Below are 144,179 nucleotides of genomic sequence, written 5' to 3'. Positions count from 1 at the left end.
AATAACCAGGAGTCATATCCCATGAATCACAAGTCTATTGGATTTCAAGTGGTTAATGGATGAAAATCTTTTGATTATGCATCACTGCTGTCAAAAGAAATGAAGAAAACCCAAATAAGAATGAGCAAAGACTATTTAATTATAGCTTGCTATAGCCACCACCACTTACATTTGGTACATTTTGAAGCAAACAGAACCAGGCATTTTGGTTGCAGAGGAAGTAGTACTCAGTAGGGACACATGGAGATCAGAACCAAGGCCTTATGTCAGTTGGGTTACATATTTGGGCAAGTATTTGGCCCATTGTCCTAATAAGGTTGTTGAAATAAAATTTAGATTTATATAGGGTATGAGCAATAGATTGTAATAAGTATTTCCCCTTGGAGAGAGGGACACTGGTAAAATAATTTACCAGTTGAAATTTCAAAGATTATTTTTCCATATAGATACAAGTAGAAATGCCATCAGCTCTATTTCTTGCTGGTCTTATTTGATGAGACTAGAATCATCCAGAGGTTTTATAATAGACCCGATGATGGATGGCATATCCAGCAGTCGGTAAGACTAAGGGCAATAGGTACATTTGAGATAATCCAAGAATAGCATTGGAGTAAGTATGTTCTGACTTAGCAATTATATAAGGAGGAGGAAAAAGAGAGAGAAAAGGCTATTATGCATGGATGACAACCAAAGGTCTATAGGAAATAAGAAGAATTATTATTAGCAGATGTATAAAAAACAAAACAGAAATCAGACAGATATACTGCTCCAACATCTTAGGCAGGAGTTGCTCACTGTCTAAAGTCATCTGCTTATTCCAAAGATAATAGGTCTACTGTCTCCTTGCAAAATCAGCCATGTTTATGAGATCTCTGAGTATCCTCAATTTGAAGTCCCTATTTGAGTAGCCTTCCAACTGTGTGGAATTCCGAGCTACTCCTTCAGTTGTTAAACATGAACCCAAGTGTTGACTCTGGCATCTCACAGCTGTAGGTGTCGTTGACAGTACCTGATAAGGTGCCTTCCAGTGAGGCCAAGAGCAGCAGTTTTCCTCTGATGTCTCTTCCAGTGGATGAAATATTCTGGTTGATGATCATAAAGAGATGATTTAAGGAAATGTTTTAGAAAGGAGCCATAAACCCATTAGTGAAAGAACTGTCGTACGAGAGTCCATTGCAATATTTTGCCACGTCACCATGTGGTAAGTCAGACTCTAATTTTGGAGTAAAATCTCCAAATACATGGACGGACCTTCTAGTACCAATTCATAAAGGGATATACAGTGTGTTCCTGAGGGCGTGGCCTTAGAGGCCATCAGAGCTAGCCAGAGTACCTCTGGCCAAGGTTTCTGGAAGTTTTGCTAATTTTAATTTAAGGATTACCGCTGGTCTTTTCAACCTTTTCAGAAGATTATAAGTAGAAAAGACAATACAGTGTAAGGACCAATGTCTTACAGACTGCTGTTGCAATGGTTTCTGTTAGGTGTGGACCCCCCAGTCACTTGCTATAAAAGTTGGGGCGCCCCAAGTTGAAAACACAAAATCAAGCAGCTTTTTAGTGGTCATAAGGGCTGTAGCTTTTCAGCAAGGAAATGCTTCAGCCTAACCTGAAAATAGATATATAATAACTAAAACATGTTCAAATCCCGTAAAGGTTGGAAGCTGGGTAAAACCCATCCGAACCTGTTCAAAGTGTCCCTGAGCCTTTGAGTCCTGGCCGTGTCCCCCCTTTAAAGGTTTTCCAGGATTAAGTTGTTGATGGGGGATCCATTGACCTGAAAATAGCCTCAACTATCTTTTTAAAGTTTCCTCACCAGCGTTAACTTAAAAAAAAAAAAAAAAACAATCAACTTACCTATTCCATGGTGAGCAGTTTTCATGGAGAAATTTAGTGAATAATCTTGTATAATGATCTGGTGTCACCGAACAGCCATCTAGAAAGTGACAGAGAATACCTGAGTGAAGGATGCACCAGATTTTTCCCATTCTTTTCTTCTCAAAATTGGGGGCTAAACACTAATTTTTAAATGATCTCTTTGAATCCCTGTAAATATTTATCCTTTGAAGACTGAGATAGGATCATCAACTTGGTTAAGGCAGCTAATTTAGCATAGTGATCCGCTAGAGCAATTCCTGTAGCATTCATATTCTCTCTCTTTACATGGACCGCCATCTTTATAATAGCCATCTCTCTAGGAAGGAGAAATACATCTAAAAAAATTTCTTAGCTTTTGTCCATTTCTAGGAGGATCCCCTCAGAAACAAAAACCCACTTGTTAGAAAAGCATCCCAAAGTCATGTAATATTCCAAAAGCGTGTCTGCTATCTGTATACGTGTTTTACTCTCTGGTCTTCCGCTAGTTGAAAAGCTCCAGTAAATGCAGTAAGTTCTGCCACCTAAGATGGTTGTACTTCAAGTAGGGGCGCGTGGAAAAGGGCTAGCAGAGATCCACCACAGTAAAGGAAGTGGTGGCTTTAGGCGGAGTAGATGATGGGACCGTATTTGAGTTAGGCACTCTAGAAAAATAAAAGAATTTTGTTGATGGTCCTAAACTTTCGAACAAATTGCTGTTTTCATCCATTCGGTTTCTCTACTGGCAGGAGGAGAGTATGGTAAGACCTTTGGATTAAAGGCTTTCATTGATACATGTTTCATCTCGAAAGATATTGGGAAAGTCAAGGTAATGGTTTGATAGGATCTATCTGAATTTCCATAGGTTCTGCTCCAATTATTCTGTTCCAATACCAATGCTGGAATCTTTAGCCCATTAAGTATCAAGTGAGGTGTTAAGATCTTTACGGAGGTATGTATTAAATATTGTGGAGAAGATAAAGCTACATCCTGAGCAGACATGACTTGATTATGAATAGAGGAGTACTCTGGAATTTCAAGAAATAGTTTCTCTGATGTGTGCTTAATATGACAGATACAGTTGCAAAGTAAATATTTCCTTATTAAATTTGCTAGGATGGCATCACAGAGCAGGAAGGAATGTTTTGCAGTTAAGGACACAAAGATTACAGTTAAGGGCTGAGAAATAGGAAAAAATCTGGATTATTTAAAATATTTACTACCTGTGTGGTATGTTTACTCTGAAGAGGATGAGCCGTGGTGGCAGGATTTAATGTAGAAAAAATAACACCTGTATCTATCAGCATTTAGCGAGGTTGACCAACTATATTTATAATTCACCCTACGTGTTTCAAAGTAAGGCAAAATATTGGATGTTTTCCTTCCTCAGAGCACCCTCACTGATCTGAACTGAGAGATTTTTGTTGGTCTTGGTTTTTTCTTGTTTGTTTTGTTTTGGGTTTTTTTCTTTTTGGTAAGACGGGGCCAATTTTTTCTAGTATCCCTTCTTTTTACAACATCTACAAGTGCCCTTATCAATAAGTAATTGTTTACAAAGTAGCGTACTTAGCTATTTGATCTTTAGGGGCATAAGTTTATTTGGGGGCTTGTCTCATTCTAAAGCCATTTCAAAATGTTATGACAGGTCATTTTAGTTCAGATAAAGGAGTTATTTCCCATCCTAATTTCTTTCTTTAAGTGCTCAATTTCAGCTTTTGTTCCATTGACAAAACGAGATGAAAATGATGTTCTCACATCAGCATCTTCTTTAATTGACAAGTATTTTTGAAAGATATTTTCTACAGTAGCCTAAAAATATCCTATACTTTCATCTTTAGTGCTTTTTGTGTGTTTGAATCATGGTCCAATTGATTTTTATTAAAAATGTTTCAGGTGCGGTGTTTAGGAGATTTTGCTCGATTTTTCAAACCACTTTTTGATTCTCGAGCTGATTGTGTAAAGAGGGATCCCATAGGCCCCCTTCTAGGTAAGTCCAATCAGCTTTTGCCATCAGAATTTAGCATCTGACATTCCAGCCAATATGTATACAAGTTTATATAGATCAAGTAACTCTGAGTCATATGCACCCAAAAGAATTCTAAATTGTTTTATGAATATTTATTGGTCTTCTCTAGGTTTAGAGAAATCTTTAGAGCTCTTAATTCAGCTCAAGTCCAAGGTTTAAATTCTATAGTTCCCTGTATTCCTCACACATGGGAAGGAGGAATTTTTAGAAACTACTGGCACTGAGGGGTTTGAGGAAAGTTGGAAAAAGGTAAACGGTCTGAACAAGGAGAAGAGGAAGGAGGGTTGATAGACGTGTGGAAGGAAAGAGATCAGACCTGAAGGATAAGAGGGAAGAAGGTGAGCAGGATACAGGGAAGTAACTGGAGGACAAAGAAGATTTACTAAGTAAATTAGTGTGTTGTTACTGAAGTTTTTCCAATTAATCATGGCTTTTGACAAAGATTCTTTTAGTGGAGCAATTTTTTTTTTTTTTTTCAGAATTTTTCATTGCTTTTGCAAAGACCTCCAAACAAAAGATGCCACCTATCTGGACTGAGAACTCTTAGTCCCTTTCATGCCTAGGGAACCTTTCAGAGGATCAATTTTGTTGAAGTCAGGTGTTTCCCGGAGCTCCCATTGAAGGCCTAACTCATACCTGGGGAAATTATCTCATTTGGAAAGAAAGATGCAAGAATTAGGACTGTAATGAGAATAAATATAAGAAGCGAGAATTTCCCTGGAAGAGGAGAAGATTTAGATTTAGATGAACCTGTGAGTGCTGGCAATGGTTGGTAGAAATATAACATTTATGCCTCCCGTATGTCAAGTCCCCAGACTGATGGCTTGGTACCTCCAAACACAGACCCATACCACAGAGGATGTTTCCTCCAAATCAAACAGGGAGAGAAGAGAACCAAACAGTTCTGAGGACAAAACCGAGAAACAGAAGGAGAACCTCATCCACTTCAATTGGTGACTAAAATCAAAGTTTGTCCAAAAGGGCAGTTCTTGTAAGAACTGCAAAGTCACTGGTCTGCAGGCACCGCAAACAACAGGCTTATAAGGCATAGGCTTATCTTCTACCCGTGATTCTCCTTCTTGTGACAAATAATGCTTTGAGACAGCATTCCATAAAGAGGTAACACAAACACAGCAAAAAGGGCTGAAAAAATTGCTTGATCCCACCAAGGACATCACACCAATGGGAACTAATAACAAAACCTATTTGCTAGGCTGAGAATAAATAACCAGTAACTCCGCACAAAGAGAGTAGAGGGCAGACATAGTGCTGACTCACCACATCGTTGTGGACGTGACAGGAAGTGAGCAGCAAGGCACAAGGGGTTCCACCCTTGGTTGAAGACCGAAATCCATGGTCAGCGCAAACTGTATCTTGGTGGAACTGCCAAGAAAACTGCGGAAATAAATGAAGATCATTCAAATGAAAACAAACAAATGCTGTTTATTCAAAGCTCGCTATTGCAAGAGAGTCGTCGCCATCACTTGAGTTTGGCGGAAGCTCAAATGCATGTAGAGTAATTGGAAAGCTCTAGGGTGGAAAGACGGGAAGGGTTCAGGTGTGCCCTGACTGGAAGCTATGGCGTGCAGAAGCCGGAGGCAGGCAATTAGAAGTGGGCCATCCCATAAGATTGGTTAGGAATGCATACTTGGCTTTCTATGGTCAGTCCTGAGTTAGAAATGGGGGCAAAAATTAGAGAAGCTGGAAATTTTCGACCAGGATCAGATTTGGGGCTGACATAGAAGAGGTTGTAACTGGACTCAGACTGATCGCTATAGAGGTTTTGTGTCAGAGTTTTATTTTATTTTTTTCTATTATCTCGCCTTTGCCTGTTTGTATATTCAGTCTTTTAAAACTCACCAGGGTTTTTGGAGCTAAGATGTCCACTTCGTTGGTGATATCCACGACACTGGTTGCTTCTCCAGTAAGGGCATGGATGATCTGAGAATTTCATCGGACTTGTTTAGTGGTCCAAACAGAGGTTTATCCAGGAAATGGTCAGCTGGGATGATGAGTCCTAGACCTAGGCTTATAACAAGTCCTCAGGCTTGAGCTCGTGGTGACTCTTCAGATCCTGGAGGCAGGTACAAGCTATTGAGCAACCTTAGAGTCCCAATAAAGATCTGGCAATCAGTTTTTTGTTCTCGATGACTCCAAGTCAGGAAGAAGGGAGAAAAATCGAAACGCTTACTTTGGAAGCTAACGTTACTTTAGAGCCAGATATTGAAGGAAACCTGAATAGCTGAAAATCGAGTAAAGTTTGGCAGTCTACCAAAGGTGAGCTGATCCAGTCCAGGTAACTACCAAACTGATTTTTCCATAGTGAAAGAAAAAACTGGATTATCTCTCATATGAGGGCAGGCATGGCCCACGCACCCAGACTTCTTTAGTGACTCAGGAAGCAGCTTGTAAAGGGAGAAATCGGCCCAGGCACACTCTGCTGCAGTGATGAGTCCTAAGTTTATAATGAGTTGTCAGGCTTTAGCTTGGTGTTTCTTCAGATCTTGGGGGAGAAGAGCCAATTATAAAGCAAACTAGAGTCCCAATAAGGGTGTGTATATGCAGGTGTTAGATCTCAGGGACTTCAAGTCAAGAGAAAGGAAGAATACTGCTGGACAGGTTAATTTGGAAGGTCATAGCCAGATTTTGAAGCTGAAAGAATTGCAAAATTTGGTAAGAGCTGACGATCTGTGCAAAGTAACAGATCCAAATCCAATTTATAAATAGGTGTCGAACTAGTTTACCCACAGTGGGAGAAGAAGCCAATTAAGTACCTACCAGACAAGATAGAGTCTGCATATCAATCGATTATCTGCAGTTTACAGAGAGGTGCAAAATAGCTCAGAGACTATGAATACATCAGAATCTGATCATGCAGAAGAGTGTGCTATAGTTTCCCACTGAAACACAAAATTTCTCCCCACAGTCTGTCTTCCCCTTGGGATCAAAGACAATCTCAAAGCAAGGTTATTCTTGATCACAAAGTAAGGCTGGCCTCATCAGGTGGGGCCGGGTCATTTACAGGGATGCAGCAAGAATGACAATTTAGCACGCAGATTTGCTCTGCTGGAAGTTTTCATAAAGGATCCCAGATGGGACTTTGCAAAGCCTCTTGAGGATACGAAGCCAAGCCAAGAATTCACCATCGTTTTTCACTTTCAGTACTCAGTGATTTGGTGGGAATTCCTCTCTTCCTGAGGTCCCCAAATAGCCTAAGCTTCCCGCCCCTGCCAGCAAGTGACCTTCCTCGTTCACTCACTCTAAGGCTGGGAATCCTATGAAGCCCATTTGTGAGTGACCAGGCCAGTCATTCCAAGAGGGAATCTGTAAGCATTGGCCCCAGAAAGTCAACCCTAGTCCTTAAAAGTGTCTGGTCCTGTCTGATTAAATGAGCATCATTCCCAAATACGACATTATAGGCAAAGCCTTGGATGCATGACTAATGACGCCAATTATGTCCTATTAGCAAGGCTGTTCTTGCATCTATGCAAATAACTAGATTGCCATGAAACTGAGAACACTCAGTGAGAGTTTCTGAATTTTGCAAGGCAAGTCAGGGTGGAAAAGATACATATTTCACTTCACTTCTGTTCACAAGAGCACAGTCCACTAAATTGTTATGAGTGATAGATAGCTGAATAGAAAGTGGTTCCTTGTGTCCAGAACATAGAAATTAATGCATCAGCTCGATTCTGACCAGAGTTCGTATTCATCCAGTTGATTTAGTTCATTCAGTCCTGTGTGACTCATCATTCTTGCACTTGATCATGGGTCAGTCGTCTCATGAACACATCTGCTTTTCCACTGGAAGTCTGGAACTCCTGGCTCCTTTACAAAGTCCACCGATTTATAGATGTTTCAGCAGTGCCATAAGAAGCTTGTACACAAAAGTGCCTACCTAGCATAGTCCTGCACCAGGCTCTAAGACAGTCTTTCTTGTTGAAGATGGAACTCTCTTCCCTGTAGCTTATTGCAAGTGATTTTATGGAAGCATCAGGGGTAAAACAATATACATGAACAAAACTATCTGTAGATGAGAAAAGACTAAAAATGGCCATCGTTTACTTATCAACCTTTTTCAAAATGATATGATCTAAAGAGAGTTTATTATAAGAATAATGCAATTGATGAGCATATCTGGTTATTTCCATGACATGCAAAGCAAAATAAAGTCAATCCAAAACAATTTTAAACAAAATATCTATAAACACAAAGATTTGTCTATTTTCAAAAAAGGTTGATATTACACCTAATTTATGAAAATGAATGAGCATAATCTTCACAGAGAAAGCATTTTCAGATATAATATATAAAAATTCTGAGACATTAGATGCCTTAAACCTAGCACAGAGTTAGAATATACCAACAGTATATCAATATTATCAAGTAAATAGATTCAGTAAGTCTGGAGTAGGTTTTACACATCAGTAGATTAATAAAACTCAATAGATCAGAGTTGTGAATTCCCGATAGAAAACTACTGGCCAGGAATATGCTAGATTCAAATTGAAATAAAGTTACAACCAAGTTAATGTTTTAAAAAATAACTGAAATTATGACTAATAACACTTATCTGCTTTTGTCTTGTAGACAAAGCAACACCAGAATTTAAATAAATAGAAACAACTTGTGGACAGCAAAAACATTAAAAATTCTCTAGAACTTTCCCATACAGAATACAAGTGTTTAAATATTTATGTTAATAACATTTTACTCATACAAATTTAACCTAGCGAAGTCTATGCATTTCTTCTGCTTTGACAATATTTCCCATGCAACTCATCATTAGTAACATATCAAATAACCTTAATTATTTCTAACATTTTCTGCTTTTATAAGGCGAAAGAACAAATCTTTGTAATTTTCCACAAACCCTTTGGGAAATTTCAAAGATAATTTTAGTTGTGACAAGGCTAATCAAACTCTGAACTTGACACAATTTTAAGACCGCGAGACTCTCAATTTGGTATGAACTTCCTGCATTTTAACTTGTTTGCTTCACTTTGGGTGCAGACCCAGCCCGTGTGCCCAACCACAAACCAACATATCCTGTCTTGACTTTCCTATTAGTCATTGCTTGACAAAGCTTGTTAATTTTCAAAAAGTTCTCTCCTCCCACCAGCTTCACCATCTTCCCGCCTTCTTTCTACAGTCATCTTTTCCGAGTGTCTCTGTATTTAAAAGCTGTGCCTGCTCATCGCTTCGCTGACACACTTCTCGAGTAGTCTTCGGACACCTTCCTATGATAACATCCCTCTCCTCCTACCTCAATATCCCCTTAATGAAATCTTTCATACTAACATTCAGCTTGCCTCTTTTTTTTCTTTGACAGTAATAGTGCCATGACTCCGATGGAACGATGGAATGCTGACGACCCCTCGGATCCAGCTTTTTTCGCCCAAGTATTAAGGTCATTTTATTACACTCATGTCCTTTCCTGGCTGGGGAACTCAGGATCCACAGTGGTAAGTGATTTTTCATAGCCTAATGTTCCGAATTTTGTCTGTTGTAGCATGGTAAAATCTTGGCTTTATTTTTTCACTTATTTTTGTCTTTTTTCTTCTACTTCTCTGTCTTCTCCTTCTGCCATTTTTGTGTGTGGTTATAGCCCCCCAACTCTCTCACTGAAAATTATACCCTTGTTAAAGTCTGAAGGTCTTAGCACCAACAAGCTGCTCCTTCTGTTATCAGAGGAGATTGTCGATCTAACCCTTGTCCCTCAGATCTCTTCATTGTGAGACTTATGCTCCATCATTCTGGTCCTAATTCCACCCAATTTCTTCAAAAATGGCAGAATTTTACTGAGGACCACTTAGGATTTCAATGGTCACTCTGGAAAACTTAAGACTTTCCCATATCAGCTCATTCTGAGCAGGACTCTCAAATCCCCTGATTCCTAGATTTCATCCAAAATATAGAACTGCTTTCACCATTTGGTACAAAGAAACAGAAAAATCTCTCTCCCAAAAAACAGTTCAGAGACTCTTTCTTCTCTCAAGGACCATGTTTCTTCCTCAATACCTTCTAAGACCCATCTTACCCCGTTACCAACTTCTCCTTCCTCCTTTTGTCTACCTTTGACTTTCCCCCTCAGTGCCCTTGAATCCTTCGGTCTCCCCCTTCAACACCTCTGCATCGCCCCCTCTTCTGTCCACCCCTGCCAGACCTTTCCTTTCTTACTCCAGCCCCTTGATTCCCTGTAATTGCTTAAGATTTAAGTCCTTCTACCTCTCTCGGGGCTCACAGACACAAAAGAGACACAGTGTGAGGTCAACAAAGCTAATTGGAAACAGGGTGGATGTTTTGTCCACTCACATAGACTTTGGAGACGCCAGATGGCTGCTCGGTCTCATTTATCCCTCTCCCGAAATTTGGTCCACAGTCTCCATAGGATTATACTTCCGGGGAAGGACATCTTTAAGGTCTCCTCCACAGACACTGGTAAAGATGCTTCAGCCCTCTTATTGAGCAAGTTACTTCAATTTGCCCCATCTACCAGAAATACGATCTTTATAAAATGTCAAAATGAGGCAAGGATTAGAGTCATCTCCTTTATATGAACCAGTGAGTTTTATATTTTTGTGTTTATGTCAGAACCATGGCTAAAATTTTAAAATTAAAAATTAAAGCTATAGACTCTCTATTTGTGCCTTTTTGTATGTGTATGTATGGAAGTGTGTATATATATGTATAATGCATGTGCAATTCCTACCTACAAATCATATTACCACATTAAACTATAAAATTTCTTTAAAAATCTCCTTTTATATTGGGTAAGAGATAAATAAGAGTGAATTTAATTTTAAATGTTCCTGAAATTCCCAGAAATTAAGGAAATTAAATTTCTAATATACTCAATTTTGGCTGGGGGAGAAGTATTCTTACATAAACTTACCAAAATGTTTTAAAATTCAGGCTCACATGATACAGGTAAATCTTTGGCAAATGAGACTTTTTCAATGTCATTGATTTAATAAATACATCTTTTTCTTTTGAATTATCCACCTTGCAAAAATACATTTTATTCTAATCAGATGTTATTCTTAACTTAAAAAACAGGTTTACTGAACCTCTCAGCTTTATAATCTAGGTATATTGCTTAAATCTAACTATATGCTTGATATATTTATCATATTATGATTCAGGATTATTACACCTAAAGAATTTTCATAAGTTAGATATCCACTGTTCTTTGAAAATAGGATTAATCATTATGTTTATGCATAGTTTAAAACTTTTTGAACTGACTTTGTCACATAAATAATCAAATTCCCTTATCAATTGTATTTTTTTTTTAGTAAACTGTCATCAAAATTTTCACTTTTGAAAATTATCAAAAGTATGTTAACTATGGTTATTTTAAGACTTTTGTCAATAGCTTTCTGTTTATCTCTGATGCTTCACAAAGGGCACTTCCAAATCAGCCACTGGCCCAGGTGCTTTGCCCTCAACCATAAAGTCTGTCCCAGAGACCCAGGGAAAAGGAATATTTTAGGTACTCTTGGGCAAAGTCTTCTGATGGCATTGGTAAAATAACTTTGGGGCCATACTGGTAGAGTAAGACAAGGTTTTCAGAACTTTAGTTGAGAAGGAGATAGATTCACGAGACTGCTACTACAAGAGAGAGAGAGAGACAGGTTTGATTACATAGGACTGAATGAGCTAAGTCGACTGGATGAATACAGACTCTGGTCAGAATCAAGCTGATGCATTAATTTCTATGTTCTGGACACAAGGAACCACTTTCTATTCAGCTATCTATCACTCATAACAATTTAGTAGACTGTGGTCTTGTGAACAGAAGTGAAGTGAAATATGTATCTTTTCCACCCCAACTTGCCTTGCAAAATTCAGAAACTCTCACTGAGTGTTCTCAGTTTCATGGCAATCTAGTTATTTGCATAGATGCAAGAACAGCCTTGCTAATAGGACATAATTGGAGTCATTAGTCATGCATCCAAGGCTTTGCCTATAATGTCGTATTTGGGAATGATGCTCATTTAATCAGACAGGACCAGACACTTTTAAGGACTAGGGTTGACTTTCTGGGGCCAATGCTTACAGATTCCCTCTTGGAATGACTGGCCTGGTCACTCACAAATGGGCTTCATAGGATTCCCAGCCTTAGAGTGAACGAGGAAGGTCACTTGCTGGCAGGGGCGGGAAGCTTAGGCTATTTGGGGACCTCAGGAAGAGAGGAATTCCCACCAAATCACTGAGTACTGCAAGCGAAAAACAATGGTGAATTCTTGGCTTGGCTTCGTATCCTCAAGAGGCTTTGCAAAGTCCCATCTGGGATCCTTTATGAAAACTTCCAGCAGAGCAAATCTGCGTGCTAAATTGTCATTCTTGCTGCATCCCTGTAAATGACCCGGCCCCACCTGATGAGGCCAGCCTTACTTTGTGATCAAGAATAACCTTGCTTTGAGATTGTCTTTGATCCCAAGGGGAAGACAGACTGTGGGGAGAAATTTTGTGTTTCAGTGGGAAACTATAGCACACTCTTCTGCATGATCAGATTCTGATGTATTCATAGTCTCTGAGCTATTTTGCACCTCTCTGTAAACTGCAGATAATCGATTGATATGCAGACTCTATCTTGTCTGGTAGGTACTTAATTGGCTTCTTCTCCCACTGTGGGTAAACTAGTTCGACACCTATTTATAAATTGGATTTGGATCTGTTACTTTGCACAGATCGTCAGCTCTTACCAAATTTTGCAATTCTTTCAGCTTCAAAATCTGGCTATGACCTTCCAAATTAACCTGTCCAGCAGTATTCTTCCTTTCTCTTGACTTGAAGTCCCTGAGATCTAACACCTGCATATACACACCCTTATTGGGACTCTAGTTTGCTTTATAATTGGCTCTTCTCCCCCAAGATCTGAAGAAACACCAAGCTAAAGCCTGACAACTCATTATAAACTTAGGACTCATCACTGCAGCAGAGTGTGCCTGGGCCGATTTCTCCCTTTACAAGCTGCTTCCTGAGTCACTAAAGAAGTCTGGGTGCTTGGGCCATGTCTGCCCTCTTATGAGAGGTAACCCAGACTCCAGGCAACATAATTAAGAGCATATATGACTCAAAAACTGTGCTTCATAATTTAAATGGTTTCATCCACCAGTGTCTTAAAATTTACTAGGCTTGATACCCTTAAGGTTCAACTTCTGGCTTCTTTCCTATTTTCATTTGTATTAACATCTCTTTTTTTGTTGGTATTTTATTTTAGGTATCCCACTTGGAAGATGCCTGATCTAATGGACATTGAGACAACTGGCCTTCGCCAGTGCAGCAAACAAATGGGTCAACTAGTCCTCTAGGCATAACAGTGGGAAAATGCTAACCCTGAGGGCTGTTTCACTCAGCCATCCCCTGTTTGAAATATCTCTTATTCTGTGTTGTTCAAGGACAGTCTCTCTGGGCCTGCTTTGAACGAGAAGAGAGACTGACAAGGCTGATCAAACTTTGTGCTGGATGGAACTGTAGGCTCCTCTGCTGAGGACCGCTAGGGCCCTCAGCTCTATGGGAACTTCCTGCACATCAGTTTGTTGGCTCCATATCACACCCAGCATCCCAACCCCATGTGCTTAACAATGTACCAACTTTCCTGCCTCAATTTTTCTCTTAGTAATACAGTTCAAATGTCAGGCTCCTCCCACACACCAGCATTGCATCTCTCATCTACTTTCCATAGGTAGCTAGCCCAGGTCTCTGAGTATAAAAAGTCCGCTTCTCTCCCCTTTGCCAGAAAGTTCTCGGGCTTAGGCTTCAAACATCTCCCTGTTAGAAAAGTCTTACTTAATCATGTCTCTCCTTACTAGACTCTAGATTTACATTGTTTTCCTTGATGATGGAAAAGATATTATTTAGGATTTAATCCTTGGAAAGTGAAAATACTTAAAAAGTTGTCAGGAAGTTTAACCTTGATAAAATCGGATGATGGATTACTAAGAAAACAATATTTGGTTCTCTATTTAACCAAAACGATAATAAAAAAATTTATAGTAGACATAGGCAGTAATATGCTTATAAAGAACCTCAGATCTTTTAAGTGAAAATTTTTGTTCTTTAAATAATTAAGAATATGATAAAGTCAATATATAATGTAGGAAATTATTCTGATAAGACCCTAAATAATTGCCTTCTAGGCAGATTATTTAAAAGGTAAAGAAAAATCTTTTATGAAATCTTATTTTAAAAAGAGCAATAATCCAGGGGAAAAAATTGCAATTTTAACAGAAAATCAAATTTTAGTTTTGAAATTAAAGCTCTTATTAAAAATCTTCTGAAGAAACTCATTAAACCTAAGCGAGTTTTGATTATAAAAAGTAAAATTTTCTTTCCATAAACCATTTACAACTTTCTCTATCGAGGCAGGTTTTCTCCCGCGCTTTTCTCTTTCTCATTCTAGAAAAACTAGTCATTTTACTTCGGAACAAAACTACTCTCATCTTTCCTAACAAAATGTATCCTGCGTGCTTTGTATGCAATTTTTCCTCTCTTGTCACTCCTGTTAGTCTCATTCACATATATTGATTATAATTTCGTAACTACGTAATTTCATTTACATAGAGAAAATCGGAAGATGATGTAATAAATTCTTTCTCGCTTTCTCTCTTTCTCTCTCTCTTTATCCCCGCCCCGCCTTGATCTTTATACAGGGCTTCGGCTCCCCCCAACTCCGCCCCATCGCTTGAGAGAATTTTCCCTGTCCTGGATCACTATTATTCCTATTAGTCTCATCCACTTGTATTGATTACAGCTTTATAACTACAGTAACTTCAATTGCATAGAGAAAACAAGGAGGTGTAAAGAAAAGTTATGCACTGGACACTTGTTGAAATGGCAGGACAAATCTTATTAGGGCTACTGCAGTAGGGAAAAAAGACTTCCGTAAAGAACGGAGCTCAGTTTCCAATCCAGCAAAGACAAATGGAGCTATATAGCCAAAGAACGGAGTGAAGGGTCAGTGGATGGAAAATTGCCAAGAGAAATTTGATTAGATATCAAAGATGAGGGATTCTTGCTAATCTCGCAGGAATTCTGCTCAAAAATCAGGGTCGTAGATAGCCAGGGCAGGGCAGGAGGAACTCGATCAAGTATCAAGGGGGAGAAGAGTATCCTAAATTAATTGGCTTAGAAGGAGTCCTTGCTAAAACTAGGTGTAGCAGGCTAAGAATCCTAATCTACAAGAGAGATCACATGACTAAAGTTTGGTCAAGGACAGTGTCTCTATCAATAGAAAATTGTCAGCTATCTTTCATGCACTAATATAATCTATCAGACTAGCAGAGCTTATAAATATATGTCTCACAACTTTCCATAGCTATAAATACCCTTTCTAGTACAACTTCTTAATGTGGCAAAAATAAATATGTTTTTTAAGAGACCCAAATATATAGCCTCTCTGTATTATATAAAACTAGAAGCCAAAAAGTACATAAAAATGAAATGATATTTACTAATTAATGTTTCAGTATTTTATCTAACTTAAATATGGTCTAGGTATCTAATGAATTAATAAATTCTTGCATCAGTCCAAAATTTTAAGTTACCAAAAGATTCTGAGAACTATCTTTTAGCTGACTATCACAGAACGTAATTATTTTTTAAATAAAGTTTTTCAAAATAATGAATTAATTTGACAAAATACAAATTTATACATTTTATAATCTTAAAAATATAATAACTGAAATAATAGCTTATTCAATTAGCAAGCCTTTATAAGTTGAGAAAGAATGTGCCCAAGTAGAATAAAAATATATGCGTATATTATATGTAATATGATGACTCAGAAAATATGGCTGTTTTATTTAACTAACAGTATCAAATTAGCCTATTTGCCAAAATTTACCTAAATTATGTAAACTTGAATTCTTAAAACATTCGAGTTAGCCTATAAGAAAATATTTTTAGTAATTGAAAGTATTGGAAGTTTAATTTTTTTAATATCTGGGAATTTTAAGAATATTTCATTTGTTATAAGACCTGAAAAACTTATTTAGTTCTAAGTCAATCAGAATAGAGCTCTTTTAAATTGTTTTATAATCTAATTTAGTAATACCACCTGAAAATAAGAAAATATTACACACCGCAAAATATATAAATATATATACTAACATAGAGAACTTATAGCTTCAATTCTAAAATTTTAGTCCATACATCAGACATAAACCCAGAAATAAAATATTCACTTTTTAAATTAAAAAAATCTCTTGTCTTCCCAGTGGGTACAAATTCTTAATTGATTTGAGCTCAAAATACAGACAAATAAATAAAAAGAATAAGAAAATTGTTTTTCTGTCATTTTTTACCCAAAAGAGATATCTATAAACCATTTAATTCATGTATAGAGATTACCAAACGGTCAGACTATAAAAAAAAAAAAAAGAAAGAAAAGTACTAGAAACTAAAAAAAAAAAAGCACCAGTACCAGAAATCAACTAAGTATTAAAAAAAAAAAAAAGCACCAATACCGGAAATCAACTAAGTGTTAAAAAAAAGAAAAAGAAAAAGCAAATTGTTACCATGCTACCAACAGACAAGATGGTGGAACATAGAGCCAGGGGTAGAACTCACCTTAGTCCCCTGGTTTCCAGTCAGAAATGGAGCACAACAAGCTCCAAGTAATCTTATTTATTACCTGGCTAGAGCAGACTAGAATCTGAAGGCAAATAATGATCCTGTCATGGCACCAAACTGTCAAAGACAAAAAACAGATAAGTTAGAACATGAATACTGTTGAGACTGTTGCAGTAGAGAGCTCACCCCAGTCTGAAAAATATGCAGAGCTGCCTCACTTTTATAGGCACAACTTTAAAAAAAATGTAAAAATGCATATGCAAATTGTGGTTTTCATCGGAGCTGGTGCTATTGGAAGCTGCAGAAGTGCATTTTAGTCATCGAAACAGGAAGTGGTTTTTGAGCTAGGCTGAAAGAGTTAGAGCTTCTATCTTATATAATCAACCATGAGACAAAGAACAGAAAGCTGAAGTGCCTGTGGTTTGCTTTGTCAGCAAATTCAGGCAAAAGGAGGGAAATTGGTTTAATCACACATGAACAAAGATCTTTTAGGAAAGTGTTTCAAGCAGAAGTAACAACAAAAGACATGAACTCACCTACTCTAGTCTCTAGTCATCTAGCCCTGAATCTAGGCTAAATCATATCTTCTTTTTCAGCTCATTTGGCTCTTCTGCATGGAACGCACTTACTTTTCATATCCTCCAACCTCTTTACATGTAGCCTCTCCCATCCCAACCCAATACTTCTATCTACATCTCTCTCTTTCCTCTGATGCTGGCCGAATCACCATATCACCTATCCTTTCAAGGTTACCTATACTACCTTCCTAAATGCTCCCCTCCATTCCAGTCTTCTTTACCACCATTTGGTTCCCATGGTACAAAGTGAACCAAAAGGAAAATCTGATTTTGCTACTAATCTGTTTAAAATTTTCCATCTCTCCCTATTACTGTTCAAAACTAGTGTATCCTACAGAGCATAACATTTAAGCCCTCGCGTTTGGGCTTCCTTTCTTTCTTTCAGCAGCCCTTCGAAGACTCTGCAGTCCAGCTATATTGAACCATTTGCAGTTCCTCCACACCCTATGCTCTTCTCCGTGTCCAGACACTTAGTGTTTTTCCTTCTGCCTCCAATGCCCCCTCTTCATCTAGCTAGGTCCGTAAGGCATGTGTACACGAAGTTTAGATAACTACTCTGGATTCATCCCTGGCCCCACCTCCCCTTCTCACCTCCCGTTCTCAGCCTTCCCAGGTCTGAATGGGCTGAAATTCCTCTATTCTATATTCTTTTCTTTCATAGCACTTACCACACTTTCGGAAAATTTGTTAACAATTTCTAAAGATAGATACTATTATTACCTCTGTTGCATAAATAACAGAAATTAAGTCTCAGAGAAGCTAAGTCACTGCTCACAGATCATACAGCTAGTAGGTAGAGAGGATGAGATTATGCACAAGGAAAGAGCCCTAGAGTGCTACTTAAAGATGGCCAGCTAAGTTGTACCCTCAGCTCTGGTTTTGTTAGCCAAGAGATCAAACATAAATCACAAACTCTTTGGTCCCAAATTTCTTCATTTATTGAATAGAACCTTGATGGTTATGTCCACCTGTCTACCCATTTATTTACCTTTGAGCATTTAACTCTCACTGTTTCATATTTTATTCATAAGAATAGTCACTCTTATAACTCTCAAAGAGCAGAAAGCATGTCACATTCATCTTCATATCCATAGCTTCCAGGACACTCTTCTAATGTATTCACTCATTTAATCCTTACAATACCATAAGATTTTACTTTTATCATTTGATTTCCACTTAAGAAGTCTACTGGTCCCACAATTATATTAATGATGCCAGTTCTGAACCTAGCTTATCTGGCTCCAGAATCCATGCTCTTAATTTCTATACTATAAAAGAAAATAATTTCATTTTCTTCTTAAATCTAGGTCTAGTTTCAGGATGGATTCATATAAATATTTTTATCTCCCCATTTCTCTTGACTCTTTTGTTCTTATTTTTATTCTGAACTGTATTTATTTTTGTGAAATAAAATGATTTTCACTGAACTCTAAAAATTCCACATATTAAATTTCATAGATACATTAATATTAATTTGTCATTGATATTTCTTAAGAGCAACACTGAAAGAGAAAAATCTTCCTTTAATTTTCAAGTTTTACAGCCTTAAATGTGAAGGCTACCTGCATTTGCCACTCCAAAATACGCCACTTTGGCAAAAGGATTACTTTGAAGGCAATTAAGGAGCTGACAAAACATGCTCTTTCTGTCCTCCCCCTTTTGCCTAAAAGCAAGAGGGACATAAATTGACAAGTGTGTCCCCTCTCCTCTCTCTACTTGGAAGGACAAAAGTTAATCATCAGAGACAACTTTAGACCATTATCAGCCTACAGGTGCCACCAGAAAAATCTACATAACATACTTTACTAACTAGCCTTCTCTACCTTTAGTTTCTCTGTGACCAGAAAAGAGCTTTTTGACATTGCTGCCTAGGCAGGCATTTTACAGAATGGCAACTGCTCACACCGAGTCTGGGCATTTAGATAAGGACCTGAGCTTAGGATTTCTCCCTCTAGTTCTCGCTTTACTTCTTCCGGGGCTCCTTTTAAAGTAACCACTTAGTGTTGAGCCCGCCAAAAGTTAGTGACCTCTGCCCGTACCACCTTATAAGTAATAGGTGGCCGCAGGCTGCCATGCTCTTAACAGCTCGCTTGTGACCTAGGACAGAGGACTGCCCTTCCCCCAGCTCATTGCTCCCTCTACCCACCACCACCACAATCTCCGAGATCTGTAAGTAATAAATTTTTTTTTTTTTAAACTCTCCCCCCTGTGAATAACAACTCTTGAGATTCTACTTCCTTTGTTTTGCTGTAAGGGAACTGTGCCTTTAATCAAAACAACCTCGGGGGTTTTCCTGCTCCAGAGTGGGAGCTTAGATGCTAAGGGAGCTACCTGCTGACCCTGTGTGTCCAGCCTCTGCCCCCTCATTAGGTGGGCTATAATTTGCATATTCTTAATTTAATACAGCAGTTTCCTTTATCTTTGCCTTCACACAGTTTGCCCTCCGGGGGTGCCAAAGTTTACTACTTTTGTTTCGTTGCTCTTTAAAAATTTATTGTTCCCTTGCTAAGTAAGCTCTAACCAAACCTTTGAGCTGCTCATCTCTGAGTTTCTACTATGTTTAAACATGTTAACAAACTTGTATTTGTTTTTCTCTTGTTAATCTGTCTTTGCTACAGAGCCCTAACCGAATCTAAAAGGGTTGAAAGAAAAAGATTTTTTTCCTCCCCTGCAAGTGCAAGGACAGAATCTTACACAAGTTCTGAAGGAAGTAAGTAATAGTAAAGACACCAGAAAGTAAATGACTACAGATGTTGCCTCTTAGATTTTGTTTTATCCCAAATCTGAGATAAAGATACTAATAATGATGAGCATTAGGCTCTAGATACGCTGATTTCGCCCAGCAGGATGTAGAAAACAGATATAATACACGGAGACTGAAACGGATTGTTAACTGAGCCCCTCACCTTTAAAGAATAAAAGTACTAAATGATTCAAGAGTAAACTAAGTGAAAATATTATTTTTTTTAAATAAATACCATGATTTTTTAAAAAAAGAAAGCAAAGTGTCTGAAGGAAACTGGTCAATTAGGCATTTCATGTAAAAATCTTAAGGTATAACCAAAAATAAAGGAAATTCTGACAATTGAAACATGTCTTCCAAAGATTTTATCAAGAAATAAAAGAGAGTAAGCCGAAAATATAGACCAATTCACTTTATAATGTGACTTTTATCATTTACTTAAAAACCTGCAATCAGGAAATATAAAATGAACACTCAACAGCCAGAGACACTGTTTTCCAGCAATTTGGGGGATCCATAGAGTGGAGTGAAATGGAATGGGATGGAATATAATTCGATCGTGCAGTTTGAATTAGCAGGGGGCAATAATATACAAGGTAAAGTTAGATGGTAGATAGATGATAGATAGGTAGGTAGATAGATAGATAATAGATAGACATCTATAGATAGATAATAGATATATAGACAGATATATATAGATAGATAATACATAAATGATAGATAGATAGATAGATAGATAGATAGATAGATAATAGGAGATAGGTATACAGATATATAGAGAAATTTCAATAAACGTGTGTTTAAAAAGATTAGTCACGCTATTTCTCAGAAAGTTTAACTTTGGGAAAATACTACTCCAAAGATATCCATGAACCCAAACAGACCTCTGATATTTTTGTTATCCATCTATGACAAAAAGGGTGTGGGAATTGAGAGTAAGACTTCACAAACTTTTTCTAGAAATCTGACAAAGAAATTGCATATCTGTTCAATCTAATAATAAAAAGTTCAGAGTTTCACATTATGCCTTTTCTTAATTTTTCTAGTAATTCTGTTACTTTTCCATAAGCAGTTTGAGGAGCCAGTAATAAAATTATATTTGGTCGAAGTGGTTGCTGTGGATTCTTCCCTGTCTGTGGCTGTACAAATCCACATGTTTAATTAGGCTGTCATCTTTACCTTTCTAGGAATTGTAATTGTTCACTCTCACTGTGAGAGAAATTAGAAGTGAACTGAGAGAAAAGGAAAGACAGCCTCTCTGCTTAGCAGCTGCAAGCTAGGACTGTAAGCCAAGTAAAAACTATGCCGTACATCTGAAACTAATTCAAAATTATATTGACTGTAAACTGTAAATGAAAATAAAATTAAAATTAAAAAAAAAAAAAACAACAACAAGAATTCTACAGTCAGTGTCAGACCAGTGATTTGACTGTTTGTACCAATTGTCCTGAGGTTATTTTTCTTTCCTTTCCACACAGTTCTTGGAAATTTGGTTCTGGGCTTCATTTAGTTACAAATACCACGAGTTAATCTTTTCCTTTAACTTCTAGATTAACAAGCAGTGAAAATATGGAACCCATTTCAGCTTTGGGGAATTAAAGTGGCATCTATGATTTGTGTCAGCCACCCCCCATCCCACTTTGTTTTGGTGGCATTTATTGCATGGATGTAGTTTGCTGTCTTCGTAGGACAGAGCGGACTTCCAGTGGGACTTATGTATACCAGAGGTGCTCAAGGGTGTAAAAGGCTCAGATCTTTCTGCAAAAAATCAGCTGCAAGCCTCGAGCTCACCTTGCTTAGCAACAAACCACAAAATGTACAAAAGGTACTTTCTCAGATTTGTTTACTCTTATGGCACGTTTTCTGAGAAGACGGGAGCTAACTTTCGAATTCACTTCTTAGAAAATCAATAACACTTAATTGACCTTGAAGAACATCTGCCTGACTCCTAAGGTCAGGCAGTCCTAAAAAAAAAAAAAAAATACAGCCCTGTTTCTTGGTCCACTAGTCTCATGACTAGCCTCAGGACCCATGGGACCTGTAATGGATAAAACCTCGGCTAGCCACCAGATGTCAGGGACTTTGTCCTTTCAGACTGACCCTCCTACAAGGAGTAAATAAAGCCTTTTCTTTTCTCGCCTCTATATCTTTCAACAGGAGATTTTTGTCAGAATACAGTCCATCTTGCTACAAGCAGTTTTCTCTGGAATTTCTTTATGTCCACCTTGTCCACGAGCTGGAATGTATGCACTAATGTCCAACTCGGTAATATGTCTTTGGGGTGTTGGATAGAACAGCTGGGTGGGAGTTTAATCACTGACTAAGCCCCGCTTTCCATGGCTCTGTACCTCAACATGTCTATCGGGACAGTTGGGAGGGCCTAGGGACACTGGTAGCCAGTTTTGTTAAAAGCAACATCATTTACTAACAGAGGTTGAAACCAGAAGTCTGCCCAGAGTCTTATTTCTCTGAGAGTGGAAGTCGTCTGCCAATTTAAAAACAAAAGAAAAAAAAGAGAGAGAGAAAATAGAGTCCTCAACACACATATTAATATTTTAAAATATAAGGAAAATTAGTTACCTTTCAAATGAGTTTAAAAAGGAAAGGAAGAGTTTTAAAACATTATTCCACATAACAGATGCATAAAAAGAGAATTCTAGGAATAGCAAAAGTAAATTCATAGGATAAAAGAGAAAATCCAAAACATATCTGATATAATATTCATTGTGAACATCTGCGTGGTTTCTATTAAAAAGAGTATCTTCTAGATTTGAAAATTAAATATAACAAATTGTAGCCTACAAAAATATGTTTAATATAACATAATGAAAACATGTATTTAAAGCATTGGAAATAGTACCAAAAGAGTAATTAACCAGTAAAAATATAGTAATTCATGCTGTTACTAGTACTAAGGGAGTATTAACAAAACAAGCGTACCCTCAAATATATATTAAATAAATAAACATTTAAAAGTCATCAACAGGGAGAAGATGACAACATAAAGTCATAATAAAACATTGGAAAGATAAAATTGATATCTGATAATATAACAATTTTAATAGTGCTTTGGAGAAAAACTATACATTTATATATTTGAATTTAACCAATTTACCAAAAATTGAAAAATATAACAACTAACAAAACTTGAAATAAGAAATGAGAAATCTAGCAATTTACTTTCACCTGTATAATATTTATTATTTTATTGTGCCTGCAATGATTTAAATCAACATCTGGCTCTGATAGTAGTTGAGACCTTCATAAGGCTGGTGAGCGGGTTACGTTCAGGTTTCGGTTACATATATGATAGTAAATAGATGAGAATATGAAGAAAAATCGATTTTTAAGTTGCAGGACAAGTTTGAGAGATTTGAAACAATATAATAGTGACTGAAAAATAAAAGCACCTAAATGGGACATATTTACTGGACAATTTTTCCAGGTATCTGAAAAGGGAGAAAAAGAAAATAAGAATGAACTATTACTTTTGAGAGAGAATATGTGCCAAGCACCATGCTTAGATTTTAGATTTTAAAAAAGGAAGCATAAGAGTCAGAACAAAAGGCATTGAGGTATCGGTCTGTGGGTGATGTCATGGTATAACTGAAAAATTAGAGGAAAATAAATCTTAAAACAAATTAAGCTCTTTTTGTTGCAGGATCCAAGACAATTCCAAGTGTTGCAATTAAATCTTTAAGTACCGGTGATGGCTAGAATGTGAATTGAATGGACTCTATTTCTGGCAATAAAACTGAGTATTTATAAATTAATGCATTAAGAAATAAATGTTTATTGAACACTCAGACACACAGCACACCACCCTAAATGTACAAGCACAAATACATCGATGAAGAGGGAAGGTCTTTACAAGGTGTAAAAGACTTTAAAACACCTGTATATTTTACGTAGCAATTCATTTTAGTGATGTCATTTCTGAGTCCTATAATCCCCCAAACACACTTCATCCTAAAATGAAATGTATGACACATCCAGTGGTCCTAAACTTCAGCCACCAGACCCTGTCGTACCACAGGTCCAAAGTCTTGCACAAGAGCTCCATCCATTCTTGACCTATCTCTGCTTACTTTCTAAAGTTCATGATTATTGGGCTTTTATTTTTTATTGTAGTATGAACATTTATTTCTTTTCGTAGTATGAACATTTAACCTGAGACTAATTATATTTGTAAGTGTGTGAGGCACTATCGTAAACTATAGGCACATGTTGTCCGGTAGATTTCTAAAATTTATTCTCTGCAGAAGTGAAACTTTATGCCCCTTGAATAGCAAGTCCCCCCGCCCCTTGCCCCTAACCCCTGGAAAGCACCAGGGGAGTTTTCTCCTTTCTGCTTCAATGAGCTTGGCTTATTTTAGATTCCTCATACGAGTGAAATCGTACAGTATTCGTTTTTTCCGTGTCTGCTTTATTTCACTTAGACTAATGTCCTCCAGGTTCATTCATGGTGTTGCACTTTTTATATTCATTTTCTGATTCCTACAGAGTTGCCTATTGATTATAAGCTGCCGTGCTATTTTTCAAATCCAACAACTCTTCCCAGGCATTGCCTTCCCCTCTGCCAGAAATGCCTTTCTCCCAGGGTCAGCGTGTTTTGACCCCTCACAGTGCTCAAGTCTTTGCACTCTGCGCATATGTAACATCCTTAATGAGCCCACTCTTGACCACCCTGTTTAACACTCTCCTTTGTGACCAAGTGAATGCTTGCTGAATTTCTGATGACCAAATTTGGTCAGGCACCTCTCCTCCCCAGAGGCCCCTAAAATTTAACTTTCTCTCAAGTTTCAACAAGCACTAAATTGCTAAGGTGCAGAATGTCTCCTCCTTAACAGCTGATTCTGAGAATTGAATTCACTAACCGCAAATGAAAACATTTCCCTGTTAAAATGCCCACCTGTTCAGAACCCCACCCATTTACCCTGTACCCCACAATTTCCTGTTAGTTTTGCTCACCCCTAAAAGCTTTTTTTTCTTCTATTGCGCAGTTTTCTGAGAGCATTCTTCCTATTGCAATAGTCTTTTATATAAAATCTTTTTCTAAGTCCATATTGATTTTGATTTGACACTTAGCGCATTCCCAATCTTTTTTTACTCTGCTTCCTTTTTCAGATCACCCAGTACAAACATTGTAGGTGCTCGAAAAACATTTGTCGGTTTAACAGATAACCTCTCATCTGTGGCATGATGAAAGCAGGTCCATCTAACACACAAAGATACAAAACGAAGAAATATTTGCTACTGAACTTCTAGGATCTCATGCTCCACACCAGATAATCGAGTCACTGACATGTTCCTTGAGCCAGCTTCGCGTTTCAATCAAGTAGTTCCTATAAAACTCGTATTAGTGCTCTGTTGTGTTTTTCCGAGTCCTTCTCAACTCTTTTTTTCTCTCTGCTCTCGGACTTAGCTCAGAAACTAGAGCCTGGTTGTTTATAGTTTTCCCTGAAGCTGCCAGCCCACTGGATTTTCAGTTGTTTTCTCTTGGCTCACCCTTGTTGACTTGTGTCGCTTTTGTATCTTATCTAATGCCAGCCACTAGTCTAGACCCTTCTTACATGCCCTCAGACACAACATGAGCATCTGGCCTGGATTGGCTTTTCTCCTCTCCAGCTGGTCTATCCATCCAAGCTGGCCTTGACTCACTGCATGAGATGCCATTGCTGTTTCTGCCTCTCCTAGTCATCCATATCCTACTTTACTAAGTCCCTTATGACACATCCTGAGGTAGGAGAAAAAGAAATATCTTTTCTTTGTGATTATGCACAAGCGATCATGCAAAAAGATCCGAGGACATGGTGATTTTTCTGTCCAAGTTATCCATCCATTTCTAAGCTCTAGGCAGAGGGAGAAAAAGGTGGAGAAAAGTCAAAAAGTCTATGATCATAATGAGTTTCAGCTCATGACCACATAATTCACCTTATTACACAATGCTGCTCCTTTAAATAAAGTTGCAGAGCCCTATTAGAATGAATGAGATGCCATTGCCTCAGAGTTTCACCTAAGCAGCACTAATAAAGGGGCAATCTTCAAATTGATTCGAACTACACAAATCTCTTGAATTGCAAAATTGAGCTAGAAATCACTTGGAGGAAATTTATGGGATTTCAGGCCCAGGAAGGAAAACATGGAATGTAAAACCCTCCAAACCATGAGGAAAATCTTCTCATTGAAAAATGAAAGTTTTGCTTTCAACTCTGCTTTTCAATGTAGGAAATGTCTCATGTGGTCCTTTATATATTTCTTGTCTTGTTTCCCAATTTTAGACCTTCAGGTGAAGCAGAGGGTGAAAGAAAAGGTCCTAGAATCCAAGTCAACAGCCTTTCTCCATCCACCTTCCGAGTTCCATCTATGACATGTAAGTTATAATTTCTATTCCTACCCTATAGGTAATAATGTGGATTAAACAAGAGGTCAAATCTAAAATATTTTTAATAATAGACTTTTAACCAATTGTACGACTACATGCAAAAAAAAAAAACAAAAACCCGGTATAGATGGAAATATACTTGTATTGGAAAATTAATATTTTAAATGTCATTTCCCCCAAGTTAATATATAAATATTTAAATAGATTTGAAAGCGAATCTGAAATTCAACTAGAATAATAACTATATGAGAATAACAGATACGTTTGAGGGGGAAGAAAGGAGAACAAGAATTGGTTTGTTCCAGCTGGTATGTAAAGTATGTTATTAGGCTAAAACAGTAGTGCTCAACTGGGAGCAATTTTGCCCCCCAGAGGATATTTGATAATGTCTTTGAGACACTTTTTCTGGTTACAGCTGAGTTGGAATATGGGATGTGCTACTGGCATCACGTGGGTGGATGCCAAAGATGCTGCTAAACATCCTACAAGGCACGAAAATTCTCTCCACAATGAGGAATTTCCATTCCAATATGCCAGTGGTGCTGAGGTTAAGACTCTGAGCTGAAAGTATTAAAACTGCAGGGCATGTCTATGGCCACGCCACCCTGAATGTGCCTGATCTCGTCTGATCTCAGAAGCTAAGCAGGGTCAGGCCTGGTTAGTACTTGGATGGGAGACCACCTGGGACTACCAGGTCCTGTAGGCATTAAAAAACAAAACAAAAAACTGTGGTGCAGATATGGAGACTAATAAATAATGAGGCAGACTGAAAAGTTCAAGTACAGTCTCAAGTTACATAAGAGTGTTACATATAATAAAAATGTCTCACCAATGGGGTAAACTATTCAACAAATGTTAGTGGATCGATTGACTAATGGATTACAAGGAATAGTGTTACAACCTTATTTTATGCAAAAAAAAAAGGATTAAAAGATTTTTATAAAAGAAGTAAAAATATAAAGTAAATTGTTATTTAACCTTGAGATGAAGAGGCTGTTTCTGAAAGTGACATTGATTCTATCCATCATTTAAAATCCAGATCAAGTTTGAGTTCCTGAACCATGTCCCTGTGAAGTGGGAAAGTGGGAGGGTATATATTTCTACTGTCCAGCAAACAAACAAAGTCTTAGCTCTGGGGAGGCTGGCTTATGCCTGCAGATAAACAAGAGACCTGATTAAGTCGGGGTTTTGTAAAAAGAGCTTATGTCTCACTGCTCAGTCCATGCTTTCAGACCAGGATGAAGATTGTTCCCAGAGAGAGATGGATGCTGAGGCAGTAAGTCCTAGCTCCAGTGTTCGGCTTCTGTCTCGAGAACACAAACATCCAGAAGTGCACACGTTTCTTCCCCTACTCATGATCGTGGAACTGCATTGTAGTCTCGGTTTCTGGTTTATTTACCCTTTAAAAACCATAGGGGTTGGCTCACCTTGATTAAGGAAAACAAAATCAACTCCCTCGGTGTCATTTCCCAAGGGAAAGGGAGACATATGAAAATTAAGAGAGTAAAAGGATACAATTAGAAAATGATCTCTACAGCTGAAGACGTGGAGAACCTTTCTTTAACACGGCTGCGTCTTCCTTTTTGTTTGATGTTTCTTCTTTAAATTTCCCATCTATGTGTCCCTGGGGACATGGCAGGAGGAAAGATGCTCAGATCTGGCCTCAGAACAATAACTGTATCTGCAACTCCTTAGTTCCAAGGGACCGTGTTATAATTTGTGGTGTATTCAGAGATGTGCTTCCTAGTTCAGTGTTCCTCATTCACTTATGGCCTGGGTATAAAAGTCCATATTGACTCACAACTTTGTTTGGAATCAGAATATGGAACCAGCCCCCCCATTACTGGTTACATCGCCAGTGAGGAAAAAGGCAATAACAGAGTGGAGGAGGGGAGCTCTAGAAAGCAGATCAGGTTCTCTATTGAGGAAAAGGAGAGCAGAGCATAGGGATGGTGGATTATATGTTAAATAAGGAGATAGAGCATCAAATTAGCACAGCCTGTTGTATTTTAAACAACCAAGAGCCTTTTAAACCTTTGCCTATAAACACAGTCATGTGGTTTAAGCATCAAGATTTTTTTAGGCTATAATAAGTAGGCAGAGGCTGGACAAACTTTCCTTGAAAACATTGTCTTTCTATAAAAAGATTTCTCAACCCACTCTACTGTTTCTTCTCTAAATTGTCCACATTACCTGCCCAACCATTTCTTTTTCACAAAATTTTCTTTATATTTTTTCATTTAAAAACATAATTCTTTATTTAGTTTTGTATATGCCTGGGCTTTCTATGTATGCTTTGAGCAATTTGAGGACTAAGAATCTGCTTATTTTGGATCCTCTGTATAAAGCATAATTTTTTCCCCAAAATAGTGGTATTTGTGATTTTAAATTATAGCTGGTTGATGAATCCATACAAGTGAATGGAAGATAGAATAATATCTCATCTACCTAGAATTCACCATCCAACAGTCTTGTCTTTTTGTAACATATGAAAGAACCATAGGAAAAAGAAAATCTTTCAAACATCCAGAAATGGATGTTATTAAGTTCATTTATATCATTTTAAATGAGCATAAAATAACTAAGGGGGAAAAACCTGAGATGGTCACAGCTAGGAACTATTTTAACAGCGTGACAAAGGAGTTAATAACCTTCGACCCAGTGAAACGGATTTTTTTTCATATAGCATGAAACTTGAATTTTTTTTTCTTTTAGTCAAAAGATAAGCAGCCCAAACCCTTCCCCTTGTTACAGAGAGGAAATGCTATTCCCAGATAAAAGTGGCTTTCTCAGTGTAGTTTTCCAGAATGTACTCTGAAGGAGAAAGAAAAACACCCTCATTTTTCAGCATTTTCATGGATGTATGCAGTGGGCACTGGGAACAAGAATGGCTAATATAAATGCAGTAAATGAAGACTGTTTATAACGAGTATCCTATAAAGAGTTGCAGACAAAGAGTTTGAAAATTCTGTGGAGTTAGGCTTTCAATGAAGATCTAAAGACTTTTATGAAACAGGATTATCTGTCACAGACAAATATGAAACACAGAAGAGATTCAGCAAAACAGGTAGAGTCAGGTGTGAATCAGTAAGGATATACAGGCAGGAGCAGGAAGAGTTGTATTACCCTTAACATATTACTAAAGGATTCATTACTACCTAAGGGAGGGGAGATGGAGGTATCAACTGATTATGTCACAGCTCATCGGTATATAATTCGCACTGCGAGATGACATCATTGTGCCAAAGTAAACCAATTAGCAAGCCACGCATAGTTGATCTTCAGTATTAAGTTAGTCATTCAATTAATTAATTAATTTGATGAGTCGTTTAATGAGTTCTTTGTGTTATCTTTAAAAAGCATCAAATAAAAAGCTCTGTTCAGGTTCTATTAGAAAGAGTTTTTACAATTGCTGGTTCAATTTGCAAGTTGCTCACAAATTGAGAAAAATGGCTCAATCATATTTCCCTCTGAAGGTCATAAAATGAAAGACGTGGTTATTAGAAATGCAAAGAAAAATTAAGTTAAAACCGCTGATAAAAATTAAATACATTTTGTTAAATAAGTACATTTTTTAAGAACACACATTTCGAAACCTAAATTTCCAAAAGCACTTTCTTCTGTTTAATATTTGTAACTTAAATAGGGTTAAATTAAAAAGTAATACTTTGGGTTTGGCCCTGACAGAGTATGGCTTCTAGATTGCTCCCCACTTCCTCTATTGTAAACAACTATAAAACTGAACAAAACATACAAAGCCTTCTTTGGAAGAGAATTGGACAGGGAGGGGGTGGTGTCAGTGTAGAACTGTAATTCTAGCAAAAAGAGGAAACATATGTGGTGAGCTCAATGTTTTCTCAGTTTTCTGCCTTGAGGTGGCCGTATGCCACAAGATGGCGGAGCCCAAAGTGAGAAAACCAGTCTTGCTGAGCTGAGGAGGCAGAGATTAGCATTGAGAGCTGCTACCACCACTGGGACTAGCAGGGTAGAGCACCAAAGACAAGGGCACTGTGTAGACAGGAGTCCGCAGGATACCAAATGGAAAATCTCCTTGGATCCTTGGCCCCAGCTGGACTATACGTATATAGAGCAAGTCTCTTGGAGAGCTGATAGAACTAGCACCATGCTTGCAGACTCTGTTTCAGTGTACAAAGAAAGTGCATTAGCATTCAATAACCAAAAAAAACCAAAACAAAGATATGCAAACATTTGGAAATTAAACAGCACGCTTCTAACTACTACATGGGTTAAGAAAAGAAATCACGAAGGACAGGGAAATATTTCAAACAATTATAATGCAAAGGCAGTATGTCAAAAGTTTTAGGAAGCAGCCAAGGCAGTGCTAGGGGAAAATTTATAATTTGAAATACTTAGGTGGAGACCAGAAAAAAAGAGCTAAGAATCAGTGATTCGTGTTTCCACCACATAGGTCACCATATTTGAGATTTCATAGACGTGCTCTGCAAAACAGTTCAGCCATAAAATGACTGGAAGTTCACTAGTCTAACAGTGCCTAGAACAGAGTAGGAGCTCAAGAAATACTTGTTGAATAAATGATTGAACTGTTTCCTTGAACAGAAGAGGAGTTCCAAAAAGAGAGAGGGACTTCCCCAAGGTCACCGAAATCTTAGGTCATGGGGCCTGGGTTCAAATCATAGCTCTGGGCTCTGGGTTTTGTCCCTCACAGCAGATGACATTCTCTGCCATGGCCAGATTGGCTTACAAGTTTTCACCCTCTATGCCATCAGCCAACCTTCATAATTTTTAAGTGGACCTGGTGGTAGGCATTTCATTAATGTCAGCTGGCTGGCCAGGGAGTCCACAGAGAGGTGAGAAGGGGGAGAGTTAATGGGTACAAAAACTACCTTTGCAACTTGCAGTTCTACTCAACGCAGTGGAGCTGAGCTGGATTTACCCACGTGGGCAAAAGCCACCTTCCTCAAGCTTTCTTCCTTCTCAGCAATGCTTCTTAGGGATAATTGAACCTATTGAACCAAATATTCTTGGGGCAGAACTCAGAGTAATTGAGACTGTAGAACCGTTTCCCACCTGTGGAGAAATGTCAATAGAAATCACATTGAAATTGAATCTGAAATTGAAATTTGAATTTTGAAATTAAATTGAAGTTGAAAGAAAATTTCCTTTTCAACTGAAATCACAGAGGGGGAAAAAATGATATTGTCCTAATTCATTTAGGCTCAGGAAATGGTCAGATTTTAGCAACTCAGCTCAGGAAGAAGCTGAGGAAGCTAGGACCAGAGCAGCAGCAGCAAGAGGAATTGGTTGTGCTGGTGCCTGGAAAGGCGTAACATGATCTACCGAACAAATAGAATAATAGCGAGTATTTATATAGCATCCGCTGTCTTAGAAACTATTCCAAACTCTATAAAATACATGTTAAATTTAGTCCTCAGAACAACTCTATAACTCTATACCCTAATTTTACAGATGACAAAACTGAGTCAAAGACAGGTGAAGTAACTCACTTAAAATCACGGGGCTAATAAGTGATAGAGTCAGATTTTAGGTGCAGCCCGTCTGGTTCCATAGCCCATGCTTTTACCCTCTATACTACACAATGAACTGCTTTTCCCATGGACACAGGCTCCCGATTAGATAGGCTGAGCGGCCCTCAGTGTTCTCCTCCAGAGGCTGAAAGCCTGCAAAGTAATGATGAGCACTCGCCGAAGCACAGCCTTGCCAACAGCTGAGTGTATGATAAGTACCCGCTCTCAGCCTTTCCTTCCCTCCTCCTGCCTCTGTTAGTAGGCATTTGACCCGGTGTGTAGACCTCAAGCAGAGCATAGATATGAACTGAGTTAGGGCTTTGAAGGAATGGAAGGCAGTTTTTTTGCAAGCAAATCTCCAATGTTTATTTAACACCTACCTCATGCTAGTTTCACACGGATTGAGGACTGACTGGATTTAGTGAGGGATTTAGAGAATGTTTATATAGTAGCCGTCTGTGATCAGAAGACCTCTAAGGTTCATACCAGCCGTGCTATACTGTCTCTGTGCTTAGAGAGCCCACAATCATAAAGGAAAGACAAATGCCACTCTACTGATCCATTAGAGAATGTATATAGCTGCAGAGTGAATGAGGTGCCCTGAAGGAAAGGAAGACAGATTCGCACAGGATGCTGAGCTGGCCCTGGGCAGCGGGGTGGCCTGCCTTGAGAAACAGGCCCTGGCTGACAGCGGAAGGATGAAATGATACAGGAGCGATGAGGAGAGAGTTCTAGGCCAAAGAAGCAGCACTTGCAAAGGCAGGAGGGGCCAGACCCTGAGGCTGCCCGGTGTGCGGGTGCCGGGGGATTGAGGCTGGGGCAGGAGGCAGTAGCAGGTCCTGCAGCACGAGTGCCTTGTGATCTCTGTGCAAAGGGCACTGGGAAGCCACTGAGGGACATTAGCAGAGCATGAAACGGGGAAGACCCCGTACATCCAATGAGTAACTAAACAAATAATGAAACTCAGATCCTTTCTCCATCTTCCTCCCAACTTCCAACTACACTGCATTCACACCAGCAGCCAAAGTTCTGCCGGAGAGGTCCTCACCAAGCCACCCAGGTCATAGAACCTGTGTTGGCACAGACTTAGACATCACCTAGTCACAACAGCTACCTGATAAGGAATATCTTGCCCTTCCTGAGGCCCAGGCAGTCTCTAACCTGCGTGAAACTGGACATTTGGATTCTGCATAGGCATAATAGCTGGGTAACCTCCCAGTACGTTAAACCATCTCTATAAACTTCCATTTCTTCAACTCTACCAAAAGGGATTGTAGTGTTAATTGATCATGAAGGGAATGCAGATAATGTTTCCAGCACCATACCCAGCCTTTAAGTGACAATGTAAACTGAATTAAGCCATTTATTTTGACCGATGTCTTTCTCCCCTTTCATCCTCACAAGGTGATATGGTTATTATTCCTCCCTTTACACTTCGCAGACGATGCAATGAGCAGAGCCCAGCCGGCTTAAGTAGCCTGCCAGTGGCTAGCGAGCAACGGGACCATGACTCCAGCCCACCGCATCCTGCGTGTAACCCACCAGACTCTGCTCTCACGTTTAGCTGGGAGAGGCCCTGTCTGTGCGTGTTGGAGACCCACAGATCCTGAGGAGGCCCCGGCAGGTAAGAGCAAATATTAAGAGGAGATGGTTAGAGTGAAGCTCTGACTTTCCTAGCAGGCCAGGTGTCAGTACGGGGGAAAGGGTAGGTGCCTGGACCAGCCCTGCTATGGTGAGAAGCCTCACAGTGGCTACTGTGCCTCCCCGAGCTCACGTGGCTGTAAACCTGGCATCCAGTAAGTGCATAAGCTGATGGTTAAGCCAATTAACCCTGCAAGGACTGACTCTGGCAGAAGCAGCCGCTGGCACACATTAGTACAGCTCCTTAGGTTGTAGGACATTTAGGAGGCTGGAGCAGATGTGTTATTGATTTTCCTAAAGCCTTTCCCTTCTTTCTTTCCTTCTGCACCATTTCAGTTTGGGGATGGTGGGATAGCTGAAGTTTTAGAGACCATTCTCTGTGTTTTTATTCCCTGAGCCACCATATCTGTAGAATCTGCTTATGATCTTGGAGTCCAAATTTAACACTGCCCTGTCACCAATCTCTAAGCTTCATGTACCTCCATATTTCTAGTGAGCACATCATAGGTATGCAATAAATAAATGTTGAAATAATATGGGGTTAGTGAATGAAACTCAAAAAGTGTATGTTAGGTTTGACTGTGTGGAGTTATATTTATAAGCAATAGGAACTGACTCCTGATGTGAAGTGGCCTTCTGCTACTCCTCTAAAGTCCTAAGTGACACTAACTATGCTGAGGAAACACCTAACACCTGCTCATATGAAACATCTCACACACACACACACACACACACACACACATATCCATCCATGGTCCCTTTAAATCTTCATCTTGTGAGTTTTAGCAAGCTATAGAGTGTTGAATAGTTTAGCAAGCTATTAAGTGACTTCTCATTTGCTGTCAAAGTAGGTAGACACACAGCCCTAGGGCTTCGGTGGTGTGTTATGGGCCCTACAATCTCTTGGCATTCAGCTTAACTCTGAGACTCTATATCTTCTTCAGCACAATGGAAATAATAATAGTCATTGAGTAGCAGAGGAAAACATCACCATGCACTCCTAAGGGCCACAGTTCCCAATCAAATCCTGTTCCATCAGTGCAGTGGCCGCCATAGTGCTGCTCAGATTCCTCCTCAGGAGTGAAAACTTCATCCCTGCAGTTGCTGGGAGTGCGGGGTGGTGACGGATCACAGCTGAGTTCCTCCCCAGGAATCGCCCTCCATTGGCATCGCCCAAAGTGCCGCCCCTCTCCCGGGGGACAATCCGCAAGGGTTCAAAAGCTTGGCACTCCTTCTCAATTCCGGACCGCTCCGAAGGGCCATCCCAGCTTCAGAAAGGCCCAGAGGCTCAGCTTCCGCTCTGTCACAGTCACCTTTACCCAGTTCTGCTTCTCTCACGCCCTGACCGGTGTGTGCGCAGAACGCTGCCCGAGGTTTTCTTGTTTCTACAAGGCAATCTCAATTTCAGAGTCTGTTTCCTGGAGTCTTGACAGCACCTGTGACATTTACTACTTGCAGTGGATAGTTCTTCAAAGGTCGAAGTGTCACGTAGATAATTACACACGGCGGAGTTGGAATACTGTTGATTTCAAGTCTAAGCCTTTTTTTGGCCTTTGTCATTCTGTTCTCTCCATATGAAATGGGGTGAAAGTAGTAACGACACAACAGACACATATATTTCAGCTCATCAGGAATCACCCTATGCTGATCTTGATGGTAATGTTTTTTGTCGAGATGTTGGCCATCCTTTCAAAATCAATGTGAGCTAGTCCAGTTTTCCCCTCAAGGAACAGACAGCCTGGGCCTCAGTCAGATAATCTAGGCTTTCCCAGATCTTCTCGAGATTTATTTTTATTTTCTAAAATTGTTTTTGTTGAATTGATACTAGCGCAAGCTTGAGGGGTAAGAATTGGGGAGAGCAAATAAGTTTTAGGGCTGTAATGTATAATATGCTGAGTACAGTTACAGCCGCTGTACGACGTAAAGGGAAGTTGTTAAAGAGTCAATCCTGAGAGTTTTTATCAGACGGAATATTTTTCCTTTTCCTCTATCTTTTTATTGTCTGAATATGAAATGATGTTAGCTGAACCTATTATGGTGATCACTTCACAGTACATGTATATCAAACCATCATGCCATTTGGTCTTAAACTTGTACAGTGATATATACGTATCTCAGTTATTTCTCAATAAAACTGGAAGAAAGAATTGGGGAGAGGTAATCATACAAATGAGCAAAGGCATTTGCCATTCATTCATTTATTCATACTTGTTTTATGCATCTGTCCATCCAGCCGCTTTCTAGGCGCCATGAAGCATGCTAAGCATTTTTCATACCCGCACTCCTTTTGTCTTCACATCAACAATATGACGCTTAGGAGGTGCTGAAACTTGTCCAAGACGAGCCGGATAGGAAGAGGCAGAGTGAGAAATATAAGCCAGGTATCTCCAAGGCCTGTGCTTTCATAACCATCATATTTACCGTCCTTCTCATTGGTAAATAGTTAAAATAAGTCAGACCATGAGAAGTGACAGAAAGCACTATCAGATACAGGAAAGACGGTGCATTCAGATAGGTGAGTCTTCAGGGCTTCCTGGAGGAAGCACAGGTTGGTCTTTGGAGTGACCAAGACTTGTTTCCAGTTAGAAAATTTGGCAGTTTTGTTTGGGAGAAGGTAGAAGGGGCCCAGGCTTCAGAGTCTGGCAGATGTGAGTCTGAGTCTTGTCTTTATCGGTTACTAGCTATGTGACCCTGGCCACCTTATTTAACTTCCCTGAGCCTTCATCTGGTCAGCCGGAGAGACCTCACTGACTTTGGTGTAAAACTTTTAAAAAGTTATGAAACCTGTCTGTTCGAGCACTGGATAGCATTGCAGACGTGTAGCAAGTGACAGTTGACTTGAGCCAACTCAAATCTCTAGGTTATACTAAGAAAATAGAGAAAAATGTACTAATTAGCTTCTCTAGTTCATGCCTTAGAAAAGACTAAGCCAAGGGAAGATTTTGCTCTTGTCGTCACATCTCATGTTACACGACTGATCGTGAACCATACACCTACCTGCACATGCACACACTCGAGTACACACACACACACACACACACACACGCCTTTACATGTGCATAGACTCTCAGGTGTGAGCCCCAGACCCAGGGAAGAAGTGCTTGGAGTGCTCAGACGCTGTGGAATCCTTTCACAAGAGCTCCAATGCTGTCGTGTTCTTAATTGAAATCTCTAAAGAACTTTCATTGTTGACAATATCACCACCCAAAGCTATATTTACATTGTAATGATTTAAATTACGGTGAATAAGAAGCAATGCCCAGGCTTCCCATAAAATTGCCAAAAATTAAACCAGAGAAATGGGCAATAAATGCCATTCGAAATGGTACTGATGCCACTTAATTGCAAGACAACCATAAAATAATGGGGCATGAGGTGCTTCAACAATGCCTAATTAGTAAGTGTATGGACATTTTCTTGGAAAAAATGGCAATTACATGGTACAAACAATTAGTCGTCATCATCAGAGGCGCTTTACTGATGTTAACTAATTAATCTTCCCCACAACACCCCGGGAGGAGACAGCACAAGTCCTCATGGAGAGAGAGAGCGAGAGAGACAAACAGGCCAAGAGATAAATTGGCAAATTCTCTTCCTGCTTAGCATCTTTAAAGTACCGTGTGACACTCGTAACCTAAAATCCCGCCTGGGGGTGCCCAGGCCAGGAGAGAAGGGATTTTTTTCTTAGTGAGTAACTGGACCAGGCGATGGGTAAGATAAGTGTAGAATTCTTGGCTTCCCGCCGCTCCCGATCTCCAGCCATACTTCACATCCTGGCTGTCATGAGAACTCCCCACGCTGGATTGTTGTCCCAGGCACGGGTGTACTCTTGCACACTCAGCCCTTTCCCTTTTTCTCAGCAAGAAGGCTTTGGGTTTCAGGTGCGAAGGGAAAGCTATGCCTCTTTCCATAAAGCCACGCTTATTGTGTTAGAACCTGGTCCACCACTTTTGGTTTCAACCCAATAAGGTCTAGAATTACTTCTGGCATGTGATCGATTTGGGCTAGGTGTAAGTTTAACAGAGAGCGAATTATCTCTTGTGTGTACTAATTTAAGCCACATTAAAAACTTATAAATAACAATAAGAAAAGGGAGAATGGAGAGGAAAAGGAAGAGAAAGGAGAAGAATAAGATGACAAGAAAGAGGAAGTAAAAGCAAGAGCATGTGTCGGGCAGGAAATTCAGCACTTTATGCCTTTTAGCCTTTAATCTTTACAGCAACACTGTGAAATAGGTATAATTATCACTTACGTCTTAGAGATGAAGAAACTAAAATGTGGAGAGAGTAAACGGCCTCCTACAGTGTGAGCCAGGCCCTGAAACCATCTCTGTTTGATCTGAAATTCTTAGGTTTTTTTCCGCGTTCCTGCCTTTATGATGAGTTTCTTTGCCGCTTTCTTACCTACTCCCAGCCAAGCTTACTTCTCTAGCAAGGACCTCTTATGTGAAGCCCAGTATCAAGCATTGTGCATGGTACTGGGAATTTTAAAACATTAAAAATAACAGCCATTCCCCTAATGGTGATCGCAGCCTTGTGTAAAAGCAAGAACTATTTTAGTACAACATAGAAAGTGTCGTGAGTGAAGCATACCCCAAATTGGAATTAGCAGGCAGGTTTCACCTGGATCATCAACCCTGGCTCATTCATAGTAGCTGCCTGGAATGACTTGAAAAGGATTTTAAAGTGGAATCCAGCTCAGCCAAGGAAGTGCGCCATCAGTAACGTGTACCAGGAGCGGGAGGGAGACGAGTGTGATGTAGGAGGAGTGCCACTGAACACAGACTTGGGAGTCGGGGATAACTTCCTGTGAGAGGTGATGTCTGAGATGACTAAAGGAGGAGCAGGAGACAGGCAGGAGAGGTAGGTAGAGATGCCAGTGGAGGAGGAGATAGAGTGGTTTTCTGACACAGGAACAGCCTCAGTGAACCGTGTGACAAAAAAAGAGTGTTCAGAAAACTCAGCAGTTGAGGATGACTCAAGTGTAAAGTGTGAGAGGTCAGGGTCAGAAGTTGACGGGTAGACTGGAATCAGGTTGTGTGCGGACCCTTAGTCCCCTCTGGTACACAGCTGATTTGACATTAGAAAAATAAACAGTTGTACATATGCTCATTAACAGGGACCAGTTGAGTGTCCCACATGCCTCGAAGTGTAGGTAACATATTACTTGTCCACTTCATATTCATGACTAATTTTTAACATCATCGGGTTTTCCCCATCTTATAAAGTTCAATGCCACAGACCAGATGATAGGCATAATTAGAGACATGAGGATTAAACCTTCTTCCTGTGGATATTCAGAACTGTTGAATATTCCAGTAAATTTCATTAAAACCACTTCTTACCTGATCGAGGAATCCCTAATTCCACATTTCTAACTTAGTGTTCTCGAACCTCTCTAAAAGAAAAATGAAGCCACTGCTTCTACTGCTTAATAATTCTAATGTTCTCTCATATTAATGTGAGTTGGAAAAACCTCATCTTTGTCCTTGTCTCTGGTACTACATAGAATAAACACAACTCCATTTTCACAAATAGATGTTTTCATATTTGAAAATATCTCGTTTCTGGGTCTTTGCTCCTTAAGGAGCAGCCTAAACCTTGACAGCTCCCTCACTGTCTGTCTTTAAAATGATCTTCATATTCCTCATCATATGAATGTCTTCTCCTGGATGCACTCCAGTTTCTTAGTGTTTCTCTCAGGCTATGGGCACCTAGATCGGGATAATCCTCTAATAGCCTTTAAGGTAATTCCACAGCTCCATAGTGGAATTTTCAGCAGCAAAGTCTTCTGTGCAATAGAAAGAAGGCCATGGATCCTCTGTGAATCAATCGCCTTGTGGATATTCTGCTGTTATGGGAAAATAAAACAGTGGCCCAGGAATATCTTCCTATATTTATTGACCCTGAAGGATGCTAATACCATTCTGCACACAAAGAGGATATTCACCTACACCTCACTCCCTTTAAGAGTCGACACTCCAAATAAGCCATAAGGTTAATTCCTAAAACATGTTCATCCTCAGCTATCTAATGTGCCAGTCTCAATCCAGATGGCATTTGGCTTAACACTTTATTAGCTGACAGAATGGAGAGCTCTGAAAATGAGACTTATCTGGCTTCTTCTTGATATACATTTGGACTAATTTCCAGTCCCCTAATTAAACCTGTCTGTGATTGACAGAAGCATATGACAGGCGGAGCTGCTGATGGAGCTCAATATTTTCAGTTTTCTCTTCAAGACAGTAGACGTCCGGAACAATTTTGGTGATCAGAAACTTGGTGAAAACAGAAAGAGGTCACATCAAAAGGACGTGAGCATGAAGACAGCATCAGAAGAGGCCTCTGACTGGACAGAAGAAGGATCCCAGGAAATGTGAGCATAAGTGATCCTCTACTCACTCCAGGAACTAAAATTCCCAAGGCGAATGCACAAATACACCATTGGACGAATACTTTTACTCCTTCAGTGAACATCAACCATTTTTTCCCCCTAATCTCCACAACATAGCATGGAATGAGTCAGTGAGCACTGGCCACGGAGCCCATAGCCTGAACTCTGCGAAGACTTCGGTTCTTATTGGCAAAGCATGTCAGTCTCCTCTCTGAACTTCAGATAATGGTAACTAGCTGCTTCCCAGCCTCAGGAATTACTTGGGTGAGCTTCAAGTTACAGAAGCTGGGGAAAATGCTTTCTGCTACTGTGAAATGTTAGAGAAAGGTGGGGACATCAGCGATACCAAATTCTGCCTCACATTATCATTTGCACACACTGGAATGTTAGTGCTCGACAGCCAAAATTGCCGTCACTTCAGCCTCCTCTGTCTCTGGCACGGCACCTGTCTCGTAGCAGGAGCGTGATAAATGATTGCTGAGTTGCCTTCCATTGAATTGAATTACTAACCTGTGCAGTCTTTGGGGCGATTGTAGAATCTCATTTACATCCTCACCAACACTTCTCTTAAAGCTGACATGAGAACGGAAGCAATAAATGGTGAGTGAACGAATGAATAAATGGCAAGGACCTGAGAAGATGCTTCTCCGCTTTGAATACACTTTAGAATCAGCTGGGGTGCTTTTCAGAATCAATCTTTGAGACCCTACTCCAGAGATCGGTTTAAAATTCCCGCAGGATATTCTATTGTACAGTCAGAGTCTAGAACCAACGACTTTAAACAATAGGAAAATATAAGGAAGAGTCCTCCCCACACGCATACTTTTTTTTTTTTTAATCTAACCACCATATGTTTGCGATTCTTGAGTGGAGTAAAGCATTCTGAAAGCTATAGCGCTGTAAAATAAAAGTGATGTTATTACTGCTTTTTAGAAAACATTCAAGAAGTGGTTTCCTAGCTATTGTCTGATGGACCCCTCGGCAGCTATCACCTTGGCAGACACTTGACCTTGATATGGCTGAGCTATACGAAGACAAGATCAACTGCCAAGGCAGTTTGCCCAGGTCTTCTGCTTAGCCATAATGCTCTAAGCGACTGCCACCTTGTGGTCACTATGCAGTGCCAGTTACAGGAGCTTCTTTTAAAACAAGCTGATTTCAGACCGCTGTAGGCTTTCCTCTTATATGAATTACATGCAAAGCCTGTGAGTATATATCCTGTTATTTCTGGAACACGGAAGAAGGAATAGAAGGTTCTGGGTTTTCCACGAGAAGAGAATACTGCCAATATTATCACTAAGCGTGATACAGAGGTTATATGAGCAGCTGATTTATTATTATTGAATAGCAAGGGACAGAGGTCAAGAGAGGACAATGTTCTCAGTAAGAAACCAGGCTTCCTTGCCAAGGGCAAAGTATTGGTGACATCAACCCACTTATAAATCTTTACTTCCATGAGAGAAAAGTAGAACAATAAAATGGCCAGCATTCCCGTTTCGCAGGTAGAGAGACTGAGACCCCGGGAGTAAATTGTCTTTGTCAAAGTTTCATGGAAAGCTGTTAGGTGAACTCAAGTTGGGAACTAACTTTTTAAACCAATGTCTTCCAAAAGTGAGATTCCTTTTTGTCCTAAGAAGAAAAATTTAGGAATAAAAGTAAAATTTTAAGACTGGACTTACATTTGTGTATGTGAGAGAAAAATACATACATACTTATATACGTGTAGTCACACATTTTTAAAAACTTCATAATGAAGAATAATTGAATGGTAGACACTAATACTTCATGAAAAATTATACTTTATAATACTTTTAAAGAAATACATTTTCTCCAAAGACATAAACTAATTCAAAGCAATACCTGTGTTTTCAAATCTTGTCAGACCTGCTGTAATAGAGAGATAGGACTCACTGGTAAAGGCACCTGGAATCTAAGTATGATGTGTGAATTATATACTTCATACTAGCTGGATTTTTCAAGTGAATTAATGTATGAAAAGTGGTTTATATGTCAACTCTACCACTATGAGATACAAGATCCTGTAAAATTTGTTCGAATTCCCTAAGCTTCAGTTTCCTTACCTTCAGTTAGAATGATATTGAGAACTTGCTAATAATTCTTATCGATATTAAATGAAAAAAAAATATATACCCTGAAGTCTTAAAACGAGAAGCCCCAAAATATTGAATGAGTGAATAGATCATAGTTTCCTTATCTACACTATGATTTTCTTAGAATATTTAGCTAATTGAGCAAATTGCTAATCAGTGGGGTACAAACCCTTTTGGTACCACACCATTCTTGATATCAAGGATTTTATAAGAATGCAAGAAATAAACCATTCACATCATCAGAAAGAGAGAAGAGAGAGAGAGAGAGAGAGAGAGAGAGAGAGAGAGAGAGAGAGAGAGAAAGAAAGAAAGAAAGAAAGAAAGAAAGAAAGAAAGAAAGAAAGAAAGAAAGAAAGAGAGAAAGAAAGAGAGAGAGAGAGAGAGAGAGGAGGAAAGAAAAGGAAATAAAAGAAAAGAAAAAAGAAAAAGAAAAGATTTTTCAGACAGCGAAGAGGAGTGGGAAATTGCCGAATAGATTAGCATGGTCATCACAGTAGGTTAAATTGCACATTTGGGCACAGTTTTAGAAAGTAATTTATTGGAGCAATAGCTTTAGAAAGCAGCCCTGTGCTCAGCTACGAAGAGGCTCTGCGTTTTGATTTCTATCTGAGTCATGAGCCATCTGGTGTCTCAAAAGTCAACTCTTGAAAGGACAGAGCTGAGCTTTGGTAAGCACAGGCCACGCACTCGGAAATCACTGCTGAAGGATGCGACTTCAGGAGCAGAGAGACGGAGACTTCCCAAAACATGATCTCCAGGCCAGACTCTAGACATTAGACACAGGAGAGGGAAATTTCTGTTGGAGCTAGGAAAGCTTCCTCAGGGCAGATCTCTTAAAAATGAAGTCATTACCCGTTATACGAATACAGTCTAGACATAATAACTTAAAACACTTAATAACTGAAAGCACTTTAAAAGCTATTGGCATTAAAATCTGTATCAAGTTATTTAAAGGGGATATTACTCTACATACCAAGAAATGCCAATGTCAGTAATATAGAAGATGCTCAATTATACCTTGTGTTCTATACTGGCAGAGTGGATATTTACCTGTAAGGTGTGGTTTGAGGGGCCCAGCATAACCTCAGACCTTCTTAACCTCTAAGGATTTCCCTACCAAGATTTTAAGACATTTCCAGTTTAAGGCTCATCCCTAGAAGGATTCCATTAAAAGCCAAATACGTTTCCTTGGAAGAAGCCTTGTTTGGTCTGGGTTCCTTTATCACATCTAGAAAAAAAAAACCTGAAGTATAAGGAGAAGGAAAGTGGAAAGAAAGGTAGAAAAGAAAAGGGAGCTAGGTGGAGAGGCAGGCTCTCACTATCTATCCATCTGACCTCTAGATCTGCACTGTCCAACATGGCAACTTCTACTCACATGTGGCTATTTAAGTTTAGATTCACTAAAATTAAGCAAAGTAAACAGTTCAGCTCATCTATCATGTGGGTCCTATTTCAAGTCCGTGAGGCTAGTGGCTTCTGTTATCAGTCAGTGCAAACATAGAACGTTTCCATCGCTGCCGAAATTTGTGTTGCATGGCCCTGCCCCAGGGAGTGACTCTTAAACCAGGACTATATCATACATTTCAGAAGTGATGGACTTAAAATAGGAGCTAAGTGTGTCGTACTAGAGTTATAGTGTCATGTAAGCTTTCTTAACTTCGACAAATAGAAAACCAAGAAGCAGAGATTCTGTTGCAGACTGACCTATCTGGGAAGAGGACAGGATGGGTTACATTTCGAGAAAAAGATTCAGACGTGAGAATCCAGAGGTCTCTTCCTTAGCAACCCCAGATGAGAACAGGTCACTAGGGGTAGGTAGTAAGTGGAGACCGACATTGAAACACACTTTGTTCCGTAGAGCTAACTGACTCTAACTGCGTGCTGTACACTACGTGAAGTTCTCATGGCAGAATGGGATCAGCCTCTCACAAATTTCCTTGGCCACCTTTATAATTTCCAGGTTATAGAACCTCTCCAATGTATTTTATAGATAAAGTGGCTCTACCTAACAGTAAGAAATATATGAGAATCAAGAATATGGAGGCTAAATTTAAAAAAAAAAAAAAAGAGCAAGTAATCTGAATTTGGACTCAAGTCTATGTGTTTCAGAAGTCCAAACTTTTAAATCATACCATGCTGTCTCTATGAGGAGGGGAAAAAAATAATCTGAGAGTGTTATTTTAGCCAGAAAATAAGTGCAGGGAAAGCCACAAGGGCCAGACCCTCTGTGTTGCTTTGGGGTGGTCAGGGAACTCAGAGCTTGATTGTAGTTACAATATTTGTAGTTTCTCTGGGTCTCATGATCCCTTTCTGTAGAGTAAAGAGGTTGGACCAAATGGCCGCAGGCCCCTTTCAGTTCTCATGATTGTTTAATACCCCGGATTCCTATAAAGTAGCCAATGTAAAGCCTCTCCAAGTGAAGATTATTTTATTATCTCATAAAAATGGTTTAACTGTCACATATTATTTTAATGCCAAGAAAAAAACATCAGTACACATTAGCTAGCCACAAAATTGATAGCTAAGTATACTCACTAGTCAATTTCTCCACTGCATGTGAACCCTAAAAGGATTTTTTAATTAAAAATAAATTATTTTTTCAAATAGGACTATTGTCAGTTTTAGGCAGATTTATCACCAGAATATTTTTTGCATATATATGGCATCTTTATGTGCACGTGTTGCTTTCTGCCTCTCCCGTTCTCTCAAGCTAAATATGTTTATGCTTAAAACTGTTTCGTGAATCCCAAGAAAACGTTTGAAGAAAATTGAAAGTCCCTGCCCAAAACTATAACCATGACCAAGCTTGATCATAAACTTTAATTGAGAAACTGATATTAAGTATGTATCTTTATTTAATTTTGACAACATGAATAATATATGTAATTGTCCAAGGGCTGAGCTATGAAAGTTGCTTTATTATTCAAGCATAAATGAAAGTGTTTTGTATTAGCAATGAGTGTCCAGCTTCTTTGGAAGAATAGAATAAAATCTGTTAGACCTCAGCTGGTGACTTACATTCTCAAACATCTTTATTCACAAGCCAAAAAGCTGGCTGATAATAGTCACCAAAGTAGTTGCCAAGACAACTTTCTCTGTCTTTAGTATCACTGCACCAGGAAAGATGCCTACAAGGAATTTAATTAACTAATGTCTCATCCTCTTTGGCCAAAAAAACGGAATGGATTTTCCTTCAATTCAAAGTCCCTAAAGAATGAATTTCAATGGCATCAGAAATATGAGTTAGACATACACACGCACACTGACGCTGAGTAATTATGAAATAATGAGGCTAGTTTTCACGTAGAGGTTACATAAGATCTGCCTCAGAAGTTTAATTTGTTTATTGCGTGAATGTGAATAAATATGTAGCTAGGATATTCTAGACATGAGTAGCAGTTGTACACATACGTAAATAAATTTTACATTTGTTGGTTGGTTTGTTTATGTATTTTCCTTCTTCCTCTTTTCCCAAAAAGAAATAGACATTGATAGGGAAGTTAATTGAAACAGAAAACTAGCATCAAAGGAACTATGAATCAGATATAAACTTGATAGGAATTTTAGAATTGTCAGGATTGTGCTTCCTAATTGGTTTGGAGCTTCCGGGTAACCATGGCAATAAGGGAAATGGAGCAAATTGCATGGCTTACATTATTTCTCACAGAAGGGAGTCCTTTCACTCTCCTAAATTCTAAAAGAAAATATTATCGGGAGAAGGTGTTGAAAACCATGAATATTTCCAACATTACAAAATGCATAATGTAAGTGCCATAGTTGGGACGTCATGTTCTTCATGTGCCCTTTTCTCATTTAGTTCTCACCACTCTTATGTCCTGCAACTTTGCGAAACTCATCTATTAGTTCTGATAGCTTTTTCTATAAATTCCATCGGATTTCCGACATACACAATAAGGCCAGGCTTACTTCATCCTTTCCAATCGGGAAGCAATTATTTGTATTTTTCTTGCCTAATTGCAGTAGCTGGAACCACCCGTACAATGCTGACTAGAAGCGATGAGCGTAGATATCCCTTCTGGGTTTTAATCTTCAGGGGAACTAATTCTGGCTTTTACCATTAAATACCTTGTCAGTTATAAGGTGTTTTTTTTTTTTTTTTTCTTTTTCCATAACTGTTCTTTATCAGGTTGACTAAGTTTCCCTTTTCTCCTGGTTTGCTGAGAGTGTTTATCAGGAGCTGACGTTGCATTTTTCTCTGCCCTTTGTAGCTTTCTCACATACATGCGATGGATCAGTACTCAGTTGAAGACTAGGGAGGGAGGAACCCTCTGCAGTTTTCAGAGTTCTTCCCGTATGCTGCTCTCTCTTTCTCTGCAGACTCTAACCACCTTGACCTTCTCGTAATCCCAAGTCTGTTCCCTCAACACAGGGAGACCACCAGGTGTAGCCTGAGTCCCTTCTGCCAGCAACATGACCTGGAAACTTTCTCAAGGCAGTAATCTGGGATGCCCACAGGGCTCTCCTCATTATTTCCTGTCCCTCAAGAATCACTGTCCTTTGCCGTCTGATGCCCAATGTCTTAAAAATTATTGTTTCATGAGTTTTGTCCAGTTTTTTCCATGTTTCTGCAGGAGAGTTAACTTCATCCCTGTTACTCCATCATCTTGGCTGAAAGCATCACTCTCTCCTGGGGAGTTTTTATACATACACATTCTTTGGCCTTACTGTCTGTGTAAAAAGCTAGGTTTTGAGTCTGTATATTTTCAAATTCTCCAGTGAATTTATTGACAGTCCTAGCCTGTGAGATACAGATTTAGCCTTTATTTCATATCTAAGGAATCTTGAGCTCTGTGAGGCAAGTTTCGGAGCATGACTAAGACACTGGACCCAGGTTCTCTGCCCCTTGGGCCTTGCCTTGTATTCCTTCCCATGGACAGAACCAGGGTCTGTGTTGGCTACATTAGTGCTAATGTTGGCAATGCTAATTTAATTTTATACATTTCGGTTATGCTTAACATCTAAATATTCAAAAGACTGACTGTAATATAAATTGGGTTGCTTAACAGAAATTAAGTGTTTCTTGCCCTGTTGTAAATGTTGCATGCTTCTACCAGATGAGGAAGGGACTATGATAATTACGACATGACATGACATAACATAACATAACATAACATAACATAACATAACATAACATAACATAACATAACATAACATAATATTTTCCTAAAAGGTAAGCCATCAAAGTCTTAATGCAGTGTATATTCACCAAGATTTCTATCTTCTTTTTGTCTTTTGTGTGCTACTGAACACCTATCGACATAATACCACCTCAGTAACTATATTTCCCGGTGATGTTGGTTACCCTTAGACATGCTTTAAAACACAGGTGGATAGTCACTTGCTCCAAGATATCTCCTCAACAAAATTATAGGTGACTTTAATTGTTTCCACTCCTGAATGCTTATTATGAAAGGCGTGTAGCAGTATTTTAGCCTTCTTCACAATGTACCGAGGATGTGTATTTATATAAATACCACTTGTATCAGTACATTCACATGGGAACTTCCCCGGGTATGCAATTTCATGGAAATTATTGATTTGGCATAGTCATTCCTCCTATTCAGTTATTCTAAAAATATTCAAAAATATAGAATATGCAGTAATATATATTATGTAATATGAATATATAATTATGAATACATTTATGATTACATAATTTAAATATGCATATACCTTAATATAGATTTATTTCTTTTCTAATATTCTTTCTGAGAATATCTGAAAAACAGATAACTAAGTTATATTAAGTCGAATTAATATTAAACAGCATTAAGTTGGCAAGGCCCCTGTCTCTTGTGCTGCCAAATTTCTGATCTCACGGGTGTCTAAACTGGCTTACAAGGCTGAATAAGTAAGGGGAGTCATTTCTATTTGGGATTCTTTGGTAACGAACACATCCTGACACTATAGCTACAATTTTTTAGGATGGTCCGTGTACCCTTCAACATACCACTGATTTTCAGGGAGTCAAGAAAAACCACCCCTGGCAGGGCCTTATTCCTCCATGCAGATGTTAGCTCTAGGAGATTTAATCCCTTTGTTCTTCAGATCATCTTCTTAATTATTCATAGCCTGTCAAACTGAGCATATAAGCAAAATAATGGAGTCTTTATAGCTCAGTAGTTTGATTTTAAGTGAGATTTGACTGATTCTGAGCATTTATAAGGACAGTGGGCTATGTGTGTACATATAGTTCACACTAAAACTGTCCCACCAATCTCAGTAGGGACTTGGGCTATGCGCAATCCCAGTTGATAATGAACTCAATCCTCTGTAACTGAGGTTCAAAAAATGAAAATACAAGGAAGGTCACTCTATGATCTAGCCCGCTCTGTGACCAGAAAAATTCTACTGTAGAAAAAAGTAATCATGGACATATTTTATCTGAAAATTGTCTAATGCTATATTTCTCAAGTTAGTGTGCAAAGGAGGTAGTGAGCAGAATTACCTGGAGTGCTGAGGAAGAAAATGGAGAAGTCCTGAGCGTATATATATTTTGAAAATCCTCCAAGGTTATCCTTTTTAACCTTTCATAATTTACGAATCACTGATCCAAAAACACTTTATAGCCCTGGCTGTAATTCAGACCATCTGGGGAGTTTTCAGAAACCCTACCACTCAGGTTGCATCTTTTCCACGATCCCTCCAAGAACTCCAGCATTGTGTTTTTGGCTTTGGTCCAAAGAATTATAATAATGTTGAGGAAAGAGAATGTAAAAGCTGACTAGTGTGCCAAGATACCCTTTTCTCCTTTGCTCTTGTTCCTGTCACTAGCCTATAGCATCTCTCACAGTTCAACAGTACCTGTCTGCAATAGTGACTGAGACACACCTACTTTTATTGGTTCAAGAAAAAAAGTAACCTTCAAGGGGGTAAAAATAAATGATATCACCAATTCACTTTCTTTACCTCCATGCTATAACGATTCCAAGAACCTCAGCTTGGATCTCTTCAATTCCAAAAGCAATGAGGTCTTGGATGAATGAATTCATCCCAAAATCCATTGTGTGATGATGGAAAGGAAGCAGAACTTTGCAAGAAGGAATTATGTAGCCCTCACATAGAGAAGCTTCTAACAGTTATAATAGTCAAAAGCCCAGAGGATGCTGAAGTCGAAAGCTCAGAAGAAGAACGTCTGTGCTAGGAGCGATGACCCGAGGGAAATAGTGAGAGTGGAAAGTCAGGGCAGATTCCATGAAGACATTGTGAGGCAAGATCTAGGCTGAAGCATGTCTAGGGCCTCCTCCTCCCACCTCCTCCCACCACAAAGGCAAGCAGAGGACCAGTGAGAGAAGAGAATAAAAAGAGCGGCCTCTGTCGTTATGCGGGTCACGAGCGGGACCTAAGTTGTAATTTTGCATTGACAGACAGTGTGATTTCACCAGCCTGAGGATCTTAGGGTGACAGTGATTTATGAAGCCACAATTATCCTATGATGATCGTCTTAAAAAACCTGGCTGTTTCTGCCCCTGCCATTCTAAGAATGATGGAAACTGACTGAATTATTAGCGGTTGCTCCAGCCTCACAAGTATCTTTGTCACCCTCTTCACCCGATCATGCCACATTTTGTTTCACTTGATGACTGGTGGGTGGCCTGTGACTGACAGAAGACTCGAAATTATCATCTTGTCAAACACGGATTTAAACTAGATCTGCATGACTTCACCAGTTTAGGGCAAGGGTTAAGAAATATCTAATTTTACCAGGTGAAAATTTGCAGAGGTGATGAGAGGCATAAAATTCTTATTATCCAGTCCTGGGTCTCCAAAGCACCTCAAGGTTTAACACCTTTTAAAAAATCACTTCTCTTCAAGTTCTTGGTCTAATTTGTGGTCAGACAGACCCCGGCTAGCATCGCACTCTACTTTTCCACTAGCTGTGTGACCTTGGTCTAATTACTTCTCCTTTTTTTGGATCTCGCATTTCTCAGTGAAGATAATAATAGCTACCTTTCAGGATGATGCAAAAATTAAATGAAATAGTACAAGTGTAGGGGCTTAGTAGATCCTAAGTCTATTGTAGTTCTCCCCGCCCCTTATATGTAGTGGTAGTAATTTGATTTGATTTGGTTTTTATTAAATTTATTGGGGTGACATTGGTTAATAAAATTATATGGTTTCAAGTGTATAATTCTATAACACATTATCTCTATGTCGCATTGTGTGTTCACCACCCGAAGTCAAATCTCCTTCTGTCACCATATATTTGACCCCCTTGATTCTACCTCCCTTCCGTTACAATTAACATTTGCTTGATGATAAATGATTGCATGAATGGGCAATCAAAAAATGAGAAAATGTTTTTTTTCTTTTCTTACACATCCTCTTTCTAGAGTCATCTAAGCCATAAACATGAAAAATAAACACTGTGTTTATTTTTACATAGAAATTTATAGTTTATAAAAAGAGACATTAGCTATCTCATTTAATCCTCATAAAAGTCCTTGAGGGACAATTTAGGCAAGGGTTGCCATTTTGGTTTTATAGAAAGAAAGTGAGGCTAAGGACAGAAATTTTAATCATCCAAATGAGAAGAAAGGAAGTGGGGTGGGGTGGGGAAGGGGAAGCGCAGGTCTTCTGACTTTAAATTCTTTTCATTTTAGAAAACCACCGGCCCATATATCCTTGAACATTGAACCAACCCATCTGTAATCATCTTAACACAATCAAAATAGACATTTCCTTCCTGACTAAACCTGATTAATGGCTTAATCTAGCTATAGTATTTCTAGAAAACACAAAAAAGGTATTTTCATATCAGGTTATCGGAAAAGGCTCAAGCACAGAACAAACAATCTTTTAACCATCTTCAGTTGTACTGTCCCCAAGATAGCTTCTCATAGAGCAAAGGTTAGGACACATAATCATTTCAAATATGTCATTCTCAGTGTTCTTACTTGCCAGTCAGTATCTAGAAAAATTTCAAACAAAGCTGTGGGCAAGTCTGTGATGAAGGAGAATTTTTAGATTAGACACCAAAGAGGTGGACTAACTCAGAAATTCCAAGGATACTTGGCTACCTAAATGGAATGATACCCAGAAATCGAATAGAACAATTAAAGTAGGAAAGGATATAGCAATATTGACTGAATGTCTCCTACATGCTAAGCACTGAAGTATCCCACTTAAGAGCCTCATATACATGAAAGGTAGATATTTTTATCCCCATCATACAAATAAGATTCTGTAGCTCACAGAATTTAGGTACTTGTCCAGAATTAATGCCTGAGCTTCACTTAAAACCCTTATCTGTTTGAAACCAGACCCCTTGTTTATCACCTGACCAGGAATTCTTAACCGGTAACCCACTGATCAGAGCAGAGCTGAAAAGGAAAGGAAAAATATGAATATCCATGCTAGTATTCACCAGTATCGTGATTCAGTACGTCTGGGATGGAACTCATAATTCTAAAGCTTTAACAAGTTTTCTGGGTTATTACAAGGGACATCTAAATATGCAAACCTATATCATGTTGCCTACTCAGGGGACAGAAACCTATTTCTTAACAGCAGTGATACTCAGCATATTCAGCCTTTAGCCAGTATAATAGATATGGATTGCTCCATGAACCTAAGATGTAAGGAAGATCATATTTCTCTGTATTTTCAAATCAAATTATGTTCTTTCTAATCCTCACTCATCTATGCTAATCAGTCATTCATATGACCTTGGAACATGCTAGAAGCACTCAGAAATTAGGAAGGGATCTTCTTTTCAGGCCACTCACAGTCACCAGCCCTTCACATGGAGACTCTATGACTTCCAGGCTGTGGTTCTAAACTTCTATTCTTTTAAGACGCCGACACTTCCTGTGTGTTACTCAGTTAATTCTAATTAACTCAAGGGACTTGGAAGTACCATCATTCTCAATATTAAAGATGCTCCCTTCATCTCCTCCTTACCCTCCAAGTAATATAGCCCTTATTTTCAACCTTTGGACCACTATTCGCTTGTCTCTCCACGTTTTCTCTTTGACAAGGAAATTTAATGGTTAACTAAGATGCGTAATATATTTTAGGTCCAAGACTTTTCAGATAGCATTTTTGTCTTCTTTGGGAATAAGATCAGTCTAAAAAATGTATGAATTAGTTTTCTCTCCCCAAGGATGAACAGCTATTGCTTCAAAGCAGAAAAAAAAAAAAAAAAAAAAACGAAAAACAAAAACAAACAAACAAAAAAACCCACAGTTTGAGTCTTCCTATTTGGCTGTATTAAGTTCTCATTAATCCACCTTGCCTTGCTGTTTACAGATTTCAATACAAAACAAGATAGTATTCATGTCAATGTGCATGTGCTTCATCATAACAGGTGCCTACCACCAAATGAGCAGAATATGAGAAACAGAGCAACTACAAAATGTGACCCCTTTCTCGCAAAGCCTCTGTAATCTTATTATTAAATGGAGTGTGAGTGAAAGGACCCTGACCTGCATACATTGGGATTCCTCTCTTTATTCTATTATTTACTAGCTTGGGTACTCTTTGAATCTAGATATTCTACCTTGAGGGAAAAAAAATTAAAACATTGACATTACAGTATAGTTATTCTCTTTAAACAACAAAAATAAGGCAGGACAAGATACTTTGAACTGTAAAATTTTATACCAAAGTATCAGAAATTCAAAAAAAAAAAAAAAAGTAGAGAATTTTATCACCTCTGTCTCCATCTTATTTTTTCTACCCTATTTTTCTCTTTGTTGCATTGTCCTCATTCACTTAGGCTTATCTTCGATTGTGTTTTATCTTACTGAGTTCAATAAATTCAAGGAAAATGCTTCACATTCTATCTGTAGTAAAATGAGATATTAAACCAGCAAACACGGAGGCCTCAAATCTACAAAGTGATACCAGTTCAAGTGCTAGATACAAACCTTTACAGGAGTCTAGGAGAAAGACTGAGAAGGAAGAGATTAGGAAGGGCTAGAGGAAGAGGCAGGATTTGAACAAAATATCTTATATACTAAACGATGGGGTTGCCTGACCAGGTCAGAGGTCATACTGATGAGCAGTAACTTTACAGTGGAAAAACTTGACAAGTAATACCTCGGCCAAATAAACAAGGTTAACATCAATAGCGATGTCACGTTTATGTACTCACTTCTTCATATGGTGTGATAAAAACAGCACTTTACTCCCGTGGTCTTCTTCCCAGAAACCCATAACCCCAATCTAATCATAAGAAAAGCATCAGAAAAATACCAGTCTATAAAATACCCAGCCTTTAGTCCTCTAAACTAAAGGTCATTAAAAACAAGGAATCTGAGAAACTGCCACAGCCCAAAAGAGCCTAAGAAGACATAATGACTAAATGTAACGTGATACCTTGGATGGGATACTAGAACGGAAAAAAGATGTTGGATAAAAACTAAGGAAATCTGAATCAAGAATGGACTTAATGTTAATGACAACATATCTGTATTTATCCATTAATTGTAACAAATGTGCCATAATAATATAAGACGTTAATAATTAGGGAAACTGGGTGAGGGGTATGTGGGTACTCTCTGCACTATTTTCATAATTTTTCTGTAAGTCTAAAACACTTCTAAAATTCAAAGTTATAAATAAATAACAGGTTTGGGGTTTTTTTTAATGATTTTTTAAATCAAGGAAACAAAGGCTATTAAATGTCGAAGAAAATTGCCAAGTGCCTCGCCCAAGGTCATTCAACTAGTTACAGCTGAGTTAGAATCGGAGTTGAGATCTTCTGAGTGACTCTGGGCCTAGCAAGATAAAACAAAGAATCAGAACACGAGGAGAGAATGAAATACTATGCTTAGAATATCTTCTTCCAAATAAAAGCAAACTTCAGCCTACCTACTCTTGCGATTTTTACAGAATATACATGAAGCTTAGACGATGATACTGTGCTAAATGATAATGCCACCAAGAGGAAAAGTGGAATGTATTTATTTTTCAAGTTATACAGGTTTTCCTGAGTTGGCTTAAGATACATTAAACATTCTACTCTCAAACCCTAGAAGAAACAGTTATAGCATAATTATGAAATCTGCGTTATTTGTAATCGTGTAAACGTTTCAAGATTTATAAAGAGCATTGAGTTTGTCAAGGAGCAGAGTCACTGCTTCTGATGTTGGGTCTGATGCTAGTTCGCACATGCTAGGCTGTGAAGGGCCGTGCATTTTGCCTGTATTACTTCATTTAATCCTTACAATAATCCTATGAAGTCACAAACATCATGCATTGTTTCCAAAATTGAACAAAACGCATTTCCAAGAGGTTAGACAACTTGCCCAAAAACATCCAAGTGAATTAGAACCAAGGCATGTTTATTCAGAAAACCATGACCTTAGATGAATAATTACATTTATATTTCAAATACTCTATAATGCTTATCGCATGCTAAGCACAATTCTAGATACTTAACAAATATTAATTTATTTAACACTCATAACCACTTTTTAGGTAGGAGCTATTAATATCTCCACTTTAGAAATAAAGGAACTGACTTCACCTTCTTGAGTTTCTGCTTCCTTTTCTGTAAGTGATTTCTCAGTGTCCCTTTTGGCTCTGGCCACCACAGACTTAGTAACAGTCATTAATGTCTCAAAGGCAAGGTCCCAGCCCTGTACCTGAGGCAAGGCCACTTTGAGCACTGGGTGAAAACTTTTAGCGTGTCACCTGTAATACTCAGGCAAAAACAATGGGACAAAAATTCACCAAATTTAATTTTCTTTGGAAAAGTTATAGCAGAAAGATGATATCAGCTGACATTTGTGCAAGTTGCTATTTTAATACATATTCATTTGAAAGGGAGCCTGAAAATATAATAAAGTGAAGAGATCCAAAAAGCTTCTGTCAAAAGTACTGTCTTTTACCTTTTCAGTTAACAAAAAAAAAAAAAAAAAGGAAAAGAAAAGGAGGAAAAAAAAGAGAAAAAGGGAGGGAGAGAGAGAGAGAAAGGCAAAAAGAAGGAAAGAAAAGAAGGCAATAACATTCGACCTAAACTCTTCTCAAAGTTAATGACACTAGATTAAATGAGCAAAATATCGAAAAGTATAATGTATAGACTAATGTCAGCTAAACTCGACAGCGAATCTTTCTTCCATCCGTTGAGAACTGTGTGGCCATTGACAATTTCCTTAGCCTTTTTAGGTATCTGTTTCTTTACCTGAAAAATCAAAGCAGCATCTACTTTATAAGATTTTTGTGTAACTAAATGAAATAATGTATGTGCAGAGTCTAATACTGTGCCTAGGACATAACAAGTAATAAACAAAAGTTAATCCTTTGCCATCCACTTTCTAGACGTCTTATATAATGGTAAGTCCAAAGAAGGAAGGTTTGAGAACATCATAAAAATGGAGGTAGAAAACCTTACCTTGAATTATCACTAACAAAAAATAGTATTTGGATGGTCATTCTCAAAACTAGATGGAATCGGGCGACTTCTAGAATCATAGAGAAATGTGCATTTACTGCGATGCAGGAAATATGGGCAATCCCAGCTGACCCACTCAAACTATCTCAAATTCCTTAAAACAATGAACAGAGGAAGAGGAGGCTAAGACTCTTACATCTTCCATATTCTAAGCTTTGTCAACACATGAAAATAATAAGTAGGTCTTGAGAGTTTCCTAGCGACATTGTTCAGTCATGTAAAATATCAATATCGCTGTTTGTATACTGCATTTTTTTCCATCTCTAAGACATGGACAGTTTCCTAAATGCAAATGCCAGAGACTTCCATTGGCTAGGCTTTCAATAATTAACCTGTTTATTCAAGAAAATGCTTCTCATTTTATATCCTTCCGTCGATTTTTCTTTTATGCTCACAACATCAATTAGACTCTGCTACTAAAGATCTGGGTTCAAATTGCAGATTTGTTAGTTATTATGCAATCTCTAGGTTTTCTCATTTAAAGTTTGGAGTTACGATTATTGTCTTCATAGGTAATCAAATGAGCTAGTATCGTCAAAATGCCCATCAAAATGTCTCTGCCCACATTTATTTCTCAATATGTGGCAGATACTGACTTATTTATTCCTATTTTTGTTCATTGTCATCTCTGAGTTCCGTTCCTTATTTAATGCTCTCAGACAACTCCAGTCTGGACTCACAGTGCCCCCATGCTTCAGACACCGTATCTAAAATCCTGCCCTTCTGAGACAGTTTACAGTTTCCTGATCTAGATTATTCTGATCAAGTCCTGCCCTCCCATTAAGCAAAGTTAAGAGCTGGAAATAAACGTATCCTCACTAGTGCTGCTGAGGGAGACAAGGCTATTTAACACTTTGGTTAATAATCAGGAAGAAGGTGCCAATAGCCAAGAGGACTGATATGCAGATTATCAAATTACTCAGGTCAATTAGAAGGAGAGCGTGAGGAGAACTAAGGAAACCAGGACATTAAACAGCAGCACAGAAATAAGTACATAGGTCACTCACATTGTCAAAGATAACATAAACGGCAAGAACATTCTGGATCTTGAAGTGCTTATGACTCTGTTCATGCATTCGAATGGGATCCTTGAGATAATGAAAATGTCTCAAAAACTAGGGAGTGAGGTGTCAAAGCAGATAACTCAACAGAGATGTCAGCTTTCTGTATAACAGCCGTCAAAACAGTGACTAAGTTTTAAGACTGGAATGATTTTAACTTTCCTTGGCCAATTGATGGAATGACAGTGACTTTTTACTAGTGCATGCTTTATATAAAGTGTAGGCTTTGAAGAAGGGGTATGTGGGGGGGGGGGGTGCAGGAGGGGAAGGAAGCCGAGTTGCTTGAGGGGTTATATCCCAGAAAATTCTACCTTGAGCTGTTACAAAGACCTAGTGTTACCTCCTCTTCCTATGTGAGAAATAACTTTCAAAAATGCAAAAGTAATTCATGTTCTTCCTTGATTAAAAACTCTTCAGAAAGGTCACGTTTCATGGAATTCATGGTCTTTTGCAACTTATCTTTTAATCATCAGATGTACAGTTTTCATGAGGCTTGTAGACAATTAACTGATACTCTTCCCCAGCCTCTATCCTTACCCTTTATACATATCGGTCCCATGTGTTCCTCTGGGATATTTTTGTAAATTTTATGTCCTTGTTCAAGGTCCCCAATAGGCTCCCTTTTTCTGGCACAGACCTCCAGTGGAATTTTTTTAAGTGTTGAGAGCCATCAAGGTGTCTTTTGTTATGTCAATCAGGAGACTTTTGGAAAGCACCTTAGGATGGGGTGGAGGCTGGTTGTCAGTGGAGCTAACCTGAGCTATTTGGAACTTGTAGTCCCACCCCTGGCATCTTGGGAGCGGAGAGGGGTTGAGTCATCAATAGTCGATGGTCTAATCAAACACACAAATGTGATAAAACCTCCATTAAAAAAAAAAAAGAGAAAAGAATGGGGTTTTGAGAGTTTCCAGGTTGGTGAACGTGTGGACGTTTCGGTGAGTGCCATGGATGTGTGTCACCCTTTCCCGTATACCTTGCCAAATACTCATCCTTCATCTGGCTGCTCCTGAGTTATATCCTTTTATCGTAAGCTGGTACCTAGTAAGTAAAATGTTCCTCTGAGTTCTGCGAGCCGCTCTAGCAAATTAATGGAATCCAAGAAGTAGGTCTTGGGAGCCTCCAATTTGTAGCTAGTGAGTCAGAAGCACCAGAAAAACCTGGGCTTGTGAATGGTGCCCGAAGTGGGGGACGGGAAAGCAGCCTTGTTGGACTGGACCCTTAGCCTGTAGACTCTGATGCTGTCTCCAGGTAGGTGGTGTCGCAACTGAATTAAACTGTAGGACACCCAGCTGGTGTTGGAGAATTACTCGGTGGTGTGGGAAATCCCCCTTCCTCCCCTCCCCACCCCCCCCACACACACACATTGGAATTGAGTGTCAAAGCATAAAAGAATGTCCAAAGTCACACAGCCAGTATTTGCCACAACTTAGATTTGAACTCAGGGCCTCTGGAGTCAGCAAAATTTGCCCTTCCCTAATTAGTAAGGGCTTGCCATTCCACGACAAAGAGATGGAAAAATAACAAATGTGAGGCAAAAGCGTTTGAAAAGGAAGAAGTCTTATGGGAGATGAGGAAGAAGAGAGCTAAGCACTCCCCTCCCTCCCCTTCTCAAACTCCTTTTCCCCTGTGTTGGCAGCCTAACATGATGGAAGCCTCTGTCACACCTGGGCGGGGCCTAAATGTCCCAGCAGGACACACCATGTGTACTGAGCCCCTCCAGGTTCAAGCGATGCAGCGCATGGGGAACGTGTAGGAACTTTAACAGATGTAAAATGGAGAGCACCCAGGCTACTAGACTCGTAAGGAAGAGGCTCTGGATAAAAGGGACGGTACAGCACTTTAGAAGGAAGAAGGGTTTTTACTCGAAACCTGACCCTGTGATGGTCAAAGGCTGTGAGTAAATTAGTGTTGCTGAATGAGTCTAGTTAGGAGATATGACTGAATGAATTATATCCAAGCGTTGCAGGAGGAAGGCCACGTGCCAATACGGCATGAACTCTGAGCAGACGCCTGGACAGCCTTCAGATGAATAGTGCAGGACGGTCTTCTTGAAAGGCTGATGGCCCTAAGAGTGGGAGGGGAGGGTAAGGTGAAAGACAGAATTACTCACTCAGCGTCTCTGCAATCTTTTGCACTTCTGTGTCTGGGGGGATTGATTTCTGCATTTTTCAAAGTGACTGAGCCAAGTGTCAAGGGCCAAGGGTCTTTTCTCTTATGACACTGAGTATGCCAATTGATATCATACCAGTATTTGTTCTAATTGACTCTGGCTTATCTACTATTTCTCATTCTGAGATGTCTTGTTGGCTCAAGAACCAGTCAGGGAATCTGTAAGGATTTGGTGTTTGCCAGGCGCATCTCCATCTTATCTCACAAGTTACTGACAGCCCCTGGGGAGTGGGGGGAGTGGATGAGCTCTCAGAAGTGGAGAGACAGTGGAGTTCATTTGATTGATAGTAACACATGTCAGGAATAGATGAGGAAGGTGAGCTCAGAAGACAGAGATAAGATCAAAGAGGACGAGTCCTAAGGAGCAGCATGGCTGGGGAGTGCTAGAAAGAGGAGGAGGAGAACGTCCAGGGTTCGGTATAAAGACAGTTTATGTTTCATTCGTTGCATTTGCAGCAATGTTCTGCCTGGGTAGTTTACATCTCTCAAAACTGCTGCTGCTTCTGTGTGCAGATGAGACCAAGTTAACATCCGCTGTTCGAGCCGCTGTTATCCCACCCGTGAGGGGGGTCGTGTTAATGGGAGTGCGTGGCCCTCTCAGGGTCATGCTGTTTTTGCCTTCTGGTCATCAGCGTGCTCATGAGTAGTCTTTCAGTTAGAGAGCGATGCCTTCCGTGTCTTGCATCAGCTGCCACTGGGCTGTGTAGAGTCCCTGGGAACTCATTGGCGCCCCAGGTTTCAGGGGCTCTAAATGGCACTGTGGCTGTTTCTGCCATCGATTCCCAAGCAGGATCATTGCCACTGTTGCTTTGAGCCTCAGACACAGAGGTACACATCTGCATGATGGACTGTTACAGTAGAGTGGAAACATGAGTCTTACGTGAAACTATTCTTTCCCTTACGAGAAAGAATTTAAATAGCTCTAGTCTTCACCTGAGTTAAGGCTGTGTTCAGGAAGACTAGGCTTGGAAACAAAGCCAGAATATGGACATTGTGCTGCGTTTTAGGTTACTTTTCCCCCTTTCATATCCAAGACTTGTCACTAATCCAAGTTTATCTACCTGGTAATCAATCCCCTGAGGCACTTGCCTGTTTTCTCCCAAATGTTCCTTTTTCTGGAATGTGGACCTATCCCTGGAATTTTCTTTGTTTTTATTTCAGTAGTCAGTACACCTTCGTCTAAAAATAACACTTTTACTCTGACATTTTTATTTAACAGATAGAATTCTTTTTAAAAAGGAACTTAGGGAGAACTCAATTAATACTAATATCAAGACAAACTTTACTACAGGAAAATTAGTTCCAGGACCTGCTCAGGAGATTGCTTGAGATTTTTGTTGTTGTTGTTATGTAAAATATGGATGGCTGGTTTACACATTTTTTTCAAGTATTCACTAAACATTTCCACATATAATTTATATATAAAGTTTGAAAACTTTTGAGGAAACATCTTGAACTCACTTCACTTTTGGACAAGGTTCATCTAAAGAAAATGATACCTACTTCTTATCGAGACAGGAGAAAAAATGATTTAGGTGACAGAGAAGCTAAAAATTATCCCCTGTGCCTCCAAATGCACCTTCAGGGGAAATTTATATTTGTGAAGGGAAAAGAATGGATCCAGCCAACTCTCTGTGTGACACCAGATCATCTCCACTCTGATTCAGACACCAGATAAATTTAAGGTAATAATTTCAAAAGCCGTAACATGCTGACGCTCACAGTGCTCTTCAAAATGCTTGTCTGATGATTAGTTCTGCCGTGGGTCTTCCCGACAGCAGTATAGAATCTTTGTATAAGGATGGCAATATGGCATCTTGTTGGAAGGATAAGGGAGCTTTACCTAATGCATTGAGAAATTAATGAAAGTGTAAAAAGTAACTTATCTCAAGTGGACTTCACTGCCTTTCTTGGCCTCAGCAGTGCTTTTGTGGCCAAACGACACTCAACCTCCCTCTTCCACCTACTTAATGCTTGTTACCAGTTATGATGTACTGGTTTCTCAAGCTCTTTGCCAAAGAATAAGGAACAGATTTTCAGGTTCACTTTCACACATTGTAAAGGTAAAAGGAGGAGAAAGAGAGAGGAAAGAGTAAATGTTTGTATGATTTTCCTTCATCAATGATACTAAAGTCTCCTTTCTTCCCGAGGTGGCACCATCCTGTGCCTGCCTCTCTGAGCATCCAGAGCCCATTAGCTGAGAATTGGCTTGAAGGCTCCCTCATCCAGGAAGCCTTCCCTGACATTCTATCACCATTAACGTCAGCTATCCATGGAGAAAGTTGAGCAGACAAGGCACAGCTTATCACCTAACTCTAGAATGTGTACTGCCTCTATCCTGTGCTATTTAGTCTTTTTTTTTTCTGTCCATGTAGAATAAACTTGAAACAGGAACTATGTGATATGAAAAAGTGAAAATAATGTGGCATTTGGAATCACAGAGACATAGATTTGAATCCCAACTCCACCACCTAGTAGCAGTATTATATTAGTTAGGAATTGATTAAACAAACATTTTCCCCCCTGCCCTGCCCCCCACACACACACACACACAATCTGTGCTAACACTGGCTTATACCAATAGGGATGAATTTGCCTCATATACCTAAGAGTGTAGAAAAGGCACCCTAGAACCGGTACAGCTATTCACAGATGTCAAGACCCTAGACACGTGCTGTTTGTTTGCTCCTCCCTCATAAGTGTACCCGGCTTTCATCCTCTTGCTTGTAGCCTCATGGTGCTTAGTGCCTGATGATTTCTAGGTGATAGTGCTGCTTTGTTTTGACGCAGAGGTGGACAATATAGGAGAAGAAGATATAATTTGCAGAATAAAGCAGCCCTTTATCTTTCCTCTGTATCCATGCAGAACTTTTTACACCTCAAGTATAACATTTCATCCTTTATAATATACTTATTTCCCCCCTCTACTGGGATCTACACAAAAGCAGCAACCCAAACAATTTTCAAATTTCGTCCTCTGCATTTACAACTGTAGAGAGCACAAATTCAGCAGGTAACTATTGAGTCATTGAATTGTACATAAAAAAAGAAAAAGAAAAAAACCTAAACCCCTTGAATATTTAATTAATTTAAATAGGAAGTAGCTGAACATTATACATTTGTTAAAGGAACAATAATATCCCCTACCTACTGTGTAAATGCATCTTTCTGCTGAGGTGGGTCAGGTGAAAAGCACAGATGTTTCTTTCCATAATTATGTTAGATAATTAACAGGCCTAGATTCTAGTAGCCCCTAGACCTATCAGCTTGTCAACTCATTACATAAATAAGATAATCTAAATTAATACACAGCCCCAGAGTTTATATATACAGAGAGATTTTTGAGACATCCCAAATTGTCCTAAAGACTTTCTTCTTCATAATGTCTTTGTTTTCTCCTTTGAAGTATCTGCTGTGAAAGATGATTAAAACGCAGCTTATTGGATTGGAAACCAAATAAATCAATGTTGTTTTCTTTAAAGCTAGATTGCTCTCAAGGAACAGTGTTTATGATATTTATTTATCTTTAATAATGTCCAATGGGCAGATCTTTACAATTGATCCGTCGAGGGTCAGTGAAGAACGAGGGAAACTTCTTATTGTTCACCTTTGTAGGGCCTTTGCTTGTTGCTGGCGTCCATGTTGTCTGTTTCCTTGTGGAGAAACTACAAGCAGCATTATAAGAAAGACTTGTCCGTGGCTTTCATTCCTGGAGCACTGGAGAAATGTAAAAGAAGGGCTTATTAATGGAGGAGGAGCATCATTCCAGATTCTCATAATTCGTCATAGATAGATCTAATCCAGACTGGTCTGTGATAAAAGAATGCTGATTAGTGAAGAGAATCTTTAATATGAGCCTGTGTAGTGTTCACCCTCTGGAAAGTTCATGATCATGTAAATCTCTGATTCTAGATCAAGGGGCTTAAATATATGCTGAACAACAACAAAATACCAAATAGACTGTTTCATTCCAAGTGTTAGACCCTCAATACTTATATTTCAAGGAGGAAAAATTGCAATAAGCAACTGCAGTGTATCGGGGGACATTTAGGCTGCCAGTCCTAAATACTACTTAGGGTTTATCTATTAAAATGGAGCGGACTGTCGAAACTTCTCCAGGATGGCTGCAAGATAGAAATAGAGCCAGAAAATTGAGCCACTTTTGAATCAACATGTTAGAACTTATCTAAATTCTTAGTCAACTTACAGTGGTCCCACCAAGTGGCCACCTTGAGAACATGTTTGGTGACCCTCTTCTGGATTTCTTTCTAGAGCATAAAATACATCGTTCTAAGGAGCTTTGGTGACAGCAACTAGATCTTCATGCTCAAAGGGGGGATTTATTTTTGGTATTTCTTTATACATTTGGAACCGTTAACAGTCACTCAGAGCTGAGCTCTAATAAAAAGTTGGGTGACTAATATGGGTCCCCACTGTAGTCTGGCTTTGATTATATGAACTGAATTACTTGGCAGTGCTCTCAGAACCTGGCCAAAAAGGTAACTACTCAATTGGGTGGGGTGGGGAGATGTCACAGAAATCACCTGGGTGAGAAAAGGCCAACAGGAGTAAACTTGTGGCCTCCCCACGAGAAGTACTTTGGACAAAGGAAAAATGCAATCATGAGTATGAGTCCAGGCATTCACACGTGTAGAAAAGCCTTCCTGTTCATTCGCCCACTAATATCACAGCACGGTCAGCAAGCATTATTGACCATCTACCTAGCCCGAAACACAGTGCTCAGAGCTGGAAACATGCCAACAGATAGGACCCAGTCTCTTCCTCGAGTGCTCATAGCCTCGTTGGTGAGACAGACCTTTTAATGAAGTATTACAGAAACAGGGAAAGCTCTTCAATAGGCACATGCATAAGCATCGCAGAATCATACGAGACTATTACCAAGAAGTCGGGACATGATAACCTATTTTGGATCATGAACACTTTATGGCAGTCTGGCGAAATTTATGGACCCTTTATCTGAATAATACTTTAAAATGCATAATATTTTAAAAACTAAGATTGCAAGGAAAGTAATTAGATTGAATTACGGTTATCAAAATATTTTGAAAATGTGGCCTAATATTGGACATACTCCTTGATTACTCTATTAAAAACAAGTTCAAATGGTGGACCTAATAATTACTATAGTTACCAAATAATGAAGAACATAGTATTTTGAGATACTTGCAACAACTATAATTTGGTATGAAAGTATCTAGGCTTAACTTTGGTAGGATAATCACAAGTACTGCGAATACTAGTAGGATTTATGAACTACATTCACAATGAAAAAGAAATGGTCAACTTCAGTTAGAGATTACTGAAAATAAAGAAAATTTCCCAATATTCAGATGCCCTTAGTTCTATTCATGCATTCATTGGGGGGTGAAGGATTCTTGTCAAAGAGCCCTGTCTAATGGGTGAGGCCCAAGCCGAATTAGTGTCTGGGCAAGAGAATCTGGGTAGAGCCCTGGGAATTCCCTCAGAAACCAGAGGCTCTGTGAGCAAAGTCACACAGGTAAGAAACAATGCTCCATCTTTGGGGAATTTCAAGAAGTTCTCATTACTAATAACTGGTATGTTCTAATAATATTTCTGGTACTGGTGACTTGTGATTTTGTTTCATCCTATGTATTGTGTAACTATGGATAAGCCAATGGAGGATTACCTGTAGACAGTTCCTGTTCTCTAGGAAGTATTACCTTTGAGACAACTGTCATCTTTTTTTGGTCCAGTTTTCACAACATCGTTCAAAGGAATAGTACAAGCGGAAACCTGGATTCTGATTCTAGTTCCTGACAGCGTTTGCCTCTATTGCAAGACAAAATATTCATTCACTTATACATTTATTCCATCGATACTTCATGAGCATCTGTGTGCCAGGCACTGTGTTAGGCACTACAGGTACCCAGATGAATAAGTCACAGATTCCGCCTTCAAGGAGTACCCCATCTAATGGAGGAGCTATGACTTGAACATAAATACCCACGAGCACAGCTAGCAGTGAGCTAATGCATGAAAATCCCTTAGTCTGGTTCTTAGTGCCCAGAAAGCATTCCATAAATGGTGGTGGTTTTGAAGTTCTATTGGGCTTTTAGGGGGAAAGCAACACATCGACCTGTAGGGCATTAGGGACGTCTTCCTATTAACGGTGACTTTCCCTTTCTGAGCCTTGCTTTCCACACCTTTGAAACACCAGGATTTAGACTAAACTCCTGATGGCCTCGGATACCCTTTCCTTCTCTACCATTCAACCCCTCTGCAGATTCACGGTATGGTTTAGGGTGGAAGAAATGTAGTTTTCAGTAAAGGATTAAGGCATCAGGCCTGGGTTGCCCAAACCCTGCACATTCCCAAGGTCTTCCAGACTGACCTGCACCCAGGTGCTGGGGGATAACCTCTGAGCCCCCAGAATACCCAGCCAGAGTGCACAGCACACAGTTTATGCTAATAAAGTGACTTCTGTCGTGCACCTGTTTTTGCCAGCCTGGGACTTCGGGCTATCCTGTACAAGTCTGACTTCTAAGGTGGGGTTGGAGTCTGAGCTGCTGGGGTCCCTTTTACAGCTGTCCCATGTCTCTGTGGCCGATCCTCAAAAAAACCCCTAGGTGGCAAGTCTTGGATGAGCTTCCCTGATTGACGATATTCCATACATGTTGTTACACATCATTGCTAGGGGAAGTAAGGGCTGCCCGTACGAGTCCTCTAAGAGGGGACAACACCGGTCTCTCCTGGACTCCACCCTCTGTGTTTGTTTCTTTGCTCATTTTACTCTGTACCTCTCCACTCTAACTGTAATATGTGAGTATAACAATTGTTTTTTTTTTAGTTCTGCGAGTCTTTGCAGGAAATCATCTAACCTGAGTGTGGTCTCAGGAACCTCAAACACGGGTGAATGTTTTTTTCCTCACCAACCCTTCCCTGCTTCCTTCAGTCTAAGCTCTCTGCTTCCAAGCTACTCTAGATCTTATAGCATAGTCTGTGGCACACATATGAGCAGTTTTTGAAGTGCTTCATGACTGTGTACTTCCTTTATTGACCAGACTTAATTCTGCAAGGCCTTGCTTATACCTTACACTTCTCACAGATCCCACACAGCCAGGATTGGGCATGTAGTCCATTCTGAATGCATACTTGCTGAAATGAAGTGAGTTGTCTGGCTGTATATGAGAGAGTCAGCATGTAGGGTGGGGGGCAGGAATTCCTACACCTAATCAAGTGAACATTTTAAGAAGGAGTAAACCAGAACCTTTGCTTTGGTATAGAAGGCAAACACATTAGAAAGTAAAAGGATCAAGGGGGATTAGGCAGGTATGAGAAGGAATCGTCTGCCTCAGTAGCAAGACTTGCTGGGGTGTTGGCAGTATAATCCAGAGGACAGGAGGGAGCTGGGATCGTAGAGGAGTTCCACAGAGGGGCTGACCAGCTGCTGGATCATTCTCAGTGGAGGCAGCGGTCAACTGGCCAGTACTTACGTATAAATGACCTGAACATAGTTGCAAATCAAGGATTATATGCTTTGCAAAGACCTATCCAATGAGTAGGATAAAGATATTTTTCCATGGGAACATTCCAGGCCAGGTGGATGCTGTTACCTCTAGATGATATGTCTATTTCAGAACATCACTCGAGCCAGCAGTGGAGAAATAAGGACTCTCAGGAGAAGGCCTGATGAAATTTAGGTAGGCAAGGTGTCAAGAATCCTCACATCTTGGGTCATGTATTGAAGGTGTGAGGAAAGGGCTCCAGTCCCAACAGTGTAATTTGAGTGACAGCTGAGGCCCTAGGTTTAGCAAATGGTGCACGTGGTACATGTCTTAGGTAGAGGATGACTTCTAAGTTAGATCACAGCATCAAGATACTGTTTACTGATCTTCCCAGTACCAACCTCAATGGGTTCAGTTACATGGACCTGAGGAAGAATAAAAATTGAAACTTCAGATAATCACCCACTCTGCACTCCACTTTAAGTAGTGAAATCTCAGGTAGGGTGATATGGCATTAACTCTTAATCCTGTAGTGACACTATTTCTATAAAGGGTGTGTGTGATACCTCAGGGCAGGGTACAGATCTAAGAGATCCAGTCTACCCGTAAAATAAAATTATAGCTCAGTATGTTCTCATCTGAGATTGACTATGAGATTAAATAGTTCATTCATTAATTTCTTCATTATCATATTTCGATCATCTCTTTTCTACCATGAATGTTGCTAGGTATGGTAGTCTCCCTGGTTTTTCCTGATTTTCCCACAGTTTCTGTTATTTGCAGTCAACTGTGGTCTGGAAATATTAAATGGAAAATTCTAGAATTAAGTAATTCCTAAGTTTTAAATTGTGCACTGTTCCGAGTAGTGTGATGAAATCTCACACCACCTTGCTCTGTCCCACCTGGGAAGTGAATCAGCCCTTTCTCCAGTGTATCCACGCTGTCTAAGCTCCTCACTCCTTGGTATACTCGGTTATTAAATGAACTGTCATGGTATCGCAGTTCTCGTGTTCAAGGAACCCTTATTTTACTTAATAATGGCCCCAAAGTGCAAGAGTACTGATGCTGGCAATTCGGATATGCCATTGAGAAGCCATAAAGTACTTCCTTTAAGTCAAAAGTGAGTACGATACAATAAAGATATTTTGAGAGAAAGAGAGACCATACTCACATAAATTTTATTATAGTATATTGTATAATTGTTCTATTTTATTATTAGTTATTTTTGTTGAACTTTTACTGTGACAAATTTATAAATTAAACTTTAAAATATGTATATATGTGTAGAGAAAAAAACATAGTATGTATAGGGTTCAATAGTATCCATGGTTTCAGGCATCCACTGGGGGGCTTGGAATGCATCCCCCATAAATAAAGGAGACTACTGTACTTAACCTTATCATAACCTCACAGATGAAAAAGGCTTGTAAAAATAATAGCTACCATTTATTGAGTGCAACTTGTATGCTAGACTTCACACTAAGTGACTCTTCTGTTTTTTCAAGCCTCACAACAAAACTGTAAAACAGAAAACATTATTCCCAGTTTACATAAATGGGAACAGATCTGGATGTGTAAATAATTTGCTTGATGTCATAAAAATAATAATCAACACAGTGATATATAAACCTCACCCATTTGACCACATAGCCTCCCTTTCTTACTTTGCTACCTTATATAAATTATCATCCTGAAAATGCATGAAAAAAAATCATTAAATATTTATACCTACAACATTTCTCAAAAAATAAAGTCTATGCATCAGATATTTGGGAATAATTGATCATTTTAATACGTAACAGCCCACTGTTGATGCAGTGAGAGCTCTTGACGAAGAGTGTGCAAGCAGAACTTCTCAATCCAAAGTCTAAACTGGGACTTTCATTGGAGAAAACTGATGTGATTTCATTGAAATGGACAATAAGAAAGGTGAAAAGAATTTAGTGTGGGATTTAAGTGGACAAGAAACAGTGCATTCTGAATGTGTACTTCACTTCAAAGAGCAAATTGTCAATCAGAGTTCAATTCCAAAAACACAAGGAAGAAAGCTGAAATGCCATCTCAACAAATCTACAGAAACTGACATGTAGAACAATCATCACAGCACAAATACCAGAGGATATGGGAGCCTAGAAATGTAAATCTGAATGCCACAGGGACACTCATATTTTGCAAAAGTCATCTCTTAAAAACTGTCTCCCAGATGACAGAGTGATACTTGGAAAAGTGAAGGTCAAACTTCATCTCTCCATCCTGGATATTTTCAAGACCCTGGAGATTAAAAGTAGAGGTAGGCCCTGAGAGCTTTAAAGCTAAACAGCTCACGGCATTCAAGGTCAAAGGAAGATGCCCAGGAATTTACCTAAAAAGAAGCTCTTGGCTAATAAAAATGTCGTCTTAGACCAGCATGTTCTGAAGACCAATGTTGGCAAAACACTGATAACAGAAATCAAGACAAGACTAGAAGACATGTGATTTGGGTTCTGACCACGCAACCTACACTTCCCTATTTATGTGATGTTGGGAAAATTAGTCATCTTCTCTGTGCTTGGGTCCCCTACCCTTGAAATGACCTGCCAAACTCACAAAACCTCCACGAAGATCAATGAATAAAGGATATAAGTGTATGCTCTAAAATAATACGGTTCTGATGTAAAATGGTGTTAGTATCTCTTTTCTCCCTTAAGAGTGAACTCTTCCAATTTTTCTATTTAAAAATTTTTAAACTCACTTTAGTTAGAATTATAGAAGATCATCATCAAAAGAACCAAATATGCATATAGTTGCTCAAGATTAAGAGCAGATCCTTTTCTGGAGAAGCCCGGGAGTGAGGGGCTGGGGACTTTATTATTGTACCCTTGACTCTTTTTATAATGCACATTCAATGCCAATTAAACTATTTACAATAGGTAAGTATCAGATCACACCTCCCCAATTTTCCTTTTTCCCAATACACTTACATCACTAGTTTTTTGTTTACCGACTGACTAGCTTTTACATTTAAACACTACATTTGATCTTTTATTTTTTATTCATCAAATATTAACATTAGCTCTTAAGCAACTTTTAATATGAACCCATTAACAACCTTGCCCTCCCGTTCACTTCTCGGCCAACACCCACACTTCTACTCATAAATTCTGCAGTTTGTGTTTATGTTGCCAGCATTGATAGCATTTACATTTTGTATCAACACTGTTCTAAGCATTAACTTAGAAATAGCATCCCTGAGACTCAAGGCGTTTAGCATGCCTGGATTTCCCAGGCATCAGTTAACCTCAGTGGGCATACGTTTAAAAGGCAAAACAAAATGGGTGGGATTTGTGCTTGTCCCGCATGGACTGTAACATTCCTTGACCAACAAGGTGGTATTACAGATGCAATATATAGGGGAAAATTAAATGCCAAAAAAATTATTTTCCCTAGGAATGTTAGGAGGGGAATGTGTGGAGTAGTGACCAACAACAACAAAGCTCTTCGATTTTTTCCAGTCCAGGTCGCCTGCCATGAACTCCAGCCAATGATGCAAAGTGGATTAAATAAATCAGATCTGCTCACCTACACTCTCCTGTTTGCACAGTAAGGACAGGTAAGTCGCACACATCGTTTAAACATCTTGGAAGTTGGCTCTTTCCAATCACTGTCTACTTAATCTTTGCTACTGTTTGCTCCTGAATTGGCACATCTAAAATCAGTCACCCTGGACTCAGTGTCAAAACCTGCTGGGGTTCTCTTGTCAGCCATATGTAAGATTTTTCTAGGAAGAGCACCAGTATAGAGCTGTGTCCTCAGCATTTGCAAATTTGTTAAGGATTAAGGTTTTCATCAGATGTAATCTTAGCAAATCTATACAAGTAATTTTCAGCTGCTTCAGGATCGACAGAAGCTTTTTCACCCAGATTTTCAAATATTTTACACTATGACACTTGCTAAGTCTTTACATCCAACATTCTGATATTCATACTCGCCTTCAGTGTTTATTTCTTCATGGAATAACCTGGCTGGTTTTTATGATTAGCAAGCAAGTCAGTGGCAGAAGTTCACTTTATTTTTTTCAAACCTTAGGAAAAGAGATAATGTTTTTTAATGAATTGCTTTTGTGTGTGTTATTGCAAAATATTTTGAAATATATATATTCCATTTAAATGATTAAGTTAACTGAGTGGATAGCCCTGCTTTGCCTTTTTCGTTATTTCTAACTATATATTTTTTAATGGTGACTCTTATTTCTAGCTATATCTTTCCAGTATGTTTCTTTTGACGAGCTCCTAAACATATCTAAGAATCCTACATATAACTATGAAAGGATGAAAAACAAAAACTCAATCAAACAAAAAATCATGAACACATAAGGAAAAGAGAACATGAGATAATAGCATCAACATTTCGAAGCTAGAAATGAGAAGGATAAATGATTACATTTATAGCAGCCCAGAAAAAGCTGAGTCCTTGACCAATCAATAGTGGAGTAAAACCAAGGGGGGGGGGCAACCCTATTCCTTCCTTAGAACCTTTAGAGGGTTTAAGAATTGATTGCAGCGAGTACATTGGAAAGTGATTCTAAAAAAGAAAGATTAGCTGAATGTTTATTTATAAAGTAGCTAAATACTCAGACTCCCATGTTCACTCCATACAGTTGGATAAGTGCTCCATTTACATCCAACAGAACACAAAAAGAATAGACCAGAGGGTATTTTACATACCAAGCCAAGATGTGAAGCTGGGATTTCATAGTAAAAACAAAGATGACTTTCTAGGAAGAGATATCTATAACTGGGAGACTACAGAATAGTTGGGAATAATTTTGCAGCAAACGCACAAGAATGTATACAGCCATGTGAGTACTTTTGCCTCTGCTATATTCACCTTGTGGAATCTATACACTTCTTCCAACAAGTTTTACACACTTTGGAAAATTTGGGAGAAATTAACTGTAGGCTGTATTTTTTTCATCTTTATCCACCTTAATATTAATATCAGACTTTATTATAAGAAACAACAATGATTCTTTGGCAAATAAGGTTATTAATTGCACTGGACAGTGACATTTTGGTTTATTAATGTCCAGTTATTATGTAAAATAGCCAATTTTCTTGTTTGACTTATAAACAACTCAAAAGGCAATTTCAGATGAAATTGCCTTTAAATGTTCTGAGTTCTTGTTATGAATGTGTATGATGAGATTCAGACTCTAGATGATAGACCGAGCCCACTGATCTGACAATTCTCATTAAGATGACAATAAAAGAATATCACGAGATAATCCGTAATAGCCAAGAAGATAGGAATGGACTCATCATAGGATGAGGACATGGGAATAGGTCCCTCAAACAGCAAGAGGTTTCAAAAAGGTTCTGGAAGCTCAAAAGAAGAAGGCGTAATGGTGGAGGAAAGGGGACTGAGGAACTGTAGCCTGGCATGTGTTTGGAGAGAGCCGCCCTGAAATCAAGGAATACTACCTTGACAGAACATTGCAGAAGCTCTAGACTTGGCAGCATAAAGTACGGCTAGAGGTGGTCCTGTGGACTGGAACTAAAGGGAGGGGCACCACATAAATTCCCATTCGTGAAACAATCAGCCACAGTCCTGATGCTCTGAACTGAGAAGAAAAAGAAGCCATTCTTTTTATTCTCAGTCAAAACGATAAGGTGGAATAGAGAGAGTCTTGAGACTGGATAAAAACATGAACTTCTGAGAGTTCTACAGATGGAACCACCCCTGGAAGCCAATGGCTACATGGTACATCTGGAGAAGCAAGGTCATCGATATTAGCATCTTTGGCCTGGTGACCATGGAAGGAGAGAGCTGTGAATGTCAAGGGACAGCGTGGCCCTGAAAACATAGGCACCAGCATGGTGAACTGTGTGGTCCAAAACTTCTCCCCAGAAGTTTTCTCCCTTCTTAGACTCCCAAGACCTCTGTATAACCCTGGAGTTAAGGAAACAAAGCCCTAATAATGTCTGTGATTGAATTTACAGCCAGCTAACCCAGACAGTGGATTGAATTTAGATATAACACGAGTTCAAGGAAATAAGTATCGACTGTGTATCTTAAGGCTAAAAACAAAAAAGAACTGTACAGAAATATTATACTCCAGTTAATATGTTTGTTTTTTATAGGAATACGAAGTGACTTAAGTGTGATTTAAAAAAAAATAACTATTGACTATGTATTCTAAGACTAAACACAAAAAGAATTATACACAAATATTATGCTCTAGTTAGTAGGTTCATTTTTCACAGGAGTAAGGTTGGCAATTTTGAAACGACTTATGTGTATTCTGGGATATAGCAAATAAGTTAATATATCATAGATAAAGAGAGCCAGGTTGCTTACTGCTGGCGAAAAGAGTTATAAATTAGGAAAGAGGAAAAGTCTCATGAATCCTGTGATGTTAGACTGGAATTGGATGTATCGGTATAAACTCATGTTTTTAGATACATATATACAGACTGAGAAGATGAGAAGCAATGACATCTTAGTACCACTGAGTGGCTCTTGATTTCCAAATGTCATTCCCCGAGGCTTAAAGAAGTGGTTGATTCAAGAAGTCGGAGCAGAGGAGGTATAAGACTCCAGTCACTGGGACGGAGTTAAGTGACTTGTCAGGTTTTTAAGTTCATCATTATGTGCCTGGTCATTAGCACAGTACCTGTTTCCGGTAAAGACTCAAGAAATATTTGTGGTTGAAATCAAAGGATTTAAAGCCATACTCAACACAAGATTTGATTAATGCCTTCATGACTGTTGATGTTATTAAATTTTCATTCTTGTGCAGGATCGTGAGCAATATACAAAGACTAATTTAGCCTCTTCATGGGACCCATGTCTCTAGGTTACAAATATACCTTGGTCACCTCCCTTTTATCCTCCTCAGGAAAACAAGAGTCCTACCACTGAGGAGCATTGCACCATGAATCAGCAAGTCGGTCATCATTAACATCGAACTCAGGCATTTTCCCATTTTATTATTTGTTGAACAACGTGTATTTTCCCCGAGGCTATCAGAATAAGCTGCAGGAAAGCTGCCGATGTGTTTCTGAAGTGATTTTGGCAATCAATTTCCATCAGCCTCATGCGGTTCTGCACCTATTAACACATCTCTTGAGATTCAATTTCATTCTGAACTCCATCAGTTCAAAACCACATGAATCAAATCCAACACCAAGAAGTTTCATCAAAATATCCCAATTAATTTTAACTAACTTCATTCAGCTTGACAATTCCAAGCACTGATTTTTATGCCACTCTTGCCAGAGCATACATGAACTGACTTTGCATCCTTCAGATCCTTCACTTTTTACTCCTTTTCCAAAATATCTCTAAACACATGTACCAACTCACCTCTATAACTTCCACAAAATCTTTTCAATTCCTGATAATTTGGGAGGTCATTGTGTTGCTATGACTACCGTGATCACCTCCCCCTTGGTAGCCATGGTTCTTCTGCTATCAAATATAAAAACAAAGAAGCCAAACCGGTTTCAGGGAACTTTACAGACCACATGAAAGTAGATGAGAGTAGAAATTGTAGCTCCTCAAGTCTGACTCAGTGCGTTTACAGAGCCTTTTTCCCACATTAATATTTTCATCCATCTCTTCCCATTTTAGCCTAACGCTCTGCCATTGTAATAATCCGCATTCCGTGATGAAAGCTTGAGCCAATATTGGACATTTTTCAGGATCATTGGCTCGCGCGTGAAGGAATTCTCTCACCTTTTGAATCTCTCTTCCCTAGAGAAGAGGCCATACACTCACAATTCCTGCCTTCGCTGTAACAAAACTCAATCTAACCTAGGCTCCATCAGTCAGGTGCCCCTGGATGACAATGTGGTTTGAAGAAGAGCGAGGGAAGAACACATCACAGCAAATCCAGCGCAAGTGACAGGCGGCATTCCGAGGCGGCAGTAGGGGACATCTAGTGTCTTTGCCTCATGTCCATCCTTGAATGCTGTGGTGTCTGTGACTTTGGCAGCAGCACTAGGGGCTCAATGAGAACAGCCAGGGAGGGCTATCTGGATATATTTTCTGCCAAGATGGTCTCCAGTCATTATTTTCTAACCTTCCCAGAGATTTTGTAAGATACACAATATCCTACAAGAATTTCTTAATTTTCTTAAACTAGAGTGAGTAAATTCTGTTGTTTGTACTCTAAATCCTGACTGATACAGACGTGATACCACCAACTCTAATAATAAATTTTCATTGAGAGACAATCTATGTGCCAGGCACTGTTCTAGATTCTCGGTAAGTATTATCATATGACACTGTATAAAACAGACAGAGGTGCTGCCTAATTAAGCTTATCTTCTCCTACAGAACTGAGCAGAAGAGTATCTCTCTTTTTAGAGTTTGAGATTTGATGAGAATGAGCACTCCAGCATGTAAATCTTATACAGGTGGCATTTGCGATAGTAAGCTGTAAACAGACACATTGATTTAAGAAAAGGATATCAGAGTATTTCAGGCCTGGGTCATTTATTGAATCTGGTTGCTAGATTTCGTCTCGTCTGCTGTAAAGAGAGGTGGTGCCTGTCCATGATAAGGTCCTGCCACATAGCAGGAAGCCACGGTGACTTATGTCCTTAATTATGCCGCCCTGAAACTCTTGCAAGACAACTGTGTACATTGTTGGCAAGTTTTGACACCAAAACCTAACATTAACACATGAGTGGAATTCCTCCTTATGCCAATCAGGAGCCTCTTGGTAATTCGTCCTGAAGCTGTATAGGAATCACTGGGTATTACACGTGAGAAGTCTACATAACGTAACCTGAATGGGGACCTGTGGATCCTTTATCTCCCACCTACCATTGGTGCATCTGGGGTCTTATCTTCTTCCTGTGGGATTTTGCCGTTTAATATTGTATTTTTCTCCCGACGAACACTGTAAACGTTTCATACGCTTTGAAAGCTTTTGATAATTTTATTCCTAGATTACGTAAGTTCTATTCTACATAGTGACTTATTAGCTGAGGGATTTTATGTATTCATTTAACTTCTTTGAGCCTTAATTTCCTCATCTATGGAATGTAGATTATAATAACACGATCCATCTCATAGATAATATTTACTCTTGTAATGCCTACAAGCAAACCACAAACAAGCAATTAGATAGCTTAAGACCATCTCAGGTGGATAAAATTTCACCAGAACATAAAAAGGCATCATCCAGATCACTTGAGCTTTGCCCCATATTGGTGTTATTACAATATGTCACAATATGTTCCTGGAATCAGTCTCTTCCTGAACTGTGGTCGTGGAGTTCCCAGGTTAACATCGTGAAAATAAGCACGAGCCATACTTGTGGCGATGAGATTTTTATTTTTTATTTCTCTTGTGAAGTTAACACTCAAATCAGTAACAGGCAGTAACATGCCTCAAGTCAATACAAACGTGTTCATTTCGATCAAGTTTGTATAATTTTCTAAGTGTGTCTTAAGAATTCATAGTATCTAGCAAGGGATCTAGCATGCATTAGAGTATCAATTAGTGCAGAATGAATGGAAAGAATACAGTCTTTAACCTAATGGAGCATCCATCTAGTGTTGAAGAGTAATAAATATTAGATATAGATAGATAGATAGATAGATAGATAGATAGATAGATAGATAGACAGACAGATGCAGAAAAATCCCCATTTTCCTGAACAAATGCTACCGTCCCTCCCCAACGTAAACCACACATAAACCATGTTCCTTGGTTCAGAAACCCCACTGTAAATAATTCATCTTAAAGGAATATTTTAACAACAAAAAAGACAAAAAGCGTGTGGAGCTATTTATTGCAGCATTAATTGTGAGAAAAAAATTTTTTAATCTAGTCATAGAAAGATGATTTAAGAAATCATGGTGCTATAACTCAGTGGATTTTTGTGCAAACACTAAAAATGCAAAGTGTGGAGAAACAATTCATCTTAGAAAATATTTGTGATACAATATAAAGCAAATAAAGATGACTATAAAAGATTGGTCAGCTTGTATCCACTTAAAATAGGTCTGTATGTGAGCAAGGCTTGGAAAGGAACATGGGGAGAAATAATTAATGTGTTAAAGGATTTGAGGGTGTGTTTTTAAAAAAATTTTTTTCCATGAATTTTACAGACTACTGGTTTTGATTTTGGCCTCCAAAAGATTTCATGTTTCCTTGAGGATAGTTCCAGACCAAGGAAATCAAATTTCTCTCTGGTAAGTAAAACATAAATTTTTGCAATAAATTTAACCATAACCCCAAATGAATCAGAGGAATTGCTCTTCTTTGGCATCGTAAGTCTTTCTGTGGAGCCCAAGGTCAAGGATAAGAAGGAAACAAATCCAGAAGCCTATATGTCATTTTAATGTCTTGGAGCAAAGAATACACTCTTGTAACACTTTTCCCTTCTTTAATTCCTGCTTCTTGATGGAGCAAAATATTCAGCTCACGAGATAACCCCTCCTTATTCTTCATTGGCGCATGAGTGGCTCTAATGTGACATAACTAGAATTTCAAAGAGAAATCAGTGAGGTCTGTTGAATGTCTTGGCCCATGAAAATCTAAGTGTAAGATCTCCTAGGAACAGCAAATATCCCCAACTATAAAAGGATAGAAAACAGAGAAAAGGCCACAACCCTGAAGTAAGAGCATATGATACAGGCTGTTTCCAGACAGAACCGGGATGCTCTTAAAATAAAATCAAGAAGGGACTTGGTAAGAGTTAGTCTTGCTGCACTTGTCTTTCCAAGTTCAAATGGCTTTATCAATTACATGCCCTGCCCCATCTAACCTTGTGACACAAGCAAGACAAGTATTTATTGGATGTATGGTACTTTTGGAAATCCAGAAGTAGAAAGCATTTTCTTCTAAATCGATTTATTATCTCATGGGCATGAGAGAGTCACATCAGCATTAATTAGAAAACAAACCTAGACACATGTAATGAAGTGCCATACATAATGGTGCAGTTACGTGGTATGGGGACAGAGCTTCCTCTGGAATCACAGACTTAGCTTTAAACTCTAGTTCTACCACGTACAAATTAAGTAACACTAGATAAGTCGTTTTAATTTCTTCGAGCTTCTGTTTCTTTTTCTGTAAAATGAGAATAACAATGACAATTGGGCCTCGTATGCGTGAGAAAAAGTTACCTATGACAGTGAAGTTCAGGCTTTAGAATTCTGTCTAGAAAGGATGCCTGCGGCTTTGAACCTCAGGCAGAGACAGGAGAGCACAATTCCAAAAAATACTTGGCGTTTCCTGAGGATCTCAAGAACTGCCTTTTAAGAATAGGGGGACAGTAACTGATGAAGGGAGCGCCCCTAAATCCCTAGGTCACCACAAAGAAGCAGGTGATAGGAAGCAGGCTCTGAGCTGGGAGCCACCCCATAGGTGGTTACCTGTTCTCCTAGGATAAGTATACTCAACCCAGAATCATAAAACCATGGAAACCCCTGCTTTCTGGGATAAATGCAATAGCCACACCCCCACATGAACCATGTGTAAAGAGAGAGCCTACAAAAACATTGCCTTATTTAAAACCTGAGTATTCTCAAAAAAGGGTCACCTTCCCCCAAATACAATATTTACGGCATAAGAAAAAAGGAATACAAATAACTTAAGGAGAAAAGAACACTCACCAAGAAAATATGGCCATGAAAATTATAATGGCAGACGAAAACTGTAATTGAACTTAGCACCATAAAAATGAATCAAACAAGGATCCCTTTAAAACAGTGGATATAAAGGAATGCAAGACGAGTGAGTTCCAGAGTGAGTTCCTGAGCCTACAGTTCACAGCACTGTGTGGTGCCCTTAAAAATCTGTTCAGAGGGTAGTTCTAATCGTCACTGTGTAGAAACAACATGATTAGCAAAAACTGGGAAGGAGCAAAGATGTTGGGATTTCATGCAGATACGCTGAGCTCCTCATATTACATAGCTGAGTATTTTAGTAATAATAATAAAAGTATGTTTCGAATCCAGATGACAAGTTATGAAAAAAAAAAACAGTTTAAAATACTTAGGAAGATACTTAATGAGAACTCTGTAAGATCTACATGAAGAAACTTGAAAACAGTCCTAAAGGGCATACACATCTGAAAAATGAAAACCAAGGAAAAATATAGTGTATTCTCAGATATAAAGATACAGTATGAAAATTATGCTCATCGATTCCAACTTAGTATATAAATTTAATGCACTTCAGCTAAGAATTTATGAATTTGATGTTACTATAAATTTCCAATAGGCACTCTGGTTCTAAATCTGTATGCAAAGACATATTTTCAGTATATTCTGAAAATAAAGAGTAATGAAGTAGATATTACTCTTATCAGACAGTGTGATATTTTATAAAAGTTCCAAGCATTATAATGTTATATTGTCACACAAATTGTAAAAATATTAGAACAAAATGGAGAACAGAATCAATACATATTAAACACTGATACATAAGTGACACAGGTGGCTTTATATTCAAATTGAGAAAATACGGATTATTCAGTGAGTGAGATTAGTGTAACCGGGTAGCCCTATTGGAGAAAAACACAAAATTATGTTTGATTCCCGCTTCATTCTTCACAAGAAAATAGATTTCAAAAAGAGATATTAAAATACATTATAAAATCATACAAGTTCCAGAGGAGAGTAATTTTTGAAATTTTAGAAGTAGTTTTTAAAAATAATTTCTGCACTATAAACATCTTTCTAAGTATGACAAATTCCAGAGGCCATAAAGGGAGGCAATCAACAATTTTCATTAATTTTTTTTTTTAATTCTGCATGAAGAGGAAAAGGAAGCTTGAATAAAAGAAATTGTGGCTGGCATGTAACCGTAGAAAAAGATGCGTATTCTCAATATGATGAGATGTGCAAACATCTCTGTAGAAGGAGATACCACTCCCTAAATATTAGATTGGCAAAACATTAAAAAAAAAAAACAATACTTTGACTAGTGCATGTGTAGTAAGAGTACAAGTTCATATATGCTTTATGAACAGTAACTTAGAGATATCTATGAAATATAAAAATGTACATCCAGCAATTCCACTCTTTGAAATGTATCCTACAGATATTCTTGCACTTTAGAAAAATGATATACGTGTATCGTGGAATTACTTGTAGTAGCAGAAGTTAGGCAGCAATCTAAATTTCCATCAGTAGGGAATTTGTTAAGTCAATTATAGTGCAACTAATAGCAATGAAATAATGTGCAGCCAACAAACAAATGAGAAATTATTCTGTGTACAAATGTGGAATAAATCTCCAAGGTATATAGTTAAACAATAAAAACGAGGTATAATGTGTGTGCAGTAACGCAGTATGATTCCATCTGTGTGTGTGTGCACACACATGTGTATTTGAATTTGCTTTTGAAAACTCACATATAATCCCAGGATAAATATACAAGAAACAAATAGCAGCGTGTATCTCTGGAGAGGGGAAATTGGAGTCTTGGGAGAGATATAGGAAAAAGAGCTACATTTGGTGCCTCTGCTTCATGATTCTGCTAAATTTTGTATTATCTGGTCAAAAAAAAAATGATTTCTTAAACTGTTGCCTCAGTAAATTGGGACTAGACCAGAGAGAGGGGAATAGGAGGAGGTTTCGTTTTTTTTTTTTTTTTTTTTATCATAAGCTCGCTTCTGTATTATTTGATTTAATGTGTGTTATTTTTATCTCGGTTAAAAAATTAAGCATAAAAATAATTTTAAACACTCCGTTCTATTTAAAATACTTGATCCCACTATTCGGCTGTTTGTGCCAATTTCAGAGTAGAAAATATGTCGCTGTAGCTATAATAGAGACAAAATGTTCAGCGTATTATGGGAACACAGAGGAGATTAATTAATTCAGCAGTCAGATGGATTGCTACCAGGAAACTCAGAGATGGAAGGAGAGGTGAAAATGGCTCTGAGGTTCAATTCTCCAGGCACGCACCTGTGCAGAAGCCTTTTCGGCGTGGGGTACAGCATGAGCACAAGCATGGAGGAGCGTAGAACATGCCATGTCTGGAAAGAGATCGGGTGGGGTGTGAGGGTAGGATGGCGCTGGAGGGATGGATAGACATCGGCTGGAAACAGGGAGTTGGGAAGATACTACAAAGGGCCTTGAATCCCATAATAAGAAATATTGCCCTTATCCAATACATCAGTGGATCCTAAGCCTAAGCGGTTATTGGAATTACCTGGAGGAACTCTGTAAAAATACAAATCCCAGGCGCCTCCCCACCCACGTTAATTTTATCTCACACTCTAATGGATAGACCTGGGTGGAAATCTGTAATTTAAAACTAAAATCCACCGCTTCAGCCATAGACAGAGGGGAATCATTAGAATTCCATTTATGGTGTTTGTGAGCGCCACTCGTGTGCAAGGGGGCAGAGATGGAACCAAACGTCCCTTTAGAAGGTTATTAAGAATTAATCATATGTATCGTCTCCCTTCCTGTACCTGTCAGGCTGAAAATTAAGAACTCTGTCCAGGTACTTAAAATTCTGAACTCATTTTTGCCTGGGCTGTGCCGAAGACCGGGCGGGAACGGAACTGGGAAGAAAGTGATGAGAGGAATAGCTGTTGTTTAATCTGCTACCTTTTTTGGCCCCGCCCCTCCCTCCAAACATTCTCATTACGTTCGTGCTGTGAATATATAGTCAGAAAGAACATGAACGACACAAGGACAAACAAACACATTTATTAAGGTTTTTCTTAGAAGCAAGAACTCTTTACATGTTTTAAACAAAAACAAACAAACAAACAAACAAACAAAAACAGCAACATCCACACCCATAACCAGTCCACATCCTGGGCAGCAGATTTCATGCAAACTTTTGGACAACTGATTCAGTTGCTGCCAACAGGCCCCAGACTGATGTTAATTATGCAAATAATGCTCACCGGAAACTAGCACTCATGAATTCTTCTGGAATCCTCCTTCCACTAAGAGTTTTGCTTCATTGATTCAACACGTATCAGCTGAGCGCAGAGATATGAAGATGCATTAGACATGGGTCCTGGCCTCAAGGATCTTACCGTTCCCCAGTCATCAATAGATCCACTGGAGTTTCTTTATCCTGCCCAGTGTCACATCAGATCCCAGCAGTGAAGGGCCACCATGATACCGTAACAACTCAAAGCGCGGGTCTTCAGTAGCCTAATCCTGGCCAATTTCAGTCTAGAGTTAAACAGAGAATATTAAATTTAAAAAGAACCCTTGATATTTCTTCTAACCACGTCAATTCATAGAAGAAAAAACAAAGGTGCAAAACAATGCATTGTTTGTTCAAAATCACACAGGAAAACTCGAGCTGACCTTGGATGACCTGAATTTCACTCTGAACCTTGTAGGCCGGGTAATTATAGTTTCAAATCCCAATGCCACAACTAGTCTGCCTAAGGAGAATGTGAGTGGCGATGGATATTAGATTCACTTCATCTCTTAAGGAGAGATAATGCAAGAACTTTAAGTTACTAGGACAGGATTTATTGATGCACAGGAAGGAGATCATGACTGGAGTTTATTCACATGCCTAATTTCTGCAACAGTTATTGAATGCTGTGATGAATGATAAGTTATACAGATAAAGTCCCAGCTTTCTGACTTGAATATTCCCAATTCTCTCACCCAAGACACATGATAGTGAGTGTAGTTAAATTGTGCTTGTGCTAGCTTCAAATCTATAGTCGAGTTAGGACCTCAAGGCATAAAGCAGAGATAACAAACAGCGTTCACACTGCCTGCGTCCCGTCCACTCCACTTGGCAGACATCACTAACCAACCATAGAACTCTTTCCACTGTATTGAATCCTTCCTCGACACTACTCTAGACAACTGTCAATCTAAGACGAGACGACATGTGACTCAGAGGTGCATGGAATTTGCTCATTTTTCTTCCTACATATTCCCAGCCTGAATCAAGGCTAAAATAGAATTGCTTGAAGGCTAGAGTAGAAGAGGAAAAGCAAAAAGAGTGTTCTATTGGGTAACACGTGTGCATGTGTGTACACGCGCGTGCACGGCCGCACACACACCCTGGTTATAAGACTCCCCACGATCAATTCAAAATGACTCAATAAATGTTTACTGAGCACCGGCACTGAGCTGGATAAGGGCTATGCTGGCATGAATAGACATAGTCTCCATCTTCAAAAATTTCCACACCAGGTTGGGAGAGAGTTCTATTAACAGGTAATTTTAAAACAATATAATAATGGTTATAAACCAGTCAGCTCCATGCCTTTAGGTAGGGATCATGACTGTATTTTTCACTGTTTTTTTACCCAGCACCCAACACCACACCTGGCTTAGACTGGGAACTCAATAATATTTGATGAATGATCGAGGCAGAGATCATGGTACTCAATTTTTCTGGAATAAATGGACAAAAGCCTTAAAAAGAAAAAGTCAAACTTTTCTGAATCTCGAGAAATCAGTAAGAATTGTCCAGGTGAAAAGGCATGCATAAAGAGAAAAACTCTTGCTCCAAAATTATATTGAAAAACAAAACATTCGTCCTTCATTTGTCCAAGATAACAATTACCCATCTCCCAAATGCTGAATGAATATAAACTAAAGTGAAAGGTTTAACTATGTTTTCATCAAAGCTATTATAATCCATCTTTATTTGCGATACACGCCCTGGAAACCCCCAATTCCACAGTGCTCACAGATTTCACCTGGATGCATGCTCTCCAAATGATCTTTCATCTGGTTTCTTTTGTGGAGCACTAATTAAAATCAATTAGGGCGACATGTCATTCGCTGGCTTGGTTCTACCAGTGCATAACAAAGAGACAGAAGAAAAGACTTGAAGGTTAATAATGTGCTACTTGTTTTTACTCCTTAAATTGCAGATGTCTCTTACTAATGGATGAACAACTGAAATATCAAAGCACTTACTTCAAGCATAACTAAATGCCTTCCATCAAACAGCTATATTAGAGATTTGATTAACATTATCTCTTCTTCAAATGTGCTTGAAAGGATTCATTCCCAATGCTTTTCATGGAGAATATCTTCAATCTTTCTTATTGTTCAACTTTAATAATAAGCCGTTGATAGCCCATGCCCCCTCTTTTGTACTTGATGGTATTGTCTTTTGTGTGGTGCATTAACTGCTTTATGTATGCTAAATCATGTGTCTCCAGCAAGCTTGTAGGTCCAAGGAAAAGTGATCGAGACTTCTATTTCCTTTACGTCACACATAAAAGGTAAGAGAGAGTGCAAAAATAATACAGGAAAGGAGAAGGGAAGGAAAAAAAGAAGGAAAAAGAAGAAAACAGAAGGAAGAAGAATGAGACATGTACATATTGAGCATCCATTATCTTCCATGCATGGCTTTATGTGCTTTTGTAGAACATATGCCATCTAATCCTTTTAAGAGTGCTGTGAAATGAGACCTCTTTGCTCTTTGGAGGAACCCAATCAATAAAAAGTAGGAAAATGCGGGTGACCCACAGAACATGAAGTAAATATCCCACTGCTCTCTTGCATCAGCTGGTCGATTCTGTCTACACAGAATGAAGAGGATGAAAAATTATCCAGATGATACATGCTACGAGGGTGGGAAAAGTACTTGTCAATGAAGTCTCCCAGCTTACTACTCTTCCACGATAGTTTTCAAATTGAGTTTCACAGATACCTAGAGTATGTCCAAGGGACCACCACATAAACCATCCTAGAGTGGAAAGGAGGGGAAGCAGACAGTGTCCCAGGGTCCCCAACCCTGATTTAACCAGAACAGCTCCTCTTTTATCTATTTTCTGAATGGGAGTGTTCTGTAAGATTTTACCGAGAAAGTTGTTCTACATATAAGTGAGTAGCTATTCTACTTTTTCAAAAGGGAAACTTTTGAATGACTGATCTATAAAGTGCAAATTCACAGAATAATCGCACAGCCATCTGCTTGTGTTTTGTGTAGACACAATTTAATTGCTGTAAGTAGAAAGAAAACTCTATTGATTTTCATCCCTTTGAAATTATGATCTAACCGGCATTCCTAGTCTATAGGGAAGTAATACCTACTTGTGATTTTTAACACCATAAAAAAGAAAAAAGCATCTATCACAGTGGTCCCACAGATGAAGGAGCTGTCAAATGTGCTAATTTTGATTCTTCTCCTCATTCTCATACCCTGTACTTGTCCTCTCTTTGATTGACTTTGCCCTGGGACCCATGAACCCCTTCAAACGTGTCTCTTGGTTGCCATGCTATTCACTATTTCGATGGCTGAGTGTGAGAAATAAAATATTATCTCATGCTCCTCTCTCAGAGTTCCCCATTTAGTCTCAGTTCGTGACTTTATTTGCATGCATTTACATTCTTCATTTCATTTATAAAATAAGTCATGGGATTTTGTAGCCCCATTTAACGCGCTAACATATAGGATGCCCATGCCATTTTCAGATAGTTGATCTAGTCAAATGATTCATTTCCTTTGTTCTTTCCCACAACTATCCGAGCGTCACTATTCTTCTTTTAGCAAATGGAATTTTATAATATTTAGCAAAGCGATTTTGTAAGTTCCTGAAGCAATAGATGTATGTGTGTATAGATAATTAAAACTGAGCAAATACATGTATCTGTGTATGTGTATGATTATTACATATTATATATATATATATTATATGTATATAGTATATATAATTTGACTATATCGCCTGTATACAAAAGACAGCAATAGTCAAGTTCTGCTCCCTCACTTACTAGCTATAAGACCTGGGCTTCCTCAACTGTAAAATAAGAGTAATTTTATGTAAATCTGACAGTTTATATAAAGATGCATCATATGTGTATAATAGATTAGCATGCTATAATTGATCTTCATTTCCTACCATTCTTCTTCCTTAGTTTTGCCTATAAACTGAGAAAATTAATTTTAATTAACTATAGTTAGACCTGCTACATCCAGGTGAATACTGTTTTTTTCCACATGATTAACTTAGGAACCTGAAATTTATTTCAAAAATCTTTGTTTGTTCAACAAAAATTTATTGCCTACCACTATCCATCTGGGAGGCACCGAGTTTGAGATTGAAACTAAAATTTATAGGATCTATGCTTTCTTATAATTTACATAAGAGACAAATATTAATAATGAAAACCACATGACTGGATGTATCATTACAATACTGGCACAAGCTTTGGTCAAAAAGAAAAGTTCCCACGAGGGTTTGCGAAAAGGAGCTGACCCAGCCTGGAGGGATCAGGAAAGACTTCTTCGAGAAAGGGCCTCTGAGTAGGAATCTGAAGGATGAGTAGGAGTTAAATAGGCACCCTGGGCTGGAGGAGGAGGACCAGAAAGCAATGACACCAGCAAGAGGGAAGCCGTAGGAAAGTCACGTTTTTATAGGAGAAACTGAAGAAAGACCAGGCGCACAGATGGAGAGAGATGAGAGTGGAGAGAGACCGTCGGCCAGCGGTGACTCCCTGGAGGTCCATCTTTGGAGACAAGGTATTAGTTTTCTCTCCGCCCTACAATGATACATACCCTTCCCAGGTGCAATGTAAATTCACTCAAAGATGGCTGCACCAGTATCTTCCATCCACACACTCTTCTGCAATGTGACCTTGACATTCCCCCATCACGAGGGAGAACATATTTCCCCATCCCCTTGGATTGAGAGCCTACGACAGCTTTGATCAACATGATATTGTAGAAATAATGTTGTGCAAGTCCCATGGGTAGCCCCGCCTATCCTGGAAGCTGCTCCTTTCTGCCATCTTGGAAGCTGACCGTCACGTAAGAAGCATGACTGACCACCTGGCATCAACTCTGCTGTGAAAAGTACAAGCCAAGGCCCTAGAGGATGCGATGTGATGTAGGAAGAGAAAGTGGACAAAGAACACCGAGTCACCAGGCATGTGAGTGAAGAGATATCTTGGACATCTAGCTCAGTTGATCTCCTGGGTGGCTGCAGCCCCACCTGCCTTTGGATTGCATCTGTGTAAGAACCACCCAGCCTGAGCCTCGTCAACAACCAGAACTCTGACACATGACAATAATCCTCTATTTTAAGCCCCTTAGTTCTACAGTGGTTTGTTAGCAGTAAGATGCCTGAGAACGCCTCGCTCTGTGATCTCGGGAAAGCCGTTTAATCTGTTGGTTTCCCCAGGTGTCACAGAGGAGACACAAAATAAATATTCATTTCTTTACTATAGTTTATCAAGGCTGTAGCAGAGATTTGATCTTTGTTTTGCCATTCTTATGCAACATCTCTAAAGGGAGGATATGCTTCCTCTTGATTTGGCAGAGAAATAAGAAAGCAAAGACATAAATTATCGATGCGCCCCTGAATATTTCCCATTTCTTTGCTGACGTCAGCCAGAATATCTCTTGCACCGTCACTTCTATATACGGATGAGCAACCAGCTGCTTGAGCTCCATCTTGCTTCTTTCATCCTCACGGAGATCTCAGAAGGAAAGACACATTGCATTTAAATACCTTCCATGGGATGCAGGGCCTTTCGTACCTCTGGCTTTTACATATTTGTCTGCTTTATAAAAGGGTAACTTCTTCCAAACCATTGTCAGTATAAATACAAAAACAAACAAGCAAACAAGCAAACATAACAGATTGAAAATTCAAAAACTATACATGCCTAGGACTGTAACCATTATAGGCACCAGGTATTCAATGAATCCTAAATGGATGCAGAAAAGGAGGATGCTTTGTCACGTTTTTATTGGAAAACTGTATATCAGGATTTCTATTTCCCAAAGAATGTTTGTGGTGAAAAAAACAACAACAACAAAAACACCCCACATCACAGTCATAAGAGTGCTTGTTTAAAATGCAGATTCCAGTTACCTATTAAATCAGAATCACTTGGAGTGGAGGCTGGGAATTTGTATTTTTAATAAGCACCCACAGTGATTATTAAAAGCACTAAAATTCAAGAACTACACAAATAGTTTGATTTGGAAACTATTAAATGGTTCAAACTGGTAACAGAGACCCAAGAAAAATTTAGAAATCCCGGTGCCTTGCATACCTCTTTACAGAATTATTTAAGTCTATGGACTTCATCTGCACTTAAGGGTAAAAACACTACAGATGGTTCACTGATTTTTAAAATCTGTTTCTGCTTAATTTGTCTACATGTAAAACAGAAACGAGAATACCTTATAATTTCCAAGGCTTCAGTAAAAGTGTTTATTTAAAGGCATGGAGAAAATTTAACGGTAAAGAGTGATTACTTCTTTCCCCTATAAAAGAAGACTAGAACTCCTTTGAGCTGACCAGGTCCTCTAAGAGCAGAGGATTTAGGGGATGACCTTGAGCAAATAGATTAACTTCTCTGAGCACCATTTTCCTCATCTGCTAAGAAAATTTCCTTGAGGGTTACATAGTTTCACATGGCACAACTCAGATCTCAGTCTATGTGTAGCTCGCGGTCTCAGCCTCCGTACGTAGAAGTCATGTGAGTGAGTGAGCCAGTGTGTCCGAAGGCGCGCCATGTGCTCTAGGGATAGTGAGGGATTCTTATGTGAGGCGGTGATGAGCTGGGAAAATACAGCTTTATCTGGGCCTATAAAACAGGAACCTGGGAGAGATCGTGTGGATATAAAATTGTTTGGTTGAAGCCATTGCTCAGTAAAGTGGATGATCAGCCCCAAAACACATGAACACGTGTGCACATGCAACCACCCACAAACGCACACACATTATACAGGATACTTCAAGTTCCCCACTCATATTTTAAGTGCATTCTCTTTTCTTCTGGAGAAGTCTCTCAATTTCCATTTTTGGACAGATCTACTGCTCCGTCAATCTCCGTATGTGTGGTCTGGGTAGGGCTCCATATTTGGTTACAAGAATGAAAAGCATAACCCCTGCCTTAACCAATCAGTACACCACCTTTCCATAGAAAGGGGGAGAGGAGACTATGACCCAGGCTGTCCCAGTCAGAGGCAACCTCAGGACTTGTACAGATACTCCTGGAAAAGGCTCTTTCTTCTGCTGGACTTGAACTCACATGCGATGAAGCAGGGACTGTTGTTGCCATTATGTAATAGGAAGGGTGAGCCTGGAGCTGCTCAGGAATGAGGGGAGAAACTTAGAGTGCGAGGTCTGGATCTTACCGTGCCTAAAGCAGACTTTCAGCTACGTCAAGCTCTTAGTTCCTCTTTAGGTTTTTTGCTTAGTCCACTCTCAGTGGTTTTGCCATCACTTGGAATTCACGAAATGAATCCTACAAACAGCAACCAGACCCATTGTTTGACTGACTTATACAAAGGTTTTATTCTGTCTGTTGCTTAACTACTTTGAAACATCAAATTTGACTATGGTGGATATATATTTTATCACACATGCCAGGACACTTTGGAGAGTAAAAGAGGTACTATTTATAGACAAAAGTATAGTCCCAGGCAATCTGAGATGTATGATCACCCTAATTTTGACCAAATGGTCAGATTGTTGATAATTCGAACCTATAATCAGAGCCCATTTTTTAAAAGTTGTGTGCTTTACAATGCTGACTACTGTATTCCTGACACTTAGAACAATGGCCAGCATGAGATGATACTAAAGATTTATTTAATGAATAAAACATTTCAAAAACATTTAATCATATTCCTTCATGTACTTCTTCAACAAATGCTTGAATACTTTTTACATATCAGGCACTGAAGGTGCAGAAGTGAGCAAGAAAGATAAGGTTTCTGCCCGTCTAGAGTTTTTATTCTTGGGAAGAGGGACCAGACAGTATACAAGGGACCAGCAAACGAGTATTTCCTGGTAAGGGTATGTACTGTGAAAAAAAGGAAATAGAGTGGCATTAGAGGAGAGAGAAAAATTTTTAGGTCGAATGATCGGGGAATATCTCTCTGAAAAGTTGACACTTGAATGAAACTGAGTCAACCAGACAAAAAGCAAGAAGGGTGCCCTGCAGCAAAAGCCACTTCTCTGTCTGCTGCCCTGCAGTGCTCTCCAGCTCACAGCGTGACCCACATGGTCACACGGCTCCTGGTACTCCAGCAGCTGCCAGTGGGTCAACCTCCAGGGGATGCCAAACTGGTTGAGGAAAGAAAGTATAGACCTAGACACAGAGCGAGCACCATCAGTGTCTCAGGATGAGAGAGATTAGAGCCTCCTGGGATTGAGGGTGAGATCTAGGGTTAGGCAGTAGGGCATTGGTTCAAGGCTCTGAGATCAGGTTGAGTTGGAATCTTGGCTCTTCTGTTTCTCACCTTTGGGACCTTGAGCGGATAACCTTTTTGAGAGTCACTGTCTCATCTACAAGACTGGGATAATAAGAATAGTATCCCCATATGTACTCAAGGCTTAGCACAGCATCTGAGAGACAGTAAGTGTTCAGTAAATGTTAGCTATTATTACTAAATAGTAAAGAGAAACTGTAACAACTTAAGTATGTTCGGAACACACACAAAAAAATGCTATGCTGGCCTTTCTTCTCAGGAACCTCATTATGTATTCATGGTAATGGGAGTTCTCAAACATGTTCACGCCGAATGTCAGTCTCTGAAGGCTTGATGCAGATGCTCTACCATCAAATAAAGGTAATTCGTTCAAATTATCAGGAAGAAAAAATTAGTGTAAGATCATATTATTTTTTTCCTCTTGCAAATTTTCTTCCCAGATATATTTTTCTTCAACTTTGGACATCTGCTACCTAAAGTACTGGCAGATGAGAAAATAAGTGAACAAGCAGCAGACAAATATTACCAGAAAAACTCGGAAACAGTCGATCATATTTAGACCAACAGCTTGTGCTTTTCATGGACATGTGTCCTCAGGGTGTGGTTAAGTCATATGCAGATTGTCAGATCGTCCGGAAGCAAAGCTGTTCCTGCGGCATGTCCCGGAATGAAATATATCAATATGTCATGGTGTTCTTCAAAGCGTGCCACGCCTTCCAGATGCTCTGTCTCCTAAATAAGTTCTAGAATCGCTCGGTAGAAAAGTTCAAAGCTCTTCACAGAAAGTTCTTAATTCACTCTTCCCCTCCCCCAGGAGCTGGGAATGGACTATGACAAAGGTGAAGAGAGGCCAAAACAAACAAACAAACAAACAAAAAAAGTCAGAGAAGGATGTTGTTATCTCCCTGAAAGAGAACGTGAAACCCAGGAGAGCGGTTGATGATTTGCCCATGGTCGCTCCAGAAGCCGACAAAGAAACTAAAACCAAGAATGCCATTCAGGACAAATAGTTCATACAGGTCTCTGCTGTATGCACAAAAATTACTGAGCCTCCCAAAAGCAGTGATAATAAGCAGTGTGACTTAAGAACTCTGGATGCAACATATTTTGAGATCCCTAGTCCCAGAGCCATAGTAACTAAAATAGTCTCAAAGAACCAGACGGAAGTATCTGTTCCGTTTAATGAATGACATCCCTGATGGCCATGGGTCCTCCATTGCATTCTGCACATCTGTCCAGGCCACTGTGTCTTGGATCACACCAGAAAGTGCTCTTCATCAGTTGTGACCAGTGCCCAGTTCAAATGCACCTTACTCCATGAAGTCTCCCTACTCCAGCCATCTTTAGTGAGGACTTTTACCTGTTCTCTGGTAAGATCCACATGAGAAATGCCTTGATATGCCTGCATGCATTTTTCATTGCTGTCCTACCGAATTCCCTCTAATTTCATGGTTTAAAACAACACTTATTTATTATCTCCCAGGTCTAAAGGTCAGAAGTCCAAAATGGGTCTTACTGAGTTAAAAAAAAAAAAAAAAAATCAAAGCATCAGCAGGACTATGCTTATTTCTGGAGGTCCAAGGGAAAATTCTGTTTCTTTGACTTTTCCTTCATCTAGAAACTGCCTGCATTCCTTGACTCATGGATCCCTTCCTCCATTTTCAACGCTGAGTAGCATCTTGCTCACCCTGCTTCCAGCTTTTCCTCTCCTTTTCTGATCACAGCTGGAAAATGGTCCCTGCTTTTAAAGACTCACGTGACTCTATGGGGCCCACTAGGACAACCTGGGATAATCTCTCGATCTCAATGTCCTTCACTTAATTACATTTGCAACATTGCTCTGCCATGTAAGGTAACATATTCACTGGCTCTGGGAATTGGGATATAAACATCTTTGAGCGGCCATTATTCATTCTACCATAGTCTGCCTTTGGCCTGAAAAATTCATGTCTGTCCCACGTGCAAAATATATTCACCCCATCTTGAGTTCCCCCAAAGCCTCAACCCATTACAGGATCAATCCAAAGTCTGACTAACACAGAATGATAAGAGTGGTAGTTGTGACATAGTTTTCTGGGAGCTCTGACACAGATTTTCCTGGAAACTAAAAGATCGATGGCAAAGAAGTAAGAGCCCTGGGCTGGGAATCCAGAGTCTTGATTTGCGATTTTGAGCTGAAGTAGCAACTGTGACTTTGGACACATGATTTTTCCTCTCTGGGTGCCAGTTTCCTCATCTTGAAAGTGAATACATTGATGCTTTCGTGTCTTAGGAGGCTGAGTTTTAGTCCTGGGCCTGTAGTTCTCACAGGCATCATTGCACCCTTGAGTGCAATACCTACACTGCCCTCTTTGGCCTCTGAGAGATTTGCAGCTTCTGCACCCATGTACAAGGCAACAGATCAGGGTGCCCTGGGCTCCTGGAGTCCCGATAGCAGAAGCAGTCTTGCTCCTGCCATTTTTTTTTTCTACCCAAAACAGACCTCGTGCCCTGCACACCCCCTTGCTTCCTGCCTACTACCGTCTGTTCCCCTCAGGGAGTTAGCTGTTTGAGGAGAGACATGTTGCCAGGAACATTCTTGGTCTCTTTGCTCTAAGTCATGAAATGACCATCACAGATAATATAATTCAATAACTCATTGTGAACAGCGAGAACCAGTGATTTCGCCCTGAAGATTTTTCACTCAGAATTCAACTAATTGGTTATGATAATTAGCAGAAACGTAGCTCGCTATTGCTCACTAGGGAGCAGACCAGCTAGAATATGACAGGCAGCTACTCCAACAATGTCACACGCGTGCAAGTCCAGCAGACATCTTCATCAGCGTGCGGGTTCTGTCAGCTGTTCCCAAGCCATACTTTTTTCAAGCCCCACTTCAGTTTCATGGGCGCTTTCTCTGAAAACCCCAGGCGAGGCCTCACAGCTGGAAAGGGGGCCACGTGCCCGCACCCCAGGAGAGCGGAGTCTCCATCTGTTTTTATAAACCATGCCCTCTTGTATAAACATAAACCTCTTTCCCTTCCTAATCCAACATTGCAAATTAAGCTATGAAATGGATAAAGCCAATGCTAAATATTACATGGGTTTTTTTTTTTTTTTCATAAAATCAAAACAAAGAAATGACATGCTGTTTCAGACTTGCCTGTCCTCATCTCCCAGGAACTGTAATACAACTCCCCAGGGTAGCTCTTCACCCTGACCCTTTGCATGGTTGAGAATCATTAATCTGGAAGGAAAGGACTACATCAGATCTTTCGGCATGAAAGATACGTGTTTCCCTCGGACTTTCTCGACGTGGACGCACAGAGGAGCCACGAGGCTGTGGAGGCAACTCGGGCTTTGGTGGTGGGCAGACCTGGGTCCACGTTTCGGCAGCTCTGCTCTCGATTCCAGATATAAGAAATAGCAAATGCCCACCTGGTAGGTTTGTTGTGAGGAATAAATGAGACGTGTGGACTGATGTATGAGATTGCTCACACATAGAGGCTTTTCTATGTATCAAGTGTTTTACAAGCTCATCTACTGCTCACAATAACCCTGGAAGATAGATACTTCTATCCCGCTTTTTGAGGCTTCAAGAAATTAAGTCTCTCGCCCAAAGTTCTCAAGTTATTAAATGACCGAGAAGGGAATTAGACTCGGATCTGTCAGGATCAGGAGCAGCACTTTTGGCATCTATTACGTTACAGGCCTCCCAACATGCATGATAGCACCCTTCCCTCTGTCACCAAAACTAGCTACTTGTGCTAAGACCCACCATGATACTGTTATTTCTGTAAGAGCAGGTGTATCAGTCCGCTCGGGCTACTGTAACAAAACACCATCTACTGGGTGACTTCAACAGCGGAAGTTTATATTTTCAGGTTCTGGAGCCTAGAGGTCTAAGAAGAAGGTTCTGGCCAGTTTGGTTTCTGGTGAGAGCTGTCTTCTGGCTTACAGACAGACACTTCTCACTCTGTCTTCACATAGCCTTTCCTCAACATGTGCATGGGAACAGAGAGAGAGAGCCCTGGCATCTTTTCTGATAAAGACACCGGTCCTTTCAGATCAGAGCCCCACTGTTAGGACTTCATTTAATCTTAATTACTTCCTTAGAGGCCCCATCTCTAACTATAGCTACACCGAGGGTTAGGACTTCAACGTATGAATTTGCAGATGATACACAAACATCCAGTGCAAACCAGTGAGAATATTGGATTAGTTCATCATTCTACTCTGTGTGCTTAGAACTCTCTGGAACACGGTTGGCACTCAGAAAATATTAGTTGAATAAATGAATGACGTAATAAATGAATGAGCACAAAATAAACTTGAATTAATACAGGATACTTATTCTAAACCTTTTCCACCAGCAGAGATTCATTTTATTAATTTCTTCCCATGGGCCCTGTGCTTTGATAAATTTCATCTTCCAAGCTGAGACTAGTAACAAATTGGTTTTTCCCATGTTTAATTAATCTAAGACAGATAAATTGCTAACCAGTACTTCTAATCAGCATGAAATATGTAAGCACTGTAACTAGCCTGAGGAGTTTAATTCCAGGCCAAAACAGATAAAATAACCTATTGGCTTAGGTGTCCTTATTGCAAGCAAATGAACAATTAATCCTAAGATTTCAAAATTCCCGAACTAATTTACGAACTGTAAGGATATGGGGAGCCCCGGAGCCCCTTTTGGGAAACACTTCCCTCATGTGATGAGTATCATACAACAAAGTGGTATTTTATCAAAGGCTTGGGTTCCAATGTGAGCAATTAAAAGAACACATGCTTTTGGTCAAAATTATCCTTAAAAATGCATTAAATCACCCAGATTCGTGGTTTTTTTGTATATAGTCTTCTGCAGGAGTGTCTATAAATTTGCAGTGTGCGCAGTAATATGCAGCACATAATCAAGTATATTTGTGCCAATCATGATTAAATATGGGGGCATATAATTATGTATAATTGAATATCCAAGATACAAATGCGATTGAATTAACAAATTAGAAGTACATTTGATGTGACCCGCCACACTTTTCATATATGCAAAATAATACATGTAATAAATGTTTATATTACGAAGAGTAATTAAGTAAACACCAATGTACTTCCAACCAGGTTTAAGAAACAGAACATTGCCGAGGATTTTTAATTTCTATGTTGCCTCCTCTCTCAGCGTTCCTCTGTCTGCCCTACCTGAGCTTAACATTACCCTGCATTTCAACTTTATCACATGTTTATATTAACAAACAATACATAGCTCATTTTTGCTTGTATTTGAGCTTTATATAAATGGTATCATATGGTATGTGTTCATGTGTGATTTACATTATGTAAATGTTTTGCCCAACATTATGTTTCTGTGTCTGTGCATGCGGCTGTAGTTCCTTCTTTCCACTGCTCTACAGCAAGTCATTTTTCAACTTAAGGTGTTCCTTTTCCTGAATTTAGTCCTGTTTCTCTAATTAAGCCATGTAGTACCAATGCATGAACATAGAAAAATAGCAAAATAACTCTAATTGCTGCAACAAACAACTCCCCAACCTGCATGTCATTAACAAAATAAAAGTTTTATTTTCTACTCACATCAAAGTCCAAAGCGAGAGGGCAGCTCGGCTGGGCTGCCCTCCTCCAAGACGTAACTCAGGGATCCATCTTATGACACCGAGATCTTCAACACTGCCCTTCTGGTAGCCATTGGAAATGATAGAATAGAAAACGTCTCTCGAAGTATAAAGGAGGCTGGAAAATGCCCCCCTGTGTGCCCAGAAAACAAAATGAAGTTAGCGAACATCTCCTTGGTCTTTGTCCCATTTAAAATGGTATCGAGAGCTCACTGGGTTCAGGAATAAAGGACTGGCTTGAATAGACTTTAAAAGTTATCTAATCTAACTTACTGTATTGTTCAGTGAGTATTTTTTAGCGTTCACTCTCACATTTGCAACTCTTCTATTTTCACGGCTTAGGCTGATGACTATTTTTAATGCACATATCAAGCAGTTCCAAGCGATGACAAGGACCGGGGTGAGCCTGAGCCTGTGCACACCTACGCAGGACTCGGGACGCCCCACAGGCCAGATCTGCTGAAGGGGTCGCCGACGCCAAAGTCATCTATGGTGAGGACAGTGATTCTATTTTGAACATGACGCCCCACTGTGACTTTTCTTTTTTGTTCATATTCCAACAAATGGTCGTGCAGCGTTTCCAATGTTTGGATGTATTAGATGTCTCCAAATCCCAAAATAGTTGAGCTGGCTGAGCTTTAACTCAATGGTTCCCCGTGTTTTTCTCTGTCCTCTGTCCCACGAGCACACACAGACATGTGCAGGTACACGTGCATACTGAGACCAACATATTATTCAGCAACTAATGAAAACATTTTTGATTCTACTTTTTAGGATTTCATAACAATTCTAATAGGTAGCCACCTAGCGCAAGCATATCATTTCTCTAACACAGACATCCTAAGAGGTATGTTCGATAAGGTCAAAAAATTCTGTTGAGGACAGGGATTTTTGTGGGAACACGGGCATACACATTAAGCCAGGGCCCACATTTTCAAAAGAGGCCCTAGCACGAGTCTCATTCCCAGAGAGTAATGCTGAAATTTTCTCCATTCAGAAATACTTGAAATCAGTGAGTCTTTACCCTTGTACTCTCTTTGAGTTTGGAGTCTGACTATGAAATCAAATAACCATTTTGTTTCTATACGCATACATCTACAACTCACGAAAATATTTTAGGGTAAAAAGCTTAAATTAAGAGGTACTGGTTATGTTTAGGTTAGAGGTTGGCAAACTTTTTCTGTAAAGGGCTAGACAGTAAATATTGCAGGCTTTGCGGCCAAGTGTTCTTTACTGCAAACACTCAGCTCTGTTATGGCACGAAAATGGCTGGAAATGAATGGATATGACGGTGTTCCAAGAAAACTTTATTTATAAAAGCAAGCAGCGAGCCAGATTTGGCCCAAGGACCACAGTTTATGACCCCTTGTTTAGGCCCTTGAGAAAACAGCAGTCACCCCAGAATTAAGTCCTGTGTGCATAGAGATCCCTGGTGTCAGTCATTTGAGGGGAAAAGAAGTAGAACGAAGAGGTGGGCCCGAAAGCAGGCAGGACAGGGCTCTTGTGTCTTTGAGCCTCCCATGCTTGAGTCTCAACTCGGAAGATTGTGAACTTGCTGGTAGGCAACCCCAGGTAAGAGAAAAATAATGTCCTCTGCTACTTGCCAGGCTTCGGCAAAGAGGAAGCCCTGAACTTCCCTCTAAGCTGGAAGCAGAGTGTGCTGCATCTTAGGACCGCCTCGTCTGCACTCTGTCTCTCGTCTCTGCTCCTTCACGCCTGCCTTGCTTCAGCTCCTACCGCTGCTGCCACCCCAGCCCTAATGGGTCAAAAATCAAAGTCCCGATCAATTCTCCCACCCCTGAGCCTCCCCCAGCCGCTCCATCTCAGTAACTGTCAACTCCATCCTTCCGTTCCGCAAGTCAGAAAACCTCAGAGTCGGCCCCTGACACCTTTCTCTTCACACCCATTAACATTGCTGGCAGTTCAATCTCTCCTCGCCCCTTCCAGGAGTGTCACTGCTCCTGTACCTCCAGGCCCCTGGAGACCTTATGCAGTCTCCTGAAGTTCAACACCATCTGTCTATATGAGACAACTCCCAAGTGTTCCCCTCCAAACTGGACCCTCCCCTGAGATCCACAGGCCTCTTTTCTCCTGCCTGTCCAACATCTCTACATGAGCACTAATAGGCATGAATTTAAACTCTTTATCTTCCTCTTTGACCCAGCTTTCCAGCAGTTTTCCCCATTTCAGTGAATAGGATCTTTGTCCTTCCAGTGGCTCAGACCAAAATCGATCTGTGTGTGTGTGTGTTTCTAGCTGCCTGTCTGTCTCTTGCTCTCTTACTTTCTCTCTCTCACCCCCTTTTCTCTCTCCCTCTTTTCCTTCCTCCCTCCCCCACCCACTCCACCAGCCCATCCTGCTGGTTCTGCCTTCAAAGCGAATCCGAAGTCCGGCAGTTCTCATGCCCTCTGCTCTGCCACGTTAGCCCCTTGCTCTCTTAGACGATTATAATAACCTTCCGCCCCTTGTTTCCCAGTTTCTCTCGCTACAGTCTCTTCTCAACCCAAGGAGCAGCGTGTTATTTTAAAACTCAAGCCAGATGATGTCATCCCTCTTCTCCCCGCTGATGATTTGTCTGAGAAGCTTTGCCTGCACAACTAGAGACAAACTGAGAGAGGAAAAGGTATGGCGGACTCTGATGTTCATGGTTATTAGAAAGTCGCAGGATGTTAGTTCTGGTCCGAGGCTTAAGCTGAAAAAAAAAAAAAAAACATGTTTTAGTGTTGTTTGCAGAAGGTTCACCTGCTCTGATGACAGCCAGATGCTCTGTGTTTTGTCTTTCTTCAGCCAATTTTCTCAGACATACTACTAGGTTAGCTGGTCATTATAATGGTTCAGACATTTTATGAGAAGTAGCTCTTTGCTTTCTATATGCTAAGGACTACGTGTTTGCAATAAACACTATTAAATATACCAAGCTTTCTACCTCAACACTGATTTCATTTATTTAAATTCATTTTTAGCCTCACAATATTGGTTTAAAAAAAAAGGCATTAAAAAAATTTTTTTAATGTTTACTATGGTTTTTGCTTGCAGCGCAATCTCGACTTATTATCTAAAGAAATTTGGGAGGCAGCTACTATTATCCAGACATTTCAGACGAGCAACTGGAGGCCCAGAGAGGTAAGCAACTTTCCCAAAGACACGCAGGACCGAAACTAGAATTCAAACTCAGATCTGTGTGGCTGTGAAGTCTTGCTCTGTGTGACTCATTATAGTGTTGAAAGTGAAGAATTGTAGCATAATGAAGCCAAAAGAATGAGCTCTCGAATTGACTTGGAATTGAATCCCAACTGTACTACTGTGTGACTTTATGTAGGTTATGTTGTCTCTCCAACTGAACAACGGGGCAATTAATATCTATCGTAGGCAATTGTGAGGGCAGAGGAAGATGAAGTAGGTAAAATGTTAACACACCTTAGTTGTTATTATTTCTGATGTGATGGATGAGGAAAGAAAAAACAATGAAATGAAGTGACTTACTCAAAGCTAAATTGCTATTAGCAAAAGACTCAAGAAGAGTTTAACTTTGTGAAATTTCTGACATTTCACTTGCCATTTTCTGAAATGGCAAATTCACGCAGTTAAACCTATTAGATCCTCTAGTGTCTCCAGTCCTGCGCACTATTTCCTGTACTATAGATGAACATTTGAGAACTGTAACGTTGGCGGCTTTTAGTAATTTTGGTATCAATGTCTGTCTTTTAGGGTTCTCTAATCACCAGTGTCAGTAGGAAGAGAGAATGCCGGCATTTATAAATTTCAGTATCACTGCAAATGTAGCCACTTAAAACAACACACATTGATCATTTCACCATTTCTGCAGGCCAGACATCTAGGCGCAGCTCTTCAGGGTGTGTCATGGGTGGGACTCTGTAAGGTGGCAGCTAGGACTGCCTTCTCATCTGAGGCTTGACTGGGAAGGACCTGTTTCTAGGCTCAATGTAGGATGTTGGCCCAATTTAGTTCCTTTTGGTTGTGGGACTGAACACTTTAGTCACTTGTTGATGGTTGGCTGGGGATCACCCTCAACTCCTAGAGGCTGCTCATGGCTCCTTGCCACATGGGGTTTCCCAACATGGCAGCCTACTTCTTCAAAGCCAATAAGCATGACGGAGACTCCAGGAAGACGGGCCCTGCAATCTATGTAATTAGCACAAAACCACATCCACGCAGTCACATATACCCTGTCATGGTTAGAAGTAAGTCACGGATCCTACCCACACTCGGGGGAAGAGATTACACAAGGGCATTCCCAGGAGATACAGGTCCCGGGGACCTCTTCTAAGTCTGTTTGGCACACAGGGGACGGTGACAGGTCCCCACAGAGAAAAAAAATAACAGTGATGATATGTGGATATAGCAAATAGGGGGTTTAAAAAAGTCAGCCCCAGCTTCCCATAGGATCCTATCTGCCTCTGCCATTGACGTGACAAACTGGTAAGTGAAGTGACAGACTCAAGTCAGGGCTTGGAAGTCCTGAAGTTCTACCCTTAAGATTTGTCCACTTCAGATATGTTATAACTCGCTGAAGTCGTTGTGCAGTTCTTGCTATTTCTTATGATTTCCCTTTAAGTAGGCATAATTTATTTTTTCCCATGAGTTGTATGCTGGCTGCGTAACCTAATTTTTAACACTATCAGAGGTCTGATTATTTTCCTTGTTGTTTTAAATAACAAAAGAAATTCCAATTTAGTTCTTATTCAACCAAAACAAAACAAAAATCCCAATTTTAGCATATTGTTATCCCCTGAAGAAATCGGAAAAAAAATCAAGCATGGTTGTTTCATTTTAATGCTCGATCTCTTAAATAAGCTGACAAATAAATGACATATTTTGATAGGCTCTGTCAAATGTTTATTATTTTTTGCTACCAGTTATTTGGGGGGTAATTATAGCTCTATAATTCAGTAAACATGTTCTGATGTAAACAACTATGAAAATTGCATTTTTGAATGTTCCAACTGTGCCCACAACATAATCAGAAGCAGTAATTTATTACTCAGACTAATAATTAGAGGTAATTAACTACTAGAAGCAATTAGAGATAGTAATTTCTTTCTAAACATAATGTAATGAGCTGCCTTTTGAATGCATGTTTGAATATTTAGCAACCAGTAATTACTTTTAGAGGAAAGAAAGAAATGGGCCTTTTCAGTTAGCAATCCTAGATGCTTTGCTCATGTGTCAGTCTGGCCATTAACACGGAGCTTTGACAAGTCACTGGGCAGAAGCCTCCTGAAAATGAGAGTTCTGTAACACACTTGGAAAGCAGCTGTCCCAGGATTTCATATTTATTCAGTAAGCGAATACATATTTATTGAGTATCTGTTAGGTATAATGTCATCTGTGCTAGACACTGGTGACATGAAAATGAACACGGTAGACACAGTCTTTTCTCCCAAAAGATCACATTTTAGAGAAAGATTTAGATAAATGTGGTACATAGCATGACAGGGAAGTAAGGGTGCCAAAGGAATCTAAGATCGAGAAGGGCTTTTTGTCTCCTTTGAAACACCTCACCAGAATCCTCTGGGCGGCACATAAACCAAGGTGTTAACTAGATGGGGAAGAGATAGAGGAGTCTCTGGCACCAACAACAACAGGGATGAAAAACCGCCGAGGTGGGGATGAGCTGGGCACCTCCACAGAACTCAAGACCCCGCGGGCTGGAGCAGACAGAGGAGGGGGGCAGGGGAGAGGGGAAGGGCATGGGAAAGAGTGTGGGCCCTTTAGGATGCACCAGCCTCCTCAAGCCGTGTGAACAATACAGAAGCATTAAAGGTTCTAAGGTAGGCAATGACATGATAAGATTTGCCTTTTTGAGAGATCTTGCTGGCAGCTGATTCAAGACAGGATGAGAGAAGGCGAGAGAGGATGTGGAGAAGCTGAAGAGCATGCTAAGGAGCAGTTCAGTCGAAGGCAGTGATGGCCGTGACCACAGTGGTGGCTGTGGGGCGGAGCAGTGTAGACTGAGTTGTGCATATTTAGGAGTGAACTTGGCAGTGCTTGGTGATGAAGTGAATACAAGTGGTGAGAGAAAGAGAAGGGAGCTGACTGGTACAGCCGAATGGTCATGGAGCCATCAAATGACCTAAGGAATGACAACAGGAAATCGGGGTGCAGTGTAAATTGATAGCGCTTTGGGGGACATGCCGAGAACTCAGGTGACCACATGCATCGAGGGCAGCTGTTGAGCAGGCAGAGTACATGTCCATTTGGAGTTTGGATGATAGGTCTCCGGTAGAGGTATATATTTTGGAGTCTCATCAGCATAGAAAAGAAGATCTGCTTGAAAGAGAATTTAGAGTAAGGAGAAAATGGAATCCCAAACTGAACCTGGAGAAACGCCATCTACACAACTGTAACAACTAAGCACTCTTATCCGTCCCCAAGTCTCCCCAGTTATTTCTCAGAAGCCCAAGTAGTGACTCGGACATGCTGGCACTTCTTCGCCATCAGCCCTTCAGTGAGATTCCTCCGCCCACAAGTCTTTGAAGGTAGGCGACTCTGCTGTCACTGCTGCGGGAACCACCCTATGAGAACCAAGCGCTGCTTTTCTTCCTAGGGCTGTTCTATTGTTCCCAAAGCTGCAGACGCTGAGGTGACCAACAGTGCTGTGCTCGCCATAGTCTTCCCTGTGTGAATGCAGCCGCACTAACCTCAATGCCTAAGTGAGGATGTGCCCCTCCAAAACTTCAGAGCACACGTTCTCTTCATCCGGAACTCACTGCTTGCTCACTACCTGCGAATCAGGACGTGTCCACATGGCAGACTTAGGGGAATGGATGCCATGCTGGTCTCTCCAGTGCCTCTTCTCTCATTCGTCCTAAATCCATCCACTGATGGGGCCATGGAAACTCAACGTGAGGTCAAGAGCGTGATGACCAGGTCACTGTATGAAACCTGTCTCCGCAGCCCACTAATTGTATATAGACCCAGAAGAGGAATTGATGGATTATACAGAAAGACGTTTAACGGTGCAAACCTGCAACTAGTAGACGAATAAGTCCTGGAGATCTAATGCACTGCATGGCAATAGTATTGTATTTAAACATCAGACTAGATGCTGATTATTCCCACCATGAAAAAAAAAAAAAAAGAAAGAAATGATAATTACATGACAGGATGGAGGAGCTGGCTAATGCTACAATGGCAATTATATTGCAGTATATGAATGTATCAAATTAACGTGTAGCCTTAAACTTACACATTGTTATGTGTCAAATATATTTCAAATTTTTAAAAATTCAGATTCCTTGGCTCTTCCCCAGATTTATTGTCTCAGATTCTCTGGAGACAGGGCCCCGTACTTTGCATTTTAAAAGACATTCAGTGACCCTTTTGTATCCTAAAGTAGTTAGAGAACTGCTGAAATAGAACAGTGTAAAACTGTTTATTTGCCTGGTAACAGAAAATGAGAATAGCAGCTGGGTGCAGGACAAACTAAGTTTTCTTAATATAATGATTTTCGCAGTAAGTGTAAGACTTAAAGCCCCTGGAGAAGTTCTGATCAATAGAGGCAGGTATTGTGGGAAAGAAAAAATGAATTTGGCTGTGGAAATTTTAAGTTCCTACTTTGCCAGACCACTAGGGGAAATCACTTAAATTCTGAGCCTCAGTTTCTTTCTCCAAAAATGATAAAACTAATTCTTGCCTTGCAAGATTGTTTTAAGCATTAAATAAATAGCATTTAAAAGGTAGAACTTTGAAGAAGGTAAAACTCTATGCATAGAAAAGCTGTGTGCGTTTGGTTTGATGTGTGTTTTTGTGAGTTCTCATCCCATGGATCACCACCACTGGTAGGACCTCGGCTATTTGTAAATATCAAAATCAAGTCCATGACCATGAGGTCTTGACAAGTTGAATTCTCAATGCCCTGAGAGGCTGATCTTCTATTTAATTTTGTCACAAAAAAATGGATGACTTGCAGGATATCAAGCTAATTGCCGCCAGTGAGGGAAACAGGTAAAAGCCAAGCAAGGTTCCTCTCTTTGTTCCTCGGTATCCCCATTATCTCCTGTTGGCCCCGAAGCTCGGCCCCCTCTCCACCCTTCCCCACAAAAACACTCATCTTATTCTCTAAAAAGCAAGTTATCTTTATGCATTCTTTGAATGCTATGCTAAAACATAGTTCTCATAGAGTATTTTTTAATTATGTCACCCTAGAACATTTTATTGTTGTAATATCTACTGGACTCTTAAACATACAACTTGAGGTTGATTCTACTGTAAGAACACCCCTTAATTAAGTGGGGGATGTTATTACAACAACCTATCATGGACTGGCTTTGACTATCATTTCACCTAGCCGGTGGTCCATTTTGTCCTCAAATATCTGCATGTGCATTGCATTTCTGCGGTCAGTCAACAAGCTCTTACCCATAGTGAATTCTGCTTCTTCAAGTGGTCGAATTATTCCACCAAAATTCTCTTTATTCTCTTCTACTGTCTTTTCTTGGCACTAAGAGTGAGTTTAATTCAACTCGGAATGAGTTTTACTGGTTTCCTAAGGAGGCAGGTTTAACCATCCACACATGGATCTTGTGAAGCAAAGAGTCTTGGAAAACTGAAGATGAAAGAAAAGGGAAAGACGAAAGAAAAGATCTTGCCTGAACCAAGCACCCTCTACATGAAAAGCACTAGGCGAGGAGTTTTAGACTTTGTGTTTCATTAATTAAAAACTCTCTCCACACCCCCACCCCCTGCAGGTTCAACCTTAATCTCTCCCACCCTTTGGCTGCACTTACAGTGGAAATTTTATTTTGCTGGAAAATCCATCCAAGAAATGACAGAGTGAATTTCTTTTTGAGAACACAAGCTGAAACCCTCATCACTCAACCCATAACTACCACTTATGCACCATTATTTGCTGGACTCCCCTGGGCAGGTATCATGTAGGTATATGCAGGAAGATCAGTTGCATAACATCTTTGTGAATACTTAAACTGCTGACTTTGCTGTGATGACTCTGATTCCACTCATAGTCATCCATAAAGTTGGAGGGATCCTTAGAGATTATCTAATCCATTATCTGTTCCCCGACCTTACAGATCAGAAAACTGAGGGCAACCTGGCAGATAGGCGGCCCCCTTAACTGTCCTACTTTCCTGTGCCCCCACAGTTCTTAAAAGGGTTGAGAAATTCTGCAACCCACTTACCAAGAAGGGGTAACTTGTCTGATATTTATAGGTCTTTTATTTAACCTTCTATTAAAACCTATTTTAATTGTTTATATTGATTTACCTAGTTGTTTACATTGATTCTGAGAATCACTCAATATCTTAGTCCTGAGCAAAACTGAGATGCTCCCAAACCACAGCATTCCAGCAACCAGAAAGCAAAGTCAACATGTCCTGTCCTTTAACTGAAACCACAGTCATTCGCGCTCAGCCTAAAGGCTTGGCCTTTCCCAACACTATCTCCATTCTTCAGGGCCATTGTCAAATGCCACTATGCCCTGCTTGGCAATAAAAAGGCAGCAAAGGTTGTGGGGTGATCTACGATTTAACAGTAGAGAAGTGGAGACCTGATGACACCTTGAGACAATGACAACACAGAACCACCGTCATCATTCTCGGGCTAGAGAGTCTTATTTTCCAAAAGCTTCCCCACTGAATGAGAGAGGAGTCACTGCCTGTTCAAGTCAAGGGTCATTATGCATCAAAGAAATCCACCAAAGTGAATCCAAAAGCGCTTGGGGTTCTTCTTTGGAAGACGAAATGGAGAAGCCCACAAAAAGCCTAACACTTAAACAAGCTCAGATAGATCTCACAGAGCTGGAGCTGGAAAGCTCAAAATTTCAGCCATCTTTCTGCCTCTCAGAGGCTGCTAGGTGGTCTCACTGAACTTCGCTGCTCTCTGGCCGCAAGCCCCAATCTCTCTTGGCTGTCTTCTCTGGTCAAGACCCGGCCCAACCCCAAGGCTCTACATGATTCCCAGATATGCATCATTAATATACTGGTGCCTCTGTGTCTCTTCATTCACCAGTACAATGATTTATCTTGGGCTATGTGTCTCTCTGGGGTCCACTCAGCAATGGTTGGGCATGGATTATGAGGTTCATGTGGCAAACAATTCCAAGGATTGAGTATGAACAGATTAAACTAGAAGAGGAAGTCGGCATGGCAAACTGCACCTTCAGTGCAACATTCAACTATGTGAGTGAATTTTCCCAGAGCAGTCATTCATGGTCTCCTCCTCCCCTCTTGACTCAGCTTCTTTTTGTAAAATATTGGAGGAGGAAAGAATCAGGAGTAGGCCCAAAACGAGAATTGGGAGTTCCCTAAATAAAAATAAGTTCATGACTCAAGGACAAAGAAAAGACATCTGCTTCTTCTATCACATGTGTGTGAGCATGCACACACACACACACACACACACACACATCCATCCCAAGTACTTAGCGTATACAAACATATTGGTAATCACTCAGCAAATATTCACTGAATGACTAATGAATGAATGAAATGGGTATGTTTGTGTAGATGTGAGGTCCTATAGCCAATAGTCCCACAAAATTCTAAAGGAATATTTTCCCCGTGTTTAACTTCTTTTCCCTTCCATTAGTGTACTGTGAGAAAACAACTCAGAATGAAGTTTATGGATGGACTCTAGAGGTAGACTTCCTGGGCTGGATTAGCATAATCTTGGCCAATTACTAAATTTCTCTGTCCCTCTGGTTCTTCCTGTAGAGAATGAGGCTGAAAATAATAGCATTAACCTTAGAGGGTTGGTGTGAGGGTTAAAAGAGTTAATGTATGAAAAGGTCTTAGGTTTCTGGCATAATAAGTGCTATATAAGAATTAGTTATTGTGTTTAGACCAGTGAGTTGTTTCCATAAATTCAATGTAATTCAACAAATATTAATTGGTATATGTACATCACAGATATATATACACACATATCACAGACTAATATATAGACACACACATATATATATACATGTGCGTATCTATTTATTTATTTATCTATCTATATAGTGTGACCTTATGAGGATATAAGGATTAGTCAAGGAGTCAGGTGAGGGAGATAATTACATAAAGAAACTAGCGCAAAGACTTGAATTTAAAAAAACGCTACATAAAAGTACCTATAGAGTGATGAGAAATAAGAATAAGAGATTGATTCTGCCTGGGACTTTACTCACGCGTGGCTCAGAATTTTCAATTACTAGCAAAGTCTGACAGTTTGTGCAAGAACTGAGGTCAACCCCGCATTGACACAAGCCCACCCGCGGCATGAAGCAGGGGTGGGAGGCAACCTAGGAGTGACAAAGGCAGTTTGTAAGGCTTGGGGGTGATTTGGAACTAAATCCTAACCTGAGAATTATAGAGCCTTGTCTAGGAGGTTCAGGTTGAATTCGATTCAAAGGAAATAATGCATTTCTCTCCAATTGGCATCTTGGATAGAACTAATTTTGGCTGAGACAAGCCCAAAATGTGGCCAGTGCTAAAATCAATGAACAGCACTTCCTGGCCAAGGATAATAAGCTGGCACTTCCCCTTCCCGAAGCTCCATCTCTCACAACCTCCTACAGCCTTTCTTCAACCCCTTTTGTTCAGCAAATTATCATTGCAGCCATTAGCTATCAAGATATGTATTGATCAGGGAGGCGATGCCTGCGGAGGAGGGTTTTTCTCTTCCGCCATACATGTACAATGACACTGTCTCATGTCTTCTCAAATTTAACTGAGTTCTTTACTTTCTGTGTGTGACCATGGACTCCAGAAAAAATTATCTTCCTTAGACTAAGGGTTTCCTCATGAGGTTCCAGGGTAGAGTTTATGTAAATAAAAACCTACTTTCCAATTGATTCTCAAGGTCGTTTCAGGACTGCAGCATTTGGAATTGATCTGCCATGAGCATTTGCTCTGAGTAACTCCGTCTCAATCTCTAAAGCTCTGCCAGGGTCTGAAAGAAGAAATCGCGTTCTGTTTAAGATGTACATATTTAAAAATGTCTGCATCCCATTTAATACAGCCGGAACAGAAAATGAGTTGGTCTGAAAAAAAGGTGTAAACATTGTTACAAAATCGGATTCAAAAACATAGCGAAAACAGCATGACTTCTAGGAGTCGACACACCCATCTGTCAGTCACCTTCCGTGCCACTCTGGAGGCATGGTTAGCAGACGCCTTCCTCCACGGGCTAAAATGAAAATTCAATTAGACAATGTTTGTGATGTACCTAGCTCAGGAGGTGCTCCAAGGTTTGTCTCTTTCTCCTTGTCCCTCCTTTAATCAATGAAATATTCAGCAGAAACTCAGTATCTGGAAAATGAAGATATGGCTGTGGTGTGAACCAGGGAAAATGTGGTAAATTTCCATTCATTGGTCACTCACGACATCTTTATTGAATTCACTTTAATGGTAGTTTTCAGGCCTAGTATTGGATGTTGCAGGATGTACCAAATTTAAAAAATAGACATGGATTCTATGCTTAAGAAGCTTAAAGTCTAATATATTCTAAAAGACGTATATTTAATTCATTAAGGTCTATGTGAGATTATAATTTGTATTCTAGAATATGTACAAATAATTACTTTGGGATTTTAGAAAATAAGAAATGATATATACTGGCTACAGATAAAGAAGAAACCGTGGGCTGGAAATAAAAACACATTAGTGTGACAAAGCTTTTAAAATATCCTTAAAGGACAGAGTTAGGGTCACTAAATAGGAGATTCTATTTATAAGAAATGCATAAAAACAGAACTGAACTTCCATGTTCCTAGGGCCTACTATGAGTCAAGGGTTGTGCTAAACGCTTTTCAAACACTTTCTTATTAACATTCACCCTAATACTACAAGAAAGATACTGTATCACCTGTTTACAGAAGAAACCATCTCTGAAGGAGTAAATGACTTGCCTGTGGACATGCAGTGAAAGCCGAAGCTAGAATTTGAGCCCAGTTTGTCTGACTCTTAAGAGAATCACTATACTATGCAAAGAAAATCCAGGATGTATATGGCAAACAGGGAATTGCCCAACTTGGCTCGAGTTTGGAGTGTTTAAATATAATAAGAGATACATAGGGAAAAAGGATGGTCAAAAGCTTGAGAAAACCCACAAATGTTAGCTTACGACTTTTGGCATTTGCTTGTATTTCAGAACTAATTCAGGAGACAGGCACCGGAAAGATAGCCTGCATGTTTTCCATTAAAGAAGGCTTTGAGCACAAAGATAAAAATGAGAAATAATGATTTTCTTTGGATAAATACCCAGATGGATCAAATTGCTGGATCAAAAGGTATATCCATTTTTAATTTTTTTATAAATGTATTTATTTAAATTAGTTTCAAGTATACAGTACATTGGTTAGATATCTATATTGTTCATAAAACAACCCCCCCAATTGCTCCCTCCCTCCTCTGGCCCTCCCCTTCGCCCTCATATTAACACTAACTTCATTCCCTAGACCACTCTTCCCATCCCTGTGCCCAGCTATCAACTACTAATTTGTATTCTTTAACCCTTCATCCTGTTCTCCCATCCCCTCAACCTCTCTCCCCTCTGTATGTCACCAAATTGTCCACTATATTTGTGAGTCTGTTTTTGATTAGTTTGTTCTTTTTGTTCCTTAGATACCGCATGTAAGTGAAATCATAGGGTATTTATCTTTCTCTATCTTACTTATTTCACTCAGCATAATAACCTCCAGGTCTGTCAATGTCATTGCAAATGGTAGGACTTTATTTTTTTTAATGACCGAGTAATATTCCATTGTATATTTCTATTATATCAACAAATGAGTCAATCAGGAGAGGCTAGGTTAAGCCCCAATTACGAATAACCCCCCAAATATTAGTGGTCTAAAACAATATTTTTGCTCATATCACATGTCTACTGAGAATCAGAGAGAAACCTCTTCTTCGGCCTAGATGTCAGAATTCATTGAAAATATCTTTCAAAAATGAAAGAAAAAAAAAAACACATGTCAGATAAACTAAAGATGAGGGGATGCATCACCAGTAGCTTGTGCTTCAAGAAATGTTAACGGTAAAATCTTTAGGCAGAAGAAAAATGATGCCAGATGTGAATTTAGATTTATACAAAGAAATAAGGACTCCAGAAAGGGTAAATATGTGAATAAATATAAAAGACAATTTCTCAATATTCAAAATCTTTAAGGTATAATTGATTAATTAACACAAAAACAATAACAAATTAGTGTGGGGCTTAAAATATATGTAGAGATAAAAGATGTAATAATAATACAAAGAATGGGAGAATGAAACTAAAGCACAGTTATAATTTTTATCATTGCCTGTAAAGTGACATTATATTACATGAAGATAGAGTATGGTTAGTGGAAGCCGCATATTGTAAACCTGAGAGCAACCATTACAAAATAAAACAAATATAGTTAATAAATTAATGGTGAATATAAAATAGAATTCTACAACATACTTAGAAGATCAAAAGAAGAAAAGTAATAGCTAAAAGATGATACACGCAGAAAAAATAGCAAGAAGGTGGATTTAAATCGAAACATATTAATAATAGCATAAGATGTGTCTAAACATTCTGACATAAAGAAAATAAAAGAAAAATATGTGTTCATTGTAATACATGCAGAAAACACATTTAACAAACTAATACTTATTCATGATTATCAAACAAAAGCTCTCAGCAAACTAGGAATAGAAGGAAATTCCTCAACCTTATGAAAACGTCTGCAATAAAACCTACAGTTAATATCATATTTAATGATGAGAGACTGCAATTAATGTCACATTGAATTGTGAAAGACCGAACACATGTTTAATGGTGGAAGATACCACATGATCAGCAAGACAGGGCTTTCTGCTCTCAGCAGTTCTAAACACCATGCTGGAGGCCCTAGACATTTTAGTAAGGCAAGAAAAAAAGGCATATGGACGGGAAAGAAAGAAAGAAAACTTGTCTTCATGTACAGAGGAAATAACCATATATGAAGAAAAATCCTAAGGAACTTTTAAAAAATTGAAAAGGAGGAAAGATAAAAAAGAAATACAAAAATCAGTTGATGTCTATATACTATCAATGAACTATCAGATATTGAAATTTTAAAAGACACCATTGACAATAGCATCTAAAAAACATGAGCTACTTAGAGATAATTTTTTTTAATTATGTTTAAGACCTCTACGCTCATGTTACACAAATGTGCAAGCAGCTTTTATTTGTAATCACCAGCTGTTTGGGTGCCTGGGTGTTAGTCTGGGGCCACAGAGGAGACCGACCAGCAAAAGAAACAAGCAAGATTGGGGGTAATGATGGAAATATTTTACGTAATCTTCGTATTGATTACATTGTTGGTTACTTGGTGTATGCATTTGGGAAAATTCATTGAACTGTACACTTAAAGTGGATGAATTTTTGTATATAAATAATAGCTCAAAGTTGGAAAACAAACAAAAAAAAGACAATAATATTTTTAAAAAGGAAAATATAGACATCATTTTTGGGGGGGAAATACCAGATCACAAATATGGAAGGTGTAGTTTGAAAAAGCAATATTAGCATAAGTTTATCTGTACTGGTCAGTGATGTGTTTGAATAGCCATGGGCAAAGCAGAAGTTTTGCACTCTGAGTGAGAGTCAATTGTTCTAAAACCTAGGTACAGAATATTCATGTAGTCAACAAAGATATTCTTTTTCTTTTGAATAGGTAAGATTACTGTTTCCCAGTACAAGCGTCAAATACTATTATTGAAGTTCTAGAAAGATCTCAGCTAAGTAAAGAAATAACCTCTGGAAAACATAAAAATGAATGTAAAACTAATGAGGAAATAAAACCATGATGATGAAATCTTAGAACAGGTTCGAATGCAGGTATAATAATATGTTTTATAACAATTCTATTTGTGTTTTGCCTACAGTTTAGTGTGTATATGATTTAAAAGAATGTTACTAAATTTGAAGTTGCAATTAATTATTTGAGGGAATTTCATCAAATGTAAGTCAATAATTTTAATACTCATGATTTCGAACTTTGATTCTTAGATATATGAATTTAATAAATTGCATATTAAATAAATTATAAATGTGAGTATTTATATCTATACTCACTAATAAAGTACGCCTTAGACATTAGAAAATGTATTAGTACAGATGAGGAAAATAAAGCCCATGGAAGTTAAGTAATTTGCTTAGTGTCACAGGATTCTCTGCCTTCTGGGGGCCATATATTTTCTTATATGTTACATCATCTGTTATGACAAAAGGAGGAATGATTAACTGTATTCTAGGAAGAGAAAGATAATACAGAAGTGATTAAGAAATGAGTAATGATGATAGATGAGCAGAAATGTCATCGACCATGTGGTATGGTAGGAAAAGCTTTGGACCAGAAGTCAAGGGAGATGGATACTTGCCACAGGACCACTCATTAGCTATGTGAACTACAAGTAACTTCACCTATCCGGATCATCTTTTCCTAATAAAGTGCCTGTCTATAAAATTTCCAGATGCTTTTCACCTGAAAATATGAATGATAAAAGTGGCATTATACTTGACTTTTTTTTGCTGCCACACATATTAAAGCAATAAGATAAAAGAAAAAAAATAGAAATTTTCAAAAATCAAGGCAACAGGAAAATAAAGGTAGATGAAATCAAAAGAAAAACAAAGACATTCAAGTCAAAGTTCAATGTAAATATAAACTTCAAAGTGAAGTCCAATGACAAGTTTCTCTCTAAGCTTCCTGGAAGCCAAAGTAAAAAGGGAAACAATCGGCTGTAACAAAGTATACACAGTGGTTAAGAAAGCCGGCTTGGAAATAAGACTTCCTCGGTTCATATCCCAAATCATCGCTTATTGACTGTGTGACTGCAAATCGGTTTTCTTATCTGGAAAATAAGGTGATAATAGCACATGATTCAATAGAGTTGTTGCAAGTATTTACATAAGTTAATACTTGTTCATTATAGTTTATTCACATACAACACAGTGTCTGGCATCTAAAAGTTGATAAGTGATGGGTTTTAAAAATTTTACTTTTGTCTGTGGCCATGCTACCCTGAACAAACCCAATCCCATCTGATCTCAGAAGCTAAGCAGGGTCAGGCCTGGTTAGTACTTGGATGGGAGACCACCTAGGAAGACCATGTGCTGTAAGCATAAAAAAATTAAAAAAAAATAAGGGATAGTGAGCTGATACACTCCTTGCAATCTGTGAGGTCAACCAAGGGTTGCCTCACCAAAAAAAAAAAAAAAGAAAGAAAAATTACTTTTTACGTAAAATATAAACATTAACAATTATTTGGGAATGGTAACTCTAGCCGATTCCTGTTTTAGCAACACACTAAGAAAATTGTATAACTATTTAAGACTCCTTTGATGTTTATTAATGACTTGTACTTGCCTAGAAGCACATAGCGATGTGCGGCAAAGTGTTTTTTAAAAAAATATCCCAAGAATTCAGCACAGTGCCCAGACCATAGTAAATGCCCCACAAATGTTTGCCGAATGACAAGGTATGACACTGGGTGCCAGTAATAATAAAATTTAAAAACTAACATACTCTTTGATTAGCTTCCAAAGAATTTTCTCAGATTACTTGGCATTTTTCTTTTCTTTTGAAATCTTCAAAGAGAGCATATTTGATGCAGAAGTGAGATGATGAGAACACAAACTAAGCAGCTCTCAGCCCCCAAACCTTTCTGAGATGATAGGTCCTTTGCATGCATTAGATTGCCATTCAAAAAATATTTATTTATGTAGCACCTACAGTGTTCTCGGTTCTTCCCTAAGGTCTTAGATGCAGGGATGGGTAAGGTAGAAGGCCCTCAGAGAACTTCTCAATGTCAACAACATCAAGAACCGTGACTTTAAGGAGAACATGATCCAGTAGAAAAGACAAGACATACACCAATAAACGTATTAGTACCAGACATAGACACAAATCGTAAGACCTACGTGCTACAGAAAAGTGCTACAGAAATCCGGAGGAAGGTGAGGCCATTTAAGCCAAAATACTCAAAACCAAATACCACATATGAAGTACGCAGATGAAAAACCCATTCTGACGCTGCCAAACCTGTGTTTTGTGCTTCGCCTTTCAAGGCTACCGTAAAATAGGTCAGCGAAACAAATTCTGTAATAAACCCTAATGAAAGTCGCAGACAATCGAAATCTTTCTTCAGCGTTTGACACTTGTCCCAGGAAAGCCTGTTATGTGTCAACTCTGATAGAATACAACAGTCCATGTTTAAACATTCCATCTCCTCCCATCGTCTTTCCAGAACACACCCAATTCATCTTGAGTGAGGTGAACGACGTGGTCAGATTTCTAAGAGATGAAATCATTCAAAATGAATCTCACCACCACATGCAAGGTATTGCTATATTAATATTTGATTCGAGGGACTGTGGGACTGCTTATCAATAATTCAGTCATCATTTAATATCAGAGACATGGAATGTACCTGACTGTTGTATTAGTTTACACATTAGAGTGACTAAAATGTAGCACATTATTGCTACTGTCACATTTCTTATGTTACATGATGACAGCATGGCTTACCAGGGCTGAGCTGATATATCCATTCTGCCACCCTGATCTATAAAATAATTGGGAGCAGCTAAACCAGCCCCACTAGGAGAAGTTGTAAAGAGAAACATAGGCTAGGAGCCTGCTTTAGTTTTAATTCTTCCAGAAGAAGCAGACTTGGAGATGGGGATTCGAATGCAAGCCATTTATTTGGAAGGTGAAGAAAATGCTAGCAGAGGAATGAATGAGACAAGAGGAAAGAAGAGAAGGTAGCCAGTTAAGGGTATGTTATTAATCCAGCTCCCACTGTGGATGTCTGGAGTTCAATTTCATGGCTCACTCTGACAGTCTGTGTAAAATACTTACCTCTGAGTTAGCACACCCAAAGAATGAGGAAGCTGGGTGTTTATAAACAGTCCCCATGAGTCATTGTTCTCCAAGAGTGTAATTCTCCAGTATCCTCAACCCACCACTTGGGCAGGAAAAGCATGTCTCAGAGAGAAAGTCCTCAAGCACGGGAATGGCGGGTTGGCAGATGGAAATGGGGGATGTGTCAAAGCACTCATCTCAGTCCGTTTAGGCTGCCATAATAAAATGCCATGGACTGAGAGGCTTAGACAACAAACATTTGTTTCTCACAGTTCTGGGGGCTGGAAGTCCAAGATGGTGCTTTTCAATTTGGTTCCTGGTAAAAGCCCAGTTCCTGGTTTACAGATGGCCTCTTCCTCACTGGTGGAGAGAGAGTGAGTTTCCTCTCCTTATAAGGATACAAATCTCATCATGGGGGCTCTACCTGCAGGACTTCATCTAAATCTAATTACCTCCCAGAGACCTCGTCTTCAAATACTATCACATTGGGCATTAAGCCTTCAACGTGAATTTTAGAGGGACACAAACATTCAGTCCTTGACAACATTGGTGGTATCTGTCACTAAGTCATTCTGTCTCTGCTGCCCAAGCAGACAGAAGGGAAGGAAACCAACATTTATTAAGTAGCCACTACGCGCCAAATACGTTGTACATGTCATAACATCTAATCCCTACAATACAGGCACAGCTCATTTTTTCCCAAGAGATGTCAGATTAATAAGTGACTTACCCAAGCCGACCCAGCCCCAGTAGGTAAGAGAGGACTTGCACGCAATTCTCTCCAACCTCAAATCTAGCACTTTTCCAAGAGAGGGCATTCAATTTTCCCTGGCAGCCACATCAGGCTTTGCTGTCATTTAGACGCAATCTGCAGACCTAAATTTTGACTGTTGGTTTTTAAACATTCCCAGTTTTTGCCTCGTTTTCTCCCTGCCTAGAATGCTTTTTTTTTTTTTTTTTTTAAAAACATCTGCTTGTCTGAGTTGGGATGCTGTCGAATCTAAAGCCAGCCTTCAAAACAGACTAGGACTTGACAACCAGGGCCAGGAATAAAGAGGTATCCTACCTGGAAGAATAGGATGAAGGTGGTACCAGTACTTTTAATGAGTCTCTTCAGTCATTCTCACACACACCAGGGTTTGAGAACCACACCTACATGCAAGAACCAAGAAGCGAGAATGTGCACAGACGCTCAGAAAAATAACAGGAAGAACGCTTTGGCTGCAGCTGTAGAGAAAGAGCCTTGCACACAGGCAGATGCCAGCGCAAGACGGCCTTTCAAAGCCGGCCTTCTATCTTGGGCTCCTGCTGGGGACAGTAAGCCACTCTTGAGGATTTCTGAGCACGGAAAGTGTCATACACAAAGTGGTATTTCAAGAAGATTAATCTGGCAGCCATGAGCCGAATAGATTAGAAAACAGAGGATTGGAACCAGAACACAGTAACGAAATAGAAGAAGCTTTTTGAAATTTCCCTTGGCTCCCTGGTGTTTAATTTTTCACCGATTCATTTTTTTCCCTTTTCTATCCTAAATTAGGGACAAGCCAAGCTGACTTTACTCAAATCTTGAGCTGGGTTTCAAGTACTTACTATTGGAAAACAAATAAACAAACAAACAAAACAGAAAATTCCTTCTTCTGGCTTTATGAAGTATAAAAATCTAGCCAGTTTTATTTCTCTTACTTTCCACTCATCACTCTGGCTCAAAAGAGATTTTTGAAAAGTCTTACCCCTTACTATCAGAAAGGGCTCGCCCCCATCTCTACAGTGATGTTTTTAAGTCCATGCTGAAAAGTTCTGGTACCTAGACAGCAGAATGCTAAATGTAGAAACCCATGATCTTATCTTTCCAGGTGAGTCACAGAACCTGAGGGATAGGGGGGCACAGCGCTTAGGAGGCTAAGGCACACACACATACACAAAGGCTTGGCTTCTGCCTCTACGATGCCCTGGGTACCATGTCAGCCCTGCCCTTTATATAAAGGGGTTTGGCTCTCAGTGCTAAGAGCTGTTAGGAAGACATCTTGACAAACTTAAAAGAACAGGGCCGTGTTACTCTGGGCCTTGTCAAACTTGTAATAACACTCTGATTGGAAATCCCATCTCCGTTTGGGTGGCAATTGATGGGGCGACAGCCAGTAGAAATCACTGCCCTTTGACTGCTAATGGAAGTCTGGCCGGCGTTTTGCTAGCTAGTGATTGGAAGAGCCATTCATTGCATGAAGAACGTGCATCTAAGGCAGGAGGTAGAAAGTGCACCAGGTCCTGGTGATTAGAGGCCCCTCCAGAGGGCATAAGCAGCCAATGCAGGCATCCGAAGGAGGCAGAAAAGGCTCGAGCCGAATGGATGGCAGAGGATATAGACATACGCACTTTGAGCGTGCTTCTCCCTGCCATTCGTTTCATTTAGGCTTCAGCAGTGACTTTGCCTACATAAGCGACTCCGGAAGATTTAAAAGACAAAAGCATTTTGATCCGTTTATCTTAAGGACAGACCATTTTCCAGGCTGCCGTAACATCCAGCAGATGTACAGCAAGGATGGATTTGTTACTAGACTTCTCTTTGCAGTGCTACAAATGTGTGTGGCTAATTATATAACCACCTGCGGTTGTACAGATGGAAACATCTCGGCTCCAGCTGGAGCTCCCACCAAGACCAGAAGATGCTTGGCAACAGTAGTTACAGGCTTTGGCGGTCGAGGAGGGGAATGGTTGGGCCTGTTTTCTCTTTTCGGGTTCCAAATTATAGCTCGGGTAGACAGAGGTTGCTCATGCTTGAAAATATTTCTGTAAGGGCCTAGGCTGGCTGGCACGACTGGCCTTTTTCAGCTCTAAGGCCTTGGTTTACTTTCTTATGATTCAGAATTCTGTTTTTCACCACCAAAGGAAGTGACTTAATTTATTTGTGATTTATGTTATTACATCTTATTGAGCTCCAAAAAATATAAAAAGATAATTATTAAAATAGATGTGTTACGTATTAGTTATGTTAATAATATTGACTAGTAGGCATGTACCCTTGTGAGAAAGGAGGAAATGAAGTCACAGCCACACTTGGACAGGAAGAAGCTAGAATTGAGTCCAGGCACTGAGTCCATTCAGGGATTATTCACCACATCTCAGGGCTCTCTGCCCCTGGAGAGCTGGCTCTGGATACCTAGGGAATTTCATATTTTGCTGATGTTTGAGAATGTCTCCTAGGTTATTTTATGAAGTCGTGACTGCTAAGAGCAGTAATACAGAGAAAACGATTTTCATTTGATGTAAAGCTTCTGAAAATCTGAATGCCATTGCAGACCGGCTCTTCCTTGCTTCTAAAGAGGGTCTTCTTAATGCTATATGAACACATCTACAGAGCAAAACAGAAACGTAACCGTCTTCAGGTCTGGCTCTGAAGGACAAGGGAGGTGTTAATTTTACAGGAACCTGAGGTCTTAGTGCTTTTTTTTGAGATATTGAAAGTCAGCTTGTGGTTTATTGCTTCTCTTTAAAATGGTTGTTCCGACACACAGCACACAGGTTTTTGGAAACCATTAGGCAGTTTTGAAAACATGATGAGGTCAGGCATCTGTTTGTACCCTCCTGGTGATATGACAATGGAGAATAATCTGCACAGAGCAGCCTTTGCAAGTCTGTCCTTGGGGAGATTTATGGTTTATCGCTCGGGATGCATTTATGGCTTGCCAATTGTATTAACTTCAAGTTTGTCTCTTCTCCTCTATCATGTTCTTTGGGTAAAATGAGACGTTATTCTTACTAACATAAGTATTCGATGACTGTAATTCCACTGGCAAAATAAAGAAATGTAGGTCCAGAAAACCACTTAATTTACCTAAGGTTGCAAGGAGAGTATTAAATTTTTAATTACACAAGGAGGCCATTAAACCGAGGTGGCTCTAATGCCGTGGTAACCAAAATATAAACCTGTAAATGCCTCAAGGTCACACAATTAAACCTCTAAGGACAACCAATTCCAAAAAGCCAACTAAACTTGAAGCTATAGCCAATTAAATAATATCCTTTCTTTGCTTCTACACTTTATCCATATCTTTCCCCTGGCTGAAAACTTCCCACATTTTATGAAAAAATATTAATCTATGAATCCAAGAAATGTAATAAGCCTCAAGTATAATAAATACAAAGAGACCCACATCTAAACACACCATAGTCAAACACTTTTTGTTGAAAGCTTATACTACGTGTCTTAGTAACCTAAGGCCCATGTTACAAATCACCATAATTTTAGCATCTTAAAACACAGAAATGTATTTTCTTGCAGGTTTGGAGACCAGGAGTCTGAAATCAGTATTAACAGGTCAAAATCAGGTTGTCAGTGGGGTCATGCTCCCTCCAGAAGCTCTAGAGGGGAACCCATCCACCCCTTGCTTCTTCCGACCTCTAGTGGCTACTGCCATTCCTTGGTTTGCAACCACATCACTCCAGTCTTCAAGGTCAGCATCTTCACACATCTTTGCTTCATCTTCCCGTTGTCTTTTCTGCATATATGTCAAATCTTTCACTGTCTCCCTCATATAAGGGTAATTGTGATTACATTTGGTGTCCACCTGGATAATCCAGAATTAACTCCACGTCTCTAGATCCTTGATTTAATCACATCTACATAGACCCATTTTTTTTTCCATATACAGCAACATTCACAGATTTCAGGGATTAGGATGTAGATATCATTTGAAAGACTATTTTCTTACCTCGCTAGGTGACCTACCATATTACCCAATTTTAAAACTTACTACAGAGCTACAGTAATCAAGACAGTATGACAATCACATAAGGATAGACCTAGAGATTAAAATAGAGAGTCCAGAAATTAACCCTCTATTTAAGGTCAATTGATTTTTAACATTTATAGGCAATTCAATGATGAAAGGCCGTCTTTGGAACAAATGGCACTTGGAATAATTCGATATCCAGGGGTAAGAGCAGAATTTAAAAATCCAAGACTTTTATCTCATGCGCAAGCAAAAATTAACTTTAAAAAATAGATAATAGACCTAAATGTTAAAGCTCAAATTATAAAACTTTTTGGGGCTGAGTCTTCTTGGCAACATTGTACCCGAAAGTCAATGATTTTTTTTTTTTTTCACCTAAAGTGGCTTTCCTAAAAGAAGCAGATAGCACAGAAGCAAACTTCTGAGAAGCAAAACCACAGGAGGCATGTGGACTTCAGCGCATATGTGAGCAGCCTGAGAGGGATGAGCTCCCTGGCAGAACGGGAAGGGAAAACGTGGGAGTGTGGCTTAGGGTAGAAAGGGAGAAAAAGATAGACCAAAAACATGTAAAGAAGAGGCAGTTTTTGGAAGGTCACGCACCTGCAGAAATTCTTCAACAGGACTTTAAAGAAGGGTCAACAGTTCACATTTATTTCATCCGACTTCCACTTTACATGTGGTATCTCAGTTATCTTTCCAATAACACTCTTGAGGTAGTTATCATAATTACCATTTTGCAGACCTGTAAGATTTGTGCCAATCTAAGTGTGCCTGACTGTACTATCTTGCCTGCCTTTCACAGTGTGTTCATTAAAAACTCTCATACCCATAAAGCAGAGAGCAGAGTGCCTAAGCCTCATAACTTATTTCCATAAGTATTAAATGACACCCTAGTGGCTCAAGACTCCACTCTCTAATGTTGAAGGAGTCGAGGCCACCAGCAGTTGCACCTCACTGCTCATTGTATGCAAATTAAGTCTAAATGCCACTGCCCCAGGAACACGAGAGGGAGAAGCTACCTGGAGAAAAAGGACCACACCTGCTTATGAGGCCTTGCAGCCAGGGCAACAAAGCCCTCTCAGTAGAATGCCTGGGTCCTGAGTGCATTGCAAAGGGTCCGGTGAGATCGCTACAATGAACACAAAACGCAGACCAATGTGGAAAGCAGGTCAACGCACGAAGGACACGAGGAAGGAAATTAATTGCTGACCTGGAGAACCGTTAACAACCCCGGGCACAATTAAGTGGCAAACCTATACACCTTTATCCAGTCTTTCCTGTCATCAGACCAAAGGGCACTAATTATAAGATGGCAAAGAAATGACTGGATGACCCACTGGTGACAGAACAGGCACGTCGTGTTTCAGGGACGAATGGAGCACCTCTGCGCGCTGCTTCCTGGGTGGAGAGATTCAGGATTTGGAAAGCGAGTGGCTGACTTTGGTGGTTCCTCGTACACTAGTAACTAGTACTAAGGAATGTTCGTGCGGAAACAACAACAACTAACGTTCACCGAATACGTGCTATGTGCGCTGCCTGGGTTGTTTGTTTATGATTCACAATCTTATGAGAAGCCGCGATATCCTCACTTGATGGATGAAGAAACTGAAACTGACAGCGCCCACAGGAAGTGAGTTTAGAATGAGAATTAGTTATACTCAACCTTAAAAATGAAGCCATGCACGATAGCTCTCACTACAGCCTCTGTCCCGCTCCAAAAGTGGTCTATTAACACATATTTTTGCTTCTCTCCTCCGCGCACACACACACACACGCGCACACACACACACACACACACACACAAACTGGCAGTAATTGTGGTTTATAAATAATTGAAATGTCTTTCTTACTTTTCTGGCATTTCCTTAGGGGTTCTGCTTTTAAAATACTCTAATGTCGCCCTCGCAAAGTGCATTAATCACTTTGGAAGCCACGAATTCATTGATAAGAGTGGAGACCGTTTATTAATAAAAGATGCCACAGCACATGTGACCCGTCGTTCGCAGCTCCGCATAGAAAGGCATTCCAGAAACGATGTATGTAGCCTTGTAGGATCGTAGCCTTAGCGCAACCTGCCGCAGGATGTAAATAGGACAGCCACTGCTGGCAAGTCCATTTGGCAGATCTCCCGAGGGTTTTTAAGTACTGGTCTCCCCAGACCTCATCGCCCAAACCTGCCACTTGCACAGCAGCGGCGAGCGGCCTGCAGAGCACAAAGTGGTCTTCGTCCTCCTCATTCATCATCCCAGAGGGCTTTCAAGTGACTTGTGAGGTCGCCAAACAGTTACTGGGCCTAATTAGCTCCCCCACCAACTGGCGGCTCCCTGCCCAAACCCTGTGGCCTCTCACACAAACGTTGCAAATTGCTTTCCAGCCTTTGAAGCCATCCCAGGAAGTCCCAGGCAGCCTGGAAGAAGCGCTTCCTAGCTGTGCCTTTAGTGGCTGGTCTCCTCTGATCAAAAGCTTGGGCAAAGGGCGAGAGAACCAGCCCCTGACGGGCAATAGCTTAGGGGAGGTGCTGATGCCTGGAGCTAAGCAGGGCCAGCTGGCCTGGGGACAGGGGGCCTCTGCGTAAAAGCCCAGACTCGGATGCCCGCTGTGCGGATTTGGCCATTCAGACCCAGGTCACTGTGGAGGCTCTTGATCTTCCCGTCCTCCTTTTTTTCCTCCTCCTCATTCTCTCCTTTCTTCCCTGGGAAGCGTGGGCTTTCAGTCTTCCATGTTCAGAGGCAGCAGCGTCTGGGACAAAGGAGCTTTCTGAAGCTGGAGCATTCCTCCACTGCCCCACCTGCCTCCCGGTGTTCAGACAGCCTGCATATGAAGTCTGGCCCCAGCACCTGCTGGCAGTGTGAATTTGGACTTGTTTCTTGTCTCTCCGAGCCTCAGTTTCCTCGTCAGACTGCCTGGGTTTGCATTCTAGCTCCATCACTTAATAGTTTGCAATCTTAGAGATGTTACTTATCTCTGTCTTATTTGCCAAGTGAGCGTAATATTAGTCCCTGTCACATAGGCAGGATCTGGGGCTAAGGGGGTGAGGATAGGGGTTACCCATGAGCCTGGAACTTAGTTCTGCAGGCCGGGTGGTAGCAGCTGAACCGTGAGGGAGACAGCCAGCCACTGCTAGTGACATCCGTCTTCTGTCTAACAGCAGCAGTAAGCCAAACACCCTGGGATGCTCACAGGGGACTGTCCCCTGCATTGCAGAGCAGAGCAGGGAGAACAGGCAGGCACAGGACAACGCTCTGCTCCAAATGGTTGTCTGCAGTGCTAAAACCACATGGAGCCCCTAGGATGGGAACTGGCACCTTCTTGATGATCAATACATGTTAATGGCAGTTAATAATTGTAATGGTTAATTTCACAGGTCGACTTGACCGGCCACAGGGTGCCCAGGTTAGGCATCATTTCCAGGCAGGTCTCTAAGTGTGCTTCTGGGTAAGACCAGCATTTGAATCAGTGGACGCAGTACAGTAGGTGGCCGTCCCCCCAGGTGGGTGGGCCTCCGCAATTGTTTGAGGACCTCACTAGAACAAAACGCAGGAGAAGGAGGTCTCACCCCTTTTTCTGTGCCTCGCCGTTGAGCTGGGACGGCTCATCTCTTCTCCCGCCCTCGTACTGGGGTGACACCCTGCCCTGGTTCTCAGACCTCAGACTCCATTACGACCCTGAACTTCCTGGGTCTCCAGCTTGCGGGCTCTGGGACTTCTCAGCCCCCATAACTGCGTGAGCCAGTTTCTCGTAATGAATCTCCTTTTATCCGTAGCCTGTTGGCTCTGTTTTTCTGGAGAACCCTAATGCGGTGGTCGTATTCAGAAGAGTTGCAGTGGAGACAAAATGATGCATGCAGTCTGCTAACCCGCCCCCCCATGGCCAAGCGTGGGTCTCTGTGTGGCCTGAACAGCTTCGTCAGCCACCGCAACTCTGCCTCCTCCAGTCTAAACTGTAGAGCCCCCTTCTGCATCCCAGCTGCCGCCCAGCAATACACAAACACAGAACACCCCTCTGTGTCTTTTCCGATCTCTGTTCTCAAAGCCCAGACTATTATTGAAAGTGTCACAGAAATACGCCAGCCGGGTTCACACCGAAATGCAGCCCACCGCTGCTGCTGTCATCCCGTGTCCCCAGAACGTCCTCCTCACTGTGACCCTCCCTCCGAACGTCATCCCCCCTCTTCCTTTTTACTGAATCAGTGTCACACACACACACACAAGAAACAAAACTCATCTCTTCTCCCTCAACTCAGCTATACGGTGCCAGATAGTGGATAAAGGTATAGACTCTAGAAGCAGGTCTGAAGCCAGAGGTCTCACTCCAAAATCATGACCTTCTCTACCTCCTCCTACTACCTAGGCTGTGTCTGTGTGTCTCCTCAGTCCAGATGGGCCACCCAGGTGGGACACTCAGCCTTTTTTTTATGAGATCCCACCTCTTCTGAACCTCCCCGTCCCCCACCCCCCCCCACAAAAAATAAGTCACTTAGCACCAAGATTTTACACATACCGTAAAATTTCCTGCAGAGCTTATTTATGGAGCGGGAGGGGAAGACCAAGGAGATACTTACATGAAAGCAAATGTAACTTGCTGCAGAGAGCATCAGCCGTGGGGAACAGGGGCGGTTGTGTAAGATGAGCGTTCACTACCTTTTCCTCACCTAGAGTCTGTTTTCATCCATCTTCCTGCCCCATTCTCGATTCATTACTTCTCTTCTGGGGACTCCAGATTCTCTCTCCATTAGGCAGAGCCTTTCAGCACTCTGTAAGGCCCCCTTGAAAATGGCATGTTCCCGAGAATTTTAATCTTGCCTGTCACTAACTCCACAGCTTAGGGAAAGATACTCAACTCCTCTGAGCCTCAGATCCCTCTTCCATAAAATAAGGATAATCACCAGTCTACCATTTTAAAGCATTTAATGGGCTTTTCTCTTTTGCATTTCAGTGTGCACTATCTGTATCATCTGTCTAAATGGTCCAGTCGTGCCTGGGCAGAGGTAAGACAATTATGATAAGACTTCAAGGAAAGAATTATTTTAACTAATTTTAAACCAGACAATAGCATCGAAATGTAGGTTTCATCAGGAAAGGGATTTTTCTAAATTCTTTTATCTTTCACCTTTAACATATCAGGAGTTGTCCTGGTATACTTAATATTACATTTTATATAAGGGAGATTCAGGTCTAATATGAAGAAAAGAATTGAAGAAGCCTGTCCTCTGTTGTCCCAGTAAAAGATGGGGAAAGATGGAAGGCAGAGATAAGGGAGGGGGTGACCACAGTACCCCATCATCTGTCTCCAAGTCAAAGTACCAGAATGGAGGAGGGGTGTTCACTGAGTTTAGGGGGGGCCCTGGGGACCTGTTAGAAGCTGGTTACAGCAATTTAGGAAGATTTAATGGAGACTTGGATTTCGATAACTGCAGATAGGGATTTAGAGAGAGAGAAATGGAGCACAGATATTAAGGAGGGAGAATCAGCAAGCCCTTCCTGAGGAATGACTGGATCCCCTCCATTTTAGAAATCGTCTGTATTATCTGCTGCACTTGTTATTCTCGAGATAATCTTCCTAAAATTCTCTGCTCTCCTGATCTGCATGACCTCATACTATACAGTCATTCTTTCTCCTCTCCGAGATCTCATTGTCTGCCATGCTAAAGCGTTAGTTTGTTTCTCATGGAGTAAGTGGCTGAAGAGGTTCGTAGAGGGGGAGCTGTCCTGCTTTATTCCAGGGCTATGCTAATGTTGGCAACCCACTGGACAACAAATCTTACAAGATTTTTTTGAATCTTGCGAAAATGTCTAATAACTCTCCATCACCCTGGTAAAATTACTATTATACACAAAAGTATCTTATTCCAAAGCAGGGGAAGGGGGAGGAAGCTAATTTAGAATTGACAATTGACAATTAATCAATATTTGGTGTAGTGTAGCACTAAACATATTGTCATTAACAATTAGTACCAGAATCTAACTTGGAAGTAAAAGAAACTACCACCTTCTTTCTGTTTATGATTTTATCCAGTTGAAGAAGGGAACACTCCCCGGCCTTTTTACAGAAAGCAAAGGTGTGCAAAGCACCTCCTGATACTTGGTGGCATCTCAGGGCGGACGAGCGAGGCAGCGAGGTATTAGAAAGTCCACACCGTGTAGAGGGAAAAACTAAGGATCAGAGAGAATATTTAAAATGCGATGCAAGGCAGGGGAAGAAATTTCCATTTGTTTCCTTTCGGGAAATACATGTCTACTTTCCATTATCCAACCCCACCCGCATCCTCCACGATTGCTGAAAACTCACTCTGCTTCACACACGACAGGCACCCGCAACGCCCTTGGATGGAGGTGCTTTAGGCTGACGCGTGAACCCTTTCAGTTCTTTTGGGAGCCTTCATTAAGCTGCTGGGGCTTCATCATGGGGAGGGGGGTCTCTAACAGTTCCAACTGACTCTATTCATCCTGATAAACAATTGTATTTATTGGAACTCTTCTGGTCATAAGTAACAGAGAGCCATCTCCAACTCCATTACGCAAAGTAAACAAAGCGGTTGACCGACCTAATGGAGGGGAGTCCGAGTGTGTGACCGGGTCTGAAGACACTGGACCCGCAGAGGGAACCTGCCTGGACTCCCCGTCTTAATTCCTATCCACGTTTTTCTCTCTGTGGTGCCTTTGGTTTCTAGCAGTACAGACTGTGTTTCTATTAATGCGGAATATGGTCTCTGAGTGGTCCTGCATTTTTCTGTTATCTGGGTTTGGTCACCTGAAAGTGACAGTCCTCAAGATCTCTTTTGCCCCAATTTCAAAAGTTCTAAGGAAAACATTCATGGGCTGAGCCCGAGCACACGGTCCATCCCTGGACCAATCAGCCTGGCTGGGGATCGAGTCAGGTTATATTGTTATAGCAACTCCAGGGTAAATCTTTTGGTCAAAGAAAACTCCTAGAAGAGGGAGGGGGGGAGGGGTGGAGGGGAAGGGGAGTTAGACCGAAAAGCTCAGGTGGTGGTCACAAAAAAAAAAAAAAAAGAAAAGAAAAGAAAAGAAAAAGAAAAAAAAGGGGAAAAAAGATGAAGGCAAAACGGCCACACCTCTGTTTCTCCCTGCCGCATTCTTTCGCATCCCTTGATCCAAGCTATGAGAATGCATCTTTTTTGATCTCTTTTCCTCTCTGAACAAAGCTAAATTCACCCTTTACTTTCCCTTAGCACTTTCACAGAGCCTCGGCTTACTCTTCTTACTGTCGACATAATTTTTATAGCTGTCGCTACGCGAGGACCACTCATAACCACACGGTCAGCGGTCCTTTTGCACACCTGCCATCCACATAGTGCCTTCTCTTTACTTGGAATATTGGTCTGAGAGGCATTACCTCTGCATCTTCGGCTTGATGGTAGAAGGTACTTTAACACAATAAATCACCCTATTTGTTCATTTATTCCAAGAACATGGAAGTACTGAGCACCCAACTGCATTCTGGGAGTTGGAAGCTTGATGCAGGAGAAGGAGGAGATGCCCGCAGATGGCATCTAATGCCCCTGAGAGCCTGGCCGGAGAAGCAGGCACGGGCGCAGGTGGAATAGGGCCTAGAGTGTAAGGTGCGGAAGCTGCGGTGTACAGAAGCCCTGAGAAAGGAGGAAATGACTCACAGAAGTAACTGTAAAGGGCAGAAGTCTCTGCACTGACAGTAAAATATCCATTTCCTCTTCTTCTGTCTTGCCCCAACAAGGAGACTGCTAGAGTCACAAGATCATATAATCGCCGACCTTGGAAGCAGGTATCACCTCAAAGGTCATTCAGCATGAAGGACTACCCAGGGTAAAAATTTCCCCTACCAACTTGTCTCTGCTGGGGACCTCCCATGAGAGAGACCTCACAGAGATTGTAAGGGAACAGGTTGGCAGAGTAGATAAATCACAAGATTCAGGGTCAGACAGACCTGGGATCAAAATCCAACACTTCCTAGCTATATGACAGCAGACTGGCCACCGAGCCTCTCTGAGCCTCAGATTTCTTGCCAGGTAAATGTCATCACATTATCTACACTTCAGATTGTTGTGGGTGGTGGCTTTGATTACTTACCTCCTTGAGGCAGCCTATTCTCCTGTGAGGCAAAGGGAATGGATAGATAGGTAGCTCATTGTTGGATTAAGATGAAGTCTGCTTTTTATGCACTCTGTGTGCATTCATTCTGATTTTGTGCAGGAGAAGAAAGAATCTTTTTTCATGGCCTTATCTAAAAGTACCTCAGACTGACCTGTGATAAGATAGCAATGCCATTTTCCAAAGCTGTCCTTTTCCCATGGTGGTCAATTCTCCTGGCTTATTGCATCCCTGCTAAATCTTTGCATTTTTCCAAATTCAACCATCTCAGTTCTCAGAGATTCAGACTAGCGGCCCTCATGGTATTTGCATATTACAATAAGCAGGTTTCGAATTAAATCTTTGGCGCCACAATTCCCTTTCCATAGAATCACATAAAATTAAAGTGTCAAATGTTGAAGAAAGTATAACTGTTTGACAATCGAAGGCAGAACCATAAGTTCGAGGAGTACAAACCAGTTCATTGGGTCACACAGTAGATGTGTCTGTTATACGAAAAACAGTGGAGAGGATCTCCTGCCCCTCCAAACTCAAATTCCTTGTGTTCTGATAAGGTGCCAAAAGGCATCCCATTGACTGGATGTCAGATATTCAGACGCGGCTCTGTGGCTGAAAGCCAAGCTTTCTGTTTTCTTACATCCTATCTTCACTGATCCTTGTATAATGCAAATTCCTCTGACCAAGGGTGGAGTAACAGTTTAATTACTTTAACATGATAGCTGCAAATCACCCACCAAAACAATAAGCCATATCGTCAGATCTCATTTTCTGTCTGTTTTTCCCAAATATGTTTTGTGGGGGTATGGAGGGGAGTCGGGTAGCACACGTTGACATCATTTTAAAATGTAAGGGGGAATGTAGCAATTCAGAAATAACTGGAGACTTCAAAAATTATTCATTTTGCCATTTATCTGCCATTGTTGTGTATCCCAGCAGGTAATAGAGTGAATGAATTTCTCATAATAAGATTGAGAGTCATGGAAGGGACCCACAATTGCCAATTACATAGTATTTTTAGTTAGAGATGTTTCTTCTGAAATGATATGTTCATTTGACATTACCCTTGGAAAATAACGGAGGGGGAAAAACATTTTTCAAAGTTCTTGAGGCAGCTGTTCAAATCCCAAAGTGCTGAGCAGGACCTACATTTAGGGAGAGAGGTCCTTTGTGGCTGACTGTAACCCCGCTGTTTTATACTATTTTCAGAGTCAGCCCACGGCAAAGAAACACAGTCTACAACCAAAATTAAACGTTGTTTGAAAAGATCTTTTCTGAATGTAAGAAGACATTTGTAACATGAAATTCCATCAGAGAAAGGGGCTGGCATGGGGGTCATTTCATACAGACTCAAGTCAGGTGCCTCATGAGAAAGGACAGATGTGAGGCCCTCTGGGGGTAAAAGAGACTTAAAAGGCACGCAGAAGGAGGGACTCCGGACTGGAGACAAACAGCCTAGAGGGGTCGGAGCTGAGGCGCGGCACCTGTGCTGGTTAGAGCGCCGGCTTTAGGGCAGGTGGCCCCCAAAAGGCAGTCTGTTGACATCTAAGCATGACTTTTGCATCAGTGAATGAGGTAATAGTACTGTCTAGCTCAGTGTAGAACATTCGGCAGAAGGTCAGCTGCGTGAGAAAAAGCACATATTTAATTAGCTGTTAGTGTAGTGATAACAGTAAGTACCCCTTAGACCCAAGCAAGGGGACCCACATAATCTCAAGTGTTCTTCTGATTTTCCGAAGATGCTTCTGGTACCTAACCTGGGTCTTGGGCAAGCAATGGCATCGGACAGGGTGCACCATGCCTGGACCATGAACAGACTCTGGGCTTCATTTACTATGTGTGGGGTTGAACAGATGCCCCATAGATCTGAAAGACTTTTGCCTATTAAGTTGTCCCAGAACCTAATGGCTGAGTCCTGGATTTAGGAGGGTGACCTGACCCGAGGATTGCTCCCAATGGCCAGTGTGGTATTTATTTTGCGGGAATCATGCAAAATATGTCCATCAAAATGGTGTTGATATGTTAATTTGGGGTGACTCAAACTGTTTACATAGACAGGGGGCGGGCATGTAAAAGAAAAATCTTGGGGCCTTGTACACATCTCAGGGGCAGCCTGGTAATAAGATACTATTCGTAGCATTGGTTACCCATTTTCTGTTCTTATTCCAGAAGAGAAATCAAGAAGTTCCGGAGAAAAATGGCCAGGAATTCTCCATGATCCAGGATGCTGCAAAGGCAAATAATTTCAAGCCCTTATTTACCTCAAACCAGAAGACCACTGTAAATGCCTGGGGAGTAGGGGAAGGATGCCCTCTCATATTGGTGAGTAGTCCTAAACCTCAACCAGCCCCAAAAGATTTTTGAGTTACCTAGTTAGGTATTTTAAAAGTTACCACTAGTCAAAAAAATAAATAAATAAATCGATACGATGGTTACACGTTTCACCTACCAGAAATAACTTTTTTAGAGAGTAATCCCAAACACTAACCAAGATGAGTAAAAGAGGCGTTTGACGAGATCGTTGGTTGTAGTGTAAAATGGTTCGACCTTTGGGACAACAATTTAGAAATACATGTGAAGAGAATTTAAAATGCTTGTGCCCAGCTATGTCACTTCTGGGAATCTAGCCTGAGGAAATTATCATAAATATAGAAAAACCTGTCAACTTTTCTCTACAGGAGATTTGGCCTCCACATTCCTTATTTTTCTGTTTTGTAAGAACTTCTGGAGAACCAAGTAAAACATCAATTATTGCTCAGGCTACTCCTGGTGGCAGTGTGTGAAGTGTTTTATGTTGGCTAATTTATTTCGTATTTACCACAACGCAAACGAGTACATCATTTAGGAGTCCTTCAACCTCAAGAAACAGAAACCCCAGCTCCACTGGCTTAAACTCTGAGAAAATTATAATAACGAGAAGAAATCCAGAGGTAGGTGATAAATTCGGTGGTATACCCAGGCGTCCACATCATTCTCTCTGCCATCCTCAGGCAGCGTGATCCTTTGTGTCAGTCACAGGATGGTCACCAGAGCTCCGAGCCTCACTTCTAGACCTAAGCATCTCCATGACTCCGTGACTAGAAATGTATTTCATGCTCCTTCCTAAACCAACTCTTAACAATTGACATAGAAAATAGAGAGTAAAATTTTTCACATAAGTCTGTATAGCCTTTACCTCTCCCTTGTCCCATCCTCCCCCCCCCCCCGCCAAAAAAAAAAAAAATCTTATATTCATTCATTTAGTTTCCCTACTTCTCTTCCTCTCCTCCAGAGAGGCAAAATTCCTGCTTGAAAAAAAGGAGACTCAGGCTATTTACGTGTTTTAAAAACTAGGATTGTGGGGAAAGACAGCAAACTGCTTAAGAATTACAAGGAAATAGTAATTCTTGAGGGGGGTACCTGGAAAGAGATTCTGGAGCAGCCACATGATGTGAGAAAGTTGGAGAGAAAAGGTAAAGGGATATATTACACGGTGTTTCAGTGGATGAAACAGACCATGCCCCACTGATGCTCTCTGGGGAAGTTAAAAAATGATGACAAATTACTTTTTCATAAATTTTTGCTTTGGATATTTTTTCTTATTGAAATGGCGTGTCAGTTAACACGAGCCCTCTCTGAGACTGGACCAAACAAATCCCTAGAATAGTGAAGATCGCAGTTGATAATATACAGTATTCTCCGCTATTGACACCTGCAATGCACAGTTTCAGCGCTTAAAACGAATCGTAGCTCTTTCTTTCCCTTGCCAATATTTCCTGAACACCTCCAGGATGTCAGGATCTGTTTGAATTGTAATCTCTGAATGCAGAAGAACTAGGACATTCTGGTTTTCTCACAGAGGCATCCAAAACTCAGTCCCAGTGATCTGTAAATGGCATTGTTTTCAAATACAGATTAAAAGGCTTTGGAGATCTGGAAGAAGCATCAGCATTATTTAGCAGTTGATGGAGCAAAACAGCAAAATTTCATTCTTTATGACTCAAACTCCTTCTCCCGGACCCCTCCCCTTGGCTTAGAAAAACATCCTTGAGATGAACCTGCAGTGACAATCTATCACAATGTCTATACTTAAGCCTTGTCAGATGTCAGAACAAAATGACCACCCATCACTCAGTGTCTCGGGGGTTGCACATCTAGGACACAGCAGAAAGCTCACACACCGTCGTCGTCCATTTGCAATCAATGAAGATCAACACCGAGAACAAAGAATTGCACAGATACAAAGTGCCCTAAAAATAATGCCCTGGGCACCTCTGAGTTGCCGGCCTGGTTCACTCTCGGCAAAGGGACCCACTGTGATCACCTAGTGACTCTGATGAGCATGATACTCATCTGATAAAGCCTTTCCCAAACTCCCAAACGTTATTAGGTCGGATGCAGAGAAAAGCTAAAGTTGCACAGAGGCATGACTTTCAAAGGGGAACAATAAAATAGATATCGCGGTAGGCGTGGAAGAGACAGAACCTGGAGTCAGTTCGAGCTCCATTTTTCATGATGCTGACATGTTGAGGAACACAGTCTCTCCAAGATCTTTGCTGCCTTGTCCAAGAAGAGTAAGTCAAGAAGAGTAAGTCATTTGACCGATATGAGTCTCAACACTGCTAACTATAAAATGAGGATATTATTACCTTACCAGAACTATTTAGAAAGATGTTTTAATTATTGACATATATATGTGCGTATATGTGTATAAATATTATATCTTTTAGATAGATGATAGATAGATAGATGATAGATAGATAGATCTAGATAGATAGATAGATGATAGAGAGATGATAGAGAGATAGATGATACACAGACAGATAGTGAGTGACAGCGAGATACTGATATATTTTTTTGTCCAAAATAGTGTGTGATACATAGGATCATGTCACATTCTTCTGTTCAGCATTGCTAAGTGTTATAACATCTGGCAAAGTAGGCATTTACTTTTCCAACTGAGGCTTAGGCAAGATTGAGTAATCATTCAAACTCACGTATAGCTCAGCGAATAGAGAGTCTGGAGCTTAGCAGAGCTGGACTCTGGTTCTCACTTAGTCACTCACAAGAAAGTATCGTCCACTCCAAAATGTCGGTAGTGCTAAGACTGAGAAACCCTGCCCTAGGGGAAGCCAGCTGCCCTGTAAGAATCCTTCTACCCTGAAGTCAGCATGTTGTGAGGAAACCCAAGGTAATTACTTGTACAGGCCATGGTGAAGCAGAAAATGCCTCGGTATTTCCAACCATTCCAGCCATAGCAGCCCAGATGCCAGCAGAAGTGATGTGAAGAAGAACCAAAGAACCATAGACCTAAGGTCAAGAGCCACTCTAGAACCTGCAACAATATCTGGAGCCATCCGGCTGAGGCCCCACTCATCAGAAGCCATCCCACAGTGCGCTGCCTGAATATAAGACCAGCAAAAATATAAGCATGATACAGCGATTGCTGTTTTATGTCACTTAGTTTCAGAGCGGTGTGTTGACAGAAGTAGACAACCAGAACAGCGGCTTGTTAATCATACGGAAGAGATGAATCCTTAGACACCGCGAATCTGGTTCCAGGAAGACTTGAACTCAGTGATCCCAGGTAAAATGGGATATTGATATCTATCCCTCAAGATATTGAGAAAGTTAAAGAGAATCAGGCATTTAAAAGGACTTCGGATAGTAGCTGGCCTAGCAGAACTATTCAATGAATAAGTTTTGGTTGGATTGGACCTGGTTTGTCTTAAGAATACAGAATAAAGGTGACCTTTCTCTCCGACCTCCTTAAGTACGGAGTAATTTAAATGCGCACAAAGTAGTTTTGTCTTGGAAACTCCCTCCCCACCTCCCCACCCCCCACCTCATACAAATATCTCTTACAGATTGTTGTCAAACAGACCTAGGCTAGAGCCCAACCTCTAACCCTTACAAACTGAATAACCTTGAGTTACTTACTATTTCTAAGCCTCTGTTTCCTCCTTTGTTAAAAGAAGAAGAAGAAGAATGTATCTATCTCATAGACTGGTTCCATGGATTAAATGACATAAATACATATAAAGCCCTTAGCACAGTTTTGGGCCCAAAGTAATAGTTGATATCATCTTTATTTTCTGCAGGCCATGGCCTGCCCACCGACTAACCTCACATCTCTGAATCTTGGCTAAGGGCATAACTTAGATATGCGTGGGAACCATCGCAAAAGTAGTAAACTGAACTTTCTCTAACTTTGAATGATGCCAAAGGGACTGTAACTAGGAAAGACAAGATGGATTCATTTCCCCTCCTCAGTAATAAAGCATTCCTTGCAGCCTGGGGTCATTTTCAGAAAGCCGAAAAGGAAAATCGTGTGGCTTCTTTCTAGGTCAGGACATGAGGAATCTGCTGCTGTCAACACTCAGACAGACCACCGGTCCCACCTGGACCAGGATGGTACCTCTACCTAGGTAACCCATACCTGGCTTTCACTTTTCAGCTTCATCACCACCTGTCCTGACCAGCATAGAAGATAGTTCTGCAAATATATAAAAAGTATACATTTGAGTCCCTGCATTGTAAAGAAGCTGTTACAGCACTTATCAGCAAAAAATTAGGCTGGTCATTAAAATGCAAGTCCTGTTCCCTTTCTCTCGGCCTGTGGCATTTATTATAACCCGTGACTATGCCCTTCGATCCTGAGAACTCTGCTCAGATCGTCTCTTGGGACTCGGTTCTGTGAAAACTAGAAGCAAAAAGATGCTACCCTAAGCATATCATCCAAATAAAAGCCCCCATTGGCGGGAGTCTCCAATTCAAGAGGTCTATTTAGTGCTCAGGAAAGCAAATGAGGAACATGTACAGACAAATATGATCAGAGTCCTTTGAGAATTGTGAAATGAGGAGGAAAATTCTAAGAGCTTTTATTCGAAAAGAGGAATCTCTTTCTGGGCTATATAGTATCTGTGGTTTAAAATGAGCCTGAGAGTCTGTCCTAAGGAAGACTGCTGGATTCAATGATCATGCTGTCAATTTAGAGGAATAGCGCATACACACACACACACACACACACACACCCTCAGTAGCCACTCAATTAAAACATTTTGCCATCCCTTTAGAGTACTGTCAATTCTATACTCTCCTTAGTTTTCCATACTCTGCAAGATTTGTCAAAAGGCTATGCTATGAGTAAAACCAACAAAATAATTCCCAATATTTGGGCAACCAAGTGTTTCCACACATGTGGTGAGTGGCGTGATGTAAACATCACAACTTCAGCTGCAGGTCACCCCCATCGGCACTCCTACACCCCTTTCTCAGAGTGTTTTTCTATATAGCACTTGCCTCCCTTTGACATAACATATTTTCCTAATATATGTGTTTATTTTCTGTTTTGCCTGAATAGAATATAAGCTCCATGAAGGGACTACTTTTTTCCATTTTGTTTACTGTGCCCTTCATTGAGCCCAGAACAATGTCTAGGCATTTGCGTAAATCAGGGTCCAATCAGGAAACCACATCATCTATTTAAACAGAATTAAAATATATTTTTTAACCAGCCGTAAAATTATTAACTTGGTGACTAAAGGAGCAAAAAGAGAATTCCAAAGTAACCACCCATATCTGGGTTAACCGAGCGAAGAAATGGAAATGATTACTTATTTTTTTAGTAAAGTATAGCTGACATGCAATACTATGTTAGTTTCAGGTATACAAAACAGTGATTTCACATTTATGTATTTTATAAAGCGATCACCACAATAATCTGGTAACCATCTGTCTCCATACATAGTTATGATATTATTGACTATCTTCCCTCTGCTGTACACTACAATCCCATGACTTATTTATTTTATCGCTGGAAGTTTGTACCTCTTAATTACCTCATCCCCTCTGGCAACCATCAGTTAGTTGTCTGTGTCTAAGAGTCTGTTTCTGTTGTCTTTTGTTTTTTGTTTTTGTTTTTGTATTTTAGATTCTACATATAAGTGAAATCATACTCTTTTTTTGTCTTTCTCTGTCTGATTTATTTTACTTAACCTAATATCCTCTAGGTCCATCCATGTTGTCGCGAATGGCAAGATTTCATTCTTTTTTATGGCTGAATAATATTCCTATTTATAAGTGTGTGTGTGTGTGTGCGCGTGCGCGTGCACGTGTGTACGGCACATCTTTCTTATTCATTCCTCTATCTATGGACACCTGGGTTGCTTCCATACCTTGGCTATTATAAATAATGCTGCAACAAACATATGGCACATATATCTTTTTGATTTAGTGTTCTTGATTTTTTAGAATAAATGCTCAAAAATGGAATTTCTGGGTCACATGGTAGTTCTATTGTTAATTTTTTGAGGAACCTCCATACTGTTTGCCATAGCGGCTGCACCAATTTACATTCCTACCAACAATGCACTAAGAGTTCTGTTTTCTCCTAGCCAACATTTAGTATTTCTTATCATTTTGATAACAGCCATTCTGACAGATGTGAGGTGATATCTCATTATAGTTTTAATTTGCATTCCCTGATAATTAGTAGTGTTGAGCATCTTTCATGTGTCTGTTGGCCATCTGTATGTATCTTTGGAGAAATGTCTGTTCAGGTCTTCTGCCCCTTATTTAATTGACTGGTTCATTTTCTTGATGTTGAGTTGTATAGGTTCTTTATATATTTTGAATATTAACCCTTATAGGATACGTCATTTGCAAATACCTTCTCCCATTCAATATAATGACTCATTGATTTCTGAGGGTTTCCTTCACTGTAGAAAAGCTTCTGATTATCTCATTTGTTTATTTTTGCTTTGATTTCCCTTGTCCAAGGTTATATATCCAAAAAAAATATTGCTAAGACTGGTGTCAAAGAGTTTGCTGCCTACATTTTCTTCTAACAGTTTTATGGTCTTATATTTATGTCTTCAATTTGTTTTGATTTTATTTTTGTGTGTGGTGTAAAAACGTGGTCCGGCTTCAGTTTTTGTATATATCTGTCTGGTTTTCTCTACACTATTTATTGAAGAGACCGTCTCTTTCCCATTGTATATTCTTGCCTCCTTTGTTATAGATTAACTGACCATGTAAGTTTGGCTTTATTTCTAGGCTCTCTGTTGTGTTGCATTGACCTACATGTCTCTTTGTGTGCTAGTACCATACTGTTTTGATTACTACAGCTTTGTAGTACATACTGAAAAAGGGAGCATGATACCTCCAGGTTTATTCTTTTTTCTCAAGATTGCTTTGATTTTGGGGGGTGTTTTGTGACCCCATACAAATCTTAGGATTATTTTTTCTAGTTCTGTGAAAAATGTCATTGATATTTTTATAAGGATTGAATTGAACCTTGATTGCTTTGGGTAGTTTGAACATTTTAATAATATTTTTTCAATGCATGGGCATGGTGTATCTTTCTGTTTATTTGTGTCATCTTTCTTTTTTTATAAATGTGTTATGGTTTTCTGAATACAAGTCTTATACTTCCTTGGTTAAATTTATTCCTAGCTGTTTTATTCTTTTTGATGCAATTGTAAATGGATTGTTTTCTTAATTTTCTTTTTGATAGTCTGATAGTTTGTTACTAGTGCATAGAAATTCACCAGATTTTGGGATATTAATTTTATATACTGAAACTTTACTGAATTCATTTGTTAGTTCTACCAGTTTTTTAGTGATGTCTTTAGGGTTTTCTATATATAATATCATGTCATCTACAAATAGTGACAGTTTTATTTCTTTCTAATTTGGACGCCTTTTTTCTCTTTTTATTGTCTGATTGCTGCGGCTAGCCCTTCCAATGTTATGTTAAATAAAAGTGAGATCGTGGGTATTCTTGTCTTGTCCTGATGGTAGAGGAAAAGCTTTTCCCTGTTGAGTACCATGTTCGCTGTGGGTTTGTCATACATGGCTTTTGTATGCTGAGGCATATTCCCTGTATACGCACTTTGTTGAATGTTTTTAATATAAATAGATGTTGAATTCCGTTAAACATTTTTTCTGCATCTATTGACACGATCATATGATTTTTGTTCTGCGTTTTGCTAATGGGGCACATCACATTAATCGACTTGCGGATATGGAACCATTCTTGCATCCCTAAAATAAATCCTACTGATCATGGTGTTTTAATGTGTCGTTGAATTCGGTTTGCTGATATTTTTTGAGAATTTCTGCATAGCTATTCAACAGGAATATTGACCTATAATTTTCTTTTCTTTCTTTTTTTTTTTTTTTTCGGTAGTGTCTTTATTGGTTTTGGTATCAGAGTAATGTTGGCTTCATAAAAGAGTTTGAAAGCATCCCTTCCTATTAAATTTTTTGGAATAGTCTGAGGAGGATTCTTTAAATGTTTTATAGAATTCACCTGTGAAACCATCTGGTCCTGGACTTCTGTTTGTTGGGAGTTTTTTGAATACTGATTCAATTTTATTACTGGTAATCTATTCAGATTTTTTTTTGTTTCTTTCTGATTCAGTCTTAGAAGATTGAATGTTTCTAGGAATTTTTCCATTTTGTCTAGATTGTCCAATCTGTTGGTGTGTAATTTATAGTATTCTCTTATGGTCCTTTGTATTTCCGTGGTATCAGTTGTAACTTCTCTTTCATTTCTGACTTTATTTATTTGGGTCTACTCTCTCCCTCTCTCTCTCTCTCTCTCTCTCTCTCTCTCTCTCTCTCTCTCTCTCTCTCTCTCTCTCTCAATGATTCTGGCTAAAGGTTTATCATGAAATGATTAATTATTAAAACTTGGAGAAGGGGCCTTATAGAGCTGAAACTCAGACCTCTGAGAAAGGCACACTGCTACGCGGGGGCCGGTGTCTCTGAGCTGAGAAGAAGACCCCATGGGTTCAGGACTCAGATCTGAGGAGGGACATTGCCTGGCTGATGTCTTTGAGATTGGGTATAACGAGACTGAATCCAACTGCAGACTGGATTCATCTGCTGCTATCAGAGAGTGCTGCTGCTTCCAGGGTGATGCTCTCGGGAACCACGGCAGATAGAAAGCCCCAGGGAGCTCAGAGGAAAACATAATCCTCCCTTTCCCCATTCATCCTTGCAGAGTCTCAGCTCCTGGATCTCAAGGTTAAGTGCAGAAGGGCAGTGTTTGTGCTTAGAGATATAACTTAATAAAGTAAAGTTTTCTAGATGAAATAAATAAAAGAAGAGGAGAAGAAAGAAGGAAGGAAAGACAGATAGACTGCTGGACACTGCTGAAGATAAATAATCCCATGATATTTAAAGAATAACAATACCTACCAATTATTTTGCTATTACACTGTGCTAGGCTCTTTACACATTTTCTCTCTCGTCCTCTGACAACTCTATAACATAGGATTTATTATTTTCATTTTATAGATGAGAAAGCTGAGAACCAGAGAGGTTTAGGTACTCATTCAAGGTCACAAAGCTAATAATTCTAGAGTGGGGATTTGAACCCAGATCATGTAGTATTAAAGCCCATTTTCTACTCTGTCTTATCTGATGCTTACTGGCTAATGTGTCTTTGGAAAGTCAGCATTTCAAAAACACAGGATACCTGAAGAAGGAGAGAACTGAACTTGCAGGGGCACAAGCATGTACGTGTGTGTGTGTGTGTGTGTGTGTGTGAATGCGTATGTTTACACTCTAGTTTTAACTGTTAATGTAACCCCACCTACATCCCTAAGTCCATGAGGTCTGGGGACACTAAGTTATTATTATTTCCATCAAAGGCTTTAGTCAAGGAAAGAAAGAAATGAAGAATGGAAGAAAAAAAAAAGGCAAGGTAAGGAAGAAGAGAGAATAGGTAGGTAGGAGAGAAGGAGAGAAGTGAAAAAAGGAGAGGAGGGAAGGAGGGAAAGAAGGGGAGAGGGAAGGAGGGGAGAGGAAAGGAGGGAGAACCCCACCTGCTTGTTACGTGTGGGCGCCCAGCCTCTCCCTGCCCCAGGATCTGCCTGATTCAACTTTTCTTGCTTTCTCTCAACCAGAGCAAAAGAAGCTGTAATGAGGTTATTTATTCTCCCCGAGAAGCACCGTGGTAATAAGTCCCTTAGCTGACTGCTCTTAGCCTAAGCTTTCTCACAAATATATGAAATGCCCAAACCCAGCAATCAGTACAGCTAATTGAAATGCCAACTTGAAGTTCCCTACATGAGAGCCGCTGGGGTCACAGTCATTACCAGCGATTAAATGTTATGCAAAAAGATCCACGAAGAGACTCAGGTTCAGCAATATACTTTAACCGTATGCCTCCTGTGGGAAAAGAAAAAGAAAGACAGATACTGGACAAGAAAGAGTGGATAGAACCAGGGCAGCAGCCGGCTTGAGGGCTCAGCAGGGGAACGGAGATGCACTGCAGCGTGAGAGGTTTAGGCTAGCTGTCAGGAAGCTGAGAGTCAGGACATGCATGGATTCGACTTTCTTGACTAACGGGCCTCTTGTTCAGGAGAGTATAGTGGACCCAGGAATCAGATCCGGTGCCGCTCATAGCTTCCTCTCTTTTCTCTCACTTGTAAAGCAAAAATAAGAATATCTATATCTTGGAATGTCCATGAGGATTAAGTAAATAAGCAGCGTAAATGCTGAGATGAATGCATGGCATGCAGAAGAAGTTGGTCGGCAAATAGATGTCGCTATCATAGGGCAGCCAACAATCAATCAGCACATCTCGACTGAGAATTTATTATGTCCAGGGACTCTTAAAGGAGTGCAAAGATAAATGAACGCGACTCACGCTCTGACCTTAAGACTCCCCAGCTGAGATCAGTGAAGGGGCACTTGTTGAGCAGGTCCCAGGACCTGTGCTAAGCATTCTGTGTAAATTAGAACCTTCCGCCCTGGGAGGCCTGCAAGAATCAGACTCAGCTGTCACAGCGAGGGAGCAAAGAAGCTGTGTGTTTCAAAGCCTGGTAACGTCCATCTCCCAAAGCTGTGTCGTTTCCCTACGCCACTTAGTCTTCCAAGATGGGAACATGTAGAAAGTTCCAGAACAATGAGAGAAAGGGAGCCCAGCCCACAGTAAACCAGCTACTCCAAGGCAGCTCGTGTTCCTCGGGCTTTCAGGAGGAAGCGATGTCACTTCGGGTTGGTGGCACCTGTATTCTTTTCCTGGGGCTACGTTAACACATTCCCACAAAGCTCGGTGGCCTGAAAGGACAGAAGGTCATTCTCTCACACTTCTGAAGGCCGGAAGTCCTAAACCAAGGTGTGAGCAGCGCCCTGCTCCCTCTGGAGGAACTGGCGGCTCCCAGCAATCCTTGCTTCTTTGGCACCTTCTCTCCAATCTCTGCCTCCTCCGTGGTGAGTGACTTCACGTTTCCTCTTTTGCCTCTTATAAGAACACTTGGTATTAGGTTTAGGGCCCACCCAGGTAATCCAGGATGATCTCATCTCAGAGTCCTTAACGTAGTTACGTCTGCAAAGGCCCTTTTTTCTCATAAGATCATATTCACAGGACCTGGGTATTACGACATGGACCATACCTTTTGGGGGCCACCATTCAAACGACCCCCCTGCCCTAAGCTTCCACCGCGTCGGGGACTTCCTTCCACCAGGCATGCCTCTCCCCTCTTGCCACGTCGCTCTCTTGCTCCTAACCTCAAACACCAAACCCCTCGAGGGAGTCGTGCGTTCCTGAGGGTCCCAACTTCTCACCACCACCCGTGTCTGAATCCCTTGAAACCCGGTTTCCGCCCTCACTGCTGGATGGTCAGTCCTCTCAGAAGTCACCGACTGCCTCCCAGTTGTCTTTTCCCCCTGGCTTGTTTCTGTGAGGTCTCGTCTCTCCCCGCACCCCACCCCTCGCCGGGCCCCGGCCTTGCCGGCCTTCTTGCTGACTCGAATGCTCACTTTCTGTCCCAGAATTGCTTATTCTTTCTGCCCAGAACACTCTCCCACCCTGTGTTACTCAGGGTTCTCCAGATAAATAGAACCAATAGTGTGTGTGTGTGTGTGTGTGTGTATGTGTGTGTAAATATTTCAGGAAATGGCTCACACAGTTATGGGGGTTGCAAAGTCTAAAATCTGCAGGGTGAGTTGGCAGGATGGAAAACCAGGAAGAATTGATGCTGCAGTTCAAATTGAGAAGCCTTCCTCTTACTCAGGAGTAGTCAGTTTGTTGTTCTAGTCAGGCCTTCAACTGATTGGACGAGGCCCACCTACATTAAAGAGGACAAGCTGCTTTATTCAAAATCTACCCATTTAAAAGTTAATCTCATCTAAAAACATCCTCAAAGAAATATCCAAAATAATGCTCAACCCCATATCTGGGCATCATGACCCAGCCAAGTTGACAGATAAAATTAATCTCCCCATACCTGAAATCCATCACTCGCATAGCCGATTCTTCAACTCTGTGCTCTGAACTCAAATATCACCATGTTTAAGGCCCTCCCTTATCTCCAGGCTAAATTAGTCTCCCGTTTTATTTTCTTTGTCACAAGTTTCACTGTCAAAAATTAGTAGACTTAATTCTTCATTTGCCTATTAATTCTCTGTTGTCTCTGTCACCCCCACCACCCGCTGTGTGACCTTAGGGACTTTGGCTTGGTCACCACTATACCCCCAGTAGATGAAGCAGTGCATGACTCGTGTTAGGCACTGTGCCGTTGTGTTAGTTTGGATCTTCAAGGTGGCTAGTGTGAAAGTAGAGCTAGAAGTTCGAGGGTTGCATTTGAAATACCACCTGTGAAAGGTAACGGGGATGGGGAACAAGGGGAGTCTTAGGACTGTAAAACAGGCCTGACCTCTGTGAGCACAGAGGAAGAGGAAGGACCGTGTAGGAGGAGTCTTAGACTGCGGTACAGTTCTAAGGACATTTCAGCCAGGCCAACGGGCATCCCAGTAGAGGATCCCCACACCCCACAGGAAGAGGCCACCACCTGCAATCAGCAGCTGGGTCCAGCCAGTCTTTGTGTCTCATGCATGGAGCATCCAGAGGGGCAGAGGCTGGGCTGTCAGTCATCCTCCCTCGGGGATAGATGTGAGTGGAGCATGTTTATGGCTGCCCCAGGCACTTAGTAACTATTGGGTGGTTGAATGGATGACTGTCCTCCATCTACATCCTGCTCCGTCCCCCCTCAGTGCGGGACGCTGCCGACTGCCACCTTCCTTCCTCTCCAGTCTTGCAACTTCCCCTTGGCCCCCCGTGTGCTTATATTCTCCTAGTTTCCCTCCTACCCCTCCAACCTTTCGATTGCCCTCTCTGCTCCCTCCTCCTCGTCTCACCCCTGAAATAAAGATGTCCCCAGAACTTCTACTCTCTGTCACACTGTGCTTTGCTTGTATGATGTTTAGGGTGAGAGATGCTCGTGAAGACATTGGTGATGTCAATAACAGCACAGTTTATGAAGCACACAGGCCTTTTACTGCACTTTTTATTTGCATGGTGCTGCTTACCCTCACTTTGCCCCAAGAGAGGTATTAGTATCCCATTTTAGAGATGAGAAAGCTGAGGCTCAGAGTAGCGACTTGGCCTAAGGTCTCATAGCTGACAAATTGCCAGGATTCTAACTCAGGTCTGGGGGACCCCAGAGCCTTTGCCCCAACTAGACCGAAGGTCCCTGAGGTCAGAAATCATGTTTCATACTTTTCATATCCCCATGGCACCTAGTTTAGTAGCTGAGCACACAGTAGGCATTTTGCCACTGCTGAGTGCCTACTGCATTCCTGCTCTGATACACACTTACCCGTGGAGCCCCTGTCAGCAGGGAAAGGGTTAACGGCTCTGGTGGAGGGAGCCTGGCTCTGGGCAACCTATTCTAAATAATGAGTCTCTGGTATTTTTGCTAATGACATTCTCTTCTCACTGCTTCAGGTTTTACTCACAGGGATGATGAATTAATTAGTGAATATGGGTGAGAAGCTCTTTGAAGTCGCAAAAAGCCCAGAGTACACATGCTAAGAAAAGGGACCAAGTAGACTAAATCGGGTACCCTGTGAGGGCTGAAGAGCTGGGGCCACCAGCTCTCTGAGGACAAGTGCAGACAGAGCAAAGGAAAGGAAGAAGGGTCGCCAGGGGCACCAGGAACACACCCGAACACCCAGGGCAGCCTTCCCAGGCTCCCTGTCACCTCCTGGAGTCTGGCAAACAGTTCACCTGGTCTGCTGCTCCCATGGGTTAAGAAACAGTGGCTGTGGCTGCCTGGATGGCTGTGTAGAAGAATCTGAGGCCACCTAGAGGCCCGGCTGGAAATAGTGCCGTGTTATCAGTGTCTTGCATGACCGACCGATTGGTTTAAACTACTGCTACAGAATCACTGCATAAGCAACCGCCCCAAAGCCCAGAGACTTACAATAATCATTTATTTGTATAATCTGCAGGTCAGCTGGAGTTCAGCTGACGGATGGCGGGTTATGCTGCCGTGGCTCAGCTGCGCCCGCGTTCTCTCAGGGATCGCTCCCTGCGGTCAGGAGCTCGCTCGAGCACGCTCTCACGGTCACGGCAGAGGTGGGAGCGGCCAAACGCATTCGCAAGTGCATCCCAAGGCTCCATTTCCATCTCGTCTGCTAATAACATCAGTTGCCAAAACAGGTCATAAGAATGAAATAAGCCCACAGACGAGGACGTATCCCCAGTTCTGTAAAGAAAGGGGGCTGTTTACAGAGAGAGGTAAAGAGTTGGGGTCGTTGGCCATTAGTATGGTCTACCATGAAGACAGAGGTGGTATGGTGTTGACAGTCAATCCAGGTATGTGACACCCGTGATCAAAAGTCCTAGAGCTGCGTGGTCCTCTCTTTTGTAGAGCACGGCCTCTGCAGTTCATCCGTACCGCCAGGCCCGTCTCTCTCACTTCTGTAACCTGCCTGGCTCCCGAGGCATGGGAAGCTGAAATCCCCATCATAAAATGCACTTTGTTTTTAACATTGCGTGTAAGACACATACCTAACATTACCTAAACTGAGGCATCTGCTACTAGGGAGAGAAAAAAAAATTCCATCGTCCCATGTGATAAACAGCTAAATACCAATGGTGGCAAGCATCTCTACACTGGCGAGATGCAAACGCGAAATCTTCGCTGCATCGAATCATTGCCTTCGATGCTGTGCTGCTTCCCCCTCCGCATCCCTCAGAGACAGACATCCCCTACCTTCTCGGTCACTTTTAGATATTAAAAACCCAGTCCCGTCCCGCTGAACAGAGAGTGCCATGTCTAATTTGCATGCACATCCCCCCTATCAGGGCTCGACCTGCAGCGGCCTGAGGATTCGAGGTGCTATGTTCAGTCCTTTCTTCCCCGGACTCGTCTGCCTCCATCCTAGCTCTTCCAGGGGAGAAGAGGGAATTAGGGGAAGAGGAGCGAAGCCTCCTTACCTGGCAGGTGCTCTTTAGGCCACCTACGAGTGGTGGGCATCCAGGTGCCAGCTGTCTCGCGGCCGTAGGCAGGAGAACTCCAGGGTCTCTCCGTGGCACAGTTCCTCAATGTGGAAGATGCGCTCTGAATCATCTCTTCTGGTCCCTCCGATACCCACGCTCGATCTCACCCTGCGACCCACCCTACAGCCCGTTTGGTCTGGGTAGCTGCAAGACAATTCCGACAGACGTCTTTGCAGCTCCATGTCTCATCCTCTTGGTCACCATTTTGCCCTGGCTGTTCTTGCAGGAAGAAGCTACATATACCTGCATTTTCATAGATTCAGAAAGGGAGAAAGATCTGCAGAATTACCTGAGGCCTTAGGACCTGAGAATATTTCCTCATTGCTTCACCATGACCAGTAGGTTAGCACCCAGATAGGCTCTGGAATGGTTGACTTCGGTATTCCAGAATAAAAAGAGGATTATTGTCCTATAATTGGGGAAATATTAAGTGGCTTTTAAAGATGTTTACTAAACCGAGGTCATGGAAACAAAACTCAAGGGAAATAAGGCCAGAATCCAGGAAATCACTGACCACGAAAGAGTCCTTGCAAGG

The 144,179-nt window shown here is 40.3% G+C and overlaps 1 protein-coding gene, 1 long non-coding RNA gene and 2 pseudogenes across 11 annotated transcripts in view; 3 read left to right on the top strand and 1 right to left on the bottom strand.

Moving 5' to 3' along the window:
- Nucleotides 1-8,767, bottom strand: part of LOC107521590 — a 9,120-nt gene extending 353 nt beyond the window's left edge. Inside the window, exons 1-4 of the long non-coding RNA XR_001599593.2 lie at nucleotides 5,738-8,767; nucleotides 5,156-5,272; nucleotides 1,855-1,933; nucleotides 1,010-1,082 (exon numbers count right to left, since the gene is read on the bottom strand). This is a non-coding gene — a long non-coding RNA (uncharacterized LOC107521590). The remainder of the gene's footprint in view (nucleotides 1-1,009; nucleotides 1,083-1,854; nucleotides 1,934-5,155; nucleotides 5,273-5,737) is intronic.
- A 17,985-nt stretch (nucleotides 8,768-26,752) lies between these two features.
- Nucleotides 26,753-26,871, top strand: LOC118612369 (annotated as a pseudogene).
- Nucleotides 26,872-30,963: 4,092 nt separating this feature from the next.
- On the top strand, nucleotides 30,964-134,298 carry LOC107521579. 10 transcript variants are annotated; one of them, XR_004954663.1, is made up of 9 exons: nucleotides 30,964-33,296; nucleotides 69,449-69,546; nucleotides 76,061-76,144; nucleotides 95,042-95,191; nucleotides 97,176-97,322; nucleotides 97,736-97,822; nucleotides 107,813-107,951; nucleotides 123,212-123,263; nucleotides 128,530-134,298. XR_004954663.1 is itself a non-coding variant. In XM_036233024.1 (6 exons), exons 2-6 carry the CDS (start codon nucleotides 113,016-113,018, stop codon nucleotides 131,870-131,872), a joined length of 453 nt encoding a protein of 150 aa, XP_036088917.1. In that variant the 5' UTR covers nucleotides 108,354-110,518; nucleotides 112,930-113,015; the 3' UTR covers nucleotides 131,873-134,298. The 10 variants fall into 10 exon arrangements, 2 of the variants coding, with proteins under 2 accessions (XP_036088917.1, XP_036088915.1); XR_004954661.1 differs by having other exon boundaries at nucleotides 92,230-95,191; XR_004954659.1 differs by adding an exon at nucleotides 82,783-89,453 and having other exon boundaries at nucleotides 69,449-76,144.
- Nucleotides 111,687-111,805, top strand: LOC118612126 (annotated as a pseudogene).
- Nucleotides 134,299-144,179: the final 9,881 nt, after the last annotated feature.

This window comes from Rousettus aegyptiacus, unplaced genomic scaffold (assembly GCF_014176215.1).
Source record: "Rousettus aegyptiacus isolate mRouAeg1 unplaced genomic scaffold, mRouAeg1.p scaffold_m13_p_15, whole genome shotgun sequence".
In the NCBI taxonomy this organism is placed as follows: Eukaryota; Metazoa; Chordata; class Mammalia; order Chiroptera; family Pteropodidae; genus Rousettus; species Rousettus aegyptiacus.
Note: the sequence above shows the minus strand (reverse complement) of the source record. Positions and strands in the feature narration are given on the sequence as shown.

What these genes read in the sequence shown, in the direction of transcription:
- LOC107521579 (XM_036233022.1), top strand. Translation starts at nt 112,797, where the DNA reads ATGAAAGTCGCAGACAATCGAAATCTTTCTTCAGCGTTTGACACTTGT. An exon ending in ACATCACTCCAGTCTTCAAG is followed by an intron (nt 117,998 to 123,211) that starts GTCAGCATCTTC and finishes TTTGCATTTCAG; the next exon opens with TGTGCACTATCTGTATCATC. An exon ending in CCAGTCGTGCCTGGGCAGAG is followed by an intron (nt 123,264 to 128,529) that starts GTAAGACAATTA and finishes TTCTTATTCCAG; the next exon opens with AAGAGAAATCAAGAAGTTCC.